Genomic DNA, 129,613 nt, shown 5'->3' with positions numbered 1-129,613 from the left:
ATATCTGATAAAGTCCAATAAATGTTAAGTCTCGTTTGAATAAACGAAATTTGATGGATACAAGATTTTCCATATTGGTTGTGGTCCTGCATATGTTGTGGACACACCATAGCTCAAAAGAGCGTTCCGTTATTAGCCCTCTCAAGCTTCCCATTATATGATTCTTGCAAGCTTCCTGTTAATAGCTCTTCGGAGCATCTCGATCGGTTGTGATCTTGCATGTGTTGTGGACACACCGCAGCTCTTATTAGTGTCCCGATATATGGTTCTTCGAAACTTCCCTATTAAAGGCTCTTTGTGAGCTTCCTGATTAATGGCTCTCTTGAGCTTCCTGATATGGCTCGCTTGAACTTCTCGATATATGGCTATCCGGAGCTTCCCGATTAATGGCTCTTCAAAGCTTCTCGTTATTGGCTCGCATGAGCTACCTGTTATACAGTCCGGATAAGCTTCCCGTTACATGGCTCACATGAGCTTCCCGTTAAATGGCTCGAGAGAGAAAGAGCTTCTTGATTATGTGCTCTAATGAGTACTCCTGAATATGAATTGACGGATTATAGTTTTGTACACTTCGAGTGTACTACTTGTGTATCCATCGATATTTTAAATGATTCAACGGGCAAAGTTTTGACATGGAATAATATGAATCTGAGATGAATTGTTACGAGAATATATTTGAAATACAAGGATATGATTTGTACATGTTTCATGAATACTTGATGTGAAAAGTATAAGTATATGAAAATTTATTATTGATGAGATCATATATGTTTCTTGATATTTATGTGAGTTGCATGACTAACATGCTTGATGAGGATTTGTGTTTAGGCAATTGGCCAAATTGGTTTGAGCATGTTTAGTTAGCTTACCTTAATTGTGAAGTAAATGGTAAGTTAATTTCTTATTATACGAACTTACTAAGCATTAAATGCTTACTTTGTTTTATTTACTTTGTTTTATAGTAACCTGGAAGCTCGTTAAGGTTGGAAGCTGGTCGGAGCCACATCACACTATCAATCGCCCTTTTTCGGTATAATTATTAACTCAACTTTGGTATAATGGCATGTATAGGTTAATTTGGCCATTGATGGCATGTAAATGTTTTGTTGTGATTAGCCTTTCGAATGGCATATGTTTGATACATTTTGATATATATATATAAGTATATGGCCTTATCATGGTTGATATGTGTTTTGGTATAATTGATTGATGGTTAACTAATAAGCTAATTATAACATGGCTTGAGTTGGTATAGATATGAATATATATATGTAAGTGATCAAATTGTTAAGCATGAATACTTGATTATATAAGATGATATGATATGCATAAGACTTGGTTTTGACTTGATTCAAATGTTTTATATTGGATTGAAAATGTGTTTAAGTGTTAATGTAGGTGGAGGACAAGTTTGGGTGAGAAATAAGGCTTGGAAATGGCCTTATTTTGTTCACACGGACAGAGACACGGGCGTGTGTCTCAACCATGTGTGACATACGGCCTAGTACACGGGCGTGTGACTTGGCTGTGTGACCCAAGTCAGAGAGTTACACGGCTACGGACACGGGTTGGGGCACGACCGTGTGCCCTATTTTGAATGCCCACATGGCCTAGCCTTTGGGCGTGTCTCTTGGCCGTGTGAACCACACGGCCTGACCACATGGGCATGTGTCCCCTGCACTTAGAAAAGAAATTTGAGATTTTGCGAAAAATTCTTTGAGAACCTAGTTTAGTCCCGACTTGTTTCTAATGCATATTTTGGGCTTCGAGGGCTCAATTGAGGGACAATATAATTGATTTTGATTGGCTTCTAACATGATTGCTAAATACTATGAAATGCCTGCTATATGTTCTGTAAATTTCGGTGATGCTCCGTAACCCTGTTCCGGCGACAGATATGGGTTAGGGGTGTTACACTTTGTTTATTGATTTTATGCATTACATGTTACATCATACGAATTCCACTCTTAGAGAACGTTTTCTTGTTATTTCTTGGAGTATATGATTCTATTAGAACCTATTTTGTTGGAAGAAAGTGGTGACTCAACCTTCCCAAATTGTTTATTTTGTAGATAAGTTTTTTCAGGATTAGCGAGAGGCGAATATGGTTTTCCAATGTGTAGAAAGTGCATCCTTTGGGTAGCCTCCTCATCTATTGTATTAGATGAGATCTCCATCTAGCTATTTTAAATGTAATATGGACACTTTTATCTCATCGGAATGGAACGTAATTGTCTTGGTAGCTATTGTTCGCAGAGACCAGAGTCAGTTTATTAAAGGGCAAGCTATTATGCTGAATGCTACATTGGAACCAATTATTGTTGAAACTACGATCATTCAAGAGGCCCTCTCGTAGATTAAGTCTCTCTCTTTTTTGACAATGTAATGGTTGAGTTTAATTGCAAAGTAGCCATTGATGCTTTGTGTTCTCGTTGTCATTAGTGTCATAATTTAGTCTTTTATTTCGAGACTTTAGTTTTGAAAGTATTTACAAGCTTTATCCTTTCATTGGACGTGTTGTAATGCAGATAAGGCCACTCACTATTGTATGCTTATAATGTTATTTGGAACTCTCCTCCTTTTTTACTTAATTGTTTTCAATACGATTTTATATCTCTTTTTAATGTTTTTCGAGGGATTTAGGTCCAGGTGTAGGGAGGAGGCGTATTGGCTTGGATTTAAATTTCCCTCATTTATTGTGTCTTGGTTACTCTTTTTGTTTTGTTAATATTGTTTACCATAAAAAAATACAAACATTACATGAATAGTCAAATTATTAAAGAATTTTAAGATATTATTGATAATTGAGTTTGACAGATGACAAGATACAATAAAGGCTGGCATGTTTATTACGTTCACCATCACAACCAACTTTTGTTGCTATAATTGATCAAAAAATAAAAGAACTATAGTTGCTATATCAACAATAACAACAAAGCAATATTTGTTCTTTTTTCCTATGTTGTAATGAGTGGTTGAGTTATTTGCTAGCTTAATGACCACCAAATTTAAGTAGATATCATCGAAGAAGGTCGGCAACATACTAGCTTTTCATGAATTTGTTTGGTTTTTCCCACTTAAGAGGAAACCATCAACAAAATGAGACCATAGCTCTCAAATTCATCCTTCTACCTTTTTTGGAAGTTGAGAAATTTTACAGAGAAAGCAAAGACACCGAAAAATAGGATGCAAAAGCCGATTAGTACGGCCACCGCGGGTCCTGTTACATCGGGATCAATGCCGAAGACTGTTGATACATACTCTTTCACGGTGCCTTTAAATGTCGGTTCAACAATCATGGTTTCGACATCGCCAAGCTGAGAGCTGATAATACCCTTTAAAGTCCATGCAACAGGACAAATGTAGTAGAACCAGATCCACCATCCTGGAATTCTCTGCAGTCCAAATCAAAATGGTTCATTCCATGATTGGGAACCACACTTCCTAAATACCAACTCTTTATCAATAATTTACATAAATCAATTGATCTCTTATATGTCTATTTTTGGGAAATGGAGAAAGAGAAAAAGTTAAAAAAAAGAAAACAGCAGGGATTATTTAACCATAGACCCAAATCAAAGGTTTGAATAGTGGTTTCCTTAACGTTTCCCTAGATACAAGTACTTTTATAGAACAAATTAGCAACTTGTACCCAAAATACCTAGAAATGAGTAAGTTAGAAATATGAGATCAACAGTAGAATATGCAGAGAGCTTTGTTTTACTTACTGGCTTTGGGATAAGAAAACCAGAGAGGAGATTCCAGAAAGAGTAAAAGGCAGAAGAGACGACAGCTGCCATATGTTGAGAAGGTGTGAGACCAACGGCCATCAAACCATAAAAGGTGAAATAGGTGAAGGTAAGGAACATGATGACAAGATAAAGGAAAAATTTACCTGCAATAAGAGAGAGATTCTTATAAGCAAAGTTGCATTTATTGTAGACAATTGGGTTACATATATTTCTAGTAATTAGTACCGACTACAATCAGATACTGGGTTCATGAAATACATATATTTTAATCAAAAGAAAGTCATGTTTGTTTCTTATTACATATGAAAGACAGTCACATTCATTCTCTAGCAGGCTAGAGTCCCCTGGGAGTTGGTTCATTTGAGGGTAGGTAAATTGAAACAAAAACAAATAAAAGACGACTTAATTTAAAGAAATAGCAGGGCAACCATCACTCTATTACATAAAATGGCGTTGTTAAAGTGAAATAAGGAATCTTACTAGCTGTCCTTTCAAAATTAATCATGAAATATGTGATGACCCCAAACAAAATTGTTTGAGCAACAATGTATGGAAGCTCCACAAGGCCCTATTCCAAAAACAATCGAAGCGTGTGTTAGTACTTAATTTTTTAGGACAAAATAAACTGCATGCTAAAACTAATTACCTGGGCTGCAGCATAAGAAGTTGGAGCGTACAATCCTGCTGCTTTCTCTCTATAGAACACTGTTCTCTCAATAGATACAATTGGTTGTACTGAGGAAGCATTATTGATCCCAAGAAATAAGCATGCGGAATAAAGGGCACCCATAACCATAAACAAACCTTTAGTTGTATCCCTGTATAAACAATATGCACACCAAATGATTTAGTAGGTTTGTAGAACAATGGCAGAAAATGACATCATAAACATGCATGATGAAAATTAGAGGTCAAATGAACAATGATTTTGTTTAAGCCATTTTCGAGTATTTGGACTTCAGCACAAAACATAAAGTAACCAACATTACTTGCCTTTTGTTACCAACATCCCAATAAACGGAGCCTAATAGTAATGCGCACACCGTCGTGAAAACCAGTCTCACCAAGTTGTAACGAGGACTTCTCCAATACACAAGGTTTTGCTTCTTGAGGCAAATTAGGAACTGAGACAGTTGGTCTTGTGAATATACGGAAGGAAATTTTAATGGTTGTGAACCAGGAGGAGGAACACTCAAACGCGTAATGGAACCTTCCACTTCCCTGTAACGTGGATATCAAAATGTCTACTTATGCAGCTTGAGAGCAAGTTAAACCGATTAGTAACATGACAACACAATAATTACCTATACTCTGCAGAATTTGTGTATATATCTGCGAAATCTCTACCAATTCTCTGCTCTGCTACAGGGTTAGTAATCTCAAGCATCCACGTTGCTGGGTTGTATCCATCAGGAATAGAGGGAATGCCATCAATTCTCTATTAGAGTAAAGAAATATGAAGATATAAATAATCTCCATTCTGATAATTATTTTAATTTGTGAATATGTTGAAATCTCGTAAATACCTAAAGAAGTCTAAAGGAATGTGAATGCATATAGTTTCCTTAGTGCATTGTAGTTATAGTTTGCTTGATCTTAAACTTGCATGCTAACTACACTTTGAATGCTCCAGATAGTCTGAAACCATACATAAAATGCCAACAATAGAGCTTGGCATTTGTGCCTAAATTGCATACTAATTACTCAAAAGTATTCTAGCCCATGACTTACAAATACGGACACGCAATACAAGTATGACATGATACGGACATGGCGATACATCTTTAAAAATTTGAGAGAAAATGAGTATTTTCAAATTGAAATGGTAGGAGAGAAAATAAGTGAGGGATGTATATTAATTAAAAATGATTCATTTTTCAAAAATTTCATTTTATTTTCCTTTCATTTTTCTGCTCTACCAACTAATGAATAGGTCTAATTTTTCAATATTTCTTACCAAACATGATTATGGAAAGAGAAATAGTATTTTCTATAATTCTATTTTTCTACTTTTTCAATTTATTATCTTCTAATTTTCTTTTCACTCCTTCGAATAAAGTCTTAAAAGGGTAAGATTAGAAAATCCCTTTTTTTTCATTTTCATTTTCTTTTATTTTCATCATTTCATTTTTTTCCTATCATTCTAATTTTCTAATTTTTCAAACCTACCAAAAAAAAAGCTTTAAATGGTAAAATTAAGAAGTTTTTGTTTTCCTTTTTCTTTCCTCTCTTTTCATCTATTTTCTTCGACCTAAAAATACTGTTGTTGTCATTGTCGACCACCATTAACGGTGTCAGAATAAATTTAAAAAATACCCTCATCAGATCCCTATCAACCAATAAAAGTAGATTTTAGGAAATCTTAATAATAAAGCGTAGACCAGGGTGTCAAACAAAAAATTTCTACCACTATTTTGATGCTTTCAGCCACTTTCAACCACCAAAATCCCATGTACACACGTCTGTTGACCGTATCAGACCATGTTCAATTTTTTTTTTCTGGTGTGTCCTGACATGTTCGGTACGTATTCTAGCATGTCTGTGTCAGACACTAATACGAAATCGGTATGAGGGGATCTCCGGTGCGTACGTGCTTCATAGTTTCTAGATAGTATGGATTCTGGAACGAAGCCGAATAAAAATTTCAAATTTATCTTAAAGCAATGCACCTCGTGACATATCTATAGCATTTCGCTAAAGACTGACCTTCAATGTATTCTTGTAAATATGAAAAGTGAGTAATAAGTGTATCATTCTTAGTTATGTTTTTCTCTTCAGCACAATGATAGTAATAGTGAGAGTGTAAGTCACCTGGAAATAGTCTATCAAAATCTGCGAGCGCACTCCAAGTTTCCCTCCATATATAACCCGACCTCCTCGTTTCAAAAGCAGCAGCTAGATATGAAAATTTATAGGCAAACTTAGATGAAAAGCAAAGTATTATTTAAGCTTCTTAACCTAGCTATCGCAATGGCATTTAAAACATTATACTCAGATAAACCTCGTCGAATGCTTCAAAAATGTCAATACTGGGTTGATGAATAGTGCACACCACAGTTCTTCCAGTGTCAACAGTATTACGAACAGTTCTCATCACAATTGCTGCAGCCCGTGCATCAAGTCCAGATGTAGGCTCATCCATGAATATAATGGAAGGATTTGCAACAAGCTCCACCGCAATAGTTAAACGTTTTCTTTGCTCTGTTGATAAGCCACTGCTACCTGGTAAACCAACTATAGCGTTCCTTAGTGTATCAAGCTCTACCAAACGCATCACTTCTTCAACAAACTCCTACAGGTAAGTGTGCAAAAAAGAATATGAGAAATGTAGTGAAGTGAAACTAGACTAAGTACAAAACAAATATAAATTGCTGAAAGGATTATGCAGCTCACAATTTTCTGGTCTTTGCTGATTTCTTTGGGAAGACGAAGACTGGAGGAAAACCAGAGAGACTCCTCAACCGTGACTTGAGGAGAATGTATATCATTTTGCTCAACATATCCTGAAATTCTGGCAAATGTTTCCTGGACCTTTGGGTACCCTGATATCTTAATATCCCCTTCAATGTATCCACCGGTTTTCCTCCCGGAAAGCACGTCCATCAATGTAGTCTTTCCCGCTCCGCTGGACCCGACTAAGGCCGTAAGAACACCTGGAGTGAATACTCCACTAACATTTGAGAGGAGCTGCAATCTCGTTTCAGGTATGCCTTGTGCACTCATTTCCTGAGATATTGGATAAAAGGAAAACAGGGAAATTGAAAAGTGAGGCTTCACATCAGTAAAATATATACATAACTGCAAAAAAAAAAAAAATACACTAAAGAATCATACCACTGGCATATCCACAAAGTAATTGACATTATGAAAAGTCATTGCTAATGGTTCAAATGGAAGAATCATTCCCTTCTTACTGCTGCCCTGAGCAGATGAAGAATCTGATGTCAACTTTTCGCTTTCAACTGCAGAGAGATTTTGAAATTTGTGAAGGAATTACCACAATCCTTTAAAACAGGCATACGAGCCGTATATATGAAAATTAAGTTGATGCTGCATATATCAAATATGACTAACCATCCTTCCTAACAGAATTTTCTTCTGTCTCTTCAGGTACAATTGCCTTGCCTTTACTTAAAGCTGTCGTGAATAGAAAAACTATATAAGAGAATCTTTGGATACATAATGAAGTTTAGAGAAAGGAAGTTGTGAATGATTTTAATAATTTAAAGGATAACCCACGATTCAGGTAGGCTAGGGCCAGTGTCACGATGATGTTGAAAATCACAGCATAACCTATTAACACACCAACTCCAAGCCAATACCAATATTTAGCAGAAGGTAAACCATGTTGATGAAGCACATTGTATCCGATTGTATTGTTTCCAATAGCAGATATCTGAAACATGTCTCAACAATTACACGTCTAGCATATTAATCATTACTAATAAACAGAAATTTGAAGAAAGCATGTTGATTAATGCACCTTTTTCCACCTTGTAGCTGTGAATTCATTAATGGAAACTGCTCTTTGCGCATACTGTAATGGTGACAGCCATGAAGCCCAAACCCACCATGGCTTAATTTGGTCTAAAAGAAAAAGAGTAAATCAATCAACAATATATATATATTTCTTTTTGAAGAATCAGCAACAAAAATATTTTATCTTTAATTCCTAAATAAAATATATTAGACAACATACCTTTAGGTATAACAAATCCACCCAACAAAAATACAAGTAAAAGTGAAGCTGACCCAAAGGTATTTGCAACGACCAAATCTCGAGCAAGGGAAGCCAACATTCGAAATAGACTAACTGCCATTTGGTGTAATACAAATTGGGCGAACGTGAAGCGGAAAAATCTGAATCCAAAAACTAGAAATAATGAGAAGAAATTTCTGATAGCAAAAAACATCATGGGAGAGAGTGAAATAGGAGATACCTCCCAGCAGAAGGGGCAAAACCAACAGTGTAGTATAAAACACAAGACCATACTACAGCTTCAATAGCAGAGTAAGGTACACGAATACTCCAACTGACGACGGACCATATCCATGCAGGATGAAATAGATTATCTCGTTGTTTGTAAAATACTGGAAGCCGAAATATGAGAAGGGATAGCTCAGAAAATCCATTAAACATCATATGGACCACCCCGAAGAAAAGGCATGAGAGGTAGAGGTTGCCATTAATCTCATCTACCGGATGCAGTTTTGTTCTTAAAAAAATTGTGCTCGTGACAAAAGCCACAAATGCAACCTTAAACACGTAATGCATAAATTCAAAAGTGAAATACATGAGAAAAACTTCAAAACAAAAATTAATGACAAAAAAAAATCATAATATTTAGTCATGTATAATACACAGAAGTTTTTTACTGAAAAATGAAAAAGCATAATACACAAAAGTTCTCACTTCATATATCATCAAACCATAGATGGTTAAGAATGTCAGTGTCAAATTATGATGTAAAGGTGATGGGTAAACATAACAAGCGTAGAAGTGGCAACCCAAAGCATACCTGGAATGTCCTGAAAATGTAAAGGAAACTCTGCCTTGTCATCAGTAGTTTTTCTCGCGCAAAGCAAGAATTCAAAAGCTCCCATCTTGATGCAGCATATTTTGTTCTGGCCAAAGCTGAAGGATGGCTTTGAGATTTATCATACGGTGCACTAAGTGTTGACTCCAGAGACTTCCCAAATCTGGAATTTTTAAATGCAATGGCCATTTCCGAAACGGGAATGAACACGTATGGCTTCGACGGATCAGCCCAATATTGAGCTTGATCTTTCTTAGAGGTCACCTGACGACAATGACGACGACAACAACAACTAGCTAGGTAAGTACCTAAAGAAGATCCAACCATATATGTACCAGTAAGGAAATGAATACCTCTTGAAGAAAATCTGCAACACCCTTTCGCGGTGGCAGTTTGAATCCTAATGACTCAAAGAATTCCAAAACTTTTCCTCGAGGGCCCTGATACACCATATATCCCTCGGATAACAACAGTACATCATCAAATAGCTCATATGTCTCCGGTGCAGGCTGTAGCAGACCCATAAGTACAGTTGCTTCCATTAAATGAACAAAATTTCGCATACATTTTACTATTTGGAACGTTGTAGAGCTATCAAGTCCAGTGGATATTTCATCCATAAAAAGAGTTTTTCTCGGCCCAACAATCATCTCTCCTGCACGGGGACAGTGCAGACAATTATAATTTGATGCAAAGTAACAAAATAGTAATGCATCATCCAAACCATTATAGATGAAGTGGTTAAATGCAGTTGTCCTAGATTTGATCTTTGTACAACCTTTCATCATATCCTTTATTAAAAAAAAGCAAATGATAATCCTTAGTAACGTCTTCCATAAAAAAAATCGAATGATAATTTAAGTAATGTCTTCCATGAATTAATTAAAATTGTATCATAAGAGTTTAAACTAAACAAAAATAGAATCTTATTTGACAGAATTCAGTGATGACGAAATTGTATCAAGAGAGATACCTGTAGTAACTCTTTTCCTTTGGCCACCGGAGACACCCCTAAGCATATCATTTCCAACGAAAGTGTCTGAACATATGTCAAGACCAAGCACTTTTAAGACATAATCTGTTGAAATGCTATGTTTTTTACCCCCAATGGATGATGCCTGTGCAAAATCAAAGTAAAAGCAATAATGCAGTAAATAAATAAAGAACGTAAACAAAGACACCGATCTCTCATAATATATGTTGAGAGGTCGATTGGTTTCAGACGGTAACACTTCAAAATTTTTTTCAAAAAAGGTTGGACTATTGATCAAGGAGTAACAAACATGCCCTTAAATACCATATAAGGACATGGATTCAGACCCCTATCAAGTGTGAGATGCTCACATCCCTTTACTAGATAGTTGTGTGCCATGCATGACTCAATCTAATGAGACACTATCGCTTCGTGAATCCTATCGTCAATTTCGGTATTAGAGAAACCTAAAATAACAACGGATTTATTGAGGGGTCTGTGAGCCATGGGGGAATGACACTTGAAGAAAGGAGTCAACCTCCCTCTACAATATATATTGAGCATATTTTAAAGCTAACCTTCATGAAAGCATCAATTTCTGGGACTGGGCGTATATTCTTTTCCTTTTCTAGTTTGGTTAAATCTTTCATATACCCTATAAGTATAAATTAAGTAGAAGAGAAAAGTGGTGAGATAAAAACATAAATATCCTCAATACAAAAATATAAGTAAATCAATATCTTTCTAAACTAACATGATGTAAATCTTTAGACGGCCTGATTGACTTCATATTATCCAGCTAAATTATATACGCTGAGGTCAATTTCGTCATAATCGACTTAAAAGAGAGTCGTGTATTTGCAGACCGCAATGCTGAAGAGGTAGGAATTGGGAAATTCTAAGTTTAATCAAAATTTTTAAAAATTTGAGAATATCTACTCATTTTAATGATTTAAAAAAAATTAGAAGCTTTAGATTTTACAAATATTTTAGGGTTTAATTAAAATTTTTTAAAATTTTAGAAAACTTAATGAGATTCATAAAAATAAATTTAAAGGTATAATTAAAATTTTTAAAAATTTAAAATAAAATTTTAATTTCCCAAAAATTTTGGGACTGAGGTCCTCCTTTAATGGAGTCAATGAAAGTAATTTTGATTGGTTTAAGGGTGGTCAAAATTTTTTATAAAAAAGAAATTAAGTACATGTTTTGTTTTTTTTTTTTACTCAATTAGGTTCTTAAATTATTAAAATGCATAAAAAAAAAGTCATTTGAACTTTAATAGTTGACCGTTAAAATTTATTGTCCCTTATTTTTTTCAATTAAAGCCACCACGTGTTATCAAAAGAAGTATTTTATAATTTTTCTATAACTTTTATTGGTTTTTATTTTTATCATTTGTCACTACATGTCACGCTGTGTTGCGACACGTGATGGCTTTAACTGAAAAAAAGTAGGGATCGTTAACTTTAACGGCTAAGGTTAAAGTTAATGGTTAAAGGGTCTTTTTGATGCATTTTATGATTTTTTATGATTTTTATAAAATTTTACAATTATATATTTTACGATTTTTATAAATTTTTTTCTATTTTAATAAATTTTTAAAATTTTTATTAAAAGTTATAATTTTTATAATTTTATTGATTTTTATATTTTTTTAATAAATTTTTGTCATGATTATGACACGTGGTAGCTTTAACTGAAAAAAATTAGAAACAATTAACTTTAATGGTCAACTATTAAAATTAACGATAAAAGAGTTTTTTTTAATAGATTTTAATAATTTAAGTATTCAATTGCGTGGAAAAAAATAAGACACATTAAAAAAAACTTTGACAATTTTTTATATCATTAAACAATATTGATTGAGTGAGTGCACGTTGGGTACCCAATATAAATAGAATGTTTGGGGGTTATTCTGTCAAGATTTACTTAGGCACTGTTCAATTTTACCATCTTAACTAATGTACTAAACTTCATGATACCGATTGCCTGTTACCAAATTAATATATCATAGTATTTGAATTAATTTTGTACAAAAATATTTTTTAGACTGCTTTTAACCAAAACCTAAAGTTGAAAGTGTGAGTTAAAGTGAAATTTAAGTAAGTGACTAATATTTGGTGATATTGGAAGTAAACAAACCTGCCATGCCCTCACTTGCACCTTGACACCTAGCAGCGAAATCAAATGTTTCTCTAACAGTTAGCTCTGGTATGTGACTATCTGTTTGGCCAATGTATGCTGAAGTCCTTCTAACATAGAACTCGTCAAGTTTTGTGCCGTTGTATGTAATATCACCACTCACCTGCACAGCGTAAAATACAACTTTTTTTTTTTGTATTGACTAGAGCTTAAGAGTTAAGAGCTACTTCACGTTCCAACAGCCTTTGATTTATAATTTCATACATAAAAAAGGTTGGGTACACAGTCAAGCAGACCCAAATCGATACATGCAATTGCTTTGACCAGTGGCATTATACTTACGTCCTTTCACCAGGCGGTGTTCACGAATCACATGGGGAGAAAAGCAACTTGAAAGGTGACACGAAGTGATTAGTGAAAACGACGGGAACAGGTATGCAAATGAGTTACATCGTGTGATTTCCCCAAAAGTTGATGGAAAGCAAGCATGACTTACATTCAAGGATTTGCGATCAAGTTTCCCAGCAAGAGCTAAAAGCAAGGTGGATTTGCCCGATCCTGGTGGTCCTAAAAGCAACGTCATCCTAAAACAAGCAGCAAAGTAATGGGAAAACAAGATCATTTAAATTTGCGCCCTCATGTGAACCATAAATATTTACATTACCTTCCTGGTTTAATGATACCACTGATATCTTTCAAGATATGTAACTGGAATTTATTAGGACGTAAAACCCTCAAACCTATTAAGACGTACTATCAAACAACATAATTGTGGTTATTAATAGAATATAAAAGAATACCAGAAATGAATCACAGATTTCACTTACAAAAATATGAAAGAAAAGAAAGATACGTAAAAGTTACCGAACCTCAAAGAAGTTACGAGCAACGTTGATTAAAGTAGGTAAAGCTCTTGACCCAATTTCTGCATTGGCATTGATGTTTAAGTTCTGGAACCTTACTTCAACCTTTGGCACCTCCATTCCAACTCTGCAAAATTTTATACTCATTTACATCTAATTACGTATATCCAAATTTAATGCCCATCAACTCTACCTTGTTTTCTATTCAAGAACAAGTTTTCTTTTATTCTGCACCCCAGGCCAAAAATTACAACTCGTGATTTGTGAAGAAAAAGAAGTGAATACATCTTACTTAATAACAACAAATTAATTAAAACCACAACGAAAACGAATTACCTATCAAGGCGATCTTTAATAGCAGAGAGAAGCTTATAATTATCTTGATCATCACTAGCCAATGCTTTCTTTACAACTAGTTCCCTTCTAGCTCGATCTAGCCTAGTCACATCAATCGTCTCCGTACTTCCAGTTTCTCCGCCTCCTTCTACTCCTCCGCCTCCTACACTATGTTCAATCTCCGATGGAGTCCTTCTCAAAATCGCGAAGCGTCCTCTTTTCACCGAAGGCAACCGAGCGATCGCTTCCCATATAAGATCTTCCTCATCTTGCTCAACCACCTCTGCGTTCGACGGTCTATGAAATGACTCCTCATTGCCCGCCTCTACGTCGAGCTCAAAAGCATTCGATTGCATCCTACTTAATCTCTAATTTATTTTTATTTTTATTTTTGTGAAAAAAATACAGAAAGTGGTGAAGTTTTTAAGCTTTTTTATAGACAAGAGTTAGTTGAGAGCTTTAAAAGGAAGAACACACCTAAGCTGACCCGGGAATTTTGAAGATGTCATGAAATACCGAAACTACCCTTTTCAGTCAACACAAAAGATCAATAGGGGTAAAAGTGAGATTTCTCATCTTATACAAGCTTGCAAGTTCGTTGCGACTTTTAAGCACTGTTTTCTTTGTTTATTTCTTTTGCCCTATTCTTACGATCACATAACATAATTAACCGCTGCAAATGACACCGTGTTTTTTTCTCTCTCTTCTTTTTCATGTTTTTGAAAGAGAAAAAATTCAAGACTTTCATCTACAATACATTAATATCACCATCCATAACTTTTAAATAAAATCTTAAAAATTCTATCACATATGTATACGTGTAAAAACAACATGTTTAAAACATATTTTTGTGTTTAAAATTAACATACAATAAAAAAATAAATAATGAAACCTAAAGTTTAAAATTAACAATAAGACATTTGTAATATGTATGAAATTAAAATAAAAATTAGTTTAAATTGTGATTAAAAGAAAATTTAAATAAATAAATCATTTTAAGAATATTAAATGCACTCTAATAGTTTATCATAGTATTATTAATTTACTAGTTTTATTAAAAATATAAAGAGACAAAAGTATTCTTATAAGAACATAATTTGTCTTCAAAGCTCGAATAGAGTTTCAACTACTCAACCTCCAGCATAAACCTTTAAAAAGCAAATTCATGACCACAAAGACATTCCTTCAAAAAAAAAAAAAGGATTACTACCTTTAGAAGCATTGAAAAAAAAATCCCCATCTCGATAATATTTGACTTTCTAGATTCGACTAGGAAGAGATTCCATATTAGCGACAAGATGCTAACATTGCTTGCCCAAACATTGCTAAATTAAAGGAGTTGAGATTTTGAAAACTCGTAACACCATGTTTTTTTAGGCACACAAAGCTTGTCACAAGAAACCCAATGAATACCTTTTATCATACTTGACCTCGAACACCTACAAAAAAGATTCTTCATTCTTTGGAGCTCATCACAAATACCTAACGGTATCATGAAGACACTCATGCAATAAAATAGTAAAGCGTGGGCCATCATTTTAATAACGATCACTTTACTAGGCTTGGATAGTAGCTTATTCTTCCAACTGAAAACCTATTTAGTAAGATGATCTCGAATGAAAGAAAAGGCTTGCTTGTAACATTCCTAATACCTGACCCGATTGTCAAGTCAAGATATTAGAATGCTACATTTGTTGCCGAAGCAACGACAATTAATTTTAGTCCATTTTATCACTTCGTTCAAGTTATTAGGATAATTATACATTTTACAACATGTTTCAAACTCGCGTCCTAGTTCTGTACAAGTTGACGACAACTCTTTTAATAGTCTAAGATTGATCAAGGACTAAATTGTCAAGTTTCTAAAATTTCAGACCGATGTCGCAATGTCGCCACACCACTCTCTGACTTGGTCTAGTTGTGACGTGGTATGTTCATTGTCGCGACGTGCACTGTTTTCATGAATTTTCCATACTTCATTTCTTAACACCCTAAACAATACTCATCTACCATATTTCAACTAATTTAGCCAATATTTCATTTCCATAAACCTATTTTCAACCTTTAGCACTACATAATTTAACACATAACTCAATCAAAGTTGATCAAACATCTCCTCTATAAATCTTACACACATACTTTGTTTAAACCTAAGTACATGCCATGATCTATTACGAAAATATCAAAACCATACCTTTTTTTCCAAACCTTGAGATGTGATGTGATGAGATGAAATTTTATCCTCACTCTAAAACACCATTCGAGCCTCTACCACCTACGCATTGAAAAATAACACATTAAGCTTATAAAAGCTTATTAAGTACATCAATAATTAAACTTACCAATACCTTAATTAAATTTAACATATCAGAACTTTAAATGTAGCATAATTAATTTAATTAATTAATAATTAAATGATCATTTTCATTTTCAATCTTACCATATTTCACTTACAGACTCTACTAATTTCACTTAAAACATTTCGTTTCACCCACAGAAGACTCAATAGAACATTTAGGCTATGCGAAACAATCACTTTCATTAATTGCACAGCAGTGCCATTAGTGCCACTTTCATTTGCACCGAAGTGCCACATTCATTTGCACTGATCATGTCGTAATCCAATTTCGGATGATCGTGCGACATACTTGCAACAGCACAAGTATTTCACCTTACATAATACAATGACATACCTGTAACGACCTGATAGTCACGAGAGTCAGAAAGTACATTTTCGGGACTCTATTTTTGTAAATCAAACCCGTAAATATTTTTAGTAAATATGAATGGGGTTCCTAATATGACATCTTGGGTAATATCTTTTACCATTAAAAAACATGTTTTATATTTTATACCTTTGTTGGATATTTCTGCATTGGGAATTTTGTAAGTAAAAGATTTGTAATTTGAAAACTTAATAAATATTGTAAATCTAGATATTTTATACCTTGGCATGTTTTATACCTTGGCATGTTAAGGACATAGTATCCCTGTGGGCAGCTTAATTAATTCGTAAATCTAGATAGTAGAACCCCTTGTAGGAAATAAGAAAACAAAGAATGTTTCCTTTCCTTAGAAGAACCAATTCTTCTGTAAGCTTTGTTTCTAATCAATCCCAAGAATCCGACCAAACCTCAAACAATACTATTAATGAACAAGAAGAACATTATGAAAATATTCCCCAAAGATTTGATGATTGGACTCTTCCAAGAGTTCCAACAAACCAAGTTTACAAGAAAATAACTTTTGAAAATTTAAATGCTTTTTGCGGTTATGTTTTAAAAACAAAAAAAGGAGTTTACCTATTCAAAAAGAATATGAAACAATCCAATTATTAGATAAAGTTGTCATTAATAAACTTAAAGAACAAAGGTACAAATATATCCATTTTGGATTAGTCCAGGTTGGGGCCAAACCTCTTAGTGTTGAAGCCACTAAAAACACCTCAATTTTAGTAGTCTTAAGAGACCAAAGACACATTATGTTTAATGACTCATTATTAGGAACTATAGAAACAAGCTTATGTACAGGCCCAATACATTTTAATTGTTATCCAAATTTTATGGTATCTTTGACTGACAAAAATATATCTTTGACCCTCCAAATACATACCCATAACTACAAAATGTTTCCTGGTACGGAAGTATTAACATTAGTTTATAGACTTCATTTCAAAGCTATGTATTCTGTTGTTAATACCAAGGCTTTACTCCAAAACCCAAAAGGAGAAACCCTCTTAATAGAGACAGACACCACAAGATCTCATACCACAATCCCAAGAATAATACAATGGCATGAGATAAATCTTCCTGATAAGTGGAAACTTGAAGGTGCTACGGATCCCGTAGCACCAATCGCCATAAGAAACACTTCATTAAGTGAAATTTCTTAGCACCAAGATGGCACAGTTGAATTAAAATTCAATAGGCCACAAAGAATGCCTCCAAGAAACTCCTTCGAAATAGGAAGTACCGGCACAACTTTTAGGATGTTAAATATAGAAGAAGAGTCAAATCCAGAAACACAAACAGTAGATTTTAGGACGGCCAGAGCCTTTGTCTTTTCTATCCCAACAACATTTAGGACCAATTTACAAGGAATAGATAATTCCTCAAATATAGCTCAACCTATCTATGCCAGACAGGAAGAGAGTCCCCTAAATTCACCTAATATGTCACCAACTTATTCATCAATGACTAATAATGCAAGACAATGAGAAAATTCAGAAATATTTGTTTTAGAAAAAAAGTTTGAAATAAATAAAGAATGGTGTAGAAAGCACTTCTATTCCAACAAAAATAAGCAAAAAAGAGAAGATTACTTTAAGAATTATAATGATAAAAAATAAAGCATTCTTCAAGAATATTATAGATTTATGAATACCCATAAAGTCCATATAAAATTCTTTGAATGGTTTGAAGAATATTATTTAGAATCTGTTAATACAATAAGACATAATACTAGATGGCAGACTAATAAAGGAGAAGTTGAATCTCGACATCCCCCTTTAATGGAGGTTCAATATCTTCACAAGAAAACTGGAATAAAAGCAAACCCTTTAAGAATGAGAGCTCCTGATGCAGGAGAACAAATCTCATCAAAATATATTAAAATGATAGTAAAACAAAATAATTATACAAATATTAATCTTCATACAATAGAAAAACAATTAGATTATATTGAGAATCTGGTAGAAAGTCAACCAATCAGGAAAGAACCAGTAAAAGAGATAATCGAAAAAAGTTTCAAAGAACCAATATTCACACCTTATGAGATTCCAAAAACTTTCCAAAAATCCCAAAATGATTTCCTAACAGAAATCTAAAATAGACTTAATGCTTTGGAAAGCTACAAGTCTGAATTAATTGCCCATGATACCCCAATACAAGCCCAATATTTAGTAAATACATTACACCAATACTCCCAATCTGACTTGGATCAGTCAGATGAACAACAAATTAATAAGATGTCTTGGAAAGAACCAAAAAGATTATATTATCCAAAAATCACTGCACCAAATCTTAACATAGAAGAAAAACCTAATTTCCAAAATAAATACAATGCTAATACAATCTATGAATGGAATATAGATGGAATGTCTGAATACAATATTCTTAGTTTATTACAAAAAATGACAATGGTTTCAAATGTTTATAAAACCCAAAATCAAAATGGATTAATCAGTGATCATGCTATAGCTAATATTTTAGTTGCTGGATTTACTGGTCAATTAAAAGGATGGTGGGATCATGCACTCACTAAAACCCAACAGGAAGAAATTTTAAAAGCAATAAAAAAAGATGACCAATATAGAATTATTTTAGACGAATAAGGAAGAGAAATCCAAGATGCAGTAGCAACTTTAATTTTCTCAATCTCTAAACACTTTATTGGAGATCCTTCTCATCTTAAAGATAGAAATTCAGAATTATTATCAAATTTAAAATGCAAAAAAATTAACCGATTTTAAATGGTATAAAGATGTCTTTATGACTGGAGTTATGCAAAGATCTGATAACCAACAACCATTTTGGAAAGAAAAATTTCTAGCAGGACTTCCCACTTTATTAGGAGAAAAAGTTAGGAATCAAATAAGAGAAAATTAAAAAGGTATTATTCCATATGAAAAGCTTACATATGGTGAACTAATTAGTTTCACCCAAAAAGAAGGATTGAAAATTTGTCAAGATTTAAAATCACAAAAATAACTTAAGAAAGAACGATATCAATGTAGAAAGGAATTAGGATCATCCTGCTACCAATTTGACATTAAGAATGAACCTTCCGCTTCAAAAACATGTTACCCTGTAAAGCCAAAAAATAGGAAAAAGAATATTTCAGAATATTATAAAAACCCAAATATAGAAAATACAGAAAAGGAAAGAAACAACAAAAAAAGAAAATAAAATTGATAAAACAATAAAATGTTATAGATGTGGAAAACTAGGACATATTTCAAAATATTGTAAAATCAAAAGAAAAATCAATAATTTAAATCTAGATGAAGAAATAGAACAAAAATTAAATGAAATCCTATTAGAAACAACTTCTTCTTAAAATGATACATCTACTGAAACAGATGAATTACAAATAGACGAATTACATACAACATCCCAGTCTTCTGGTGATGAAAATGAACGTTCAATTAATATGTTAACCAAAGATCAAGAATTTATAATTGAAGTTATTGATAAAATTCAAGACCTAGAGCTTAAAAGAGAATACCTTTTGAAATTAAAATCCTCATTAAAAGATAAACCAGAAAAAGAAAAAGAAATTATTTCTAGTCAATCACAAATGTATAATATACAAGACATAATATTTAATAAATATGAAAAAATAAAACTAAGACAAATTACAAATTCTGAATTACAGATGGAAATAAAACAAATTAAATCAGAACTTTCTCAGCTTAAAATAGAACAACAAGAAATGAAAGAACAAATGAGGACCTTAAAACACGAAACCTCAGAAAAAGTTCATCAGAAACTGAACCTGAACCTGAAGAAAATACACAAGAATATATGATGGTTCTAACTGAAGTATCTATTCAAAGATATTTAATAAAAATAAATATTGTCATAAATAATGAATTTCAATTAGAAACAGTAGCCCTTTTCGATACAGGAGTGGACCAAAACTGCATTAGAGAAGGAATAATTCCAACAAAATATTATAATAAAACATCAGAATCTCTTAAAGTTGCAAATGGTAAAAACTAAAAATTACTTACAAAATTCCCAATGCAGAAATATCCAACAAATGTATAAAATATCAAACATGTTTTTTTAATGGCAAAAGATATTACCCAAGATGTAATATTAGGAACCCCATTCATATCCTTACTCAAACCTTATAAAGTAACAAATAATTCTATCTCCACCAAAGTTTTAAACACTAAGGTAGAATTTCCGTTTGTAGAAAAACCGAAAATAAGAAATCTCAACTTATTAAAATCTTTATCCATTCATAATGAGAAAATTAATAATTTAATTAATCATAAACAGAAGCAAATCTCTTTTCTAAAAGAAGAAATATGTTTTAAAAAAATTAACTGAACAATTAAGAAAAAAAATACAAAAAAGAATAGATCAAATCAAAAAAGAAATAGAATCAACAATTTGTTCTGACATTCCTAATGCCTTTTGGAACAGAAAAAAACACGAAGTAACATTACCATATGAAAATTTTTTTGATGAAAGACAAATACCCACAAAAGCAAGAACCATACAAATGAACAAAGAAATGGAAGAATTTTGTAGAAAAGAAATACAAGACCTTCTTAATAAAAATTCAATTAGGAAAAACAGTTCCCCTTGGAGTTGTTCAGCATTCTATGTAATAAAAAATGCAGAACTTAAAAGAGGAACACCAAGATTAGTAATTAATTACAAACCTCTCAATCAAACCTTAAAATGGATTAGATACCCAATACCAAATAAGAATGATTTGCTACAAAAACTTTGTAATGCAAATATTTTCTCAAAACTTGACATGAAATTTGGATTTTGGCAAATCCAAATAAAAGAAGAAGAAAGATATAAAATAGCATTTACCATACCATTTGGACAATACGAATGGAATGTAATGCCTTTTGGATTAAAAAATGCTCCATCTGAGTTTCAAAGAATAATGAATGATTTTTTTTACCAATATTCTCAATTCACAATAGTATACATCGATGATGTATTAGTATTTTCAGAAACTTTAAAAAAACACTTCAAACATATATCGATCTTTATAAAAGTCATAAAAAATAATGGTTTAGTGGTTTCTAAATTCAAAATAAGTTTGTTCCAAACCAAAGTAAGGTTTTTAGGTCATTATATTATCCAAGGAACCATTACCCCAATAAAACAATCTATAGAGTTTGCTAGCAAATTCCCAGACCAAATTCTTGATAAAGTCCAATTACAAAGATTCTTAGGAAGCCTCAATTATGTCATAGACTTTTATCCAGGTCTTAGCAAATTATGTAAACCGTTATATGATAGGCTCAAAAAGAATCGCAACCTTGGACAAATAATTGATTAAATACTAAAGTTACATATTTTATGTAATTAATTTGGTTAATTTATGAAAGTGCACCACTAATTTTGCCATATTTATTGAATTTTGTGCAGGAATGCAATTTGGGGCTAAATAGAAGAAAAAGGAAACAATCGGGCTAGATTGAAGAAAGAAGCAAAGAAGGAGGGCCAAAGAAGAATTTTTCCAAGATTAATTAGCTGAAATTTTTGAGTTAGTGGGAGAATATTTTGGGATTTATTTTATTATGGGATATTTTTCCTTAATTTCCTATGACTAGTTGGCTCCTAATTTAGTAAATCCACTAGTATAAATAGAGCTTGTATTGTTCATCATTTCATCAATCAATCAAAATATTAAGCTTTCATCTTTCAATACATTTTCTCTCTTCTAGTCACGAATTCATTTGCTACCTTTAGTTTCTTTTCCTTCAATTTATTAATTCTTAGTAGCCACCAAATTAAGCCATTTGCAATTCCTTTTTCAAATTCCCTTTTTATTTTCAGTAGCTTTCCACCCATTTTACCATATTTAATTATTCCAATACCAATATGCCCCAAACCTTAGCCAACTAAACCCATTTTCAGCTTAGGCCAAAATTTGCCTCGTCAAAACCTGTGGGTTACGAACCCGAGCCATTTAACTCCTAATATTCTAGTACTTATTACTTCTCCGGATTAAGAGTATGATTTTGTCAACTCACAAAGTCAGATCAACACTAAGTCAAAAAAGACGTCGTTTGATTTAGTGTGGTTAAACGTACAGTTGGAATTCCAAAAGGAACGTTTCTAATCGGTTTTCTGTGAACACATTGGCGTGCCAAGTGGAGATTGCTGTTTGGTTCCGTCAAGGGAAGTAGTAACCGGATTTAAATGTCCCACGCGGTTGAGGGCATTGGTTCGAGCTAGGCTCTTCTAGAACGCAAAGCTGCCGGAGTTCTAAATCACGAACGTTTCGTGGTTGTTCGATCGGTAAGAGTTAGTTATTGGACGTTCCATAACCAATTTACACAAGAAAGAGTTGGTGTCTGAGGCGTCCTTGGTAGCTATAACTAGCTTATTGGAAAAGAGGAGTTCATCCAATTTCGAGGATCGGTTCAAAGACGAGGAAAATTCGCGCCTAAAGCTGAGCTCATTCTAATTAATTTTTCTTAATATTTATTTCACGGTTTTTATTATGTTGTTTTCAACTTTTACTTTTGACATTATTTTTCTGTTAATTTCAGGTTTTCAAATTTTTATCCCCCCGAACGTCTTGGGCACGACAGCTGCCCCGACAAAAATCTGGTCAAGAGAGGAACAATTTGCAGTAAACCAGTCTCTGAGGGATCGACCCTACTCCCTATACTGCATAATTTGCAATTTAAGGCGTAGGTTTATATTGGTGGATTCGACAACCATCAGTTTTGGCGCCGTTGCCGGGGACTGGCAACACTTATAATTGTTTAAATCATCTTCATGACCAGATCTTCATCCGGAGATCTCGAATACGACCCAGAGATAAAAAAATTAGCACGAGCACGACGTAAAGAGACAGAATTTCTTAAACGTGTAGCAGCAATTAAACGTGGAAAACAAGACGAAGTGGTTGATCCTGAGATCGAACCACTTCCTGCAACAAAAGAAGTAGAAGACAACCTCGGTGAACCAGAAAGGATGGCGAACCGAACCATTCGTCAACTAGCCGCTGCTCCTAACGAGCAAACACCGTTATGCATCAACTATCCAGCCGGAGAAACCCCGTTCGAGTTGAAGTCAGGCCTGATCCACCTTTTGCCCACTTTTCGAGGCTTGAAGAACGAAAATCCACATACCCACTTGAGAGAATTCCACATTATCTGCTCAAGCATGAAACCACAGGAGTAACCGAAGATGAAATTAAACTTCGGGCCTTTCCTTTTTCTTTTGTTGATACAGCAAAAGAATGGTTATTTTACTTACCTCCAGGTTCTATTACAACGTGGGATGACTTATCTCGTGTATTTCTTGATAGATTCTTTCCAGCATCGCGAGCAGCTGAACTTAGGAGAGACATAGTGGGAATTCGCCAAATGGAGAGTGAATCGCTCTACGACTATTGAGAGCGGTACAAAAAACTGTGTGGAAGTTGTCCTCAACACGGTTTGACCGAACAATCACTTCTTCAATATTTCTACGAGGGTTTGCTCCCTATGGAAATGAAAATGATTGACGCAGCTAGTGGAGGGGCGCTTGTCAATATGACTCCTCAAAGGGCAAGAGAACTGATATCCACTATGGCAGCAAATTCTCAACAGTATCGGCCAAATTCAGAACCCACAAGACGGGTTAATGAGGTAAACGTTTCATCCTTAGAAGATAAATTGGATAAGCTTACCAATATTGTTCAGTCTATGCTTACAGAAAAAAAAGAATCTAACCCAACTGTGTGGAATATATACTACATCTGAATATCCGACGGATTTGTGCCCAATCCTTAACGAAAATTCAACGGTACATGTCAACGCTGTCGGAGGTTTTCCGGGACCTCCACAAAGACGCTATGATCCTTTCTCCAACACCTACTATCCCGGGTGGAAAGATCATCCCAACTTGAATTACAGAGCTAATATCCGGTATAATCCGTCATACCAACCGAGACCTTTGCAACCACCGCAACTGCCACCCAAGCTGAGCACATCTCTAGAAGCTATTGTGGAAAGACTTGTCGTCGATGCTGTAAAATATCAATAGAGGACAGATGCATCAATTCAGGAGTTAAATAATCAAGTTAGTAAACTCTCGATGGCAGTTAATCGATTGGAATCTTAAGGTAAATTACCTTCCCAGACAGAGCCGAATCCTCGGTAGAATGCAAGTGCAATAACTCTTTGTAGTGGAAAAGTTCTGGAAACAGTTCCAGACAAAAGTCATGGGTAAGACAACGAACGGGAAAAACAGATCTCTGATCCAAAAGCCAGACCGAAATCAGAAATTCAGAAACCAGTTGTGGTGCCACCTCCTTTTCCAGGGAGACTCGCGAAGGATAAGAAAGAAAAGGAGGAAAAAGAAATCCTCGAAACGTTCAGGAAAGTTGAGGTGAATATCCCTTTGCTCGACGCCATCAAACAAATCCCTCATTATGCGAAATTTCTCAAGGAATTATGCACTAGCAAAAGGAGGTTAATAGGTAACAAAATAGTAAATGTAGGAGAAAATGTTTCCGCAGTACTGCAAAATAAAGTTTCGCCTAAATATAAGGACCAAGGTATGTTTGCTATTTCCTGTGAGATAGGTAACGTAGACATTAAGAAAGCCATGTGTGACTTAGGGGCTTCCATTAATGTTATGCCTTATCCTATATATAAGTTGATTAACGTGGGTCCTTTGAAAAAGACAGGAGTAATAATCCAGTTGGCAGATAGGTCAGTCATCTATCCCGAAAGGTTGCTTGAAGACGTCATTGTTAAAGTTAACGAATTAGTTTTCCCTGCAGATTTCTACATTATTAATATAGAGGACGATAACTCAACTAATTCGTATGATATTTTGCTTGGAAGGCCATTCTTAAGTACCGCAAGCGCAAAAATTGATGTTCAGAGTGGAATATTGACAATGGAGTTTGATGGTGAAATCGTGAAATTCAATGTCTACGAAGCCATGAGTCATCCTAACTCATTGTCAAATATTTCCAGTATCGAAAGTATAGATTGTTTAACTCAAAATTATTGTGAATATCATGACTTTGATGAGTTGGAAACTGTCCTTTACAGAAGCATTGACATGGATGTATTGAGTCGTCTCGAGGAGTTAGCAGTTATAGAAGACCCGTTGCGAGAAATTGTCAAACACTTGGAGACTCAACCATCGTCGATGAGTCGAGGTAACCATCTTGAACTATTACCTTCCCAAGTTAAAATGTTGCCTTCGATTTTGCAGCCACCAACCTTGGAGCTTAAAGCATTACCAGACCACCTCAAGTATGTCTTTTTAGGAGAGAAAGACACCTTACCGGTAATAGTGTCAAACAGACTAACCAAAGACGAGGAGGAAAGTCTAGTTCGAGTTCTGAAGGATTATAAGGAAGCTATTGGTTGGACAATAGCCGACATAAAAGGGCTAAGTCCATCCACTTGTATGCACAAAATTTCCATCGAAGATAACACAAAACCAAAGAGAGATGCTCAGAGGCGCCTTAATCCACACATGACGGAGGTAGTAAAGAAAGAGATCCAGAAAATGTTGGATGCTGAAATGATATACCCGATCTCTGACAGTGATTGGGTTAGCTCGGTTCATGTCGTGCCCAAGAAAACTGGTGTGACAGTGGTGCAAAATTATCAGGAGAGCTAGTTCCTACTCGAGTCCAGAATGGATGGAGGGTTTGCATCGATTAAAGAAAGTTGAATGCAGCTACCCGGAAGGACCATTTCCCACTTCCCTTCATCGATCAAATGCTCGAGCGATTAGCTGGTAAGAACCACTATTGTTGTCTCGATGGATATTAAGGATTTTTCCAAATTCCGGTAGCACCTGAAGATCAAGACAAAATAACTTTCACGTGCCCCTTTGGAACGTTTGCGTATAGACAAATGCCGTTTGGACTCTGTAATGCTTCGGCCACCTTCCAGAGATGCATGGTAAGCATATTCTCCGATTACGTCGAGAAAATCATTGAAGTCTTCATGGATGATTTCACGGTGTACGGATTTTACAGACGATTCATAAAAGACTTCTCGAAGATCATGCAACCGCCTTGCAGTCTATTACAAAAGGATAAAGTATTTGAATAACACAGGTCGTCGAGCTAAACGACGTTAAACAAGGCGTTGTTGGGAGGCAACCCAAATTTTCTTTTCCTTTATGTAAATAAAATTTTTGGTAAAATGGAAAATGAAAATGCATGTCGAGGATTAGTTCTGTCTAAGGAAAGACTTGGTACTTAAGTATGTCCATTGTGACTCACCTCTCTTTCCTGGGAACTTACTTGGCGCATTTATCACGACTGTTTTACCAAATCTCGTAATCTTGGTTTTTAATAATTTATTTCTCGAGTTTATAGCTTAGCTAATAAATTTGAAAAAAATTTATTTTCCTATTATTATTATTATTATTTATTTTTACTATTTTATTTTATTTTCATTTTTATTTTTGCAGGAAAATATTCCAAGACAAAATTAAATTCCACATGTCAACCCACAAAATTCTTTTTATTTCAGCCAAGGCCCACTCTATCTACGAGACCACCCTCCACGACGTTGAAATACATGGGGAGTTTCTTTTTCTTTCGTTCTCCTACTTATCTTTACTTTTATTTTTTAAATTACATTGGGACAATGTAAAATAAGTAGGGGGAGGGAAATATAAATTGGTTCTAATTTGCTTATCTGTCATCGCTATTTTTGCATGTTTTCGATAAAAGGTAAAATTTTTCTTTTGATAAATTGGGATGGTACACTTATGGTTTGACCGACCTATTTAGCTATTTAATTCTTTACGCATGAAACTTTTCAATAACCTAGACTTAGTGGGTAAGAAATTTTTGGGAATTATGAGTTTGCTTGACTGCCTACTTTTTATCATATGTTTTATCTTTCAAAAGGAAAAAAAAAGAAGAAAAAATAATAATACTCCTCTGATACGAATGTTAAGAGTGAAAAATTTGGGGTTGTACATGGGGCTGAGTAACCGGAATGTGGTGCTTGGGTTGTCATCACATCTCGCGTAAAAAAGTTCATGTGGCTGCCCAATTTCTTTGCACTCACTCCGCTAACAAGTTATCATGAGTAGGCCGAAATAACCCACTTAGATACGTCCGAATTCAGTAACCGGAACATGGTGCTTGGGTTGTCATCATGTCTCGCGTCAAAAAATTCAAAAATGTCCTAAGTACAAAAATAAATAAATAAAATAATAAAATGAAGGTAAGTCTATCAAACTCTAATAAATTCTGAAATATATTTACTTACTTCTTAGGTTAGGTTATTTGAGATGTTAATGTGTTAGGATTAAATTGTTGAATTGTGCAAATTATGGGGGTCAAGTCCTATTTTGGAGAAAATTTTTCCTTTTGCAGATACATACAAAATGCTCGAGGACAAGCATAAGCTAAGTAGGGGGAATTGATTAAATACTAAAGTTACATATTTTATGTAATTAATTTGGTTAATTTATGAAAGTGCACCACTAATTTTGCCATATTTATTGAATTTTGTGCAGGAATGCAATTTGGGGCTAAATAGAAGAAAAAGGAAACAATCGGGCTAGACTGAAGAAAGAAGCAAAGAAGGAGGGCCAAAGAAGAATTTTTCCAAGATTAATTAGCTGAAATTTTTAAGTTAGTGGGAGAATATTTTGGGATTTATTTTATTATGGGATATTTTTCCTTAATTTCCTATGACTAGTTGGCTCCTAATTTAGTAAATCCGCTAGTATAAATAGAGCTTGTATTGTTCATCATTTCATCAATCAATCAAAATATTAAGCTTTCATCTTTCAATACATTTTCTCTCTTCTAGTCACGAATTCATTTGTTGCCTTTAGTTTCTTTTCCTTCAATTTATTAATTCTTAGTAGCCACCAAATTAAGCCATTTGCAATTCCTTTTTCAAATTCCCTTTTTATTTTCAGTAGCTTTCCACCCATTTTACCTTATTTAATTATTCCAATACCAATATGCCCCAAACCTTAGTCAACTAAACCCATTTTCAGCTTAGGCCGAAATTAGCCTCGTCAAAACCTGTGAGTTACGAACCCGAGTCATTTAACTCCTAATATTCTAGTACTTATTACTTCTCCGGATTAAGAGTATGATTTTTTCAACTCACAAAGTCAGATCAACACTAAGTAAAAAAAGACGTCGTTTGATTTAGTGTGGTTAAACGTACAGTTGGAATTCCAAAAGGAACGTTTCCAATCGGTTTTCTGTGAACACATTGGCGTGCCAAGTGGAGATTGTTGTTTGGTTCCGTCAAGGGAAGTAGTAACCGGATTTAAATGTCCCACGCGGTTGAGGGCATTGGTTCGAGCTAGGCTCTTCTAGAACGCAAAGCTGCCGGAGTTCTAAATCACGAACGTTTCGTGGTTGTTCGATCGGTAAGAGTTAGTTATTGGACGTTCCATAACTAATTTACACAAGGAAGAGTTGGTGTCCGAGGCGTCCTTGGTAGCTATAACTAGCTTATTGGAAAAGAGGAGTTCATCCAATTTTGAGGATCGGTTCAAAGACAAGGAAAATTCGCGCCTAAAGCTGAGCTCATTCTAATTACTTTTTCTTAATATTTATTTCACGGTTTTTATTATGTTGTTTTCAACTTTTACTTTTGACATTATATTTTTGTTAATTTCAGGTTTTCAAATTTTTATCCCCCCGAACGTCTTAGGTACGACAGCTGCCCCGACAAAAATCTGGTCAAGAGAGGAACAATTTGTAGTAAACCAGTCTCTGAGGGATCAACCCTACTCCCTATACTGCATAATTTGCAATTTAAGGCGTAGGTTTATATTGGTGGATTCGACACCCATCAATAATCATACCAATATTATCACCTAAATAAAAAAACAAATTACTAAGCTTCCTTGTTTATATTTAGCTGATCCAAATGCCCCCAAGATTGTTGAGGCAGATGCTTCTAAAATAGGATATGGTGGGATCCTAAAACAAGTTAAAGGAGGTAAAGAGCAAATAGTCCAGTTTACTTCCAAACACTGGAATCATACTCAGCAAAATTATAGTACTATTAAAAAAGAAATTTTATCAATTGTTTTGTGCATTACAAAAATTCCAAAGTGATTTATTAAATTAAAAATTTCTTTTACGAATCGATTGCAAATCAGCAAAAGAAGTTTTACAAAAAGATGTCCAAAACATTACCTCAAAATAGATTTTTGCAAGATGGCAGGCAATCTTGAGCATATTTTATTTTGATATTAAATACATCAAAAGAGAAACTAATTCTTGGCTTGATTTTCTCACCAGAGAGTTTCTTCAAAAATGCCCCCCAAACTTCGAGACAAAGGAAAAGGAAAAATAGAAGAATCATCCAAAACCCAAATCACCTCAAAACCAATTAAGTCATGAAATGAAATTTGCCATGAAGAAGATGAGAAATCATCATCATCGTCAAAATCCTCCAAAAATACAATAATTCAAGATGCACAAGATCTAAATGAGATTGGTTCTCAAATCAAAAAATGGATTGAGTCCCTATCTCAATCTCCGAAAGTAGCATTAGCCTTTTAGCAAATGAAAGAGGAAACTCCTCTCAAACAAATTGCTGCTGAAGCAGCAAAGGTTTAAAAAAAATAAAGAGATTGTTTTACACAAACCAAAATCTCTCAAAAATGTTTTAAAAGAGACTTCTCTCCAAGATGTTTTTCCAAAAAAGATAGCAGTGTCTTCACAGACTGCTACACAAAAATCTTCACAATATTTTCCAAACAAATATTTTGAAAAAATTCTTGTTATGCAGGAAGAATTTTCAGAAAAACCTCCACATATACTGACAAAAGAACTTTTCAATGGATGGCATTTCAAACCATTTGATTCTCAAAAACCCCAACAGTATTATGAAAATATACTGGTCTAAACTGGATCAGTATTGTTCAAACATTACACAGATACAAAAGATCTAAATTTTGTTACCCATTCAACAACCCAAATATTAAAAATTCTTCAACCAAGAGATTGGAGTGAAAGCCCAAATTCTCCAAAGAAATTCCTAGTCAAATTTACCACCAAAATAGACCATTACCCATATTTTACATATTGGGATTACCAAATGGCATGGTACAATGCCTTCTTAATGAACAACCAACACATGAGACATTCTTGGCTCTTATATTTCAAGTATGGCACCCAATTCAAATTCCCAAACTGGTTCCAAGAATGGTGGAATTGGTATGGACCATCATCCTTTGAGATACTACCAGAAAAAATTCAAAACTTATGGCCCAAATTCTTTGACAAATTTCATCCTAAACCAGACCAAAAACACATTTACAATCCATTTTTTCTCGAAACTATGCATTTCCTGGATTGTTTCATGGAATTATTCTTATGAGCAAGACCAACATACCGGAATTCCATTATTAGTTCGCAACTACAGGACTAAATGGTGGGATAAATTTAATGATGAAAAATACGATTCAAAATATTTGGATAATTTTCTCAACAAGAATCCAAGATTATGTAAGTCCGCAGCCCCGGATCAAACCACAGCAAAATTTCTTCAAGCAAAGTCGACAGCTAGTGCAATGTTAGCTCAAGCCAAGACCAAAAAAGAATAAAAAAACTCATGGATGAAATGCTCAGCTCATTGGACTCCGAATCTGAAGATGAATCTTCAGCATCCTCAATCAAGACGGTGGATCTTACAGATGATACCATTTCGGTGATCATCACCAGGTCCAAGAAGAAATGATGCAAGAAAATATGTGTGAACAGGAAAGATTCCCTGCAAGGAATGATGCATGAACAGGAAAGATTCCCTCCAAGAAAAGATGAGGTGAACAGGAAAGATTCCCTGCAAGAAATGATGCGTGAATAGGAAAGATTCCCTGCAAAAAATGATGCATGAACATGAAATATTACTTGCAAGAAAAGACAAGAAAAAGAAAAGACAAGTGAACAGTTGTGTAATTTGTATTTTTGTAATCAGAGAATATATTCTCTGAAAAGTTTGAATCAAAGTCTCAAATGTAATGATTTCCCGATTCAAATGATGTAAAGAGAATAGCCCTCTATAAAAGGCTATCAGATTGAGAATGGAAGGCAGAACTCGATATCCCCATTTGAGTTGTTTCTTCAAATTTTCCAAAAAGCTTCTTCAAAATTTAATTTTAAGTTTTCCAAATTTTCAAATTAAGTTTTCAAACTTAAGTTTTCAAATTACAAATATCTCATTACCAATCCGATCCTCAGATCCTCGAGACTTAATATTTATTAAATATTTATTCCAGATCCTCGGGACTTATTAAATATTTATTAAGTTTTCAAACTTAAGTTTTCAAATTACAAATATCTCATTACAAATATTTATTAAATATTTTTAATAAATATTTACGAAGCTAGTTGTGTGGTTAATTAGGTTTTGGCTAGGTGAATTTGCATGAATTAAGAATAATTAGGTATAAGGACTAAATTACAGAAAGAGTGAAAGTTGAATTATAGATTAAAGAAAAATTAAAGGGACTAAATAAGCAATTATGCCATTGCATATAAATGAGGCGACATAAGATGGATATTTATAAAACTTAAAGTTAAAAAATATATATTATAATATTATAATATTATAATATTATATCTTAATTATTAAGTATAAATATTATATTATATATTATAATAAGTAAATATAATAAATAAAAGAAACAAAAAGAAAGACAGAAGGTTAAACGAAATAAAAACAAAAAGAAACAAAAAGAAAAAGAAAAAGAGAAAGAAGGAAGCCACGGCCAAGGGTTTCAAAGTTTCTAAGTTCAATTGGTTAGTTAATTTAGTCCATTTTTTCTTGTAATTTTTATGTTTTTGGAATCCCGGTGTTAAATACTACCCGACCTATGCCGAAATTTTAGAAATTATTGAGTTTTTAAGTGTTTTCTATGTTGAATAATTTTAGTATTAGGGACTAAATTGATATATTTTTAAGTTAGAAATGAAAAATGATTGAATTGTAAAATAGATTGTAAATTTTGAGCATTAGGGACTAAATTGTGAAAATTAAAAATTTAGGGATTTAAGTGAAAATAGGGAGTTAAATTTAGTTTAAAGTAAAATTTGCATTAAAATATAAGATTACTTGTGAAGAAATAAAGTTAGTCTCGGTTTAGGGAGTAAAGTTAAATTTAGGCAAATATTGAGTAAAAATTGAAATATTAAATATGAGATTGAATTGTATTGTATTGATGCATATTAATTCTTTTAATTTCGTAGCTAACGTCGTACCGAAATCCTCAACTAAAAAGGGAAACAGTAAAGCCGACGAGGAATAGCTCGAAATTTCTGATTTGTATTTCTATAATCCGAAACTAGTTATTAATTGTTATAATTTTTATTTAATGTATATCGTAAGTGTTAAGGTAAGTAATTGATATTTTGATAATTGATTGAATGAATTGAATTGGTAGATATATATATTGAATGGAGTGATTTTTGAATTGAAATGATTATATGTATAATTATGTGATTATATGAAAAAACAGTATTGGATATTGATTATATCAGAAATATGAAATTAAACCCTATTAATTGTATCAGGATGAGTCGGATATAGATGGCATGCCATGGGATTGGAAAAGTTCAGGGATTTCTTCGACTTTGAGTCGATGAGACACTAGGTGTCAATTTACTACTTCAGATTAATTCGATGAGGCACTGGGTGCCAATTTACTTCAGTTTAGCTGATAAGACACTGGGTGTCAAATTAGTACTTCGAATTATCTGATGAGGTACGGGGTACCAAACTGGTGTGTTGGTTGGATCCAGGTATCCATTCGAGTCTGAGTCGTGTTAATAAGGGTAAACATATAATAAAGTTTTATAATTGATATTGAAATGGCGTGGTATGAGAAATGAAATTGATATAGTGAATTGAAAATAGAATGTGAAATATGTTGTAAATACATGGAATACATGAGTTATATACTTATGAATTGAATATGGAATGGATAGTGCCATTATTTAATTGATATGTGAACAAATTATGGAAAGCTATTATATAGCAAGTGATGAAAATTGAGTATGGTATATAATGATGTATTCATGAATTGAGTATTGCATGACTAATGCCATTGTATAAATAAATATGGTTTGATAAGTGAATAACCATTTATATAACAATTGTGTGAATTAGGATATTGTTTAATAAAAAAAATGATAGTCATGATACTAGACATTAGTATGTCCTTATAATTTAATTGCGGATATTATATTATCTTGTCTTTAAATATTCAGATTATGGAAATACCGCTGATTTTTTACTCAATGTACGGTTTTATTTTCCGTGAGCAGATTAGGTACAGTGGTATCAGAGCTTTATTTTTCTGATTTCTGGGTAAAGAACGAGTCTAGAAGTACATGTCATATAGGATATACTGATGTGAGGAGATGTGATATCAATATTAGAAGTATTGATAAGTTTGAAAATCTCAATTGTTACTGATAAGGAAATGCTTTTGAATTAGTTAGTAATGACTCAAGAGGGAAATAGATAAATACTGAAATTTGATAAAAATTTATTTTCTGTCATAGATGTTGGAAAGAATGACAATAAATCTAATATTGCTTGATGAGATAACAACTTCAGCACAGAAAGAGAAAGTTGATAGGATGATGAGAGAAGTGCACGATTATAGAATGAAACCAAAAGAAGACATTGTTAAACACTTTATTACTGTAAATCAAAAGATGCAATAAGTGTTATGGAAGGGTCATGAACTGATTAGAAAGAATAAAGTGTAATACTTGACCCTTAGAAGGACATTAATAGAACGAGAGCATCAAATGATTTTAGATAAACTTTGGAAGACAGTGGTACCATGAACTTATTGGAATATAGTTATATACTACGTGAAGTTTATAATCTTTGATGGAGCAATGAAAATAGCGAGACAAAGTGTAGGTTCACGAAAGTTGACTGGGAAGTAAAATGTCTTTGACATGCCATGGATGGAAAAATTAGTTGTTAGGAAATTACCAAGAGAATTTATAGATTCAATACTCATTATAAAGATGGAAGAGGAAGTGAGGAATTTCCAAATTGAATCGTAGAAGATGAATTTGAAGAGAATTTAGAACTTAATATAGAGAATTTTCTGGGGGAAGATACAAAATCAGAGATGGAAGAAGATGCAGAAATGGATTTAAGTGGTTAAAATTAAAGAAAAATTAAAAGTTAGGGACTAGTGAATGTGAAAGAAAATGAGTATATATATAGTTGTACATGTACAGAATGAGAACTTAGAAAGTCAGAGCTTTTGAATGAAAAGTTTGGTATATTAATATAATGTTAGTCTTTTGGAAATAGAAGAGACAATAGAAATATGAGAAGTGGAATAGGATAGTAATATTTTTTAATTATGAAGATTAGAAAATGATTTTTTTAATAAAAAAGTATAGAAATAAATAAAGGCCTTAGTTAAGTAAATAATCAATATTAATAAAAGAATAAGAGAAAATAGAGGTTCTTGAATGAAGAGAAATAAGTCTAAGAGATTGATGGTATATAATATTATAATGTATTAATAGAGATAAGTTATAGTTAAGAAGCGTAGTATTTTTGATAAAAAAATATGAAAATTATCAATGGTATATTTTTAAGGTATAAATTCTAGTGAGAAGATGAATTGGAGATTTTCTTGAAAAAGCACGAAAAGAAGAAAAGAGAAAAGAATTAGGTAAAAGAGTGATGACAAGTTCAGTTCTATCATGATCAACTAAGAAAGGTAAAGAAGCTTGAGAATTTGTACTCATATACGAACATGAAGAGTAAGATAAAATAGGGTCTCAGGTTATCTCTAAGGCAAGTATTAAAGGTTTAAGGAAAAGAATTATTTGACCTTGTGATAAATGTGAAAAGGAAAATCTCATTGAGGTGAATATTGGATATTTTCTAAAAAATGCTTTAAGTATGGCTCTACAAGACATGGAATAAAGGATTGTTCAAAATTGTTGAGAAAACCAAGAAATAGTCTGTAATGGGTATTAATAAGAGGATAAATTGAATATAAAAAAATTAAAATAGATAATAGAAGATAAGAATAGAATTGACCATAAAAAATAGTGTAAGTACTTTAGAGAACATAAAGAGGTAGCGAAATGATTTTAAGAATTAGTGAATAAAGAGCGATTTAAAGTGTGAAAAGAAGAAGAAGAAGAAGAAGAAGAAGAAGAAGAAGAAATAACAAAGTTGTAAATTGTGTAATAAAAGAGGCAAACTTTGGAAAGAACAGTTACGTCGAGGAGATTGTTGGCAACGGCTGGGCTAATAGATTTCTAAGAGGTTTGGATTAAGAGTAATAACTCTGATCCATAATTGGGAAAATCATTGTTTGCCTCGAAAAGAGAAAGAAAAGAAAGGAAATGAAAATGAGAATATAAAAGTATAACAAAGTAGAGTATTAAAAAAATGTTAAAAGAATAGTGTCATGATTTGTATGAGATAGTTGTCATAATAATAATAATAATAATAATAAATGAAAAGAAAGGATAAAGAATGAATACAAGTGATATGCTAGGTAAATATGTGTAGAAAGGAACTATAGAATTATAGAGATGATTTTAGGAAAACTAAATGAAGAAAGGACTTCTGGTTAAATGGAAGGAAAAGAAATAAGAGACCAATTGAGTAAAAAGGAAATATAGGATTATAAAAATAACTTCAAAGGTAATCTACTAAAGGTCTTCGATTCTTATGGAAAGGAATTTTGTCATTTATAGTGATGCTTCCTTGAGCGGCCTTGGTTGTGTTTTGATGCAAGACGAGAAAGTGATTGCTTATGCGTCTCGTCAGTTGAAAACGCATGAACGCAATTATCCGGTACATGATTTAGAGTTAGCTACTGTGGTTTTTGCTCTAAAGATATGGAGACATTATTTGTATGGTGAAAAGTGTTATATTTATACTGATCATAAGAGTCTCAAATACCTTTTATCTCAAAAGGAGTTGAATTTGAGATAGCGTCGTTAGATAGAGCTTTTGAAAGATTTTGATTGTGTCATTGATTATCACCTTGGTAAAACTAATCTTGTAGCTGATGCGTTGAGTAGAAAATCAGCGATTGAATTGCGAGCAATGTTTGTTCAGCTTAGTATCAATGATGATGGAAGCTTATTGACTGAATTAAAAATTAAACAAGTGATATTTGATCGGATCAAGTTAGCGCAGTTAGAAGATGACAAGTTGGAGAAGAAAAGAGAAATGGTTCAGAATGGTACATTAGAAAATTTCAGCATTGATGATTATGGTTGTTTGAGATTTCATAACCTAATTTGTGTTCTAGATGTTTCTAAATTAAAAGAGTTGGTACTTCACGAAGCTCATGATAGTCCTTTTGCTTTGCATCCTGGAGGAACGAAAATGTATCGTAATATATGAGAATCTTATTGGTGGCCGGGAATAAAAAGAGATGTGGTTGAGTATGTGGCTAAATGTTTAACTTGTCATCGAGTTACGGCAGAACATCAGGTTCCTACAAGATTACTTCAGCCTATTTCTATTCTTGAATGGAAATGAGATTGTATCATGATGGATTTTATAATGGGGTTACCTTTACTAGCAAGTAAAAAAAATGTTGTTTGGGTGATTGTTGATTGACTTATGAAATCAGCTCATTTCGTTGCAGTCAGGACTGATTGGTCACGTCAAAAGCTTGCTGAAGTTTATATTCAAGAAATCGTGAGATTGCATGGTGTTTTTATGTCGATAATTTTTATCGAGATTTGCGGTTTATTTCAAGATTTTGGAAACAGTTGCACGAATCTCTTGGTATACGACTTAATTTTAGTACAACTTTTCACTTACAGACTGATGGACAATCTGAGCGAGTTATTCAGATTTTGGAAGATATGCTTCGTGTTTGTGTTATTGATTTTGAATTAGGTTGGGAGCGTTACTTACCTTTGACTGAATTTGTATACAACAGTAGTTTTCAATCAAGTATTCAAATGGCTCCGTATGAAGCTTTATATGGTCGTAGATGTCGATCATCTGTTTGTTGGATGGAATTGAGTGAAAGAAAAATGATTGGGCTGGAATTAATTCAAAAAACAAAAGACATTGTTAGAAAATTTGAGATAGATTGAAGACAACTATTGACAGACAGAAATCATATACAGATCTGAAACATCGAGATATTGAATATTCTGTTGGCGATAAAGTATTTCTTAAAGTTTGGCATTGGAAAAAATTTTTGAGATTTGGCCGAAAAGGGAAACTGAGTCCTCGATTTATTGGACCGTATGAAATTACGGAAAGAGTGGGAACAGTTGCATATCTCTTAGATTTGCCTACGAAATTATAGAAAATTCATTATGTTTTTCATGTTTCAATGCTTAGAAGATATCGATCGATCCGTCTTATGTTATTTCGACGGAAGATATTGAGATTCAAACTAATTTGTCATACGAAGAAGAACCAGTTGAGATTTTGGCACGTGAGGTGAAAGAGTTACGAATAAGCGAGTTCCGTTAGTGAAAGTATTATGGTGTAGTCATAGTGTTGAGGAAGCGACTTGGGAACCAGAAGAAACTATGAGATCTCAGTACCCCCACCTCTTTTCAGATAAATTTCGGGGACGAAATTTATTTAAGGGAGAATTGTAACGACCCCATAGTCACGGGTGTCAGAAAGTGCATTTTTGGGACTCTGTTTTCATAAATCAAAGCTGTAAATATTTATTAAAAATATTTACGAAGCTAGTTGTGTGGTTAATTAGGTTTTGGTTAGGTGAATTTGCATGGATTAAGAGTAATTAGGTATAAGGACTAAATTGCATAAAGGAAGAAAGTTGAATTATAGATTAAAGAAAAATTAAAGGGACTAAATAAGTAATTATACCATTTCTTATAAATGAGGCGGCATAAGATAGATATTTATAAAACTTAAAGTTAAAAAATATATTATAATATTATAATATTAGATCTTAATTATTAAGTATATATATTATATTATATTATATATTATAATAAGTAAATATAATAAATAAAAGAAACAAAAAGAAAGACAGAAGGTTAAACAAAATAGAAAGAAAAAGAAAAAGAGAAAGAAGGAAGCCACGACCAAGGGTTTCAAAGTTTCTAAGTTCAATTGCTTAGTCAATTTAGTCCATTTTTCTTGTAATTTTTATGTTTTTAGAATCCTGGTGTTAAATGCTACCCGACCTATGCCAAAATTTTAGAAATTATTGAGTTTTTAAGTGTTTTCTATTGTTGAATAATTTTAGTATTAGGGACTAAATTGATAGATTTTTAAGTTAGAAATGAAAAAAGATTGAATTGTAAAATAAATTGTAAATTTTGAGCATTAGGGACTAAATTGTGAAAATTAAAAATTTAGGGATTTAAGTGAAAATAGGGAGTTAAATTTAGTTTAAAGTATAATTTGTATGAAAATATAAGATTATTTGTGAAGAAATAAAGTTAGTCTTGGTTTAGGGAGTAAAGTTAAATTTAGGAAAATATTGAGTAAAAATTGAAATATTAAATATGAGATTGAATTGTATTGTATTGATGCATTTTAATTCTTTTAATTCCGTAGCTAACGTCATACTGGAATCCTCGACTAAAAAGGGAAAAGATAAAGTCGACGAGAAATAGCTCGGAATTTTCGATTTGTATTTCTATAATCTAAAACTAGTTATTAATTGTTATAATTTTTATTTAATGTATATGGTAAGTGTTGAGGTAAGTAATTGACACTTTGATAATTGATTGAATGAATTGAATTGGTAGATATATATATTTATTGAATGGATTGATTTTTGAATTGAAATGATTATATGTGTAATTATGTGATTATATGAAAAATCAGTATTGGATATTGATTATATCTGAAATGTGAAATTAAACTCTATTAACTGTATCGGGTTGAGTTGGATATAGATGGCATGCCATAGGATTGGAAGAATTCAGAGATTTCTTCGACTTCGAGTCAATGAGACATTGGGTGTCAATTTACTACTTCAGATTAATTCGATGAGGCACTGGGTGCCAATTTACTTCAGTTTCGTTGATGAGACACTGGGTTCCAAATTAGTACTTCGAATTATCCGATGAGGCATTGGGTACCAAACTGGTGTGTTGGTTGGATCTGGGTATCCGTTCGAGTCCGAGTTGTGTTAATAGGGGGTAAACATATAACAAAGTTTTATAATTGATATTGAAAGGACATGGTATGAGAAATGAAATTGATATAGTGAATTGAAAATAGAATGTGAAATATGTTGTAAATACATGGAATACATGAGTTATATACTTATGAATTGAATATGGAATGGATAGTGCCATTATTTAATTGATATGTGAACAAATTATGGAAAGCTATTATATAGCAAGTGATGAAAATTGAGTATGGTATATAATGATGTATTTATGAATTGAGTATTGCATGACTAATGTCATTGTATGAATAAATATGGTTTGATATGTGAATAACCATTTATATAGCAATTGTGTGAATTAGGATATTGTTTAATAAAAAAAATGATAGTCATGATACTAGACATTAATATGTCCTTATAATTTAATTGTGCCTATTATATTATCTTGTCTTTAAATATTCGGATTATAGAAATACCGCTGAGTTTTTACTCAACGTACAGTTTTGTTTTCCGTGCGCGGATTAGGTACAGTGATTTTGAAGAGTTGTAATTGAAGTTGTGAGCATCCGTCTCATCACATCTCCAAGAGCCAAGAGAGTATATTTCAAAATTTTGAATACAGCGGCATGTACTTAGGATATATATTTAAAAAAATTTGATCGAATAAATATCAAAATTATACGAAAATTTTAATGTAATTTGTAATGTTATATATCAAGTTTGATTTGGTGTATTTGTATACACTAAATTTTAATTTTTGTTAAGTTTTCACATTTCATTATCTATATGGCACGATTTTACGTTAAGTAATGTGTAAATTGTTGACATATCATTTTATTAAATTTAAAAACAAACAAATTAATCAACAAATTGATTTTGGGGGCACGGTTTTACGATAAGTAATGTGTAAAGTTGTAAAAGCAACAAATTGATCATTAGATTGATAAGGGTCCAGGGCTTCTATTATTATTTTTTCATCCATTAATATTCAATAAAATGATCATCACCATTCTAATGTGTAGGACTCATGTAAGATTCATCTATTAAATGTGAAATTCAACTTGTGAATGATATTTAAGCATGCACTGGATATTAATAGATAAAAAAGTAATGAGTGAAGTTCAACCTGTAGATAAGGGGCAACAGTGACCTTGGACCCGCCAAAACGGTAAATATGTCTTTTAATCCTTTTAAAATTTATGGAATTACGATTTAATATAATGATAAAATTGCACTTGGACTCTAAAAAATTTATGGTTCATCTTTAGGCCCCCAAAGCTAGTTTTCTGACTTCACCCCATCAGTGCCCCTATCAGATGGTTAAAATATACCATAAGTCTTTCTATTATTTGTAAATTTATAATTTAGTTCTTGTATTTTTATTATAGGAATTTAATCTTCCTATCTTTCAGATTTCAAAAGTCAGGTCCAACTGTTAATACAATGAAAATTATTTTGTTAAATTCATATTCATTATAACATAATTTTTTTTAGTTATATGACAACCACATTAGTATTTTTTTTCAAAATGTTAGACCAACCAATTTAAAATAAAAAATAATGTTAACAATTGAACCTAAAATTTGAAATCTAAAAAGTAGAGAAACTAAGTTCTAGAAAATAAAAAATATAAAGACTAAATTTCAAATTTGTGAAGAATATAAAGACCTATTACATATTTTAATGGCCAATATACATAAGCTCGAAGTACAACTTCCTTTCTCCCTTTACTTGCTTAAACTTTTTTGCTTCCTTTTTTATTTCATGACTCATTATACTTTAAAAGGAGGATTTAAATTTAAATATTAAAGATAATATTATTAGGAGGAACAATCACAAACCTTAAAAAGGTTGTTTTCTTTTTATAGACTATAAAATGAATATAAAAATACCTTAATTGAAAAAAAATATTTTTATTTTAAAATAAACTTATATAAAATCTGAAGAAAAAACAACGAAACCAAACAAAAGAGAGTAAACTAACCCAAGCCAACAAATTTACCCCATACACCTAGAACTAAGCTCTTCACCTTCATTGGAAACATCATGCATTATATAAAACAGAAAACATGAGAAAGACCCACAGACAATCTACTGCACTCGATGTGGTTCGCATGAAACAAAGCTACCCTTGCAAGCAACTGAGTGACTGTTTTAGTGTTCTAACGTGTCTAAAAAAAAGAAAAGTCGAATGTTGAAACTGAGATGCAACATTTCAATAGTCCTAAATCAATAGACCAAACTCAGAGACATCAGTATCTCGAGCATTCAAAGAGTTAAATACTCTTGTCCAACTCAATCGTAATATTTTGTAGTATATAAGTTAAATATGTTATAAGTCTATGTACTTTTCATAAATTTACAATTTAGTCTCTTTACTTTTATTTTTAAAAATTTAGTTCCTCTACTTTTCAGATTTAAAAATCAAGTTCAATTGTTAACATAGTTAAAATTTTTTCAATTTTGTTGATGTCACATTTTTAAATAAAAAATACTCACTTGGTAGTCATGTAACTAAAAAATAAAATTATAATGAATCTGAATTTAACAAATTTTTAAATAAAAATACTCAATTTTTAAAAATTTCCATTAATATGGTCAATAATTCCCAAATTTTATACTAAATAAATTAATTAACGGCATTTTTCTATGAGGAAGGATTAATACAATTCATATCTATTAATACAAAAAGAATGAAATTTTAAATTAAGAATTTAAAACGTATTGAATTTACTAATAATATCAATACAATTTATATATATACTAGGTTAATGCCTACTTACCCAGGGGAATTAATAACATTTAAATAATTTATTTTATTAATAATAAAAGTTATTTATAAAATTAATTTTATTAAGTAGTAAAAATTTATTTAAAAAGATGATTATTCAAATAGGTTAAAATACTTGTGGTTGAAGATTATTATCAATCTTTAGAATTGCAAGTGATTTGGTATTTTAACATTTGATTGGTTTGGAACAATTGTAGTCAATCTGTTCACATGTTGGTGAATAACTAATCTCAAACCAGTTAGTATTAGTTAGGGGGCTTAACTTTAATGCAAGAATAGAATAGATTAAATTCCATGCAATCTTCTTCTCATATACTCTTCAAGTACCCTTGATATTTAAGCCAGAAGATTACCGTAGTGTTTCAGGTGCTGCTGCTTTCAGATAAATCAGCTTGTCTGCTTCATCGAACATCAGTGGCTCTTCCATCCATTTCTTGGTATATGGGCCGCGGGTGTTGCGGAGAACCCTTGATATTTCATCAATAATTTTTAGCTCAATATTTGGGTAACGATCCAAAATCCGTGGGCACCGGAAAAGTGTATGTATTATCGGGTCTCCGTCTTACTGAATTGAGTTCGAAAATAATTATTAGAAATATTTACGAGATTAGTTGTGTGTTTAATTAGGTTTTAGATAGGTGAATTTAGTTTAATTAAGATTAATTAGGAAAGAGGATCAAATTGAATAAAGAGTGAAAGTCTAATTATAGATTAAAAGAAAGTTAAGAGGATTAAATAGGCAAATATGCCAAGTCCCATAAATGGGGCGGCATATATGCATTAAATTCAAGATTTTGTTTAAGTTATATATATAAATATTATATGTATATAATTATTATAATTATTTATTTAAATAGTAATTTATTTTAATTATATTATTTTATTATGGAACAAATTAAAATTAAGACAAATGTGTGGTGATAAGATGGTACAAGTGTAATAATATATATACACTTGTATTATAATTATTAATTACTTAAAATTTAAGTAAAAGATATTAATAAATTAAATAATTATATTAGGAGATTTTTATTGATAAACAAATCAAATTGTGACAATTGAATGGTGTTGATGTTATACAAATGTGAATATATGATTGAATATTTAATAGATATTTAGAATAAAATATATATTATTATAATATAAAGTAAAATAAAAGAAACAAAAGAACATAAAAGAACATAAAAAGAAACAGAGAAAGAGACGAAACATAGTCATTCGAAACAGGGGAAGGAAAAAGAAAGAAAGAAAAGAAAAAGGGAAAATTAGAGATTTGAAGCTTAGAGTTTAATTTGGTCAGTTAATCAAGTCCTTTTCTTTTAATTTAGATGTTTTAGAAGTTTTAAAACAAAGTTTTGTTGAAAATAAGTTGAGTTTTTGGAAGTTAATAGATTTTTTTTAGTAGGGTTTATGTTGAATAATGATGGAATTGAGGGTTTATTTAATAGAAATTTTGATTGGAATTGAATAAAGGATTGAATTGTAAACTAAGCTATAAGTTTTGAATTTTAGGGATTAAATTGAAACAAATTCGAAATTATGAAAATATGATAAAAATTAGATAGTTAAATATGAGTTTGGCAAGAAATTGAGTAGCAAGAAGGTATGAATTGAGAAAGAAAAATATATAGGTTTACTTAGGATTAAATTGAAATTAAAGAAAAAGTTAGATAAAAATTTCAGCAATTAAGTTGTGTTATGCTAATGATTATGAAAATTATCTTAATTTTTTCGTAGCTAATATCGCACCCGAGGCATCCACGAGGAAAGGAAAAGAAAAAGTGGACGAGGAATAGACACGGGAATTACGGTTTGTATCACTATAATTCAAACTTTATTATTATTAAGTGTTTAATTTGCTAATTATGTGCGGTAAGTATTTTAAAGTAAGTGTTTAATAAATGATAAATTTATAATGTGATATTGAAATTGAAACTGATACTGAACTAAATTATGGAATACTGGATATTGTTTTGAGTATTGAGTGAATAGTGAAAATACTGAATATTGTATGTATAATGCATTGAATTATGAAATTACTGAAATAATGAATTACTGCAATACTGTGAAACTGATTGAAATAAGGAATTTATAATTGATACTGAACTAAGATGGAAATTGTACTGAAAAGGGAATTAAATACCCTATTAACTAGTCGGGCTAGTCGGATATAGTTGACATGCCATAGGATATGGAAGAGTACGGGGTATTTGACGGCTTACTGATCAGGCACTTATGTGCCGACTACTGTTACTGTTACTGATTCGGCACTTTGTGTGTCGAATACTGTTACTGTTACTGACTCGGCACTTTGTGTGTCGAATACTGTTACCGTTACTGTTACAGGTTCAGCACTTTGTGTGTTGAATACTATTACTGTTACTGATTACTGTATACTGGTGTGTTTGGTTGGAATCCGTGTATCCGTCGAGTCCGAGTCAAGTTAATAAGGGTAAATGAAATAAGTTTACTTCTTGAATGATATAGTATATGTGAAAGGTGAAATTTGAAATAAAGAAATAAGAATGATGCTTATAAATATATATAATTAATTGATAATATTAAATGATTGAATTGCTTATTAGTAGTGATAATTGTAATAAAAAGTATGTGTGTGATTTAATGTATTTAATTATAAATTGAATTATAGTGATACCACTGAGTATATGCATACTCAGCGTACGGTTGTTTCCGTGCGCAGGTTGTAGAAGTCAAGTACTGAACCAGCATCCAAAGCCAGACCCGACTTCAGCAAACTTTTTGGTGATGTATATTTTCTTTTGGTAATGTGGCATGTACATAGGATGTGTATAAATGTTATTATGTTTTTAATATAAACGGTTGAAAATGTTAGTATTATAAGTTTATGAATTATAATGAAAGAAGTTTATCTATATTTATTTAATTTAGTATATTGTTAAATTTAAATTGATATTATGTTGATTAAGTTGATTAGAAAGTATTTGGAATAGAAATTGAGAATGTGAAATGAATTGGTTGAATTGGTTGAATTGGTTGTGATTTGAAAATGAAATGGTTTTTAATTGCAGGGGGTTTTATGTAAAAACAAGCAGAAATGCTGCCGAAATTTTAAAAAAAATGAATAAAGTCAATTACTAAAATATTATATGAATTTATGATTTTATCTTAATGTGTTTAATATTTATTTAAGAATTATTGTAAATTATCTGATATGTCCGGTAATGCTCGTAACTCTATTCCGGCGACGGTTTGGGGTTAGGGGTGTTACAGGTTCATTACGAGCTAGAAGAACCAGCTGAGGGCTACGAAAGAGGTGTCACGGACAGCGAGGACGAAGTTCAGAGCGATGCATTGAAGAACGATGCTTGTGAAAAGGTTGCCCCTAGCATCTCCATAGTAACTCAGGAGAAGTGTTTGTGGGCACGGCTCACCTTTGGCACAGACCCACAAACACTTTCTCCCGAGTTACTAGATAACCTTGTTGCTACTGCTTTCGATACAGCCACTGAAGCAACTCTTGATAGGTTTCTTTACCTTGGTTTGCTATGGATATTGAAGAAGATTTTGGGGATAGGAACTGAGAAAAGATTAAAGGTAGCCTCCGAATCATTGAAAACTACATGAAAGAGGCCATTGAAGCACGCAAAAAAGCTTCATTAGATGATCTATTATCCTGTTTCATGAAGAAAAGAGATTGTTGAAGGTTGGTCAGCATGTAGCAAAGAAGCAAACAACAAGCAGGCCATGAAGATCGAGCCATGCAGAAGCTACTGCAGCAAGCACAACAGTTCCTATTTTGTTCATTTTGTAACCTTAAGTTGATGTAATGTATTTTAGTTCACTTTGAACTATGTTAGGTTAATGATTGATGTAATTAGTTGATGAATGAGCTGTTAACTCAGCTTTGTTTAAGTGTACAAGCTTGTTTTTTACAAGTTTCAATGTATTAGTTGCAGTAGGTAGCAATTAGGTGACCACATACTGATTTTGACAAGCAAATTGCTTGGTTTATGTATTGGCATTATGCCATTGATCAAATTGAATGAATTCTATCAATTTTTGTTCCAATACTCTTCACTTTTCTTTTCTTTTCAATTCCTTTCTTTTCTTTTCATTTTCTCTCGAGTTCTTTTGTTTCTTTAGCAAGCATCGAGCCTTGTAGCTCAAGCCATAAGCTAAACTTGTTTGTTCTTTGTGCCTAACACCAACAATTGGTATCTAGAGCTGTAATCTTAAGGGACCTGTTAGTTAGAACTATGGCCTCATCAAGCTTCTCTCCAACTGCACCACTAGTCTTCAATGGAGAAGGCTATCACATATGGGTGGTCAAAATGAAAACCTATCTGCAGGCATTCGATCTGTGAGAGGTGGCCAACTCAGATGTTGAACCAGAGCTACTCAGAGCCAATCCAATAGTGGCTTAGATCAGGCAGCATGCTGATGAAAGGACCAAGAGGCACAAAGCCATGTCTTGCATCCAGAACTCTGTGTCAGATGTGATCTTTACAAGGATCATGGCCTGTGAAACACCAAAGCAGGCCTAGGAAAAATTAAAAGATGAGTTTCAAGGGACAGAGAGGACAAGACAGCAACAGTTGTTGAATTTAAGAAGAGACTTCGAGAATTTGAAAATGAAGGAAGAAGAAACAGTCAAACAGTACTCAGACAGGATTATGGCTGTGGTAAACAGTATAAGGCTTCTTGGTGAGCAGTTCAATGAAACAATGATAGTGGAGAAGGTGATTTCAAACTTACCAGAGAGGTATGAGGCAAAATTTTCATCCCTTGAAGATTCAAGGGACCTGACCAGCATCTCATTGATAGAGCTGATCAATGCTCTCTATGCACAAGAGCAGAGAAGAGCTAGCAGACTGAAGGAGCACCAAGAAAGTGCCTTTCAAGCAAAAACCAAACCTATCTCGAGCATCTCTATTTACAAAGGCAAAAATACTTGGAAAAATAGGCCTAAGCCTGATGCTGCAAGAAGAGGGTACCAACCCTGCAGGCACTGTAAAAGGCCTGGTCATCCAGAAGAGAAATGCTGGTTTAGACCAAATGCACAATGCCAACATTGCAAGAAGAGGGGGCATGTTAAAAGGGTTTGTAAAAATAGGAGCAAACCAAGGAAGAAACAAGTACAACAACAAAAGATTGAAGCTCGAGTGGCTTAGAAAAGTAGTGATCATGAGGAGCAAGTCTTTGCTGTGTCATGCTCAGCTGGTCAGAAGAAGGGCTCAAAAGATTGGCTATTGGACATTTTTTAAAATTTTCTAATATTTTAATAATTTCTAACAATTTTAATAAAAAAATTACTACTCATTTTTGTTTTCCCTCACATGTTGCCTACATCATGCCTCAATCCATCCTTGTTAACTTCTTTCGCATCACCTATTCTAGACTAAAACCATTACTCATCACTTATTTTAAGCCACTAAACACTAAACTTATTGTCTTTTAAACCCTTTTCTTGGCACCAGGGGCAAAGCCAAGAATCTGATTGGGGGATGAAGTTTTAAAATTTTGGAGGCAAAAAAATAAAAAACTTAAAAAAGACTTAAATAAATAATTCATAACTAAAATGGACTGAAAATGTTATTCTACCCCCTAGGCAAGGGAGGCCCAAGGCCACTGCTTGCCCAGTTGCCCCCATTAACTACACTTCTATGCTGCACCCCATACAAGTCTGATCATCATTACATTTTCAAGTTCCCCACTAAAAATAAATCCTGTTAGTTCAAAACTTCGGTAAGGAAAATCTCGAACACACGATCGAAACTCGAACAAAAAAAGAAGAAATAGGACAGGCTCCAAGGCGTGTATCAAGCCACTATCTTTAAGGTTATATTCGCCCCTACCTACCTTTGGTGTGCAAATGAGTTCCAAGCAAATTAACCTCGAGGATACAATGAAGCCAATGACTATTTGCGTTTTGCACTGACGAGAATAGTCCACCATGCACTAAACAATGTATAACAAAAAACTCAATTTCTACAAACGATTTTTGCAGTAATACTTTATAGAATAATCTAATAATATTAGAAAATGAAGGAAGGAAAGAAAGAATATTAGAATTTGTTGATATGATTTCCAAATGAAATCCCATTCCTATTTATAGAAATTTTCATGTCTCTTCATAGAGACATATTTCAATAGGTGTCTTTATGAATAAATAAATAATAATAATTATTCATTTAATTTTGTAACTATTCAAATAATATTTTTTGAATAGTTATAATTCTTTTTTAAAAAATCAAATGATATAACTTTTGACCAATGACCAAAAGTTTTATCTTTTGATTAATTACACCCATTCATTTATAGTTATTGGGATACTATAAATATTTGAAAATGTTCCAACAAATCCAAACATTCAAAATAACATTTTTTAATAATTTTCTTATATATATATTTCACTCATTGCCTAAAGCAGTTGACACTGATTTTTTGCACTACTTCTGACACTACTCTTATACTACTTGCAAATATTGATTTTGAACTTTCACCTTGTTTTACCCAAACACTCTAAACTATCTAAACCGAGTGATCCAAAAAAAAACGAGTCACATCATGCATTATTGGTTGGTTTCAAATGGATATAACATGTCACACGATATGAAATGGTCGCTAGAACCAATGGGGTAAAATGTAAATATTCCAACTTTAGTAAATCTCAAATATTAATAATTCTATTTGGTCCTTTTTTAGCCTCTTTGTTAAATGAAAAAAATTTCTTTTTTGGCCCTTTTAGAATTTGAAATTTCAATTTTTTTCTTTTTAATACAAAATTTTTAAATTTTTATCTGGATACTCTGGCACTGAAGCAACTTTTGATTAGTATTATCTCGGAATTTGGAGCTACCTTATAGATTTTCAAGTTTGGTTTTGAGACCAACCTTTTGGTTAGGTCTCTTCTCTTCCAACAAGCCTAATAACACCAAATTAAATGGCAACAAACATTATCGTTATCACCTTGCTTACATTCCCTATCTAACATTATATATACTTTTGTCTCTCACATTCTTGAGCCATCTTTATAGAAGGAAATTCACCTGAGCAAGATGTTTGTATCTTAACTCTTTTATGACTTAATTAGCTTCCCCATACAATAAATAAAATTGGGTGGGGGAAATTCTCAACTTTGGGGGAGGGTTTTCCTTTTCTTACTTGGATTAATAACAAATTAGTAGTCATAAAAGTAGTTAGGAAAGAAATAAATGTCCAGAATAAATGTGCAGAAATTGTCCCGAACTAAATTTAAGGCTAGTAAAATAACTATTTTACCCTATTAGGATTTGAAATTCAAATTTGGAGAGTCTCTCTAATTTAAAATTTACCTTGATTAATAGAAAGTCTGAAGGTTTAAAACTCTCTCATCATATAATTATCTAGATTAATGAAAAATGACAATTATTTCCCATGAAAATTAATTTACCCACCTTTCCAAGTCCTAATCATTTATGAGAAAGAAAATGGTGAAGGATTCTTTTTATCTTCATTCCCATCATCTTGTCAAAAAATATCACCCCCTCAACCCTAAACAGTTTTTCTTGCAAAAATGAAATTTTTTTTGAAGAATTGTTAGAGTTGTATGACACAAATTCTAAGAGATTGCTTGCAAGTCAAGTTAAACAAAATATATTTTATTTCTAGAAGATTTAGTATTTATTAGTATAATATATTTAGCATTTATTAACATAGTTTATTTGAACTACTAATTTAGCCTATAAATAGGTTCTTTTACAACCTTAAAAAAAATACACCCATTAGAGATTAGAACTCATAACACATTTAGAGAATTTTGTGTTTACGTTTTGAGGGTTCTTTGTTGTCGGGTTTTCGAGGTTTACTTTTTATCTCCATCTTTTGTTCTCTTCGTTCTTTTGCCATTATAGTAAAATTATCTTTGCCCGTGGTTTTTTATCCTCTTTAGAGGGGTTTTTCCAGGTTAAATTTGTGTGTTCAATTTCTCAATTTATTCTGTTATTTTTTTTACTTGTTGCTTAATCGGGTCGATCCTAACAAGAATTATAAGTTTTATGTTGTTTTCTATAGGAAGAAACTTGACATATACCGTTGAAGGCATGAGTGTGCTCCTTTAGTCATTGGAGTTAAGAGAAACATTTACAAGTCATTCATATCTAAGAGAGATCCAGTGGAAGCCTTTAGGAGTTTTCAAAACATGAAATGTCATGAAGAGCAAAACTCAAGTGTTGCAGTTCACTCTTCATGTAGATACAATCCTATCCATTATGGAGGATGTTGTGCAGAACCATATTTGACTCCCAAAGATTCTGATAAAGAAGTTCACGCACATTTGATGTATGCTTTTGTTGTAGGTTTCAATACTAGTGTTATGGTTTGCAAAGATCTTAATTTATTTACGAAGTAGTTAATTAATTGTGTTTTTTGTTGTTTATATTTTGTTTTTTTTAGATTTGAGAATATTTACTTTTATTTATTTTGACTTTCCAGAAAGTTTTTTCTTCTCTCATTCAACAAGGAAGTTGATTATATAAATAAAAAAAATTGAATATGTAACACCCCTAACTTGTCTCCGTCGTTGAATTAGGGTTACGAAGCATTACCGTACAATCAGAAACAATTAAACATCACATCATTCAACATATTAATAGTACCATAAATTATTCATTTACATGCATATTGTCCCTAAATCCTCGAGGCCTTACAAATAGCTTAGAAACAATTCAAGACTAATCTGAAACAAAATGGAAAGTTTAGAAAAAAAGTTGCAAAAATTGGAAACAGGGGTCACATGGCCGTGTGGAATCACCCTAGGCCGTGTAACATTTGAACAAGGGACACATGGCTGTGTCCCATCCCGTTTCCTCACCCATGTAACTCTCTGAGATGTCCCATACGCCCATCTACTAGGCCGTGTGCTAGGCATATAACTCACTGACTTGGTACTCTAAGGAAACACAAGTGACACACGATCGTGTGACAGCTCGTGTCTCAGGACGTGTGAACCCAAAATTCACCTAAGATCAAACCATTTCATAACCAAACCATGCATAAACATCCAATCCATTTGTGCACACTTTCAAGGGACTCAAACATCATCCAAATACACTTAAACATACCATTCAGAACATCTTAACTTGCCTAATCCATAGACCATTCATGGGCAGCACAAACATACCAAAACATCAACTTTCAATACATGTCATTTTGTTCAAACATAAGAACCTAATTTAAACACTTACCAAAACACATCACATTTACCATTTTCAAGCTACCACTAGCATACCAAAATACCATACCTTTCAATTACCCTAAAGTAGTCAAAAAGACCTTACTTAACAAGCAATATAAGTTCTTCAACTAAACATAAACTTCAAAGACATAAACTTACTAAATCAACCATTTAATACATCCATGAGCTATCAATACAAAAGACCTATACGTAATAATATTATGATTTCCATACATGATAACCTAGCTCAAATATGAACTAAAACATGTCACAAGTAATCATTTTCAAGTCATCATCAACATGCCAAGATAACATTATAAATAAGCACTTTAAAGTAACCAAAATCACATAACTTGGTAAGGCATCAAAATGTACCAAACCAACATAGTTTTGCAAAGCTTATACATGCCAAAACACCATTAACACATACACCATAATACCATTACATATCACCCTATACATGCCATTATAAACCTTAGCCAAATTACTCAAAAACTATCGATTTGTCTACTGGATAGTGTGATAGGTCTCCGACGAGCTTCCAAACCAATCGAGCTTCCGAAAATCTATAAAGCAATGAAAGAAAACTACGTAAACAATGAATGCTTAGTAAGCTCGTATAAACTTAAAACATAACTTACCATTTCAATAATAAAATTTATAGAATAAGTATAAACCTTTACTAATGCCATAAGCTTAATAAAAGCCTATATAACACCATCAAACTCACAAGTTAATATACTTGTTCATGATACATATGAAATCAACCATGTATAAACATAATATTTAATTCATCATCATTACCATACGATCATGATTCATTCCATTTGCTTAGTTACTAATTCCAATATTACAGTTCAGAGATTAAACATAAACCATTACTAATGCCATGAGTTTAGTATAAGCCTATTCAAGCATCATTGAACTCACATGTTAATAGGTTCATCAACAACACATATAAACTCATTTACATCTTAAGTAATTTTTTAAGGTTATTTGTGGAATAAAAAAGATACATTGTTAATGTATTAAATACTAACCGTATTAAAAATATAAAGAAAATGCTCCTTTAATATTTGTTTAAAATTTTAATAAAATATTTAAAAATATAATGCTATTTAGCAGTTTTCTAATATTTGTTTTTACTACAAACAAAGTTAATTTTTTTTAATAATTTTTACAAGTATAAAATTTTAATTTTTTTTTGTAAATTACACATCAAAAAAATTATTACTTCTAAAAAATAAGTGCTGGGTCATTGAATGTGATTTTATACATTTAATTTTTTAAATTCTTTTTTTAATAATGTGTTTTTAATTTCCATAATTAGTATAAAGTAAAATGTGTTATTAAAACTTTTGAATATAATTAAAATATATTAATTTATTTAACAATTTAAATATAAGTGAATATTTAGTACACTAGTAGTGCATTTTTTTATCCCACAAACAACCTTAAAATTTTGACATGTATTTTTTTTAATATTTATTTTTTAATACTTTACTGTACCCTTATAGAATGCTTATCAACACCCGACCCTACTAATAGTATATCAAATAATTTCTCTTTAAATATTATAATAATACAAAAAATTCAAATAATAATTGAAACATTTTTATCATATTCATTGTAGAATATAGTTTTATTTCATATAATTAATACAACACTACATTATTCAAAATAATAAAACAATTTTTAGCATTATTAAAATATTTGTACAAACTATAAAAATTGATATATTGTAAACTCTTCACTATTTAATTTTTATTTATTCCCTTAATAGTGAAAAATTGACCATAATGCTTCCTAGGTAATATATAATTAACATATTTATAAATTACATGTATAAAATATAAAGTTATCTATTATATAAATAATTAAAAATTATTATTTAAATCTAAGTTAATATAATTTTTCTTTTTGTTAATGGAGACATGATAATTTAAATATAAATGAATTATAATATAAATTTTAAAATTTTTATTATTATATAAATTCACTTAATAAAGATTTTGTAATTGAGTTAAAATTCTTTTTTATAAGCATGATAAGTTTTCTTATAATTAAATTTAATTAACTAAATATTTTAGTAAAATTAAAAATCTTATTTATAAATATGATAAAACTTATAAATAATAAAAAAAATTAAATAAGAAATTTAGCAATATAATGAAAAACTTGAGCATCTTGCTTTTATATATAAAAAATGATAAATATAAGATTGGATAATCAAGACGGCAGTAAGTTTACAAGATTCACAGACTCAACTAACTCCTGTGGCGATGGCAACATTAAGAAGAAGCTAAAGTGTATTGGGTTAAGTGTCTTCTCTTTTTCCCCAATGTTGTACCGAGTGGTTGGGTGAGTTGGTAGGTTAATGCCCCTTTAAATAGATGTCATTAAGGAATGTTGGGAATGATACTTGCTTTTGATGCATCTATTTGGCTTTGTCCCACTTAAACTGTAGACCATAGCTCCGTAATTCATTGCTCATCTTTTTTGGAAGTTGAGAAATTTTATTGATAAAGCGAAGACGCTGAAAAATAAGATGCAAAAGCCGAGTAACACTGCCACTGTAGGCCCCATCATCCCAACATCAATACCGAAGGATGTTGATACATACTCTTTCACAGTGCCTTTAAATGTTGGTTCAACAATCATGGTTTCGACATCGCCAAGCTGAGAGCTGATAATACCCTTTAAGCTCCATGCAACAGGACAAATGTAATAGAACCAGATCCACCATCCTGGAATTCTCTGCACAAAATGGTAACAATAATCAACTAGAAATTTTACTATCACTTTTTCAATAAGATATCGACAGTAGATTATGCACTGCGTACTGGCTTTGGGACAAGAAAACCAGAGTGGAGATTCCATAAAGAGTAAAAGGCAGAAGAGAGGACTGATGCCGTATGCTGAGAAGGTGTGAGACCAACAGCCATCAAACCATAAAAGGTGAAATATGTGAAGGTAAGAAACATGAAGAGAAGATAAAGAAAAAATTTTCCTGCATAATATAACAAAAAGATTCATATAAGCAAAGTTGCATTTATTGGAGACGGTTGGTTCACAAAATTTTCTTGTAATTACTACTTGGTATGATCAGATATTGGATTCATGAAATAAATTTGATCCAAATATATATTTATCAAAAGAAAATTCATGTTTGTTTCTTGTTGTATTTGAAAGACAATTTGACTTCAAATAAATAGCATAAAATGGGGTTGTTAAAGGTAAATAAGGAATCTTACTGGCTGTTCTTTCAAAATTAATCATGAAATATGTGATGACTCCAAACAAAATTGTTTGAACAAGAATGTATGGGAGCTCCACAAGACCCTGTTCCACAAAAGAATTGGAGCAGCATGTGTTAGTACCTGCATTTTAAGGTCAAAAGAAACTATATACTGAACCAAATTTCCTTCAGGATCGCGCCAATTACCTGGGCTGCAGCATAAGAAATTGGAGCATAAAATCCTGCTGCTCTCTCTCTATAGAATACTGTTCTTTCGATGGATACAATTGGCTGTACTGAGGAAGCATTATTGACACCAAGAAATATGCATGAGGAATAAAGGGCACCCATAACCATAAACAAACCTTTAGTTGTATGCCTGCAGAAACAATATATACACCAAATGATTTATATTGTATTCGGTTTGTAAAACAATGGCAGACAAAATTTCAACTATTACCACGAAAATGGAGGTCCAAAATATGGACAACGATTTTGTTACACAGAAACATGAAATAACCAAAATTACTTGCCTCTGGTTACCAACATCCCAAAAGACGGAGCCATATATTAGTGCGCACACCATTGTGAAAACCAGTCTCACCAAGTTATAACGTGGACTTCTCCAGTACACAAGAGTTTGCTTCTTGAAGCAAATCAGAAACTGAGACAGTTGGTCTTGTGAATAGATGGAAGAAAACTTTAAAGGTTGTGAATCAGGTGGTGGAACACTCAAACGTGTAATGGAACCTTCCACTTCCCTGTAATGAGTATATCAAAATGTTTAATCATGTGGTCGAGAACAAGTTAAACCCACTAGTAACATGACATCGCAGTAATTACCTATATTGTTCAGAATTTTGGTATATATCTGCAAAGTCTCTATCAGTTCTCTGCTCTACTGCAGGGTTTGTAACCTCAAGCATCCAGGTTGCCGGGTTGTATCCATCAGGAATAGAGGGAATGCCATCAATGCTCTACATTAAAGAAAAGAAATATTAAAACGTAAATAATCACCATTCTGATCATTAGCGAATATGCTGAAATCTCGTAAATACCTAAATAAAGGTCCAAAGGAATGTGAATGCATTCAGTTTCCTTGGTGCATTGCAGTTATAGTCTTGCTTGGTCTCAAACTTGAATGCTAAGTACTATTTAAATTCAAAAACCTGAAAATAATGATAGTAAAGTCACCTGGAAATAGTCTATCAAAATCTGCGAGCGCACTCCAAGTTTCCCTCCGTATATAACCCGACCTCCTCGTTTCAAAAGCAGCAGCTAGATATGAAAATTTATAGGCAAACTTAGATGAACAGAAAAATATTATTTAAGCTTCTTAACCTAGCTATCGCAATGGCATTTAAAACATTATACTCAGATAAACCTCGTCGAATGCTTCAAAAATGTCAATACTGGGTTGATGAATAGTGCACACCACAGTTCTTCCAGTGTCAACAGTATTACGAACAGTTCTCATCACAATTGCTGCAGCCCGTGCATCAAGTCCAGATGTAGGCTCATCCATGAATATAATGGAAGGATTTGCAACAAGCTCCACCGCAATAGTTAAACGTTTTCTTTGCTCTGTTGATAAGCCACTGCTACCTGGTAAACCAACTATAGCATTCCTTAGTGTCTCAAGCTCTACCAAACGCATCACTTCTTCAACAAACTCCTATAGGTAAGTGTGCAAAAAAGAATATGAGAAATGCAGTGAAGTGAAACTAGACTAAGTACAAAACCAATATAAATTGATGAAAGGATTATGCAGCTCACAATTTTCTGGTCTTTGCTAATTTCTTTGGGAAGACGAAGACTGGAGGAAAACCAGAGAGACTCCTCAACTGTGACTTGAGGAGAATGTATATCATTTTGCTCAACATATCCTGAAATTCTGGCAAATGTTTCCTGTACCTTTGGGTATCCTGATATCTTAATATCCCCTTCAATGTATCCACCGGTTTTCCTTCCGGAAAGCACGTCCATCAATGTAGTCTTTCCCGCTCCGCTGGACCCGACTAAGGCCGTAAGAACACCTGGAGTGAATACTCCACTAACATTTGAGAGGAGCTGCAATCTCGTTTCAGGTATGCCTTGTGCACTCATTTCCTGAGATATTGGATAAAAGGAAAACAGGGAAATTGAAATGGATGGTATACACAACTGCAATAACAAAACCATGAGAGAATCATACCGCAGGCATATCCACAAAGTAATTGAGATTATGAAAAGTCATTGCTAATGGTTCAAATGGAAGAATCATTCCCTTCTTACTACTGCCCTGAGCAGATGGAGAAGCCGATTCCAACTCTACGTTTTCAGCTGCAAAGAATTTTTTTTTTTTGAATTTTGTGGAAGAATTATCAGAAGAATCCTTTAAAAGAGGCACAGAAGCCCTATATATCTATATAAAAAAAAAAGATGTTGCATATATCAGAGATGACTAACCACCACTATTTTCCGTGTCATCAGGTACAATTGCCGGAGCTTGACCTAAAGCTATCGGGAAGAGAAAAAAAAACGGATACAAGAGAATCTTGAAATACGTACATAATAAATAAAGAGTTGGGAATTAATTTAATAAATAAAAGGATAACCCACGATTCAGGTAGGCTAGGGCCAGAGTCACAATGATGTTGAAAAGCAGGGCATAACCTATTAACACACCAACTCCAAGCCAATACCAATATCCAGCAGAAGGTAGAGCATGTGAATGAAGCACATTGTATCCAACTGTATTGTTTCCAGTAGCAGATATCTGAAAAATGTCTCCACAATTACATGTCTAGCATATCGATCATTATCAATAAACAGAAAATTGATGCAAGCAAGTTGATTAATGCACCTTTTTCCACCTCGTGGCTGTGAATTCATTAACAGATATTGCTCTTTGCGCATACTGTAACGGTGATAGCCATGTAGCCCAAACCCACCATGGCTTAATCTGGTCTGAAAGATGAATAAATCAATGAACATCAATAACATTTTTATCTTCTATTCACAAGTGAATTATCACACAGCATACCTTTAGGCATAAGAAATCCACCCATTAACATTACAATTAAAAGTGCAGCTGAGCCGAAGGTATTGGCGACGACTATATCTCGAGCAAGAGCAGCCAAGGTTCGAAATAGACCAATTGACATTTGGTGTACTACAAATTTTAATAACAGGAAGCGGAAAAATCTGAGTCCAAAAACAAGAAGTAATTAGAAAAAGATTCCTGATAGTAAAAACCTAATGTGCGAGAGTGAAAGAGGAGATACCTCCCAGCAGAAGGGGCAAAACCAACAGTGAAGTACAAAACACAAGACCATACTACAGCCTCAAAAACAGAGTAAGGTACACGTATAATCCAACTGACGATAGACCATACCCATGGAGGATGAAATAGATTATCTCGTTGTTTGTAAAATACTGGGAGTCGAAATATCATAAGGGGTAGCTCAGTAAATCCATTAAACATCAAATGCACCACCCCGAAGTAAAGGCATGAGAGGTAGAGGTTGCCATCATTCTCATCTCTAGGATGTAGTCTTGTTCGGAAAAATAGTGTGCTCGTCACAAATGCCACAAATGCCACCTTAAACGTGTATTACGTAGATTCAAAAGTGAAAACCAAGAGCAAAATTAAACTTCAAAGTAAAAGATTATGTAAAAATTTCATTGTCCTAAGTTCTTACGTGATAGCAGTCAAGCGAAGAAAAGATGAAACTGTAAAAATCCTCAAATCATAGATTGTTCCTCAAATCATAGATTGGTTTTTTTTTTCTCAGCAAATAAAAAGTTTTTTATTAAAAAATCACAAAAAAAAAACGTCATGAAACTAGAAAAATAAATGCCAAAAAGAAAAAAAAATGATGGCCGCAGCAACACCATCTCCAAAAGCATAACACAACTATTAAAAACCACACCATACCCAAATAATACCAAATAATAAACCTAAAATCAGATCTTTACATAAAATATTTATCACTTGTCACTCATGTATCCTATTATCTCAAATGAATTGTCAATTTAATAAGGAATCACAAAAGAGACTAGCAAATCTATCAAATGATGACATATGACGAGTTCAGTTAAACTCGTACAAATACCCCTCGCGACCCTAAAGCTAGGAGACTAACTCATTGCCCTCTCCTAACTCCAACTGTGCAATCTTCTTCCCAAGCTTCTTCTCCTTCATAACCTTCTCTATCACTCAAATGCTACGACTCTCCCTCCAGATAGGATGAATCGACCATAACCCCCTCCACGCCATATTTTGGTATTAATAGTCATCAATTCTTCAACCACTCCGTTTTCATCCCTTGAGATGGCAAGCCCACCATTCTCCAATTGCCAATGAATCTTCTACTTTGTTCCTTAAAATTTTCTTTTGTTTTCATTAATAGTATCTTATAGTGCCTTAATCAAATCTTCTCACACTTTCTGGTTCTTCTTTTTTTTTTTTCTATTTTCCCCCTTCATGCCTTTAGACATTCAATTGCTTTGTAACTTTTAAAAATCTTTGTCGATTTCCTTTATATACCCGATTGGCTTTCTCCTATTTCTTTTCCCCGTCACCACTCCCTCTCTATAATTATTAATATGGGTTATCTCCTTTAAACCATTATAAACAGGATCTGAAGAATCTATAGCCTCCTCATCCAACCAATAATTGTCAGCTCCATAATATGGAATCACTGAACCTACTACATTTAAACCAGTCTGATTCAATTGCTCAATAAAGGGCTAATTCTAGCATAATTCATCTTGAATATTCAATACAAAACTTACACCATCATCAGCTGGATTACAAGCCAAATAAGGTTGCAGGATCGTGCTTTAGGCTCTGCTTCGTATCTAGGACGAAAAAGAGTGAGGAATGATTAAACTAAAAATTAAGAAAATGATTATGAATCTTAACCATTTGATTAACAAACTTATCATCCATACTATCAGCAAAGCCTAAATGCTTTCTCGCCAATTTTCTTGGGCCCCACTTGTATAAAGGATCAAGTCAGCCAATAAAACTTATCCATAATATATCGAATTTTGTTTTTTTATTTTTATCTTTTAAGCCATGAACGTAATTATCAGTAATGCTATCATCATTTACGTTCCCCCATAACAGTAAATGTGTCGCAATCACATGCCTTTTCGCATAGTTTTCGACTTATCTTCAATATATTCAAACTCTCGATTTGACTGACCATCTTCCCCCTCCTTCCTGATAAACATAGGTATGCTATTTCGTATGATTCAAGGCTACCTTACCTTGTTGATATTTACAAACTTTACCGAACCATAACTACTGGCTCCACCTTGATAATTTTGACCTCATGAATCAAGTTTTCACATTGTAGCCTTATCACTTCACCAATCCTTGACTTTCTATTAGTGACGATTTAAATGTTACCTCTGACAAAAGAATCCAAGTATCTAGTACCTGTGTCAGCTCTAATAAATTCTCCAAACTTCTAGACAATGTTTGTGAATGCTTGTATTTTCCAAGTGCTAATTGGAATATCATAAGAGGATATCCAAGGAATCTTACTTTTAACTTTAATGTTTTCAGACCACCGTACAATTTTCTTAAACACCTTCCTTAAAACAAATTGCTATGAATCGTTGAAAGAATCAACAACTTTTGTAGTTTGCACCTCATTACAGTAAAGCAAGACCATTTTTTTGAAGATTCTTCTCAAGAATATATCCCCTCAACTCTCGAATCATCCGAATTAGTTTCGATTTTGCTAATCACAAAAAGGGTATTGCACCATCCCATCCAGTATCGCTTCAACTATTTGAGGTTACCTGAGACACTTGTTTTTGGGTACTAAAGATCCTGACAATAGCACTGCAAGGGAGCAACATTCCTTGTAAGAGAACTTCTTAAGCGTGCAATTCTTAGGCAGCATTTGTTGACACCTCTACTTGGGATCAACCTTCATATTCGGAAAGCTGTGAAGATAATCTTGGGAACAACTTTCATATTGGAAAAAGTTGTGAGTCTAAGCTTAAGAAGATTGGCTAGATTTTTGGTTTGGCTCACTTAGCTTGGAAGCTCATATATGAACACTATTAAGAAGTTGCTTCTCAACCTTTCTCTATAAAATAAGTGCTTCCTGCCCTCTCCTCATAGAACAAACTATGCTTCCTCTTATGTAACTGTCATTGTACCGACCACCTATATAACTCTCTCCCACTATCCACGTTCAATAACCTCCTTTTCTTCTACTATCCATTATTTATTCCACGTTCACCTACTTTCTTAATAACCTCCCTTTCATTACTTTGAAGGGTTACAAATAAAGAATCAGATGTTTCATTCGGGGGGCTTTTTTATTTTTTATTTTTAAATTTAAGCCTGTTGTTTTAATTTTCTTTGCATCTTTCTTCAATTTTTCTTCGTTGCGATTTCTTCTCTTCAAACTTTTTTTTGTTTTGTTATGTTACGTTACACTGATTCAATATGAGGTCTGACTTTTCCTCATAGTTTAATTCGTTGGTTGGTAAGTTTGATTTAAAGTTTTGGTGTCGAAAGTTCTTCGACATAACTTCAATTTTGGAATGTTAGTTTTTAACGATTTGACTATGAGTTAATCATTTGCTAGATAATTGTTTATCGTTTAGGGGCAGGAACTCAACCTTGTTGCTTCTCCTTCGAATTGGTATCAAGTGGGTACGATAACCCAACTTTCCTTTTAAGTTTAGGAGTCGAAAAACTATTTGTCGACTTCATATGGCCATGTGGTAGGCCGTGTAATTTACTGTTCGCAAAAAAACCAGACTGTCTGTGGTTATGAATTGTGTAGGGTTCACATGGGCTAGTGACATGGGCATGTGTCTTGGCCGTGTACCTCACTGTTTGCGAATTAGGACCACACAGGCAAATAACACAGGCATGTGTCAAGCCGTGTGGGATACACGGGCATGTACTAGACCATGTGGAGTCGCACGGGCCAGTTCTCCAGGCCGTGTAAAACTACACGAGTATGTGAAGTAATATTTAGAACTTGTCCTTCGGGCCACAAGCGTCATTCATAACAAACGCAGGCCTGCCGTAAGGTCCGTGCGATCTGAATTAGACTATATAACTTGATATCCGATAATCTGACGATGAACAACTTGGGAACGATACATGTGCCTGCTATGTTGAACCTAAGTACGTAGGAACTATCAGAACGTAATGTGCTAATGTATAATGTATGGGAATTATCCAAGTATGATCTATATTCTATTAAGTTTGTTGGTATGCCTCTGCGCTATTCTGTTGATGAAGAATATGCGATATTTGAAAATGTTGGATTGATTGTTACTGATTTTGATTTATAGCCCTTTACATGATTCTGTTGATAAAGAATATGCGATAACTGAAAATGTTGGATTGATTGTTACCGATTCTAATTTATAACCGTTTATGTTACTCTATTGATGAAGAATATACGATATCTGCATATGTTAAATTGCTTGTTACTGATTCTGATTTATAATCGTGCATGTGACTTCATAGAAAATCTGATATGATCTGTTGAGGTTTGATCAATTTGTCTTACAAAACATGGGCTTCCATGTCTACTGATTCTGTTATTGAATGATAGCATGACTTACATGCTCATCACTCTGATTCTTATATACATGCCATGATACACTGCATGGGACTTGGGTTGATGTGAAAGAAGGAAGTTTCTGGTAGTTTAATTATTTGCATTATCTGGTGGTTTATCCACAATTTTGCTCTGGAAACTTGACTGTAATGTAGTGGTTTGACGACATATGTCTGATCAAACAACTTTTAACTACAAATATTATGGTGTCACTGTCCACAGTTATCTGTTGGTGTGATCTGGCCGGACGAGTCCTAGGGAAACTCTATTTGGTATGTAGCGGAGTTGGGTAGGACATTTTCTGATAAATCTGCATTCTAATTTGTTTGAAAAATATTGCATCTGCATAAACATACATGTTTTGTTCTGCTCTATTATGTTCTACTTTGTCTTATTCTGGTTGATGTGTATTGTTATGTTATATTTACATTATGGAAATCTCTGGGATACCTACTCTATTTCATTTTGTTCTTATACTTGTTATCATATTCTCCGTGTTACTCTAATTTATGTATTACATTTTGTTAATTGTAATTGATGTTGGTTATACACTGGGCTTTCTAGCTCACCCTTGGTTTATCTTTGTGTCTTCAAGTAAGTCTCTGACTTAGGATTGGATGGCATGTGGGAGCTTGGATTGTTTTGCTATAATGTAAAAATGTTCCTAATATTTTGGGTTTGAAATATGTTTCTGAGTTCATCTTAGTTTTTGCTAAATTTGTTAGTAGTTAATAATTTTTAACACGTAACTACAAAATCATTCAAGTCGACAAAATGGATTTCGGTTTTCAACGTTAAACTCCAAAAATATTTTTCCGCCATGAATTAAGTAAAATTTTGAATTTTTTTGGATAATTGCTAAATCAATTTTCGACGTATTGATGTAACTCCTCCAGATTTGGTCTTAACTTCTAAGCCGGATTTGGGTGTTACAAAAAGTAATCTTAGAAGATTTTTAATCTAATAGGATTTGATTTTGTAACCTTTGAGATTGTGTAAATTCCTTAAATGTAGATAGGCTGGATCTCATCTGTCAATGTAAAACTAGCTATATTGTTGGATTTGAAGGAGATCAACTATAAATAGAGAGCCTCCCTCTCATTTTAGATCATCCATTGAAATATATTGTTTTGTATTCTTTGAGTGAAAGAATATATTGAGAGCATCTACTCAAACACTTGCCATGCATTGCTTTTTTGTGGCTATTATGTTCTTTTGAGCCTTCTTTTGTCTTAAGTTTCTTTCGTTATATTTTTGGTGCTTTTTGCTATATTTTCGGTGACTTAGGCGCATTCAGAGCAAAGAAATCACCTAAGGTCGGACGAATTGCGAGATGAAAGGTCTAGCCTCGTGACACTAGATTGTAACGTCTCCCCTCTTTAATAAAAAAAGCCTTTACAAATGTTAATTATTGGATCTTCTTGCTTTGAGTCGATTCATTTAATTTATTCAAGTCATTTGCAACATTCTCTATGTTGTGCTCCATATCATCCATATGTGATACATGCACGGATGAGGTGAAATTTATTAAATTCCATTCACTGAAGCTGCCAATTTTTAAGTTTAAGAAATCAACAGACTTGTAACGACTTTTTCAATGGGATCCAGGTATTTTTGCATTGAGATGTCTTCATGGCGTTCGAAGATCTATTCTTAGCTTCAAAATGCACTTTGAATCACTTGATTTTGAGTTTGGGAACTTAAGTTATGATTGTTTTAATGAAGATCGCGCGAGTAGAATTTCTGGACAGGATTATAGCGAAAATTATGAGTTTTGGGCTTTTAATTTGAGTTTAAATCATATTAAGTTCGGTTTTTAGGCTTAATTTTTTATTATATACGAGCCAAATATTTTTTTATTAGGTTTTATTATTTTATTAATCATTTATTACGAATTTTAGATATTGTTTAAGTATTTCAAGTTGTTTAGGAGTTTGATGTTTCTTAGTCAAATAAGAAAGTTTAGATTAAAACTACTTCTTATTTAGATTAATTAGAGTTTCAGTATACTTTAGATTTTTATTTGGATGTACTTAGTTAGCCTATATAAAGGCTTATTCATTGTTCATTAAGCAGACAATTGTTTTCGTTAATAAAGCTTTCGACTCTGGGAGTTTATTTCTTTGGGCAAGATTTTTTTCTTATGATTTTCAGAAATAGTTTTCTGCTAGATTTTCTTCAAGGAGTCGTGGGAATTCATTCTTCACACTTCAAATTGCCAAGGATTATTTCTTGGAGGGTTGATTAGAGTCATTAATTGAGTTTGTTGGGATTTATATCTCAAGGATTCAATTGGATGTTAATCCTACTATCCATCATATCCATCGATTTACTCGTCCATCTTCCACTTGTTTTTTTAATTTCTATTTCTTATTTATTTCTTATTTTTATTTTTATTTTTATTTTTATTTTTTTATTCACAAATTTCTTCTTTTTCTATTTTTTATTTCTTTATTACTAAATTTTTTTATTTCTTCTTTTCAGATCAGATCCAAATCTTTCCTTTTCGAGTCAAACAACTTGAATTCAATCCTTCTTCTACTTCCTCTGCTTCAATCTCTTATCAATATGGATTGCGCCATCAACAACCTTAACCACTACTTTTACTTCTAGCATTTCCTTTACAAAGGCGACTACTGTGTCACCATCTGAATTCAATAAGTTTTTTTTACAAAAGCTCTACCTTGGATTAAATCTGGCAAGATTTACCATTGATGATTTACTAAAGAATTTGTCTCTATTGAAACTACGAATCGCCTAATATGCTTTAGCAATAGTTAGAAAAAACAAACCTTAACCCATTATCCATATTTTATTCCCAATGATGAAAATATCAACTATCCTGCCATACTTTCTACAATTTTTTATTAGCCATGTTTGACGCACTGTCATTGATCAAAATAATTTATACTTTATTTCACCTTCATTAATAATTGATTTCGCCATTTTCTTAAAAACAGCAAAGATGCCACATTGTATGAAGCTATAGTTCTATTGGTCTTGCCTTCCTCTATTAATAATTTATTGCAGCACTATTATTGTTGCGATAAATTGGAGAACATGAATTTGAACGCATTTAAATGTATAATTTTTTCTACTTCAAGGAATAAGGTTTTAAGTAAATTAGGTATAGCATAAAAAAATAGTGGTAATTCTAAATTTTCAAGTGGTGGTCATACGGTTCATACCTTCAACATTAAATTAGGTTAAGAAATAGGAACACCTAAATTTGTCGACCTTTTACATATACCCATCACTTTCAAGATTCAAGACAGAAAATTTGAGTAAAATTGGTACTTAGAGAAAAATAGGAGTTGCCAATAAGGTTGATAACTAAACAACATATTTTCTTACATTTTGTCCAAGAGTTCTTTGTGAACCAATGATTTTGTAACTTAGCATTGAGATAAGTACAAAGGAAAATAACTAATAGAGTTCTTTAACTTCTGTTCTTATTCCTGGGTTGCTGGAACCTTTCAACAAAAGCTAGTTTTTCATTAGAAATTCTAATAACATGATTTTCTCTTATGTAAAAATTTAGTAGTAATTAAACAATTTCACTATGAGTTGGTTGGAGTGAAACAATGATGGTTAAGAATCAATGTCACATTATGATGTAAATTTCAAAGGTAAACATAATAAGTGCAAAAGTGGAAGCAACCTAAAGCATACCTGGCATGTCCTGAAGATGTAAAGGAAACGATGCCTAGTGATCAGTAGTTTTTCTCGTGCAAAGCACGATTTTAAAAGTTCCCATTTTGGTGCAGCATATTTTGTTTTGGACAAAGCTGAAGGATGGATCCGAGATTTATCATATGGAACATTAAGTGTTGACTCTAGAGACCTTCCAAATCTAGAATTTTTAAATGCATCCGCCATTTTTGAAACAGGAATGAACTCATATGGCTTCGATGGATCAACCCAGTATTGAGCTTGATCTTTTTTAGAGGTCACCTAACAACAACAACAACAACTAGTTAGGCAAGTACCTAAAGAATATCTAACCATAAATATAGCTATTGAGATATGAATACCTCTTGAAGAAAATCTGCAACACCCTTACGCGGTGGCAATTTGAATCCTAATGACTCAAAGAATTCCAAAACATCTTCTCGAGGGCCTTGATACACCATATATCCCTCAGATATGAACATTATATTGTCAAATAGCTCATATGTCTCCGGTGCAGGTTGTAGTAGACCCATGAGTACAGTTCCTTCCATTAGATGAACAAAATTTTTCACGCATTTTACAATTTGGAATGTTGTAGAACTATCAAGTCCAGTGGATATTTCATCCATAAAAAGAGTTTTTCTCGGCCCAACAATCATTTCTCCTGCATAGGGACAATACCATAATCTATCTAAACTAAAAGTCAAATGATAACCTTAAGTAAAGTCTTTATTTTTTAATTAATTAATATTGCATTATAAGATATTAAAAACAATCTCATGCTTCCAAGGATTTTAAGAATAGAAATGTAACTTTGTATATAACTGCAAATGTGGATAATGCAAGCGATAAGAATCTTAATTGGCAAAATTCAATGATGAAAAAATTGTATCAAAAGAGACACCTGTAGTAACTCTTTTTCTTTGTCCACCGGAGACACCTCTTTGCATGTCACTTCCGACGACTGTTTCTGAACATACGTCAAGGCCAAGCACTTTTAAGATATAATCTGTTGAAATGCTATGCTTTTTACCCCCGACAGATGATGCCTGTGAAAAATTAAGTAAAAGAAACAAGTTTGTAAATAATAATAATAATAATGAGAACAATTGCACCGATAGTTCTCATAACTTTTTTATTCTTTAAAAAAACTGACCTTCATGAAAGCATCAATCTCCGGAGTTGGGCGTATATTATTTTCTGTTTCTAATTTGGTTAATTCCTTCATACACCCTGGAAGTATATATTTAGTATTAAAGAGAAGTAGTAAAATAAAACAAATGTTAGAAGCAAAACATGATCATTGTTTATGTAAGATATGGTGGAGGAGATTAAAGGCAGTTCACATGATGGTGCTAAGAGCCATTAGTGTAGGTTTTAGGAGAGTTGGAGAGTCGAGTGTGCTTGTGATCACTAACTACTATTTGTAGTAAACATTTTATTATTAATAATTTTAAAAAAACTGAGATATTTCTTTTTCAATGAGAAAAATGTTTTTTAATGAAGTTTAACACTTATGTAAATTGATGGAATACATAAGGCTTTACAAGTGAAATGTGGAAAGTTATAATTATGAGATCCCTATGCATTAAAGTTGTGCTGCCAAAATCATTCTTGGCCATTGTATTGTCAAAACATGACATAAAAATGCTTAAAGGTCGGCATTTGTTAAACCTCCATCCATGTAATACATATAACTGAACTCATAAGTTGAATGATAGGATACTTGGGGACAACACGTGAGTGCTTGTTACAAGAATAAGTATACTAAAAATGACTCACAATGAGAGTTGCATTTGATATTTCACTCAAGTATTTTTTGGAAATAATCTCATGTGTTAGTAGTGTAAATAAACCTTAGACTTGTGGCATCGACTTGTTTAATATGTTGAGTGATATACTCTTATTGATCACGAAATGGGTCTACAATGACAAATGCTTAAGGTAGGATGTTTTGGATATAACATAACACGGAAACTTTCTCTGGGAAAATAGATATTACCCCAAAAAATGCGAAAAACTAAACACCTAATAGTGTTTTTTAGAACAATCTCATTAGATGTTCTAATCATATCTGCTCTTTTTAACACAATACCTAGAACTACCCATAGCCCCTCCTCAACCCAAAAATAGGAGGATAATGCGCTTCAACGCACTCGAACCCACGTCCTCTTGTACTGACAGTAATGCCCATACCAATCGAGTTAAGACTCAATCAGCTTAAACATCAAATAGTTAGAAGTTTAATTTTTATAAAGTTTAAAAAAATAAATTAAGGTTAGAACTTTATTAAATCTTAAATGTTTAATTTAAAATTTATCTTTATTTAATGAATTTATAAAAAAAAAGTTATGGAATCTATTAGTTTTAAAAAAAATTGAAATCCATGTTGATTTGAAAAGTTGGTAGTTATCGAAAATACTTTTGTAGATTACAATTCAAAATTAAATTTGTTTTTTAACAATCTTATTATAGGTTCTAATCATAAACATTCTTTTTGAAACAATGCCTAGAGCTATCCATAGCACCTTTCCAACCCATAAATAAAAGGATAATATGCTTCAACGCACTCGAACACACGTCCTCCTGCATTGGAAACAATGTCCATGCCAATCGAGTTAAGACTTAATCGAAATTTTTTTTTAATCAAAGTAATTTGATTTTGGTCAAGTCTAATTATATTACGATTTTCTTTATTTAAATTACATTTGAGAAATTTTGAAATTTCCAAGTTGATTATATAGATCTAATGTTAAATTAATATGTTCAAAATTATTATGAATGTATGATGGATGGTTATGGGCATAAGATATGAATGGTTTATCTATGTTTTATGATATTTATTTGGAATAGGGTATGCGCATCTTGCCTTATTTTTTTTACCTCGGGTTGTGCAATTCTCTTATCAAATGCAACTCAAGGTTTATTTATTTTCAACCTAATTAGTTATTGATGATTTTTCATCATATAAATATGTTTTTTCCAAGTCGAAAAACATTACCTTGCAACAAAATAGCCCATCCTCTTTGATGAAAGTTTTCTTCTCTTAATCTTCTAAAGCCAATAGGATTTGGTTATAGTTTGGGAACACACCTATGAAACTTAAATGTTTGTGCCCTATTGATGCATCAACTAGTTTTCAATCATTAGGACTAGGAATCTACCTTTTAGGCAAGCCTTGTTAAAATTCTTAAAATGCATATGCATGCACAACTTTCCATTATCCTTTATCACCATTGGCAAATTTGAAAGCCACTCAGGCATACCACCATTGATGAAATCAATTTCTAAGAGTTTTCACACCACTCTTTGACCACTTGGATTATTTTTGCAAAATCCTACGCCTTTTTTATTTGACCGCGAGGTTGACATTTAAAGAGTGTGTAATGACTACGTGTCAATATTTGACATGTTGGAAATTGTAGATTGCAAATTCATTATTATTCATGAGCACTTATTAGAAAGTGATGATTTATTCAATGGATACATTTGATTTCCATTAAACATAATTCTTAGAAAAACATATCCCATGAAAATCAAATGTAAAGGGTTGTGACTCTTCAAAATAGTGTCCATTGAGTGTATATAAATAAAGGGTCTATGTTGCTCACAAAGATATTACAATCAATTCTATTTTTCAGAAATTAGAGTAAGAGTTAGGGAATTCCTCGATTTTACTAATCAAAGGAAATTCAAAAGCTTCGCTGTATCCCAGGAGGAATTTTGTCTTAACCCTCTAGCAACCTTGTGTGGGGGCAAATAGTTCTCTTTGGAAAGTGTCACCCATGCCTCGAAGTTTACTATTTAATTCAATATCGTCTCCGAATCTATCTTCTCCACTCAAAATTTCCAACATGATACATTTTTTGTTGACCATATAATCACATCAACATTCTCTCTAACCAGGCCCTTTAAGATGCATTTCTTGTTCTTGAGGAAGGTAGAATAGATTTGAGTTACTCTTTTGGGTCGTTATGGTAGAGCTATAAATCTTCTATCTACCCTTTAAATTATACTTTAAATTGGTTCATCTGACCCCAAACATCCAAACTTCCCAACCTCATCATGCTCTCAGTAATTATGTTTACCTAGGTTTTTATTATCATTTTCTCCTAGCTTTTTTCTTTGTCATTTTCCAAAAAGATTATGTTAGTGATCTTTGTCTTCATTAAGTTAATTGGAAAAAAGTAATGTGGAACTATCTCACCATTTTTTTTTAGATTACATATACCCCAGTTTAGTTAGGGTTGGGAATATCACCTTCATGCAAATGGTCACCAGAAGTAACTTGGTCTTTTGCATTAGTCGTTAACCAAAAAAGGGATATGTTGATGGCTGGTCCATGAAATGAAATTCTACCATTATTGTTGTGGTATGCCTTCAATCACCCATAGTAATTAGAAGGGTGATGGATACCTTCACCTCGATGGATTGTTCAGTGAAATCAAATATAATGTTCTCCCTATTAAATTACTTTTTTTGAGAGGTCCTCTTCTCGAAACCTTTCAGTGCAATACTTCATCTATGTTATCACTATATGCTAGTATAACCTCTAATGATTGCTCAACATGATCATATCGTAATCTTCTTTTAGTTTCCATTTAGTTTGTTTCTTTGGCGAATTTGCATCATTATATGGCACTTTAGTTAGTTTTTTATTTTCGTTTCATAAATCACATAAATTCTAGTTTCAATGTTTTTATAGTTATTTTACTACTATTTTTTAACGAGTTTTTATATGAATTTTCATGAAAATTAGAAAGCCTTTTTATTAGAGATTTTTGGATGTAGATTAGTACAATGATCGAACAAAAGAAGAGGAAGCAAAGAATACAAAGAGACATGAGTGCTACAATGCCCAATCATGACACTTTTAGGTTAATATTCTTTTAATTTTGCTTTGGTTTTACAAAGCCAATTTTGTTCTTTCCGCATCTAAAATAACTATTAATCTTAAAAATTATTATGCAACACATTTATATACCTAGTTTATTATAATTAAGAGAGAGAGAGAGAAAGCATTACAATAGTAGCCATAATTTTTTTTAGTTTTCTTTACATATTCCTTATTTTATCAGTTCTCGGATCTGATATTGAAGAGAATTAAGTTTCATGGGAACAATATTTCTTATCTCTTTTACTAGTTTATCTATCATTATTAATCATGTATTCATTTTGAATTTCTAGATGAACTAATCTTTCCTATTGATTGGGGAATTGTAGGTTAATGGCTTAGTAATTTAAGTTGTTTAGTGGTTAGTTTAAATGTTGATAGGGTTAATTATTTAATTTGTAATTAGAAATTAATAAGTAATAGTTAGGTTAATAAAAATATTAAGAGAGTGTGTAACAAGATGTTGGTTGGATTTTAGCAATATAATCAAATAATTACCAACCAATCTAAGATATACACCAACTGTTAGGGCTACCTATAAGATACAACCTATTTAGGGGGTGGAGATGAATGAGAATGATGGTTAATGATTTAGCTTATGCCTATAAAATATTCACCAACTTAGGTATTTGTTAGACACTTGTTAGTTATTCACTAACTCAGGTATTTATACCTTGATGTTTATCCCCATTAAGATCCTTAAATTGACTATTAGATGAGATAGATTATTAAGTGCCATTAACTGAAGACTCAAAGCTCTCCTATCTTTCTACTTTGCTCAAGATCTAAACTGGCGAGGCATTCAAAGGGGTATAGGTATCGAAATCGTCTTATGGGGCTCCTATTCTCCTTTGGAAGTTTTCATTAATGAAGGCCCTATAGAGCCATTCTTTGCATTCTTAGGGGATCATAAGAAGTGTTACCCCCAAGTTACCTCAAGGTTAAGGCTTCATTTGTGTTGTTCACTATTCAGGGTGACAAAGTTAAACATTCACATTTCTTTTGTCTTAGTATAGTTGCTTACTCTTTCATAGAGGTTATATAGCCTCTCAAGTTTGTCGTCAGGTAGAGCATACTAAAGGTTATCATGGCTTATTCTACAAATGAATACTAAAATGGTCAATTTATTGGTTGACTCCTTGGTTATCTAAGTAGCGTTGAAGTAGCATATTTAATATCAAGGTAGCTCATTAGATTGTTATTAGAGGGAAATAAGACTAGTTGGACTTTGAAAGTGGGTTTATTGGAAAGTGGCTGAAAAATAGCTATGCTTGTTCAAAAAAATACAAATGGTTCCTAGAAGGATGGTAAGATAGGTTCTACTCTATTACCTATGGGTTATAGGGAAGAATCTACATTTGAGTGCATTTGAGGCACCCAAAATTTCCACGTGGTTATTGTCCTAGACTAGGTGGATCTTCTGAGTGCTAAAAGTTGCAGGCATTATCTTGCTAGTAACCTTAGGAGCAAGGGGTCATTTGAATAAGATGCCCATTACATCTTCTCCGACCTTGTTCTATAGAGGTTGCTTAGCTTCTTTCTCAAATATTCTAGTTGTTCCTCAATAAGGGCATTCTACCTTTGAGAGAGGATCAGTAGTGGCTAATATTCTTCATCTTTGGCTACTCTATTTTGATTTCAATGTCAACCAGGGATCAAGGAAGCTACGTCTTCTTAATTCGAGGTGGATTTTTTATCTACCACAATATGTTGTGGAAAATTAAGCTCTATTAAACACTTAATAAGCTTGTATTCGAGAAATTTATTATCTTTTTATTCAAGTTTATAGGCTTAGTACTTTCACATTTGAATTAAATAAAATGATTTTTTTAGTGTGTTTTATGACCTGTTAGGCCAATCTGGACCTAAACAGGAAACTAACTTGTTGGTTAAGTGTGCAAGACAACATTTTTGGTCGATGAGTCAGTTGGCTGTCCCGGATGTCGAAACATTCAGATGGAATGTTGCAACATCCAACTTCAAAGCTCAAAGGGGAACATCCAACTATCGGTGTCGCGACAACAACTACCCAATGTCGCGATAGCAAACTTCGAACCTAGAGGGGGATCATTCAGCCTTTGATGTCGCGACATCCAACTTCGAACCAAGAGGGTGTTAGAACATTTTCAAATATTTATAATGTTCCAATAACTATAAATGAAATGATATAATTAATCAAAACTTATATATTTTGGTTATTGGTCAATAGTTATATCACTTGATTTTTGACAAAGAACTATGACTATTCAAACAATATTACTTGAATAGTTCTGTTTAATTAAGAGATATTAATGACTAATTATGTATCTTTAAATTAAAGATGTGATTATCCAGAAAAGACACCTATTGAAAGATGTCTCTATCAAAAGACATGAAAATTTTTATAAATAATAGTGAGATTTAATTTGGAAAAAATACCAACAGTTTCTCAAAAGTTCTTTCTATCCTTCCTCCATCTTCGACTATTATTAGATTATTTTATAAATAATTACTACAAAAATTCTTTATATAATTGATTTTCTTGTTATACTCTACTCATTGCTTAGTGGACTTTTTTCGTTAATGCAAAATGCAAATAGTCATTGGGCTTCATTGTATCCACGAGGTTCATTTGCTTGAAACTTATTTGCACACTAAGTATAGGTGGGGGCGAATAGAACCTTAAAGATAGTGGCTTGATACACGCCTTAGAGCATTATCCTATTGCTTCGTTTCATGTTCGAGTTTTTGTTTGTGTTGCGTTCATGTGTTTAATATTTTCCTCACCAGATATTTTCACTAACAGAGGGGTTGCAATCGATGTCTAATGTCGCTACAACAGCCCTAAGATGTCGTGACACTGGTCCGAGGAGGCCCAACTTACAACTAAAGGTATTTTCGTCCGTACAATGATAATTAGCATGTTATAGAGTTTGTAACTTTACCTAATTTGATCATCTAACCCTAACACTATAAATATTAAGCTCTTAGAACCTTATTAAGGGGGTTCTCTTCAGCAATTAATTGTTTTTCTTCTTAAAATTAGGGTTTCAATTTAGTTTTTTTGTTTAAACAATTTGTTATTTCAGATAAAGTTCAGTTTCAGTTCTTTTAGCAATTTTACATGTTTAATTTTGTTTGTACTTCAATAGAATCAAGATCAACATTCATTCAAGGGCTCAACAATCAAGCTTCAATAAATACTCACGGATCTAGATTTCTCTTATCCCTTCTCTAGTTTTTACATTTATTTTGAATGTGCAAAATTCGATTAGGGAAAATTGCATCTAGTATGACCATGAACTAAGAACCCTAGGGATATTGACAAGTGGAAATAGGAGTGATTGGCTAAGGGTTGGGGTTTACCACAACTTAGTTGGAATAGGTTAAGTGAGATTAAACCCTATGATTGATGACCCTAGGAAGAAACTAGGTAGATGAGGTCGAAAGGATAATCTACTTAGCACAAACTTTACCTAACTTGGTTAAGCTATTAGGTTGAACAATAAGTAGTTTGAATTGATAAATTAATTTGGTTATAGGCCAAAACGTATTAATTAAGTTAATCATTAGCTAAGTCATTAAAAACCTCAATCTGAAATTAATCATGAATACAGATGCGAGTTAATCTTCTATCTAGTTAACTTGATTGAAATTTAATTATTTCATTTTAGTAATTCTTTGTATGTTCTTTAATAAATCATCTTGTTATTATTTTCATGTCATAATATAATTAGTACGTAAGTAGTATTTAGACCTGGTATTGTGTTAATTTTCAATTTAGTTTAGGCAGACCTCCTTTAAGTACGATCCTCGCAATACTTCCCAATGTTCCGTTGTAACACTTTAACTATATTACAATTTGAAATATATACTTGCAGATACTGCACTTCAAATTTATATTTAATTGCAGTTTTACAAACCCCACCACACACACGCCGGGATGTGGTCAATTTGCTATATGAAATTCTCTCTCGAATGTCAAATGGTTTGGCCAAGTTAAAGCTCTTGGATGAGTTGGCATTTCATTGTTTATTTATTACTTTTACTGGAATTGGATGAGGAGGATTTTCAGCTGACCTTGCATCTTAGAGTATTTTTGGCAATTTAGGGTGGAATTTTGGACTACAAGATCTTTTGTCGCAAGTAGTGGTGGTGTTGATGTTGGTTCTTAGTATCCCTGGTAGTGTCGTGGGGCTGGCAGTTGATCTTTATACCTTGGAAATGTTGTGGAAGGAATAGTGGGCAATATTGTTGCGAGGTATTGTTGATAATTGAAGTAATAGGGGATGTAAGGCACTCATGAAAAACTGAATTGGCGGCGATATCCAAAGCCGCTCGATTATTGCAACAAAGAATCGTGGGACCTCTGGCCGGTTGATCTAAACAGGCTAAGAATCTGCGTAGCCAAACAAGATCACTAGTAACCATATTGGAGTACCCTGGTTTGATATCCTCGACATGTAGGTTTTTGTTAGTATGTTGCTTGAAATGATATAGATAGGTTATATTGTTGTTGTAGCTTAGTTAAATTTCCTTGGTTTTTGCACGATTAGGTTGTTTTCATTCAATAAAGACATGTTTCTTGTTCTCTTCTCACAGATGAAGCTAACTATTGATGCAAGATGTTGCATAGTAGGTTATAAGAACGGTTCACACGATGATTCTGAGAGCTCCTAGTCGAGGTTTTAAGAGGGTTTTAGAGTTGGGTTTTACTTAGACAAGGTCTTTGTCGTGATTCTAGAATCTTGCACTCTTTGGAGAAAGAAAGGATTTGTGAAGCCAGATGGAGTCAGTGAACAAAAATTCTAGTCCAATGGGTGCACGTTAGCTCCTACACTAGATATAAATAGAATGTTTGTGGGTTCTTCTGTCAAATAGTACTTGTAAACACTGTTTAAAATTACTACATTAAGTATTCTTTCCTAAAGTTGTAAACTTCATGATACCAAATTAATATCATAATATTTGAATTAATTTAGCACAAAAATATATTTTAGACTGCTTTTAACAAAAATCTAATATTTGCCGATATTGGAAGTAGACAAACCTGCCATGCCCTCACTTGCACCTTGACACCTAGCAGCGAAATCAAATGTTTCTCGAACAGTTAGCTCTGGTAAGTGATTATCTGTTTGGCTAATGTATGCTGAAGTCCTTCTTACATAGAACTCATTGAGGTTTGTGCCATTGTATGTAATATCACCACTGACCTGCAAAGCGTAAAATAAAACTTTTTGTATATGGAGAAAAGCAAGTTGAAAGGCGATACCGAGTGATTCGTGAAAATGACAGTAACTAGCATGTGATTTGCTCGTAGGTTGATACTTACCTTCAAAGATTTGTAGTCAAGTTTCCCAGCAAGAGCTAAAAGCAAGGTGGATTTGCCCGATCCTGGTGGTCCTAAAAGCAACGTCATCCTAAAACAACAAGTTACTAATCTCCAACTACTACCAAGCTTTTATATTAAATGGTTTATACATTAAAATACATGCAAGTAGTGAGTCTTTACCTTCCTGGCTTAACAATACCACTGATGTCTTTCAATATGTGTAACCGACATTTATTAGGACGCAAAATCCTCAATCCTATTAGGATACGCTGTAAAACAACATTATTGTGGATATTAATATAATATCAATGAATATCCATCCATCATACTAACAAAAAAAGATGAACAACAAGAAAGATACGCAAGTTACTAACCTCGAAGAAGTCGCGAGCAACGTTGAGTAAATTAGGTAAAGCTCTTGACCCAATTTGAGCGTTGGCTTCGATGTTTAAGTTCTGGAACCTTACTTCAACCTTTGGCACCTCCAATCCAACTCTGCAAAATTTACACACTAAATTTACATCTAATTACCTATATATCGAACAATAATATTGAAATTTCGTATTTACAATAATATTGAAATTTCGTATTTAGTATAAAAATGTTTTTTTATTATAATTATTTTTGAAGTTACAATTATATTAATGGTTCTAATAAAAAATCAACCATTATAAGTATTGAATTCAATAATTAATTTCATATCTGACTACACTCAAATTAAATTAACTATAACCATAATAAATCTAAAAGTTAACTTACACAGATAAACTCAAACTTAAAAACTTAAAATTCCCAAGATTTCATTCTCTTACACCTTTTTATTCTAATTAAAATCATTATTAAGTTTTGGATAATTATAGGAAAAACTAGTATAAATATCTTTTATATAAAATTGGTTAAATTCAACTTTTAGTTTTTGTGTTATGCGTAAGTTTAGGTTTAATCTTTGTACTTTAATTTAGTCCTTTTTAGTTCTTGTATTTTTTGAATTTTAAATTCCAGTCCTAACCAAACGACATTTGTTAAATTCATTATGTTATTTTCAAAGTTTGATATGTCAAACATATTTTCACATAATTTTTTTTCCCACATGTTACTCACAAAAGGCTAGTTAATGGATTAGCAACTATGGTTTGCATCCAAATTAAAATTTCAAATTTCAAAAAGTATAATGATAAAGAAGGCTTAATATCATTTTTGGCCATTGTACTATAAGGAAATTCTCGCTTTAGCCTTTTTTACTATTTTTGGTCAATTTACCCCCTCTTTTTTCATTTCGTCGCTTAAGTTAGCCCCTTGACCGTTTTCGTTAATTTTTTTTATGTGGTCGTTTAAGCCGATCAAATCTATACACGTGGTTAACTAATTCAAGTCACTTTAATGATTCAAATTCCAACATTTGATTTCAATTTCTTTTTATTAATAATAAAACATTTCCATTTTTGCTTTATTAATTTCTCTTCTTTCGTTAAAAAACTCCAACTTTTCTGGCCAAAGTGAAACCATAGGCATTACACGAACACCGTCGTCACTCACCACCATTTTCTTTCATCCGACCAAGCACAATACGTCATCTTTCTCCTTTTTCTTTTTTCTTTCTCAGATTAACTCAAACATTAAGTAAAATGTTACAAAATTTAAAAGTTAGTTAATTTCTATTTAAATAACACATTAATGAAACGACGCGTTTAGGAAATAGAAAGGCTTTAATGATACGAGGCATTTTAGATTGTAAGGAAGTTAAGTGATACGGTGTATATCACCTAGGTTGTTAAAACAGATTTAGTAATGACCTTGGGAACAACTTTGTAACTGCCTTTCCTGGTTGGACATTAAGAGCCATTCATGCTTTTAGGTAAGCATTCAAGAAAAATCTAAGGAATTTCTTTATGTTCTCTCTTTCTCTATTTTATTTTCTCTTCTCTTCTCTCTATAAATTAATTCTTCAGTATCAAGGGTATCAAAGCATGTTGTTCCTTCTTAGTGGATGATGGTGTTACTACGGGTACTCAAGCAAAGGTGGGGCAACTAAAATACGAAATTTCCAAGTTACAGATTGATCTGGACAAGAAATTGAAGGTTCGTTTGGCAAGTTTTCAAGATTATTTTCATGTTGAACTCAAGAATGAGATGAAGCATCTTTTTGAACAATGCTTAGGAAAATTTGATCCTATTGTTGGTTTCGTGTTGCAAAGGATACGGGTAAAGGAATTCTTGGGGATGCTCCTCTAGGTTTTCCCCTTAAAGTTCCTAATATTATTGTTCCTGTAGTTTCCTTGGACAGTGCTAGTTTAGGTTCAATTCAATATGCTTCAATGGATGTTTGATCTCGTCCTTTCAAGCTTGATTGTCTTAAGTTTCATGGGGCTAACTTTCAAGGATGGTGGGCCAAGATGGAGCAATATTTAGAGGGAGAAGGGGTCCCTACAACAATTAAGGAATACAATCATGTTGCATCTAGAAAGAAACACATTAAACTGAAACCTTTTTTACACTCAATAGCATGGGTTCCACTTGCTTAACTAGGATTTCTATGTTCAAAGCTTAAGGGAATGATTTGGTTCAAAGGTTTTCCAGGATTCCATGGTTGATCTGTTCTCTTTGAAGAAAAAGGGATTTGTTGATAGCTATCATGACTCCTTTGTAAGTATCTTAAACAAATTACAACTCTCAGAGGCTTATGCCCTTAGCATTTTTTCCAGTAACTTGAAACCTGAGATTGGCCAATATCTACGTTTGTTTAAACCCAAGTATCTGGTTGAAGGGTTCTTACTGGCTCGGCAAGCAGAAAACATTCTTTCCTATTGAAAGTTGGCAACATTTCAGTAGCATGCAAGCGTCCAAACCACAATGCAGAAGGATGCATGCAGCATGCTAATGATTTGATTGTATCTTTTTTTAATTAACTGAGGTTCAGCCATGTACTTAGCAGTTTTAGTAGGTTTTAGGTTATCATTAAGCTGATTTAACAACTTGGCTACTTGCACAAGCAAGATTTATTTTCTTCCAATGTAATAGAACTATATATGTAAATGTTATTTTGCTTAATGAAGTAATGAGATAAATCAACTTCTTTTATCCTTCAACATCAAGATTTTTCCTTCTGTTTTTTATCTTTCAACACAAATTTTAGTTGTTTTTTATTATTGGTTATTTTAAACTCAACAAATGGTATCAAGAGCCTGTCATCTTTGAGGGTCTTTTACTGTGTGTTGATTTGTGTTGATTCTTTGAGTGACTCGTGCTTAAAAGAAAAGAAACAGAAGCTATCTTTGTTGGCTCGTTCAGTTGCTACAAAAGAATGACCTTTTTACCACCACCACCACCTGTCTTTGCTAGTGAAAACTATAATATTTTGGCTGTGAACATGAAGACATATCTGTAGGCTCATGACCTGTGGAGTGTTGTTCTAGCTGACACAGAGCCACCACCTTTAAAAGCTAATCCAATCATGGCTCAAATTAGGCAGCACAATAAGGACTGTGCCAAAAGTATATGGCTATGTCATGCCTTCAAAATAGAGTTTTAGATGTAATTTTCACAAGAATAATAGCTTGTGACACTTCAAAGCAGGCCTGTAACAGACTCAAAGAAGAGTTTTAAGGGTCAAACAAGACCAGGCAGCAGCAGTTGATCAATTTGAAAAGGGACTTCGAGAATCTGAGGATGATGGAGTCTGAAACCATCAAGCAGTATGTTAACAGGATTCTGGTTACAGTCAACAGCATAAGACTGCTTGGAGATAAGTTTAGTGATAAAAAGATAGTTGAAAAGGTCGTTACAACTTTTCCAGAGAAGTATGAGTCAAAAATCTCTTCTTTGGAGGACTCGGAGGACCTATCAGCTATACCCTTGACAGAGCTAATAAATGCTCTCTATGCACAAAAGCAGAGAAGAGCAAACAGAATAGAGGAGCATTCTGAGGGAGCCTTTCAGGCCAGGAGCAGAGAGAGTTCAAGCTCGAGCTCAAGCTACAAAGTCAAAAAGCCTTTGTTAGAAAAGAAAGAGAAAGGGAAGAAGGATGTTGCAAAAAGACAGTTTCCACCATGCACTCACTGTAAAAAGTCCATTCATTTGGAAAAATATTGTTGGTACAAGCCTAACATTCAATGTAGAAGCTGCAAGAAACTTTGCCACATTGCAAAGGTCTGCAAGAACAAGGCAAAAACACAACCACAGCAGCAGAATCAAGCTCAAGCTGCGAAAGATGTCCAAGCTCAGGAGGAGTACGTCTTTACTGCCTCTTGCCTTTCAAGCTCGAGTAAAGTAAAGAAGAATTGGCTGATTGATAGTGGCTGCACTTATTACATGGCTTCAGAAAAAGGTATGTTCAGGGAGCTAGACACCAGCTTTGTGTCCAAAGTCAGAATTGGGAATATTGAATTCATCGAGGCCAAAGGAAAAGGCAAGGTTGTGATTTGCACTCATTTAGGTAACAAAACCATCTCAGAAGTTCTTTTTGTACTAGAAATTGATCAGGATCTACTGAGTGTTGGTCAGTTGTTAGAAAAGGGTTACTCCCTTATTTTTGAAGAAAAGACTTGTGTGACCAAGGATTCTTTTGATCAAGTGCTAGCGATAACAACTATACATGATAGATCCTTTATTTTAGATGTGAATCAGCTAGAAGCAAATGCACATACAGCTCTGGCTGATGAATCATGCTTGTGGCACAAGAGGTTAGGGCATGTAAATAAAAGTCTCTAAGTTTGCTACACAAGATGAGCCTAGTGGAAGACATGTCTAAGATCGAGCCTAAGAAAGATGTGTGTGAAGTCTGTCAGTTTGGCAAGCGGACCAGACCACCTTTTCCTGTTAACAAAGCTTGAAGAGCTCAAGAGAGGCTCCAACTGGTCCATACAGACATTTGTGCACTTATGAAGACCTCATCTTTAAATGGCAACAAGTACTTTGCATTGTTCATTGATGATTGCACCAGATTCTGTTAAATGAGTTTCTTGAAACAAAAGTCAGAGGTGGCTGACTACTTCTGCAAGTTTAAGGCATTGGCTGAGAATCAAGCCAGTTGCAAGTTGAAGATTTTGAAGTCTGATAATGGGACTGAATATGTGTCTCAAAGGTTCCAAAAAATTTGTGATGAAGTTGGAATTCAACACCAATTAACCAACATCTACACACCACAATACAATGGTGTTTGTGAGAGAAAGAATATAAATGTTTTCGATATGGCCAGGTGCTTGTTGTTTGAAGGAAAAATGCCTAAAAATTTTTAGGCTGAGGCAGTAAATACCTTTGTGAATTTGCTAAAAAAGCTACCAACTAATGTAGTCAAAGGCAAAGCACCTTTTGAAGCCTACTTTAGATACAAACCAAATGTCTCACACTTGAAAGTGTTTGGCTGCTTATGCTGTACATTGGTGCCAGCTAGGAAAAGAACCAAGTAGGAGAAGAGGTCCATACCTAGAGTCTTTTTTGGCAACAACAATGTAAAAAAAAGATATAGAGTCTTTGATCCATCCACTAAGAAGATTTTTGTGAGCAGATATGTGAAATTTAATGAGGGCAGTTGTTAGAAATGGGATGGAACAGATGCAAGCTTGTCTGTGCAAGATCAGCATGATCTTGATTTGCAGCATGCTAAGATTGAAACTGAAACTGAGGATGATTATGATGATGCACCTGTCAGAGGCACTAGAACCTTAATGGACATCTATGAGAGGTGTGGTATGACCATTATTGAGCCGTCTAATTTTGATGAGGCTACAAGGGAGGGCTGTTGGAAAGAAGCAATGGAGGCTGAATTAAGAATGATCTACAAAATGGACATATAGAAGCTAGTTGATAGACCAGCAAACAGAAAGGTTATTGGTGTGAAATGGGTGTTTAGGACCAAACACAATGCAGATGGGTCACTAAACAAGCACAAAGCTAGACTAGTTATGAAGGGGTACGACAATAGCATGGCATCGATTTCTTGGAAACCTTTGCACCAGTTGTAAGGTTAGACACCATAAGGCTGTTGTTTACCTTGGCTGCTCAGAAGCAGTGAAAAGTGCACCAGTTGAATGTTAAATCAGCTTTTCTAAATGGATTTCTCAAGGAAGAGATCTTTGTTGAACAACCTAATGGATTCACGGTTCTTGGTGAAGAGCACAAGGTCTACAAGCTCAAGAAGGCTTTGTATAGCCTCAAACAAGCTCCAAGGGCCTGGTATGATAGGATTGATGCATACTTGTCAAGGCTGGAGGTTCGAGAAGAGCATTAGTGAGCCTATACTCTATGCGAAGTAGGTTGAAAAAGAAACATTGTTGATTGTGTCTCTGTATGTGGATGACTTATTGGTTCCTGGTTGTAGGAATGAGTTGATTGTGGAATTCAATAAGCAGATACAAGATGTTTTCGAGATGACTGATTTAGGCTTGATGACTTACTTTCTTGGTATAAAAGTGAATCAGAATGAGCAGGGTATTTTCATAATCCAACAAGCATTTGCATTGAAGGTCCTAAACAAGTTTAGCATGACAAATTGCAAACCTGCTAGCACTCATGTGGCACAGGGAGAAAAACTCTTCAGCAACAGTAACCATGCTCGAGTTGATGAGAAGAGCTATAGAAGTCTAGTTGGTTGCCTACTCTATTGGACCGTAGGTTATGGTGTGAAGTTTGAGAAAGCTGAGGAACTGAAGTTGGTTGGCTCTTCAGATAGTGATTGGACTGGTTCAGTTGATGATATGAAGAGCACATCGGGCTACTTCTTCATTCTAGGTTCAGGAGTTTTTAGTTGGAGTTCTAAGAAGCAATAGAAAGTAGCTCAATCTACTGCAGAAGTAAAGTATATCGCAGCTGCTACTGCTGTTAATCAAGCCATCTGGCTTTGGAAGCTCTTGAGTGACTTGAATGCTGATCAAGTGAAAGCAACAGAGATTAAAGTAGATAATCAGTCAGCTGTTGCCATTGTCAAGAATCCTATATTTCATGGCAAGACTAAACACTTCAAGATTATGTATCATTTTAAAAGGAAGGCAGGATTGTCAAAGGAAACCAACTTGCTCCATTGCTGCTCGGAGGTTCAGCTCGCAGACATTTTGACCAAGCTAGTTGCTCCCACAAGGTTCGAGTACTTAAGGAAGGATATTGGAGTCTGCTACTTTGTAGCCAAGGAAGAGTGTTGAAAGTTGGCAACATTTCAGCAACATGCAAGCTTCTAAGCCACAATGCAATAGCATGCATGTAACATGCTAATGTCCATGGTGTATTTCGGTCATTAAACTTTTGTAACATGTGACATATATTTGATTTGATTGTAACTTTTTTGATTAGCTGAGGTTCAGCCATGTACTTAGCAGTTTTAGTAGGTTTTAGGTTATCATTAAGCTAATTTAACAGCTTGGTTACTTGCACAAGCAAGATTTATTTTCTTCCAATGTAATAGAACTATATATGTGCATGTTATTTTGCTTAATGAAGTAGTGAGATAAGTCAACTTCTTTTCTCCTTCAACATCAGGATTTTTGCTTTTGTTTTTCATCTTTCAACACAAATTTTAGTTGTTTTTGATTCTTGGCTATTTTAAACTCAACATTTCCAAATACCCAAAGGAAATGCCTTCTCCTTATGCCAAGTTTTCCTATTCACACCTCTACTCTTTTTCCTACTCCCATATATTTCCTAAAGCCTTCAATCTTTCCTACCGGTATCCAAGCCTCTAATCCTACTTGATCTACTGCAACACTACCAAACCTTTTACCAAGTTCCCATCTTCCAATGAGATTGAGGAAAGAAAAAAGAAAGGCTTGTGTTTTTGGTGTAATGCTAAGTATGTTCCTGGACATAAGTGCACCAAATCCCAGTTGTACCAGATCTTGCTAGATCCTACTCCTACAAGGGATAAAGAAAAATTCTTGGAATGTCAAAAGCATTTGGAATAAGTCCAACAAGACCCAGCCTAACTAATTCATATGTACTGTACCTTCATGTTATGCAAAGGTCTCAAAGACCCAACATGATAAGCTTCACTGCTTAGTTTGGTAATAAAAGGGTAGTGGTTTAGTGAACTCTAGCAGTAGACATAAGTTTATTGATGGAGCTTTGGCTATAAGCCTTTTTTTTTGCAACAGTTTAAACTCAGAGTGACTGCAATAGATAGAAGGTGTCATATCCCAAAAATGGGCTGAGAAGAAATAAGAATACAATATAGTTTTAAAATTATTTTTTTTCCTTTTAAAACATAGGGTAAGAGAGTTAGAATGCCTTCAAAATTATTTCTGTTAAAAAAATTAGTAAGAATGAGCTTTGATGGTTCAATGATAAAGCTTTAGCTTACCTATAGGTTTTAAGTTCGAAACCCCTTGTGTGCATTCAACCACAATATTTTATTTTCCTCTTTTTACCTCATAAAAGTGTCGAATTTACAAATTAGCCCAGCTAAAAACCATTTTTTAAAAGTTTAGTCCTTAATTTAAAAAAGTCAGAATTCTACATGAACTCCTAAAATCTTTTTCAATTAGGGAAAATAATTTTATAAATAGCCAATTTGAATCAAACCCTAGAATTTTTACCTAGAAAATTTCAAGAAAAACATCCTCAAGCTCTTTTCTTTCCAAATCAATTTTCAAAAAAAAATGAGTTAAAGTTTTAAAATCATCCCTCTCCCTTAAGTGGATCTTCAACCTCTGCTTCCAAATTAAGGTTTTTGTGTCTTCAAATCAGATGTGGGATCTAAACTTAAATAATTATGTATGATTAATTGTAGTGTTAGAAAGAGAGTACTTTGCAGGTGAACCCTATACGAACCCCCTACGAACCCCTTACAAACCACCCTTGCATTTGAAACCCTATAGGCGAGCCCCCTATTGCGAACCCTTATGCAAAACTATATAGGAATTAGTATGCGAACTCTTAGAATAAACATGCGAACCTATAAATTATCATGTGTGAACCCTAATTGTTGTTATATACGGACTTGTAGAATATTACATGCATCTATTATTACATGCAAACCACTACTTATATGTTAATACATGCGAACCTATATGTTGTTACATATGAACTTATAGTTTATTACATGCGATGTCATATGATTACATGCGAGCTATTTCATTACATACAAACCTATTACATGTGAGACTATATGTTATGTGAACCCTTGGTACATGCGAGCCTATATGCAAACCTGTATATGAGTTAGATAATTAGGCCTGATAGTTCACATAAAAATTTTGTACATGTGACATTGTTTGTTTCTACTCGCACAAATTATATGAGTATATGTGGATATAGCTATGAATGAATACATAATAGCATGTCGGCTAATGATAGTATGTGACAATAAATGTTCTAAATAAGCATAGCATCTAATATTGGTAACGAGTATGATATGATGAGTATATATGCATAATTACATGAAATTGGGTACGAAGGACAGATGAGTTCCGTAGGAGACAATGACAATTTAACTCCACACCGAAAGTCAATACTACACGAAGTAGGTGACAATGTCATCGAAAATAGATAAGTCGGGATGGTAGGTTAATAAACCACCAAATCAGGTCTATCGGGATGATAGTTTATTGTAGTAAAAAGCCATGAGATTTGAGCAATCTGAATGGTAAGTTATTGTAGTAAAGGTCATCGTCATAGATGACAAGTGAACGACCATCGTCACCGAAAAACAAATCTGGAATGGTTAGTTTTTTATATGTGTTTTTGGTGTGTCGAGTGATGCTCGAGGGCGATTAGGATGGACTGGTGGGAAATTTGCATGTGAATTGCATCATAAATATATTATGTATATTCATTGATTTACTATATGTTTCTTACATTATGTTTAATATGCTATTATGCTATGAAATAAATATTTTACTATTTGATTAATCATATATAATGGTTTAAGACTAATCTTACACTGAACCGTTGTAACCTCATTCCCCCTTTCTTTCCTCTCAGGAAGTATAGGAAACTAGGACTCCAAAAGGCATCGGAGGAGCCTCGTATTAGCAATTCATTTTTCGTTATTATTATTTTAAATTTTTTATTAAAATTTTCTTTAATCGTTTTATTTTCGAGGTTGTAATTATTAATTATTTCTCGCTTTTATATCTAGGGTGAAGTTGATTAACTTATTTATTCTAAGGCATGACACAGTTAATAATTTGATATTTGCATACTTTTCGGTTTAGAAAACCATTACTTTAAACGTTTTACGCTACTTTACAAAATACTTAAAGTTTTGATAAATATTTTCCTTGAAAACCTTAATCGTTTTTCAAAACTCCACATTAATAATATTGTAATCAAATTGCTAAGTAAAGCTGGTTTAAATTACTGAATGTTTTTCCTACAAAAAAAGAGTTATTTTTATACAAAATTAACTCAAGCAAAAGAATGGCTTTACAAGATCACTTCGATGATCAAAATGTAACCCCTTCAGCTTAGCTGAAACTCCTAGACTGAGTCAGGGGTGTTACAGAAGGACAACGTCCACTAGTGGCCTATGTAGCGATATAGTTTGGTAGGTAGAAATAGCTCATTTTCTTACTAATTTTATGGCCCTTCCTTTCAAGGGATGTGATATAGTCCTTGGTATTCAGTGGATGTTATCATTAGTGCCCATAGTGTGGGATTTTGCCACCTTAACCATACAGTTCCTTTATTAGGGGAAAGCCTATATGTTGCAAGAGATTGTGTCTGGAGCTATCCATCTCTTGCATGAGAAAAAAGTTAAGAGGTGTCTCTCTCTTTTGTGGGAAATTAATTGGGACCTTTTCTTTATAGTCATGGCTACCAAAGATTAGGCCACTTTAACTGTTTCAACTCCTTCTTTTCAAGTAAATTTGAAGGCTTTATTGGATCAATTTAATGATGTATTTAAGGAACCAACAAGTTTGCCTCCTACTCGATTGCAGGATCACAAGATTTCTTTGATGGATGAACAACAGGTTATAAAAGTGAAGCTTATAGATACCCTACCATACAAAAAAATGAAATTGAGAGGAAGATAAAGGAAATGTTGCAAGGTTGGACCATTAAGGATAGCAACAGTTCTTTTGCTTCCCCAATTGTGATGGTCAATAAGAATTATGGCTCTTGATGGTTGTGTGTTGACTACAAATAGTTGAATCAACTCACTGTCAAGGATAAGTCTCCCACACCTGTGATTAAGGAGCTCCTATATGAGTTGGGCTGCCACTTATTTTTCCAAGCTAGATTTGATGTCAGGGTACTATCAAACCAGGATATGCGAACCAGATATCTATAAGACTACATTTAAAACTCTTGAGGGTCACTATGAGTTCTTTGTGATGCCTTTTGTCCTCACTCATGCTCCCTCCAATTTTCAAGCTCTTATAAATGTTATTTTCAAGCCTTTGTTAAGAATGTCAGGTTGTCTTTTTTTATGAAATTCTTGTTTATTTAGCTATATGGTCTAATTATTTGATTCATTTAAGGGAGGTCCTTACTTTTTTGAGGTAGCACTAGTTTTATACCAGAATGAGCAAATATAGGTTTGGAGCCTATAAGGTGGAATACTTGGGGTATGTCATTTCCAAGGGGTGTGGCTGTGAACACCTTCAAGATGGATTGTGTGGTCAATTGGCTTGTGCCTTAGTCTATCAAGGGGTGTGGCCATTTTTTTCTAATATTCTTTCCCTCTTTTTTTCTCCATTTGCTTCCCTTTTTGGGATGTGCATTTCATCACTCAGTTCATCGGGTTTGATAATGATGAAGAAACTCAACCCGACATTGTTGAACCCGTATTTTGTCTTGTAGCGTTAGGTGTGGTGGTTGCTTAGAGATAAGAAAAGAGTGTGAAGTATAGCAGATAGTTGGCATTTTATTCAATGAAGTTCAATGATGGAATGTGAACTGAAGTGTTATATATATATGTATGTGTGGCGAAATAGTGATAAGAACAAGAGACAGAGATATCTAGAAAGGTGAAGAAGTTTTACAAGTGGAATGATTAATAGAGACGAAAAATGGTTGGATTTAGTGGATTAAGGGTGGCTTTGGATGGGCGATTGGGTGGGGTGCGGTGCGTTTAGTTTACCTTTTGTCTCACGCTACAGTGTCGCTACAGTATCTAATCTCACCGCCACCGTTGTTTTTACACTAACTGCAGGTAAACGCACCGCCCATCCAAACTCACCCTAAGTGATTGAAAAGGGGACACCAAGAAAAAGAAATCAAAATTACATTATGACATTTTATGGATTAAAATAAGGTGAATTAAGTTTCCACATGTTATTTTTGATTGACTTAAACATTCAGGCCATATTTTTCTAACGGAAAATGGTCAAGGGGCTAACTTGAATGATGGAAAAAAAGTAGAAAGATCAAAGTGATAGAAAAATTAGTTAAAGAGCCAAGAGAGAATTTTCTTATAGTATTAAGTTGATTGAGAATGATCCAATTTGAGAAAATAAATAAAATATACAACTTTATGAATAGTAAATGACTAATTGTAAATTTAACTAGTTTAACTGCTACTATATTAACTTTCGAAATTCAAAGAATAAATGGACTAAAACTACCAACTCCAAAAGTGCAACAATTAAAAGTGACTAATTTAAAGTATAAAGACTAAATTCAAATTTTAAGTAGAATACAGAGACTAATAGAAAATTTTGACCCATAAAATTTAATGCCACCAACTCTAGCATGTTTTATTCAATAACAAGTTTTTTATTCTCTAGATTCTTAGGAATTTTTTAATTAAGACATTTTTCATGTTTATTTTACAATTAACGAAAATTAATATTTTCATGATTCATTACTATCCGTCTTAGCAATATTGTCTCCAAAATTTAAACTTAAATTCTTTCTCTGAAAATATTGTAAGCCTTGCACTACATCTTAGATTGGTAGGTTTTAGTTATTCATAATTTTACTTTATACTCTCTTTTTTTCACAAGTTAAAAATCAAAATAAGAAGTAAACGAGTTTTAAAATGATAAATGGTCAAAATTAAAACTTGTGAATTGTGAAGAAAAAGAAGTGAATAAATCGTAATTAAAAATCAAAATTAGTGAAACGTGTTACCTATCAAGGCGATCTTTAATGGCAGAGAGAAGCTTATAATTATCTTGATCATCGGTAGCCAACGCTTTCTTTACAACTAGTTCTCTTCTAGATCGATCAAGCCTCGTCACATCAATCGTCTCCGCAGTTCCACTTTCTCTTTCTCCTTCTGTATCATGTTCAATCTCCGACGAAGTCCTTTTCAAAATTGCGAAACGCCCTTGTTTCATTGATGGCAATCGAGAGATTGCTTCCCACATAAGATCTTCCTCATCTTGCAGAACCACCTCTGCGTTTGACGGTCTATGAAACGACTCAGCATTGCCCCCTTCTGTATCAAACTCAAAATAGTCGCTTGCATTCGATCTCCTCATAGCCAATCTCTCTCAATGTATCTTTCTTTGTGTAAAATCTTTAAAAGAAAAAAGTAGAGTGGTTAAGTTTTAAACTTCTATAGAGAAAAGAAGTGCTAGCTGGCCCTGGAATTTTGAAGATGTAGTGAAAAACCAAGGCTACCCTTGCATTTCAACACCACAGATAAGTGGTAAACGTGAGATTTCCTAAATTCTAGAAATCTTGCAAGGTTGTTGCAACTTACAAGCAAGCACATTAGTTTTCTTTGCTTTTTGTTTTCATTGTCTGCCCTATTCTTACGTTAACACCGTGTATTCTTTTTCTTCACAAAAAAATAAAGAAAAGAGAGAAAAAAGTGTATTTTTTTTATAAAAATTAAACTCATCTTTAAAATATTTCTGACCCATTCTTTATATCACTACTAAAGAAATGAATAAATAACTAATTTTTCATATGTAATCTGACCAACAATGATAGTTGTAAGAGATTTATTGTTGGTGTCCTCACCCATTTTCAATTCAAATTAAAAAGTAGTTTAACAAATTTTTTCTTTTAAAAAACTCATGGGAATTTTAATTTTTTACCAAACTCAAACAGGAGATTTATTAAAAAATAATTTTTATTAGATATGATCAAACACTTATGAAATTATCTTTTGCAAAAAATAGTTTAAAATTCCTTTACAAGATAATTTTGAGTCTATTTTAAAATCTGGTGAAAACTATTTAGGTCTATGAGTTAGTTATGCGCAAGAAAAGTTTTAACACCCTTATAATGTTCAAAACTGATACCTTATTAAATAAATATTGTCAAAAAATTTGAAAATTAATATTTTTTTATAAAATTAAAATAAATTTATTAAATGAGTGAAACAATTCTATAACAAAACTAAAAATAATTTTCTTGTCATTTGGTTAAATGAGACACAAAAAAAAAAACAAAATTTTTTATTCACTCGATTTTGAAAAAGGCATTCATTAATTAATGATGATTGATGAAGTTCCTTCCGGATTTTGTGACTAAAACTTTTAGCTTCTACCGTACTTTGTGACTAAAATACTCTTTAAACATGGCATCAAAAGATTATGATAGGTGATAATTTAAAATAAATAAATAAAAGCATGTGAAATGCTACTTGAGTCGAAACTATAGAATTAAATTAGATTTATTGATTGTATACATGTCTCATGCTTAGAACAACCATGCAACCTTAGGTTTGGAACTCGATTGCTGGTATGCCAAAATAAACCTTCGAGTGAGCATCCTACTCCGGATCCTCCCTAAGAAACTTGGCAGAGTGAAATGGAAGCTCTCACTACTCAAATGACTTATGTGTGTACAAATGAGGGTAGGCAAATCCCTAAGATATCAAGGGTGGAGATTAAATTACAAGGTTCACTGTGAACGGTGGAGATCTACTCTGTCCTAACACTCAACTACTCGTAATAAATTCTATACAAGTGATTAAGTGTGGACTAATCCATCTACATCCATCTAGAATTCTTCAAGGCTATACGGGCTCATGTAGGCCACACCCCCATGGAGTGATAATGGCCCGAATAGATGCCAAATTATGTCAGGAAGTGACATACACATGTATTTAGGAACTGACATGATATACTATTGGCCATAATTTATTCATATATAAAAAGAAATAGCATAGTAACCATCACATGAAACTTGAAGAGACAACTAAATATTTATACATATTATCAAAACACAAAGTGGCAACAAAACATGTATGCAAATGTTTTGACATATAGGACAATTGTCATAGCATTAAATTTCACATAATGTTCACACAATTAAATTGCCTCCATTAACAACATTACATTGCGTAAAATGGGAGGATGAAATTGAAAAAGAAATGTATCTGTACCGACAACCCAAGTTTGGCCTTTGATCTTCTTGATTTTTAATAAAAGAAATAAGGATCAGTTAAGTAATTAGACCATTGTTAAAGTGGTCTATTCCGATCAAAGGCCACTTTAACTTGGGATCACATATCACATACTCATTTCTTTTATTATTAGGATCATATGAAACATATAGTTGTAAAAGTGGTAAAAATTAGTCATTATAGATTTTTAATTAGTTGAAGGATCAATTCAACAAATTCAACCATTTAGTATTGATAGTTAGTGGAGGATGATGTATAGTTTCACTAACTTTCGATTAATTAAGTTTAGTATTAGATTAATTAAGATTTAATTTAATTTAATTAATTAAGTTTTGTTTATTTTAATCTAAGTATACAATTAAGAATAAAAGAAAAATAAAACCATTTCTGTGTCCATCTTTTTCCCCACTGTTTCAAAGAAAGAAAAATATGTTCTTAGGCTTTCAAGCTTTCGACAACAATTTGATAGGAAATCTCAATCACTTTACTTGTAATTTTTATGTTTTTGAGAGTTTGATTTAGCTAACTCGTGTACCAATTTGTAAAATTGTTAAAGGTTTCAAAATTTTCCATTGTTGAATACTTGATGAAATTGGTGTGAATTTTTTAGATTTTAAGCTTAGATATGAAAAATGACATGTTTGTAAAGTTAATTTGCTAATTTTTGAACATAGGGCTAAAGCGCATAAAATTGGAAATTTATGTTAAATTTATGTAATTATTGAGAACATAGGGCCGTAGAAGGATGAAATTGAGATCGGTTTTGAAATTGAAGCTCAAATGTGAAAGTTATAGCAATTTCGATTTTAGGGACTAAATTGAATAAAATGAAAAACTTTTGGGAACATTCAAAAAATAAAATTGAACTATCATATGGATATGATAGGATGTTATAAATTATTTGGAATTGACAAGTTGAAATGAATTATCATATAGATCGAGAATTGAATCAATCGAAGGTTAATCAAGGAAAAGGAAAAGTTACAAATTAGTCATTGATGTTTTGTCCGTTGTTTTTTTTTACTCGGTAAGTTTATATGGAACTTGCAATATTAATTCTTGTTATATTTGTATTGTATTATCTTGTTTGTTTGTTGTATTGATGTGAATATAGTGACTTTTGGCCTCAAATGAACTAAATCGTAATGTTTGGTATATATATGAAATTATGAATAAATAAGATGTACTGAATGGATATGAAATGTTTATATGATTGGACAATATGTATATGATGATGTTTCAATTATTGAAATTGTATCACCCCGTTACCTGAGCCGATCGTCAGGTCTGAGTTATAATGTGTCACATTCGTTGCCGAAACAACTAACATAAAAAACACTATGGATAATTTATAGATACATTCACAGCTATTATAAATTCATAAGCAATATGATAAACATTTAAATCTAAACTTTAATCGAGCTTACAACAGCTTTTTAGTTGACTCGACCATGAAATAGGACTTATTTGCAAATTTTCTAAAATTTCATAACAAGCATCGATACCCCTAGGTAGGTACCAATGTCGTTTTAAGTTTCGATGTTTGAAAATTCTTTTTTTAAATCACTGGTATCGATACTTGTCATATGATACCGATACCTATTTAAGAAGTATTGATACCATTTAAGTATCGATACCGTTTTAAAATTCTTCTTTTTTTTTGTAAAAATCAAATAAAAATCAAATGTATTGATACCCTTCTAAAGTATCGATACCCTTATGTAGAGTATCGATATTTTAGTCTAGTATCGATACCGTTTTGACATTCTATTTGTTTGAAAAACTAATAAAAATTTTCAAGTATCGATACCTAAGCTAGGGTATCCGTACCTTATTGCCAAAAATGTCAAAAACCTCCATTCACTTGTCCATTCCATGCCCAACCAATTTGGTTCAAACAGTGCCTTTAGGCACCCTTAAGAACCTACAATTAAACTCAAAACCATCATCAAAACATACAATTTACCCAACATCAATAATCCACACCAAATCTCAACCAAAACATGACCAAATCATGCCTATCATGACCAAACCATATTCACACTAATATAAACATACCAATTCCATATCCAATGCACTTACCAACAACTATAAGCATCCTATTTACCTATTTTGAATCATCATTTCCATACCTATACATAAACCTTTCTATTCTTTTCCATCCTTATTATAAGTAGTATACTTCTATATATATAAATATATAAGGAGATTAGACTCCTCATTTTCTAATACATAAACAGAAAAGGGGTTACAAGGAGATAAAAAGTAAAGAGTTAAAAAAATATAAAAAGTGAAAGATTAGTATTAATAACATTCACAACAGAAATAATAAAAATTTATTTTCATGGGTCTAAAAAAAATTTTAAAGTGAATCTTAGTTTTTTTAGGGAACCGACCTCTATGGTTTAAAATTTAGAAAACAAATTAAATGAATCGAATATGAACACTAATTAATCTGCAAGTAAACAGATCAGCTATTTTTAAAATAAACAAAAAAAAAAAGAAAGCATTTTGCATTTTAAAACAATCAAACATAATGTCGGAATTGAATACAATATTTAAATTGAAATTTGAATAAGTATAATAAATTATTTAAATAATTTATATATATATTTAAGTACAAAAGGAGAGAAATCTTCCAAACTCAAGATAGTCTGGGTAAATAAATTTTTATATTTTAATATCTTATGGAAACAAAAAAATAACTATTTAGTACACTAATAGTGGCGAAAAGTTTTAACTACACAAGTAGGATTGAACTTTTGTCATGAATCTCTAAGTTGTATTTAAAAAATTAAAAAATTAAAAAATAAATACAACATGTGACAAAATTTCAATTTTTCTTGTGACCGCGAAATAATTATTCAGTAAACAAATATATCAAAATTTATTTTTAAAAAAAAAATTAGAGAATGACGTGAGTATATAAAAATAATAAAACTTACATTTATATATTAATACATAGAGAAATATGTCAAAAAACCTAAATTTCTATTTTAAAAAATGTAGAAAAATTTGAGGATGATGTGAATATATAAAAATGATAATATTTATAATAAAATTTACAATACAATAAATACATGAAAAAAAAAAGTAGAAAATTTCCAATTTCTTTCTTTTCCCTTGTTTTTGTTTTTCCCACTTCTTTTCTCTCTTTCCCTCCTACCCCAAAACCTTAAAACGCAAAGGGACAGGTATCGGCTACATGAGTAGGCATATCTAATGTGCTAGCCATTTATCTTACTTTTATGTAGTGTTATAGATATATACTAAAGTTTCCAATAACACCATATATTTATTCTCATCTTGAAGAGGCATATACAACCCTTCCAAATGAAATCTAGAATTTTCTTATTGACATTAAGAATGTTTGCATTTGTTGATTCCATCTTGTAATTTGTTTATGGATTGAGTTTACTCTCATATTAATTTACCCAGACTAGTAACTTTTTTCCAGTAGAGGAAAAAACAAAGTGACTTCTTGAGCATGAAGCATTAATACTGTATTCCCCCATAGAAAGGAGCTTCTTATTAAAAAAAGGCCAAACTTCGAGTGAAAATAGGGGTTGTTGGCGTTGATGGGGTTCATTGTTTCTCTACTTTGTGTTTAACAATGAAAGGACAATAGCAGATTAGTGAAGTTATTATAGTCACAAAAACTTTAACTGCTTATAATCCAAAAATGTCGCATAATGTTTTCCTAACAATGGGGTCTTCTTTTCCATAAAAGACAATGTTCAGTCAAACTGTTCTGGGTTTTGAATTGTAGAAATAGATAATTGGTTTCTTAGTTGTGGGTCATGAATTAATGATGTGGAGGCATAGCTTCATAAACAAATCAAACATTCTTAGCCAACAATGGGAGTTGAGTGATGGGTTTTATTTTACCAAGTGGTGAATGCAACACAAGGCATATTTGAGAACTTTTGCTAAGACGAACAAAAACAAAAATATTATACTCAAAATATAAGCACAAAAAGAAGCCGAAGCAACCAACTTTATTGATACAAGACCAGCTCAGATTGATATTACAAAAACGAAACATCAGAATTAAAAGAGGGGAAATTTGAAGCACATTTACCGGGTCTTGCTATCGTAATCGACCACCTCGGAATCGGTAACGGATCGTGAATGTTGGACGATGGAACGACCGATAGAATTGATCCAATCCTCTCTGTCCTTCCCCGTATCGGCGACGAAATACATGGTTGAATCTCGTGTAGAGAGCTCGAAAGCGAAGGCCTTTTTGACGATATCCTCGGCTCCCTTGACAGTGAGGCAAAGGTCCACCGATACAACGCCGCGTGGAGCGGAGGTGCGGGTGACGGAGCCAGGGTCCTTGAACCATAACAACTTGCCTCGCTTCAAAACAAACCACCGGCGTCGCCAGGTTTTGATGTAATCGCCTTGTTTTGTTAACCAACCAGCTCGTTCGGGGTTGGTCCAGAAATCGACGCCTTCGTAGTCTTCCGGATTCGGATCCTGACGCGTTGCGGCTCGCCAAAGATTCTCCATTGCTTTTAAAGTTTTAAGAGAGAAGAATTGGACAGGGAGTCAAGGACTTGCTCGTTTTGGATCTGTACTTACGAGCGTGGAGATGACGACTTTTGCTATGCTATAAAACCAGTAATTAAGCTTTTCGATATATTTTAAGATGGATCTAACGGCACCTACAAATTATTTTTTTTTTAAAATAACCAATGCTTATTTGCCCCTCTAATTTAAACAAAAAAAAAACTATTTCAGCTCCCTATTTATTATTTTTCATCTCTTTTAATTCTTTAAGTTTGTGCTTAAAATAGATGAAAATTTTATGCCATCTCAACAATTAATTATTCTTTAAATTAAAAAATATTTAAAAATTATAAAAGTTTAAAAAGTATAATATTTATTTAACAATATTCTATAATTTTCATAATTTAAAAAAATTATTTAATTGTTAATATGGTATATATGTGAAATGTCACTTCAGTAAAATTAACAACAAACATTAGTATTTCCATCCATTTTAAGGTATTTTGACAAACAGTGTTAATTTAAGGGCTAAGAGAAATAAAAAATTAAATTAAAAGTTAAATTATATTTTTTGTGAAAAATGATGAGCGAAATAAGTCATTATGCCAAGAAAATAAATCTATATGAAAACTCATTTATTCCCTTGCATCTTATGAAGCATATTGGAATCTGTTTACTAACGTTTTTTGACAAATTGAAGAATTAAGTTATAAAATGCGTAATATATTACTCATACTTAATTACAAAATATAATATATTGTTTGATAAATACAAATTTTAAATTATAAAAATTTATAGTTTTATATTTTATCCTTAATTTTTACATATTTCACCTTATTCTAAACAAAAATAAATAAATTTTAAACTTCAAGTTTTTTTAGGTAATATGATATTGAATAAAATAAAATAAAATAGAGTTAATTGAAAATGTTCTTTATTAAGTGATAAGTAACTCTTATCTATTTATTATTTTCTATACTTTTTTGTAGAAAAATTTCTATCTAATTGTTTTAATTTTAGATTATCAAACATATGTAAAAATTAAATGACTCGGTAAATTTTAAATAAATAAAACTAACATCCTTATTTTTTATTTTTATACTTTTACTAGTTTTCTTATTGCACTTGAAAATTCAATATAGATTATTTTTTAATATAAATTTATAATATTTCATTAATAATATAAAACATAATAATATATAAATTTAATTTAAAAATATGATAATTGTTATTAGACTTAATTTAAATGAACAATGTTTAATTTTTTTTAAAAAATATGATAATTAGTATAAGACCTAATTTAAATAAATAATATTTTAAAATTGCTTATACATATTATAAACAATATTATAGGAGAGAGAGAGGGAGTTTCGACGACGATAAAGAGGCTGACAGTTGACGGTAGTGTCGGCAAATGTTGGAGAAAGGTTCGACAATTTGGGTTTCTATGGTGAAAGGAATGAAATAAAGAAAAAGAAAGAAAACAGAAGAAAAAAAAAACGAAGAGATGATAATAAATAAAAAAAAGTCAATTACAAGAAAATGAATCTTACCCATGTAGAAAATTGAAAAAATTAAGTGAAAATTTCCAAAATCCCACATCAATTTTCCGAAAAATATCCAACAGTAACCAAAATATTTAATTTTAAAAAATTCAGTGACCAAAATAAAATGAAGTCAATAGTTTAGTACCATTTTTATACTCTTACCATATTTATAAAAAGTTTTAGGGGCGCGGATAAAGTATAGACTAAAGAAAGAAGACCCCCTCTATACAAAAATCCAACGGCCAGGGATAAAGTGGCCAAACACTTCATTTTAGAAGTATTGAGAAGACATTATTTATCAACAAATGAAGACTCTGCAAGATCGATGGCACGGGCAAGAGCGGCGGCTTTATTCTCACACTCTCTCTGCTCATCAGCAGGGACACTGTCTGCAACTATGCCAGCCCCGGCTTGCAGGTGAGCAACCCATTCTCGACGCTTGTTCGCGTCTTTGTATGAATACATAGTGTCATAACGAGTCGATGTCGGAAAAACAATGGTTCTCAGTGCGAGGGCAATATCCATATCACCGGAGAATGAAATGCCTCCAAACCCACCACTATATGGTCCCCGCCTCGTAACTTCTAATTGATCAATCAACTCCATTGCTTTTACCTGTATTTCAGTGTAAGAAAATAGTAAACCAGAATGAAGCAAAGCTTATGACCACCACTAGAAATAGAAATATGTCGGTGAGAAGGAAAACCTTTGGTGCCCCACTAACAGTTCCAACAGGCAACGCAGCACGCAAAGCATCCCAGCTAGTTAAATCGTCAAGTAACTCTCCTGTCACCTGCATATTTGATGTAGAATTGTCACAACAACAATGAACAGCAGCATAATAAGCATTGTAAAGCAGCTTGAATAATGGCAGAAAGCTTAAAGTTTACATCTCCTCCGTGAAGGCCATATATGTACTTCTAGAAAGAAAAATCATACCGTTGAACTGATGTGCATAACATGGGAATATTGTTCGATCTTCATCAGCTTTTCGACCTTAACAGATCCCGGCTTGGAAACCTGCACAAATATAAGTCCAATCTTACAGCCAGTTTATAAAATGGAAACTATAATCAAAGCTCTAATAGAGTATATTGCCAACATGATGTCTCAACATTCTAGGTTGCTAACAAAGCTGCAAAATTCTATATATTTTCCAATGTGATCTTGCAAATCCATAAATTGAGTAAAGTAAACATTAGAACTTCTGTACTACTTCAATGAAAATTTAGAGAAATAAACCTTTCCCACATCATTTCTCCCCAAGTCAACTAGCATAATGTGCTCCGCACACTGCTTTTCATCAGCCAAAAGTTCTTTTTCCAGCATTAAATCTTCTTTAGGTGTTTTCCCTCTTCTAATGGTCCCAGCCAGAGGTCGATTAGTAATCTTTCCCTGTCAACAAGATATAAAGAAAAAAAAACGCGATAAATGTCAGTTACAGCAATCTAATGTTATAACACTTTTGCCAATCGTGAATGAGGGGCAATGAAATGGGAAACCTCACACTAACAAACCAGAAGATAAAAAGGAACTGGACATAAAAATATTATTGCGTCAAAGAACTCATTCTAATACTGCAAGAATTACCTTCTTCACACGTGTAAGAATTTCCGGACTGGAAGCAACAAGTATACACCCTCTAGCCTGATCAAAGGATAAATGTTTTGAAAAGCTAGAATATCAAAATTAACCAAAGCATTTCCAACAAGGATAAGGAGGCAAAACCTGCAAATATGTCATGTATGGGCTTGGATTAACAATCCTGAGGGCTCTGTATATTTCAAATGGGTCAGCAAATGTTCTACGTTCAAAACGCTGACTTAATACAATCTGGAAAATATCACCAGCCAGAATGTGCTCTTTAGCCCGCAACACAGCCTCTGTGTATGCATCACTTGTCATGCTTGAAATCTCCAATTTTGGGCCAAAAAGACGAGTATACAACTTGATTGAACCTGCAGGCAGCTTTGGGCTGAAATTGACAAACAAAAAAATTATAAAGAGAAAAAGATGTTTAGAAAGGTATGGGATCATTAAGAAACAATCACTCACGGATCTATATCATGTACTCTAGATACTAAAGTTTCCAATCGTTTCATGCCATCATTATAGGCCTCATCAACTGAAGAATATTGATCTAACCGCACCCAGTGAATCAAAAATGCTTTCTGTGTTCAACAAGCTAATAAATCAAAGCCAAGATTATTCTCAAAAACATCCATAAAGTTCAACTATAATTTAAACCAAGACCACATATCAAGATGCATAATGTCATCCGAAAGGGGAAAAAAGAAGTGAAAATCACAGGAATGTAGGCATCATTGTAATGGCCTTTGAAACAGACCTAAGTTAAAGACATATGATAGAGTAATACACAATTCCACTACATAAATTTGAGAAACACTAAAGGAAATAAGAGATGCCGCTTAAAGACATACTCCCTTGCCGAAAAAACAAATGAGACACACCAAGAAAGAGATTATACATAGACTATAGGACAATGTAAAATACCTTCTCAACATGATCAAATACAATGACATCATCATAGAGGCCTAGATGAGCATCTGGAAGGTTTCGGTCATCGAGGGGAGCACTAGAGAATGGAAGCTTCTTTTTCTCTACGTACCGCACTGTGTCATATGAGAAATAACCAACCCAGCCACCTGAACAAAGACATTGTATCATTACACCATAAGTTGGTGTCTTCAATAACAAAAGCCTTCCATTCTTCTATTTTATCCATCAAAAATTGATGTGACACCTAAATATTTCCAGAAATGTCAAAAAGTAGTACGACTCCAGAGTGATTTTTTAGACTAGCACGTATAGAAATGGAAAGACAGAAAGAAGAAAAACAAAAAAAAAAAAACAAGATCAGAAATATCCAAAAACAAAGTTGATGACAGGACCTTCACACAAAAAACCAAAAGGGGTTATGGTGAACATCAGCTGAAGCTAAAGCTATTAAGTCCAAATTACTCACCACAAAATACTTCTGGAAGCTCATCTATACGTTGGGGCTCCCATCGCTCCATAATTCTCCGTGGAACAGTCATTGGATCGTCCACAATCTCCTCTATCTTACTCCCCTCCTCATGGTTCATAATTGTAACCATATTTTCTTTAGCCACAATTTCAATGCTTGGCTGAGCTCCAACCACACTATACCTTCCCTAACACGGATTAGCCCCAAATACACATCAACATAAACATTACTAAACCGTAGCCTATAAACATATAACAGGCGCGCGAAGAAGGAACTTACAACACTGGAAGCCAGCAAACCAGGCTCGACAGACTCGAACAAAAAGCTCGGAGCATCCCTATCATCTTCCTTGACTAAACATCTATATGCTATCACCGGCGTCAAGTGATCCGAGAATATACATCGGTAAAGAGGAACTAAATTCCCGTTCTTCGAAGCTTCTCGAAATTTCACTGACTGATCAACTGGTGAACATTCAAATCATAGAAAAAAAAACTTTTTTCTTTAAAAGTTCATATACATTACTTTCACTGAAGAAGGTAAAGAGGCAATAAATTGAACTATTCGGGGGGGGTTTGAAATTAGTAATTTTAATCTAAATTGAAAGGAAAATCACATCTTTGTCAACTGCATGCTCCCGCGAACAAAACAGAATCATTCAAAAATAATTTATTTTATTTTATTGAGATTGAGATTGAGATTGAAGGGAAAGTAATAGTACCTATAGAAGGAGATGATGAAAGCGAAGTGCATCTGAGCGTACGGACGCGGGAAGTGGAGCCAATAAGAGAAATGGACTTTGAACGGAAACCGGAGAATCTGGGGTTGAGGTTGACGGAAACGGTAGAAGAGAACCGGAGGGGATTAGACGGAAGCTGACGGGGAGTAAAGGCTAGGGTTTCGATGGCGGCCATTGCAGCAATTGATTTTGCCTGTTCAAAAGTGTGAAGCTGATGCGCCAAAAATTACAAAAGTTAATCAGTTCCAGAAAATGAAGGCAAAAACTTAGGGCTTTGCGCTCATTGGAAAGGAGAGAGAAAGTCGGTTCGGGTTGTTGATTTAGATCCGTCATTGGAACCTAATGTTGATTGGGCTTGGATCGGGTTCCAACCTTCTCTCATTTTAATAATATGCATATTTATCAATTTTATCATTTTCCTCTGAATTCTTTTTTTTTTCTTTCAGCTCATTATTCAAAATTTACGTTGTTAAAATTTTATTAACATAGATGTGGTAGTTCTCGTGATAGTTTACGTATACTTAATTGCTTACTTCTATTTAAAGACAGATTGTATTTTGATTTCTCTACTAAAAAAATAAATAAATTAACTTTTATACATTTCGAAAGGAGTAAATTAACATCTCTATTAAATTTTTATTTGTTAAATGATGAATAGAACACTAATTTGATTCAAAATATCATTTTAATTTTTAAAATTTTTCTTAACAATAATTCTAACAATTAAAAAGAATCTTAAAAATATTAAAAATTATGTTAAAATTTCAACAAATTTAATCTTCAATGTTTACAAGTTTTGCCATTTTAGTTATAATTTTGAAATTTTCAATAACTTTGCCCCTCAAAAATTACAAAAACTGTGAATTTACTCTTTAACTCTAAAAAATAAAAAAAATTTAAAAATTTTCGTTTTTAATCATTTATACTCCGCCTGTTAACCCATATGAGATATTAAAAGAAAAAAAAGGTAAACTATACTCTCTATCTCTAAACTTTGGTCAAGATTATATTTCGCCATCCAACTTTTAAAACTTTTGTAATAGCCATTAACGTTATCGAATTGGAACATGTAAGATACCCACATGTCATTAAATAATAATAGATAACCTCATGTTAATTACAATTTAAAAATAATTAAAGCTAATATTTAAATAAATATTTTATCTTAAAATTAAGTTACCATATATTTGTTTGATTTTTAAAATAATTACTATTAGGATACATTAAGAAAATGTTTTAGAGTTTTGAGATAAATTTAATTGTTTAAAATATACTGTTAAAAATATTAAAATAAATCTTTAAAAAATCTAAATTTAATAATTTAAAATTTATCTTATCCTACTAAATTTGTTATTCTCTTAAATTTTACTATTAACACAAGTTATTCAAAATATTAGAATGAATTGTTCAAAAAGAAACCAGATTAAATTTTTTATCTAATTTGTAAATATTTAAAATTAAAAATTAAAAAAAACTATATTATCACTTTTTCTTATCCAGTAAAAGCCTTAAAGATAAATCATTAAAAATACTAAGAAAAATTTTAAAATTTTGATATAAATTTTGCTAGCTTAAAATATTAAAATAAATTGTTTTAAAAACATCTATATTAAATTTTTTATCTTATCTTTTAAGATAAATATTGCGCAATATAGATAAATTTTGATTTTGACAATTTTATATCTGTTCTTTTGAACACAATGTCTAAAACTACCGTAGCCCTTCCCCAACCATAAATAAGAAGATAATGTGTTTTAATGTATTCGAACTCACGTCCTCCTACATTAACAACAATGCCCGTGCCAATCGAATTAAGACTCAATCGACGGTTTTAATAGATTTTAGTTACAATAAAATCGTATGAAATTTTCAATTTATTATAAAATATAATTAAATTTGATTTTTAACATAATTTACATGTTAAAATGATGTAAAAGTGCTATTAGTTTGGCTTTTTTTTTTCTTTGTTTCAATTTTTTTTGTAAAACTAATTGAAGAATTTTTTCATTAATTGATTGATGAATAGCATAGTTTATTGTTTAAATTCTATATTTGAATAAATATGTGATTATTAAGAAGTAATTTGATTTTGAGTAAATAAAAATTATTGATTTAAAATTATATTTCGATAGTTTATTATTTTTAATGTAGAAAATATTAAATTCATTTTATTTTATTAAAAAATTGAAATAAATTATCATTTTTACTTTTAAAAAAAGAGTTATCCAGAGTATCATATTTATCTTTCATTCAGAACTATTTAAAATAATATAAAATATTATATTAATAAGATTAAAAGTAAGAAATAAATAATTTTTAAAAGATATGTATTTACTTTTATCAAACAACATAATTATATTCAGTACTTATATTTACTAATTTACCAAACAATTTTTTAATATAAATTCAACACTTAAAAAATGTAGCAGTAAAATTTAATACTTAATTTTTCAACATTTAAATTTTTAGTTTATCAAACATACTCTAAAACTATAAAATTTATATTCCAATTATGCACTGAAATTGCAAGAAATTACACATTTCCTTTTTATTACTTATAATCTTTTTTTAATTAAAATAGATTGTCTACGAGATTCAAAGCCGGGATATCAGAAATTAATGAGTTTAACAACAAGTATGCTATGCTAAAAATAGGGCTTTCTCTTATTTGGCCACAAAACAAGCACAGCCTTTTAGTTGTCAAACCATTAGTTAAATCTTTGATTTCTTACTATATACTATTTGACGCTTTGGTGTTTTTTATATTCAATTTTTAAGTATTTTAAAAGAAAAAAATTGATTTATACAATTATTTCTTGCAAAATAACTGAACTTGATTACAATACTAGTTGATTTTTCATTAAAACTATTCGGATTTTTTAATTAAATCATTATTCAAACCTATTTTGATCACGAAGTAAGATAAATTTTTCCCTTAACCTATAATCTAAAACTATAGTTTATAATAATATTTATTAAATTATTGAATAATTTTTATTTTATTTATAAATATTATTTTGTAACAAATATTTGAAATAATAAAAATACTATAATTTCTCGTATATAATTCAATACATAATTTTTTAAATTACAAATATATATATATAAATATATGTCAAAGTTAAAACTTTGTAATAGATCATAGTAATTGTGATAGATTCGAGATGATGAGAAGAATAATAGGCCATTTGAGACTTGGCCTTTTGTGCATCACTGATGCGGTGGGTCTCTTGGGGCTTTTGGTAGTTTTTTCTTGGTTGATCAATGTTTATCGTCATGTTGATTTGATGATGGTGAGGCTAGGATGCAAAATTTAACAATTTGATCAAGTTGATTCATATTTAGTTTGTTTCTTAATTATTCCAATGTTACAATTACCATCAATTTGTCCTCCTCTTTTGTGAGATTACATGGCATTTATGCATTAGTTTGTAATGATTTATTTGTCGTTTATATTACGTGTCACACAAATTTTTATATTTTACATACATAAATATAAATATAATATTTAAAATTTTAATCCTATTTTCACAAAGTATCTTCAAATTACTATTAAGTGGTTTGGTGCAATGATGAGGCTCATTGCACTCCTAAAAGGAGGACGTAGGTTCGAAGCTTGGAGATTACATTGTTGGGAAGGGCAATTATTAACTCTGAACATAAACCATAAAACAAACATAAATAATACAAAAATATCTTCAAAATAGGCACTAAGCAAAATTCTAAAAAGTATTTTTCTTTTCTTTTCATTAAAACAAGGTTTATGCCCAGCGTTCTTGAACACTTAGATCGCTAAAAAAAGTTAACAAAAGATGAACTCTAAAAATTAGAGCACTAAAATTTTTTGAAGTTTTTACGGTTTGTCGTTTTTGACACGTAATTGTCTACTTCGTTAGCACGTGGGTTCTTGTGGCGTTCTTTCTTGTGCTATTTCTGGTTACCGTTTTCGGTGATTGTTGATAGTTTGTGGTTTAAGTGGGTTCTACGTGGGCGATTGGCCGTGGTTTTGGTATGACAATAGAAGACAATCTGGCTGCTCTGAGAATTACGGAGGCGAAGGAGGATGTGATTCATCTCCTAGGGCTTTCCACTGGTCGACATTCTTTGTATGAATTCTGTTTTGTGGGTTGTTTTGCTACTGCTAGTGTGCCACACGTCCCTGATATGCGCAATACTCTAACGAAATTGTGGCATCCTTTAGGAGGAATACAAATTACTAACTTAGGGGAGAAATGATTTCTCTTTCGTTTCTTTAATCGTGTCGATTTTGATCAGGTTGTTAAAGGAGCACATTGGACTTTTAACAACCATCTTTTGGTCTCCCATTGCTTGAATCATAGTGAGGCCCCTCTATTGGTACCTTTGATCTACTCCTACTTTTGGGTGCAGGTTCACAATCTACCGCTTGGACTATTTTCGAAGGCTGTTGCTCGGGCACTGAGGAATTTTGTTGGGTTCTTTGAAGAGTATGATGTCAACAGGCTGTTCACGGAGTTGCTCCATTCTTGCGCGGGTCAGAGTTGATATTCAGGCCCTTTGAAGCGCCGGAAGAAGATTCAACTTTTTGCTAGGGAATTTGTTTATGTTCGGTTTCACTACGAGAAGCTCACACTGTTCTGTTTCTTGTGTAGTCAATTGGGCCATGGCGACAGTTTCTGCCCCATTCGCTTGGTAAAAGAAGTCACTGCAGATGATATGGGTTGGGATATTTCTCTAAGAGCAGTGGGACGTCGAGCCGCTGTTATGGACATTACTTGGTTGTGAAAAGGAAATCTTGACGTTTCTCATAGGACGGATCTTTCGGGCACCTCTAAGACGTGGGTTTGCTGAATACCTCACTGGTTCCGTTTCTTAGGGGTCTCCATTCGATTTTGGGGAAAAAGCTCCTTTGACAGAGATTGATATCAAAAAGAGACAACGACTTGGTTATTCCTCTGGGTTTTTTTCTGAGGGTTCGAATTTACCAAGGGCTAGAGATGGGTGATCTACTGCTTGTCATTTGAATATATCGGTGGCCGCCAATGAGTAGGCTGACCGGCAGTCATGAGGTTCTTTTGTTGGAATGGTCGTCGGTTGAGGAGTCTGCGGGCTATTCGTAGGCTTTGAAATATATTGCGTCTGTACAATCTTCACATCGTCTTCTTCATAGAGACGAAATTAGATTGTAATCGTATAGTTCAGGTGCAACGTTGATGTGAGTTCATACATGGCATTAAGATGTCGGTGGAGGGTACGCGAGGGGGTCTTAGTTTAGGTTGACGGGCGGATGTTCTAGTGGATTTACGAAGTTTTTCATGGTTTCATATTGATGTGAATGTTAAGAGACTGCTACGGATGCGTACTGGCATTTTACAGGTTTCTACGGTTCTCTTGATTTGAGACATTGGTCTGTAGCTTAAGATACACTTCGGTCTCCGGGCATGATCAGAGGTTGGTGTGTGGTGATTTTAATGAGATATTGTACTCTTTTGAAAAGACTAGAGGTGCTTTGCATGATGAAAACCGTATATCCTACGGTGTCTTGTCTGATTGTTGCTTGGATGATCTCGAGTTTGAAGGATTCTAGTTAACGTGGGAACGCAAAAACTTTACGACAAACAACATTTGAGAGCGTTTAGATAGGGGGTTGCGAATTTTACATGGTGGGCTCGTTTTCTGACTTTCTCTCTACGGTATTTGCCATATATTTTTTCGGATCACTACCCTCTTCCGATTGATACTGTCTGTTCCTACCGACCTGTTGTTCGTTCTTTCCGGTTTGAGGCTTGGTGGGTTTTGGAGGACTCTTGAAAATCAGAGATTTGTTATCTTTGGACGGGTTGTGTGGGTAGTGTCCCGCAACATTTGGCTATATTGTGTCAAGGTTTGCAGCAATGGATGGCTGACCTTCGTAATGGTAGGGGTGGCCAACTCAATCGTTTCCATCACCGTGTCATGGCCTATAATTTGGGGGACAGAGATGACGAGAATATTCTAGATCTTTTGACTGCGAAACTTGACCTAAATTTAGAGATTGATAAAGAGGAATTGTATTGGGAATAGAAAGCTAGGGTGGATTGGTTGAAAATAGGTGACAATAATACATGGTTCTTTCATAGATCGACTAATCAACAGAAACGACTCAACCGGGTTAGTTGTCTGATATAGGATAATGGTCACTTAGTTAAAGACAGGGCAAAGTTGGTCGACGTGACTACTACTTACTTTGAACACTTATTCGCCTCTCAAGGGATTGGGGACCCAAGTCATATTTTGGAAGGGGTTGGGGCTTATATCACCGCGGTTATGAATCTTGCTCTTATAGCTCGGTTCACGTTGGAGGAAGTTTCCTTGACTTTGAAATCAATGGGTCCAACGGAGGCTTAGGGACCTGATAAGTTTCCTGCTTTGTTTTATCAGTGATATTGGCATATAGTTGGTCCCGATATTGGTGCGTTTTGTCTGGAATGCTTGAAAGGTTTGCCCCTAGATGCTATCAACCACTCAAACTTAATGCTCATACTAAAGGTCAACACTCCTACTTGCATACAATAGTTCCAACGTATTAGCTTATGTGTTGTCTTGTATAAGGTCATTTCAAAGGTGTTGGTTAATAGGTTTCAGGCAATTTTGCATTTGTGTGTAGACGAGGCCTAGAGTGCTTTCGTTCTTGGTTGCCTGATTACAGACAACATTATTCTAGCTTATGAGATTATTAATTCTTTTCGTCAAAAGAGGAGAGGGAGGAAATGACACTTTGCTTTGAAGTTAGACATGAGCAAGGCTTACGATTGGGTTGAGTGGGACTTTTTGGAACTCATGATGTTGCGAATGGGGTTTTGCCGACATTAGGTGAATCTTTTTCTTCACTATGTTCTTTCTGTTTCATACTTGGTTGTTTTGAATGGTGAAGCGGGTCGTGAGTTCTCTCCAAGGCGGGGTCTTAGACAGGGTGATCCTTTTAGTCCATATATTTTTCTTATTTGTTGTGAAAGACTCTCTTCTTTGATGCGACATACGAATCAGGATCACTTGGTCTGTGGGGCGCGGATTAGTTGGCGTGGACCTTAGGTGTCGCATTTTTTGTTTGCGGATAACTATATTCTTTTTGGAGAGGCCATGGTTGGGGGATGCTCTGATTCTGAAACAGATTTTGGCGAAGTATGAAAGGTCTTCGGGACAGTGTGTAAATTTCAAAAAGTCTTCTATCCTATTCAATTCAAACATTGATGGATCTGTTATGGATTCAATTGTCACTTTTTTGGGGGTTTAGATCTCTACAGAGCCTGAGCGTTACTTGAGACTCCTTAACATGGTGGGGCATGATAAGAGGAGGGTTTTTTAGGTTTTAAAGGATCGTTGCCGATCCCAAATGCATAGTTGGTGCATTCAGCCATTGCACAAGATGGAAAAAAAGTCTTCATTAAAAGTGTCTTACAATCTATCCCTACATTGTCATGTCTTATTTTTTGTTACCGACTTCTTTTTGCTCTGATTTGGAAAGCATTATTAATTGATTTTGGTGGAAATGATCTGAGGGCGAAGAGGGATCTCTTGGTTTACTTGGTCAAAGTTATGCGACCAAAAGTCTACTAGTGGTTTGGGTTTTTGTGTTTTGGCAAAAATTAATGTACCCCTTTTGGCCAAGCAGCATTGGCAATTGATTAAACACCCTCACACACTATTGGCGCAAGCTCTAAAAGCTAAAATACTATCCCAATTATGATTTTATAAATGCATCTCTCGGAACTTACCCTTTTTACATTTGAAAAGCATTTGGGTCGTTAAGGGGTTGTTGCAATTGGGTCTCAATTGGCGTATGGGTGTAGGCACAAGTATTTAGGTCTGAGACGATGTGTGGATCCCGAGTTTACCTGTTCGCCATTTAAAACACATGGGAGTTATTTCCTAGTCCATCTTTGTTTCAGACTTTATCGATCAAACTACGAGACAGTGGAATACGCAAAGGCTTACCTGTTATTGGGTAGGACTTTAGCAGACTAGGTGTTGTGTATACCCCTATCTCGGGTTGCTTATGCAGAGTTTGTGGTGTAGGGCACTGAGATGTCGTGGGACTATTCAGTGTGCAATGGCTACGGCTCCTTACAACATCAGACGCTACTGAAACTACAGACCCTTACTAACATATTTATAACAAACTGCGGAAGATGCAACTTTCGGCAAAAATAAAAATAACAGCGTGACGTATCTTCCATAATTTTATCCCTAGCTATTACAATCTTACAACAAGCGGATTCGCGCATCACCATTGTGCCCTCGGTGCATGGCCTCAGCTAAAACGTTGGAACATATTTTTCGGGACTGCATTTCGACGTCGTGTGTTTGGGCAGAGCTGCATGTTACATGGCCTAGTGAATTGACTGATGTTTTCTTTCAGGATTGGTTGCTATATGATTTTACTGTGCATAGCATTTCTATTTCCAGATCAGTGGTGTGTACTCTGTGGTTAATTTGGCATGTCAGGAATAGGCAAGTGCGTGAAAATACAATTGTTCAAATTCAGGAGATTATCTATAGAGTGTGGTCTTACCTGTTGGAGTTTAACGCGGTGCATGCGAAGCTGCTTAGACGTCTGATTGGACCTAAGCGTTGGCGGCCTCCTGAAGGTTCTTGCTTAAAAGTGAACTTTGATGCTGCTTTCCATGCGCCTATGTTGATGACCTGTGTAGGGATTGTTATTAAGGATAATCTTGGTTCTGTAGTTGGCTACACATCAATAGTAACCACGCAAATACCTTCTGCTTTTGCTGCGGAAGCTCTGGCCTGCTACCATGCTATATGATTGGGTATCGAATTGGGCTTACAAGAGGTGATCTTTGAAGGAGACTCTCTCACTGTGATTCGCAAACTTTATTCTCATCATTATGACGAATCAGTTATTACATCAGTTATATCAAGGGCTTGATCGGGTAGTTCCATTTGTGTCAGTTCCTCCATGTTCCCCAGGAGGGAAACTCTGTGGCCCACCTGTTGGCTACTAAGGGCCTCCAGGGAGGGCCGTGTTATTCAAAGAAGGGGGATCCCAGAGTTCGCTCTTCTGGCCGTGGAGACGGATCGATGCGGTATGTTTTTGGGGGAGTCGACCTCCTCCTTAAGACCTCATGCTGGTTAGCTTCGCGGCGGTCAGGATCTGGTTTTATTGGGGGAAGCTTGGGAGTCTCGAATCTCGATGGTTTCTTGGTGTTTGCAGATGTTTTCATTGACTCTCGGACAGGATTCTGGATCTCTATGTGTGTCGGGATCTTTGCTTTTCCAGCTTGATGGTGCCTCCTTCAATTGGTTTGGAGCCACTATCATAGATGATTTTGTTTGGTTTTGGCAGCGACTCTTTGGCTATGGGTAGTGCTTTCCAAAAGATTTTCTGAACGGCTCCTTGTTCTTGTTCGGGAGCTGTTTGCACTGGAATTTCTTTTAGGCTTTTTTAGGTTTCCTTTCTTGTTTCGTTTTATTTTGGTGTTGTTTTTGGGACTTTTTCTGTTGCTTTTGTTGTGCTTAATAAAAAAATTAAGGGAATCGTGATCTCCTTTGGCTTACACGCCAATGTTATAAAAATTGTTTTTGATATTTCTCTCAACATGTTAATATTGTGTTTTTTTTATATCATTCATTCTATGCGAATTTAGAGATGTTTGTGGACTTGTGATTTTATGATATTTTTTATAATAATTTAATTTAGAAATTTATTTGTTAATGCCATGTTGGTATTGTATTTTTTTTCAATAATTAAGAAAGGAGAATGAATATTTTATACTTACACTAAAAGATTATTCACCATATTCATATTGTATTTTATATTATGGCATATTGTACATAATTTGTAATTATGGTATAATTTATAAAAAAAACTTAAATGTTTAAATTATTATAAATATTTTATGTGTCATGTTTTAGTTTATTTGCACAATCTTAATGTAGTGGGTAGGGGATATTCTAATTATTGATAAAAAGACGAGGATTTATATTTTGAAATTTGTATGGAGTTGATTGGGCGAAGGTAGTAGATAGAGTACGTAGCACTGATTAGTGAAAGTATAAATGGAAAACAATTGAGGTTGACACATATATTCAGCAAAAGTGAGCCCCCAAAATGACCCATCAAACTCTAAGATATTTTAAATTATCCAGTCTGAAGTTTAACTACAAAGACTAATACTCATCTCCACATTATTACATATGAAGACTATATATCTCAGTTTGGTAAACTTTTTTAGGAAAGTAGATAGTCTGAGAATGGTGAGGTTTGATTCTTAACGCTTATGAATTTTCCTACTTTAAGTTGAGAGAATAAATTTTGAAAGGAAAGTGAAAACACCATGACAAGGAAAGATGGAACTATCAAGTTCCTTTCTTATAAGATAATAATAATAATAATAATAAAAGAGATGAAGGGAGAGAAGGGTGGATGGTGTTGAAGATAAAGAGATTAGGAGATTGGCGTGGCATTGGCGTCCATATGTCCGATCATTTATGTGAACTTCTCCCCTTCAAGTCTTGGATGATAATATCAAGCACTGCTTAATCTATATTTAGTTTAATTTTGGATTCACATATTGAAAACTTTAGATATTTGATATCCAAACTTGTTTTGATATTGGTCCAAATAATCTGATTACATTATTAAAATTTTATTTATTAATCTATACTATTATTTAAGTCCATGATTGAGTTGGTGTCACAAGTTAATAGGACACCAATTCAATTAGACAAATTACGAAACTATCTTTTTGTAGTTAAAATAAATTGTATTATTCGAAGTTATTTTAGTCTTTTTATCTAAAAAAGACAATAAAAATACACATATGGAGAGATTTAAACCCATGCCAATCGCTTTAGTAAAACATTAAATTTACCACTAAACCAAAGTCTTATTTTAATTTATTTATACATTTTAATTTTATTATGCATACTTTACTACCTCCATCAATTGTATATTTCTACTTCTATCCTATATATAAAGATTGTGACCGAGTTGGTGTCACCCATAATTAAGTCCCAACTCAGTTATTAAAGTACCAAAACGCTCTCATTTTAACAAAGCAATAAATATTAATTTAAGGGTATTTTTATCTTTTTCTATAACATCTACAAAAAAAAAACCATGCTTATAATGAGATTTGAACCCAAAATACCAAACATGCTCTTTCCCAACTTTGTCATATCAACTAACGTAACATTTAATACATATTGCATATGTGTTGTTATTATTTTTTGTTTCAAATATTACATTCAATTATTTATTGTATGTAATTAATAGATGCAACCATGCATTCTAAATACATTGTTTCTACATGCATACGCATGTGATAAAATTTTTAGCATGAATAATGAATTTAGATATTTTTGGGTTTAATCCTATAAATTTTATCTTTAAATTTTTTTATTTAGGGTTTGTTTGGACAACACAGAGTAATTAAATGAAAGTATAATTACTAGGGTTGTAATTACAAAGAATTGTAATTCCCTAGACGTGTTTGACTGATAAAGTATAATTACATTGTAATTCCATATGTCATTGTCACGCCCGAAAATATAGGGGGTTAATTATAATGGATAGACAAGAAATTAGCTAAAGCCTCAATGGTTAAGTGTTACTTGCTTATCCTAGAAGTCCTAGGTTTGAGCTACCTTCAGATATAAAGATTAGACAAGAAATAGGCTTTAGGCATAATAGTTAAGAGTTAGATTTCCCCCTTTGTGATCTTAAGTTTGAACCACTTTTTCCCTAAACGCATTTCTTTTTAATTTCAGCAATTTTGGGTAAATTACCCTTATTGCCCCTAGGATTTACAAACCCTAGCTGTTTATTCCATCTTTTCCTATTTTGACTAGGATTACCTTTTTTCAAATCCTAATAAAACTCCTTTTCATCTCCTATTTCTTTTCTTTCTCTTTTCTTTTTCTTTTCTTTTCTCTCATTCTTACATTATATTTTCACCTTTGAAATATTGATTATTTTCTTTCTCGTATCAAATCAATTCCCGTTTTTTCAATTTCTTAACGGTGTTAGAGTTATCTTCAAATAGCATCCCTATTCTTGCCAAGAATCGGTAAGTACATCTCCTTTCTGATGTTTAGATACTGAATTTTCGTAATATTTCTATCCGACGCTAATCTTACGTTCGATTAATTTATGTAAAATCTTTTGTTAACCTTGATAAACCTTAAAATCAACCGTTAATTCGTGTGTAAATGTCATTTGAAGGATTGGATATAGGTAAGTTGGATCAAAATCAGGCGTGAGGAACGTTGATCAGACCCCTGGTGAAAGGTGTGTGTTCTTTACCAAGTGAATCGGGGCAAATTGTGTGTAAGTTTAGGGTCACATTGTCTTCCACTGTTACATTAGGGTACTTCGTTTTACACACGGCCTCCTACATGGCTGTGTCTCTCCTGTAAATTAATTTTAACATTTACCACATGGCCACAGTCTGTTAGACAGCTTGGCCACACGACTTTTAGCATCTCACACGACCGTGTGACCTTTGTTTTACAATTTTACCCAGAAATTTGTGAATTTTTTTGTTTAGTCCCTGTATAGTCCCCAAACTGTCTTTAGAGTTTTATTACTTTCAATTGAATCCTTGATAATATGTATATTTAGAATCTATGATATGAGTGACTAAATTATTGTTGTTTTATGCATGATATGTTAACAATACATGCTTACTTCCTTTGTATTACTCATTACATGTTCATTATGCCTTTTGATACCGTTAAACCGAATACATGATAAGCATGACTTTTGCTACTGTATTGATCTGTTATAAGCATGTTTATTGCTACCATATTGATCTGTTATAAGCATGCCATATTGCATTACACGGGTGGGATGATATGAATAGAGGAAGTAAGAGCAATTTATCTGCACAGATTAGTGGTTTATCTACATCGATGAGTGGTTTACCCATATCGTACTAGTAATTTATCTATAAATGTTTTCATCTAAAAATATTGATGGTTTACCCATAAATTTTACAAACAAAATGATAGTTTAATAATCTACAAACCAATGGTAGCTTGTCCACAAACCAATGACAATTTATCTACAAATATATTATGCATCCATAACTTACTGACAGTTTTATCTACAAACATGTTGTGCACCCACAATCCAGTGGTAGTTTTACCTATAAATATGTTGTGCATCTACAACCCAATGGCAATTTATCTGCACCGATGAGTGGTTCATCCACAATGATAAGTAGTTCATCCACAATGATGAGTGGTTTATCCACAACATGGTGTAAGAATGGAGGAGTTCTGGGGAGCTACTATAGTGTGTAGCGGAGTTGGATAGTATATATTCTAATAAATTGAAACTGCATCATCATTCATGAATATGTGCAGACATAAATTGTGAATGCTGAGATATTATTACATTGATGTGTTGATTTAATAAACTAATACTCTAGATTACTATATGAGTGTGTTTGTTCTAAGAATTGTTATTTTGTATGCGACTTCTACTATTTGCACTGATTTTCTTATGATAAGACTTACACTGAGCCTCAATAACTCACCCCACTTTAATTTCCATCTTTTCAGATAGCCTGCAAGGTTATGGCGTGAACTCGGCAACAGGATGGTCTCGACTTAGATTGTCTTTTTATAAAAGTATTTTGGATTTATTATTTGCAATTTTTGTTATTTAGAGGTTGTATTGTTTTAATTTTAAACTATGGCATAAGACTTAGGTTTTGGTTTATATTGCATGCATGACATTTAATTTGATTTTGTGATGTTGAAATATGGATTTTAATTAAATATGCATGAAATCTGGTTTTTATTAAAACTGTGATTAGATATCGCTTTTTCGTTGCATGACTATGTAAGTGAGGTTTGAAAAATACATACATATATATAAATCTAGAATCCAACCTTTACAAATCAATCATTAAGATCAACTTGCTTTTGAAATTAAATTGTAATCTTTTTAGAAACATGCTAAGTTTTCTGCAGAAATTAAAAGAACTATTTTTAAACTCTGATAGTTTTGTTAGGCCATTTCAGTGGCCAATGTAATCTTCTGAATTCGGGCTTAACATCTAGGTCAGGTTGAGGAGGTTACAGTCATGTTTGGTAGTATAAATTGTAATTACAAAGTTACATAATCTATATATTTTTTAAAAATATTAGTATAATAAAAATGATTTCTAAGTAAAAAAATTTAAATCAAATCATCATACCTATTATGTTAGTCTAAAAAAAGTAGTTGATAACATGATTACCAATAAAAATAACAAGAAAAATAAATATAATATGCAATTTTATCTAATTATTCTACTACATATTTGTTAGGCTATTCGCTTTGTAATATTTAACATATGTTCCTTGTCATCATCTGTTGGTCTTTGATCAAGGTCATCATCATCCGAATTTGAATTTACATCATTAAGATTATCAAGATTTCCTTCTTCCATCTCTACGAATTGGACCATCTCAATTCCATCTATGATTGAAGTTATGAAATATGCAACATGTTAGTGCGATATTTCAACCTTTTCTTATGCTATACTAAGTTGATATTGCTAATATGGGAAATATTATTTTAGATAAAAAAAGCATTCTCAACCGCATTTTGAACCCTTGAATATCTCAAACTAAAGAGTTCGTAAGCTATCTATGTGCTTGTGTCTGGCACCATTCTCTCAAGTGGTATCATACCCCACGATATGGTCCAAGAAAACTCTTTCTATTTGCATAATTAGCACCAACCTTATAATATTTGGGTTCACGTCCAAATAGTTTGTAGTTTTAATTATAAAAAATTATATAAACTTAATTTGAAGAAAGACTTATACTTGATTATATCCCATTTTATAATAGGTAAAATAAATAAAAATAACATAAAATTTATAATATATAACCTTTATGAAAAAGTTTGGATAAATAAGATAAGCCCTTTTTTTATTTAATTGGTCTTTTAGGTTTTTTTTAAATATTTAGGAAAATAGGCCGATTTTGGACAGAGTGTGTGAAAGAACTTCTAGTTGGGCGCACTTTTCATCAACGGTTATTTTTTTGAACATTGGCAACGGTAAAATTTTCTAAGGGCCCCAACAATAATATTTTTCCCTATAAATATCATGCCATTTTTCATTATTTTCACCCATATCCAACTTTCTCAATTCTTTGTAAACTCTCAACTTTCTCAATTCTCTCAAGTTTTGTTCTAAATTTCCCAATACGCTTGTTTAAAAATATTATAGTTTTATTTAATTATTCCATTTATTATTCATTTCGATTAAATTTTCATGAATGGAAACCTCTCTAATTCGTTTCGATGACTAGCACATTTCCACCGCTCAAGCAATAATGATAAGACAAAATTTTAAATTTCGTTATTTTCAACTAAGTTAAATTTAAGTGATTTTAGTTTTTAAAATATTTTAAATTAATTTTTTTGTCAATATAAATAGACGAATGATTGTGTTTTGGAAGGGGTTCACACATAACTTGTCAAAGAGCACAGATATTGAAATTCGTGGTTACTTGCAAGACACGGGATTCTTGCATGCGTATCGTATGCTTAGGGGCTACAAACTTGATCCTACACTCATCAGCACATTGGTGGAAAGATGGAGACCCACTTTCCATCTTCCATGTGAAAAGGGCACAATCACACACAAGGATGTAGCCTTACAACTCGATTTACCGGTGGATAGGTCAGTCGTCATGGGTTTAGCAGTCGTTCCCGGTAAAGAGGACCTTTGCGAGACATTTTTAGGGAAGGTGTCAAATAAGTTTTATGGTGGTCGAATAAATATGAAGTGGTTGGAAACCAATTTCAAATATCTTCCTAAGGACGTGTCCAACATTGTCAAAGAACAATACGTTCCAGCATTCATTTTAAGGTTAGCCGAGGGCATTCCAATGCCCGATAATTCTTAAAATTCAGTACACATAATGTGGCTACTACACCTAGTCGACTTCAAAGAAAGTAGGCGGCTAAGTTAGGGATTAGCTATGTTGGCCAGATTGTACCGAGAGTTATGTCGGGTAATGGAACTGGATAAGATGTTAATCAGTTGCCTACTCTTACTGCAGTCACTGGCCTGGTGGCGACTACCATTTCTATATCATCGAGTGAACAATCCATATATTTTCCCATTGGTGACAAGGTAAAAATAATTTGTTAGTAAATATATAGTTTGTATAGTAAATGTTATTCATTTATTATATATTTTAATTAACATATCATTTTTATAGGTGGAACCATTAGTCGAGTTACATAGGACTACCCGAGCAGCTCGAAAAAGATCCGACTATTGTTAGATCAATTCTTGGAAGCCGATGTTAGTTACTTATTTTTTCAAACCTATAATAATTACGCAATGATTTGTAAAATAAATTAACAAAATTTACAATTGTGAACTGCAGTTTGATTGGATGTAATACGCTGAAGTGGATATCATACAATGCGTCTAGCCAATTTTTTTGGCCAATTGGAGTATGTGGGATGCGAAGGTGTTGTTTATAGTGTACGCGATGGTGGAGATGCATGAATCAGATTAAGTGATGCAACAGTTAGGGTGGAGGCAACAAACTCTATCGCCACCGTGAGACATGGAAGCATTGCACAAGCTGGATCTGTAGGGGAAGAACGATGAGAATTGACAAGATTACCACAAGAAGTTCATCGATATTTGAGATTGTAGGATGAAATTCTTACCTATTCGCTAACCCTTTTTCTCATCGGATACAATGGTCTGTTTGGTGTATATGCCCTAGTTCAGAGTCATCGACAAGCCACATCTGCTATAGATGGAGGCAAGGAGTAGGCAACTTCGTCAGAAGAGGCAACGACGAGCAACCCAACAGTGTAGGTCCGAAAGAGGTGCCATGAAGGGTTCGTCACTGGCTTTAACCCAACAAGTGCCACTGATGTCTAAGCCACATCTCAGTCAATTCACTAATCCTGTGTTTTTTTCACAAGCACCACAATATGCACCACTACAACACCTTATTTTTACCTCTCCCACAAGTAAATATTTTAGGGCATCTCCGTCCCTAACATTCTACGCAAACATTGAGCCAAATGCCAATGCTAGTGTTGTCACCGATGTCGTCATCGATGCCAGTATCGATGCCTGGGTTAATACAGATGTATCTGGGTTTTGCGACATCGTACAATTATTCGTCAATAGTGTTACAAACACTCATCGTGTCATTATTTTATCGAGTTGGGTCATTGGCGCAACTACCTTCTCGTAGATTGGAGGACACACAATGGAAGGTTAGGACGACACCACACTCAAGCACGAAGGAAGGCAATAGAGAAAAAGACAAAGACGAAGCCGAGGGTGGAAATGAAGATGAATATGAAGATGAAGACGACGATAGAGATAAAGATGAGTTGACACCACTAGTTATGCGTAGAAATCCTGCGTGCACCCGTTAACTACCATCTTGTGGCACACATTCAAAGTGTGTCCAGCTAGGCACGCTTTTCTACCATGTTAGTAGGGAAGCTTGCCTAGGTGGATGAGCTTTTCGTAACATTTTCATAAAGTCCACAAAAAAGAGTACTTGACCCTGGGAATTTTTTTTTACAGATTTGACGCATGTTTTGAAAATATTCAATGAAAACACTGGTCCTGCGACGCGTTTTCAATCATAAAGATTTTTTTCTTTGCAATCTCACCCCTCCCCCACGTCTATAAAAGGGGTCTCCCCCTTCATACTTCATCATCCCTGAAACATCATCTCCATTGGCCTCCATCCCTCCACTTTACAATATTTCTCTCTCTTCGTTTTCTTCCCCACTTCAGTGTTAAAAATTTTCGTCGCTAATAAAATTTTCAGTTCGAGGTATTCTTGAGTCGTCGATGATACGATACCGCTCCAAGACGTACACATTTCGTATATCATGTCGATATGGAATCATTACCTTTGAAACCTATCTTGTGGATGTCGGGTTTCGGGATTATTTTGCTTTGTACGGTCACGGGTGGAATAGACCTATCCATGGGCCATGCGGCCTGGCCCGGCCCGACGGCTCGCCTGAAATATGGGCTTGGGCAAAAAAACAAGGCCTGTTTAAAAAACGGGCCGGGCCTCGGGCACCACTTTTTTGGCCCGGGCCCGGCCCGGCCCGAATATAATAAATATATATATTTTATTTTTATTTTTTAATTTTAAAATACTTTTAAAATATTTTTTTATTTTTTTATTTTTAAAATAATTTTTTAATGTTCATTAAAAAATGGGTCGGGCCGGGCTCGGGCTTATGATATTTTTCCTGGGCTGAACATGGGCAAAATTTCAGGCCCATATTTCGGGCCGGGCCGGGCTCGGGCCAAAAATTTTTTCTGGGCCCGGCCCGGCCCATGGACAGGTCTAGGGTGGAAGTCTACGTAAAGGTCTCAATCAACAGTCGTTATGTGGTCATGGATCAGAGTACAACGGGGGAGCTAGTTGATGGTTGTTACGCATGCACGAGCTCAAACTTTTCGGATACCCGAAAATGTTGCCTTATAAATACCATACAAAAGTTTGAGGGCTTAATCATATGAAAAAATTGTGGGGCTTCCCACTATAGTCGGTGTAAATTTTTTCTCCATTTCCACGCACTCGATATTTTTAACCTTTCTTCTTATTTGAAGGCCGACACCACCGTGGATGCAGAAGGACTCTCAGTCAGGCAATGATTGTTGTGGTGCTGTAAAGGTGATGCTTCTTTTGAGGTGATAACGATTGTAGTTATTAAATAACCCATTAATAACTACAACAGCTACCGCGCCGACCTGAGTTTGACCTCGACTATGTTGGAACATTCGCTCTCCGCTTGAGAGCCCTCTTGTGTCCACCTCGATGTCAGCCTTCGGATAAAAATGAAATGTTAAAGATACCAGCTACATTGAAATAGAGAAAAAATTACGTTGATTGCACCGGAAAGCCCTATGTTTTCCCTATGATTATGACCTCAGTCTTGTGTATGTTATATATAAGGCATCATTTGCCCCCAGTTATACTCGAACCCGTACCGCATTACGACTGTCGACTAGGATCTCCAATCAGACTTCGACCCGTTATCGTATCAAGTACTGTCACCTCGAAACTTGACTTCCATATGATGAGTTTCTAAGGTAATGGTCCTATCCTGGCATGACATATGAAATGTATGTGTTTTGAGGCACGTTATTGCATCCTTAATCCCTCAAATCTACCTATAAACTTTCGCACGTCTAGCTAGGCGAGCTTTCACACACTCTCTCAAAAATCAGTCTATTTCCCTAATTTAAAAAAAAAAGCCGAAAAGACCAATTAAATTTTAAAAAAATGGCATATTTACCTTATTTAGCCAAAAAGTTTTATCAATTGTCCAAAACTTTCATAACATTTCTTATAAATGATATAAAAATTTGCCATAATTTTATAAAGTTATTTTTTAATAAATAAGTTATCATTAAAAAAATAGGCATAATTGCAAAAAAAGCCCTCAACCTTTGGGGCATTTGGATATATGCCCCTAACCTTTTTATTTTCTGAAATCGACCCTTCACGTAACGGATTTTTTAGACATCAACCAAGTTGAAACGGTAATCGTCAGCTGACCGTTAGTCAATAGCCGGCCAAAAAAATTGGTCTACGTGGAATTCTAATTGACTGATGACGTAGCAAACATTAATATGTCTATTAATGGGTTTTAAATTCATCAATCTCCATCTCATCCATGAAAACTGCTCCATCATTTTCATCTCATTTGTAGAAACATAATTTTCAAGTTTGAGATCAATACTGTCTAGAAATCCCAACGAACAATGGTTTGCAATGGCTATAATGTGGGTTGCATCGAGTGTATTGTAGATGTCCCTTTGCTGGTGATTTATTATTATACTTGAAAAAAAAACAGATCTCAAATCAGAAGGCCCTTTTAAACAAACCTAGAAAAATGTGGTTGGTAAGGTAAGATTAGCAATGGGTTTACTAATATCATCTGCAAATCTACACTAAAGCCAGCCCCAAGGTCGTGGTTGGTAAGGTAAGATTAGCAATGGGTTTACTAATATCATCTACAAATCTAAAGTAAAGCCAACCCTAAGGTCGTTATTCTTGTCTTCGTCTCTAACCAGTGTAAGAAAACAAGAAAAAAAATAAAAGTATGATTGTGGATATGATGGATGGAAAGAAAATTTTATGAGAGTTGGAGAGCTGAGAATGGCCTTTGCAAGGGGAAATCAAAGAGCTAGGGTAGAAGAAGGGGATAGAAACCCAAAAAATTCTTTTATTTTCTTGGTTTTTCTTTCACTCATTTTTTCTTTGTAACTCGAAAGGAAAAGATCAAATTTTGGAGATGGAATCATAGACGTCATTGAACGCTTCTTGGTTGGAGAAGATGCCGATGAGTAATGGCATCAACAGTGGGAAAAGGCGACTAGGGCCTTTTTGTTTTAGAGAAGAAAATTGAAGAGGATGAAGATATTTGTCTATTTCTTTAGTAATTATTAATTTTTTTATATTTTAAGTAATAATAAATATGGGGTAAATTAGCGTATTTATTTTAATTTCTGCCACGTCATCAATCAACTAGAACGCCATGTAGACCAATTTTTTTGAACGGCTGTTGACTAACGGTCAACTGACGGTTACCGTTTCAACTAGGTTGATGTCTGAAAAATTCGTTACGTGAATGGTCGATTTTAGAAAATAAAAAGGTTAGGGGCATATATCCAAATGCCCCTAAAGGTTTAGAGCTTTTTTTGCAATTATGCCAAAAAACTATAACAATTTTTTTTTATGAATAAGTATATTATTTTTATAGTATATAACATGAGCACATAAATAAGTTATGTCCATACTTGACCGTAATTTTTATAAATAAATATATTATAACATTTTTATAATATGTAAATTATTTTTTATGATATGTAATAGAATGAAAAACATCGATTATCAACCAAATTAGTACGTAATAGAATGACAAACGTAATCTAACTTTTTATAAATAAATATATTATAACACTTTTATAACATGTAAATTATTATAAACTTTTTGGCCATAATTTTTGAAATTTTTGAGGATTTAAATAATATAATTTTTTTATAACTTCATAAATTGCTCAAATTAGTTTATAATATAATTCTTTTAGGATTTATAATATAAGAAAATTTCGGCCATAATCATCCCAACCACTCATACGTGTTCATGCTTATAATACAATTTTTATAACTTGTTAATTTTAAAAAAAAAAGATTTGAGTGTAATTACCTGTGTAATTACTCTAATTCTCACCATCCCCTAAGAATTGAAAAGTGTAATTGGGATGCTCCAATTATACCCAATTCAACGGAACCTACCAATTATAATGGTTACCCAAACATATCATTATTGTGTAATTATAAACAATTGTACCCAAATCTAATTATTAAGTGACTTTCCAAACATTATGTTATGAATTTGGATATTTGAATTTACCAATTGGCCGGTCTTATTAGCCTATGTTGTTGTACACTTGATTGTGATGAGCTTTTCTACTTGATTGAAGGTGAAAAGAGAGGGGGTGTTGTCTAGAATATTTGATGGAATGAATGTTGTGTTAAATTGCTAAGAAGATAACTCCATCTCAATTAATTCAATTTTCTATATGTTTCTTTCCAACCTCATTGGTTCTTTTCTTCTTGCAATCTCTTCAAAACTAGCATCTAATTTGTTTTTTCTTTTTCCTTTTTAACCAACATTATTTTGTCTTTTACCTAATTAAAAATTAGTGGAGTCCTGTTTCATCAATTATCCTCCATAGTTTTACTCCCATTTTCTTCCATAGAGTTCTTCAAAAATAAAATAAAAGTTAATCAAAAGAAAAATAAATCTTTGATAGAGAATATCCAAAAAGAAGAAAAAAAGAAAAAAGAAAAAGAAAATCTTTGATAATGATATGATTTTGTTTTAATATTGAGACTCCAAATACCCCGCCTGTCTATAAGCTTTTATCAAAGGAGCTTTATAATTTATGGGTACACATAATTATGCTTAAATTTTATTTTTGTTCATTTAATTATAAAAAATTAAATTGGTCATGTAACTAATCGTGTTTATATTTTTTTTGGGTCAAATTCCGTTAATTGCCATTCACTCTTTGAACGAGAGATGAACTGACATTTTTAAAATTGTGATAATAGAACGTTTAATTCTCGATGTTTACATATTATGTCAATTTAGTCATAATTTTTAAAAAATAAACCCTCAATATTTATAAATTATTTCAATTTCATCCTACTTTTATAAAAATGATTAAGAAACCCAAAATCTACTTTGGAAATTGTATATGCCACACATAAATCTAATAATGTTGAGAAACCCACAACATTCGGGTTATGAGAACAGAATATTGTCAATAAATTGTTCTTGCAAAACAAAGGTAAATTGAAAGTTTTAACATTTTAGTTATGTTTAACCTATAAATTGGTATCTAAACTATGTTATTCTTCTCATATTGGTATCTAAACTTTTTTTTATCACAAGTGGTACCTAAACTAAATTTTTCTCTAGTTTGTATCATTAGTCAAACCATTAAATCTATTTTTAAAAAAATGCTTAACCTATAAATTAGTACCTAAATAATATTCTTTTTCCCAAGTTGGTGTCTAAACTTCTTTTGGTCACAAGTGGTACTTAAACTATTCTTTCGTTACTTATTTTACACCAAAATGTTATATCTGTTAAAAAAATTCAACCAATAATAGATTGTCATGTCATCTATACTTTAAAAAATATTTTTAATTATTTTTTATAATATTTGGTAATGCCAATAATGCTCAAAATTGGCCCTCCCAATGTCGAGACACTAGTGATTAATTATGTTTTCAAACTTCACTATTTACTTGCTCGGCCTAATGGGATCAAAAAAAGTTTTTTTTTATCAATCAAAGCTAGTGTTTTCAGAACCAGATCAGATCGACTGATTGGACCAAGAATCAGTCAAGAGATAGGGCTTGAACCGGTTGACTCATGAACCAATACAAATCAATTGAGCCAAGCTAAAAAATCGGTTGAACCTACTGAATCGGTTCCCTATTTTTATTTTTTTTTATTTTTATGATTTTTAATAATTTTAAATATATATAAAGAAAATAATATTTTTTCTCTTTCTTTTTGCTACATGGTAATTTTTAATTGGTTATCTCTTTTTTTTTTTAAATAGACTTAACAATTTGACTAACCAACTTGAGAAAAAATAGTTTAGGTACCACTTATGACAAAAAGAATGTTTAGGTATTAGAATGGAAAAAATGACATAGCATAGGTACCAACTTAAAAAAATAGTTTAAATACCAGTTGTAACATAATACTATATTACAATTTGACCCATATACTTGCAGACAGCGCTGCTTTGATTCTATATATATTTGGTGTAGTATTTTTCAGCAAACGTTCACACGTTCGGTGGCAGTCATCGAGATAGGGACTGAATTGAATAGAATAGAAAATAGTATAATTTAATTGATATTTTTTAATTGGTATGAAATTGAGTTGAAGCATACTGTGTTATATGATAAATTGAGAATGAAATAATGTGAATTGAATTATATATAATGAATTGTAAATTTGGTTTACCTATTAACTGTTTGAACCGAGTCAAATATAGTTGGCATGCCATTAGGTCAGATTATTGATTGAAAACCATCGTTGCTGGGCAACCCAAGGTGGTAGCTTGTATTTATAGAGTCATCATTGTCGAGAAACTCGGGGTGATATAATAATCAGATTGTGAAAGTCATTGTTTTATGGTAACCCAGAGTGGTAATATGTACATGTTTATCATCATCGTTGCTAGGCAATCTAGGGTGATGGATTCACATATCCATTCTGAGTCTATGTCTAGTTAATAGGGTTAGAAACATATGAATTGGATAAATATTATGTGAATTGGTATATGAAATGGAAATGCGATGTGTAATAGAATACAAAAGAATAGAAAAAGAGCTGGGGGCCAAATGCGAATGAGAGAGCCAACAAGTGACTGCTTCTCCCCTACTCTCGTGAATGGGGGAAAGAAATCAACAATTAAAGACAATAATTGAATAAAATACTAAGTGTGGTGTCTGAAAGTGTGACAGGTCAGTTGTAATATTTATAGTGTTCATTGAAACACCAAGGTATTCCAAAGGTTGAACCCAAATGAGTAAGAAATTTAGTGATTCCTATTAAAAAATGCATGCAAGAAAAGAGTCTAGCTAGCTACTCGTTAAACACTATATTACGACAGACCGTAAATGAGATTGAATAAAACTAATTAACTACCTACAACAAAAAAGGACTAAATTGTAAATAGAGAAAAATATAAAACTACCAAATACGATAACAGGGAGCGGTTGGTTGATTTCCATGTTGTTAATTAACTCACGAATTATGGACCTAAATCGTTACCACTACTAAATTGGTGCAATTTTATCTCCGGTTTCAACTTTACCAACCTAGAAAAATTAGTTCGGTTTATCTCTCTATCTCATCAGCTAACCCGAGACTAATGAATTGATGCTCAACAAGATTATCTCCCGGTCTCACTTATCTTGATATTCCCTTAGGGGCATAATCCTAATTTTTGATGTTTATTCAAATTAGTCCAATTTTATGATTTAGTCCTTAAAACCTAAAATTAACTACCCAACATTTTCATCAACCAACCACCTAGGGTTTAGCTACCCATTATCATATTAAAGCTAACAAACATGAAAGAAACAACATCGGAAACCATTAACATAAGCTTGAACAAAAAGATGAAAGCTTTGGTTTTTAACTTAATAAACTTAAATGAAAGCAACTAACACAAAAGATAAAAGAAACAAGAATAATAAAGATGAGATCTTTAACAAAATGAAAAAAAAAGAAAATAAAATAGCATTAACCCAAAGATGAAAGTGTCATTACAAGCAAAGTAAAGGTCTTAAACATGAAAATAAACTCTAGTTACTGTGATAACTAAATTAATTAACTACCATCAATACTAAGAAAAACAAGAAAATGTGCAGGAAAAGTAAACCTTTAATTATTGCCGTTTTGTTTATTTTCATTTTGTGCTAATCAAATTGAGGAAGTTGAGTTAAAATTTAACTTTTGGAAGTATGTTGGATATGGATGGGATTTAGGATTAGTGGGTAGTTGGAGTTAGTTTAATTTTAAATTAATAGCTTAATTATAGAGGTTGAGGGGATATTGTGTTAGTTTTTTTTTTCAAGTCAAATCCCATTACCCCACGTTTTTTTCCCTTCCCAGTATTTCCCTATTCTGCTCAGTTCTCTGTTGTTTTTGTGCTCTCCCTTTATCGCTTGGATAATAGTAATAGAGGATCTTCATTTTGTTTCTTTATTTTGTTCCAATCTCTTGGTGATTTTGTTGGTGATTCTTGATATATTTATTTCCGTTGGTGGCTATTGGTGAGAGTGTAGATAATTCGATTCTTGCATAAGTTGGTCTTTGGATTATTTCTCTTTAGATTAAGGTTTTTCATTTCGTTATTCGTTTATCTTGCTAAGTGTGGTGTTTTTGGATATTAATCTTTCGAATTATTTAGGCAAAGGTCGGGACAATTAATTCATCGAACGAGTAAGGCTTTGGGGAGTTGTTGTTTTTATTCAAGGTAAGAGTTTGTCAATTTGGAACTGTTGTGGTTGGTTGAGTTGTTTGTTTGGTACTGTTTTATAGATAAATCAGGGACTTTGTACTAATTTTGGTGTTGGAATTATCGTGTTTAGGTTTTGGGAATCTCGTGAGTATTATTGCATCAAAATTGAGCCAAGTGTATAACGTGAAACTCGAAAAATAGCAAACAAAAAAGCCAAAATTGGGGCTTGTCGACGCCACATAGGCGTGTGTGCTACACAGATGTGTGCGGGCAGTGTGGGCCACACGGGCGTGTAGGCCCAAATTTCATAAATTTTCTCTAGGGTCATACATGTTGTCTCGATTGACTGTGGGCCTTCCATAGGATCAGTATGTGTTTATATATATAAGCCTTAAAGCATGAAATCTGCTAACCTGTTAGTATGGAATTTGACGTAAATAACACCTAAAAGCATGTAATGTGATGCGATATGTATGATCTGTTATGTATAAGCATGTTCAATAGCTGTTATATGAGCATGCACGATTTGTAAATTTTGGTATATGATATTTCTATTATTATGTTTATATCTTGCTATGGGGCAGGTTATGTATTATATGGAGAAAGTGTTCTGTGTAAGGTGTTAACTCCCTATTATACTGGTAGCACCGCTATGATTATTCTGAAAAGTGTAGTAAGGACACTAAGTGGTGTGTAGGGTTGGGTGGGTGTTTTATACCCCACATGGTGTGTTGGGATGGTCAGAGCTGGTGTGCAGAGGATGAGGGTAAGATTATATTTATCTGCATCTGTACTACTGTGACATGATTCTGATTCTGTACAAGAAATATAACTGTATTTATTCCGTCATGTAATTTAATCTGAATTTTTGTTTCTTATGAGTTACACACTGTGTTATGAAAACTCACTCTTTGTTTGTTTGATAATTTCAGGTAACCCTTAGACTTAGGCGGATCGGTGCGACGAGAGCTCGGTTATATCCACGTTTCCGTAAACTCTATTTTGCTTAAATTTGTCTTACTTAAAATTCTAATTTGAGAGTTTTGTAATTTTTGAACTCTCGCGACATTTGAGATTATTTTTTCTTTGGATTTTAAATTTTGAATTTTTGGCTCGACACTCGATGAAATGATTTTACTAAAACAACTATTTTCGAGAGAATAGGGTGTTACATCGAACAAGACTTGGAGGAGCCATAACTATGGCTATGAGAAAAGAAAGGAAAGAAAGAAAGAAGGGAAAAAGAAAAAAAAATTAAAAAGAAAAAGAAAAGATAGGAAAGGAAAGAAAGAAAAATATTTTTTAATAATAGATTATATATCTTTTTAAAAAAAATGGGTAGTATTTTACTCTTTTTTATTTTTATTTTAATATTTAGAAGAAAATAAATCATGGAAAAGAAGAAAAATATAGAAAAAACTTATACCTTTAAATATTTTTAAAATTTTTATGTAAAAATATATTTTTTACATTTTAAAATTTTCAAAAATTATATTTTTTTGAATTTTTAATATTTTTCTAATATTGAGAAAAATTTAAATGATTTCCTATATTTTCTGAATTTTTAAATTCTTTATAAACTTTTTGAATTTTTGAATTTTTAAAAATTAATTAATTGTTAATGTGACATACTTGTGAATTGACGTGTGGATGTCACATCAAGAAAATTAACAAAGTGTTATATTTTCCATCTAGTTTTGGGAAATTTGACAAAGATCGAAAGTTCAAGAATTCAATGAAGTACAAAAATAAACATAAAAAACAAAAAATGGGGCTAAAATGATTTTTTTTGTATAGTCTGAGGGCTAAAGAAGTATAGTTAAGCAAAACTTGATTCGATGCGAACAACTAAAAAAATTTCAAATTTCATGTAACACCCCCAACCCGTATCTCTCACTGGAATCGGGTTACGGAACATTACCGGAGTTTACAGATCAAACAGACAGAAATTTCAAACATTTCATATCATCAAAACAAGTCATCAAAGCATCATTTTAATCCAAATTATAAACATATCAAATCCAAATCAATTTGCCTAGTTCATGAGCACTTAAACATAGAATTAATTTCATATGCACCTATCTATATTTAGTTCAATTTATCATGCCATAATATGGCTTCAAAAACAAACACATACTTATATGTATAAAACCAACCAAAATTAAACTTATAACCTCATTTACAATCAAACCACAAAATAACTATTATTTAGACACCCTAGGTACATGCCGACACAAAAGAAAAAACATCACCATGTTTGAGTTCGAGATTATTGTTGGATGTTGAATCGACGATCAAAATTAAGTACCTAACCTGCGCACGGAGAACAAAACCGTACGCTGAGTAAAAACTCAGTGGTATTTCTATAATCCGAATATTTAAAAATAAAAATGTACAAATATACAATTGAAATATAAACACATAATAATATTTAAATATTATAGCAACCATATCATATTTCAATTGTTTCACAAATATCTCAATTTTCATACTTGCTATACAAATAGCTTTTCACATTTCATTATACAAGTGCATTATCCATTCCATATTCATTTCATGAGTATATAACTCATATATTCCATATATTTGCAACATATTTATTTTCAATTCACTATTTCACTTCCATTTCTCATACCATGCCATTTCAATATCAATTGTAAAACTTTATTATTCATTTACCCCTATTAACACGACTTGGACTCGGACGGATATACAGATCCAACCAAAACACACCAGTTTGGCACCCAGTGCCTCATCGGATAATTCGAAGTAATAAACTGACACCCAGTGTCTCATTGGCTAAACCGAAGTAAATTGGCAACCAGTGCCTCATCGAATTAATCCGAAGTAGTAAATTGACACCCAGTGTCTCATCGACTCGAAGTCGAAGAAATCCCTGAACTCTTCCAATCCTATGGCATGCC

General features: G+C 32.9%; 4 protein-coding genes and 1 long non-coding RNA gene across 10 annotated transcripts; all 5 read right to left on the bottom strand.

The window, feature by feature from the left end:
- Positions 1-2,761: 2,761 nt before the first annotated feature.
- On the bottom strand, positions 2,762-14,018 carry LOC107954190 (ABC transporter G family member 31). 4 transcript variants are annotated; one of them, XM_016889679.2, is made up of 24 exons: positions 13,607-14,018; positions 13,277-13,397; positions 13,072-13,160; positions 12,904-12,991; positions 12,408-12,570; positions 10,841-10,917; positions 10,263-10,407; positions 9,643-9,944; positions 9,272-9,553; positions 8,693-9,009; positions 8,452-8,612; positions 8,236-8,339; positions 7,992-8,148; positions 7,827-7,889; positions 7,587-7,714; positions 7,146-7,478; positions 6,754-7,044; positions 6,564-6,647; positions 5,057-5,190; positions 4,746-4,973; positions 4,399-4,570; positions 4,233-4,320; positions 3,729-3,895; positions 2,762-3,395 (listed from the first exon to the last, which is right to left on the bottom strand). In XM_016889679.2, the coding sequence occupies exons 1-24, from the start codon at positions 13,960-13,962 to the stop codon at positions 3,129-3,131; spliced, it is 4,317 nt and encodes a 1,438-aa protein (XP_016745168.2). In that variant the 5' UTR covers positions 13,963-14,018; the 3' UTR covers positions 2,762-3,128. The 4 variants fall into 4 exon arrangements, with proteins under 4 accessions (XP_016745168.2, XP_040953495.1, XP_040953496.1 ...); XM_041097561.1 differs by lacking the exon at positions 13,607-14,018 and having other exon boundaries at positions 13,072-13,147; positions 13,277-13,360; XM_041097562.1 differs by lacking the exons at positions 13,072-13,160; positions 13,607-14,018 and having other exon boundaries at positions 13,277-13,387.
- A 39,541-nt stretch (positions 14,019-53,559) lies between these two features.
- LOC107954191 (ABC transporter G family member 31) lies at positions 53,560-89,659 on the bottom strand. 2 transcript variants are annotated; one of them, XM_016889680.2, is made up of 24 exons: positions 89,102-89,659; positions 76,474-76,594; positions 76,280-76,368; positions 76,100-76,187; positions 75,818-75,980; positions 67,051-67,127; positions 66,799-66,943; positions 66,257-66,558; positions 65,895-66,176; positions 57,897-58,213; positions 57,656-57,816; positions 57,476-57,579; positions 57,232-57,388; positions 57,079-57,129; positions 56,825-56,952; positions 56,407-56,739; positions 56,015-56,305; positions 55,825-55,908; positions 55,474-55,607; positions 55,164-55,391; positions 54,838-55,009; positions 54,647-54,734; positions 54,236-54,402; positions 53,560-54,149 (listed from the first exon to the last, which is right to left on the bottom strand). In XM_016889680.2, exons 1-24 carry the CDS (start codon positions 89,452-89,454, stop codon positions 53,883-53,885), a joined length of 4,302 nt encoding a protein of 1,433 aa, XP_016745169.1. In that variant the 5' UTR covers positions 89,455-89,659; the 3' UTR covers positions 53,560-53,882. The 2 variants fall into 2 exon arrangements, with proteins under 2 accessions (XP_016745169.1, XP_040953493.1); XM_041097559.1 differs by lacking the exons at positions 76,474-76,594; positions 89,102-89,659 and having other exon boundaries at positions 76,100-76,170.
- A 2,886-nt stretch (positions 89,660-92,545) lies between these two features.
- Positions 92,546-96,022, bottom strand: LOC107954194 (pleckstrin homology domain-containing protein 1). The gene is made up of 2 exons (XM_016889682.2): positions 95,416-96,022; positions 92,546-93,258 (listed from the first exon to the last, which is right to left on the bottom strand). The coding sequence occupies exons 1-2, from the start codon at positions 95,847-95,849 to the stop codon at positions 93,228-93,230; spliced, it is 465 nt and encodes a 154-aa protein (XP_016745171.1). The 5' UTR covers positions 95,850-96,022; the 3' UTR covers positions 92,546-93,227.
- Positions 96,023-97,521: 1,499 nt separating this feature from the next.
- LOC107954193 (anthranilate synthase alpha subunit 2, chloroplastic) lies at positions 97,522-101,471 on the bottom strand. Of its 2 annotated transcripts, XM_016889681.2 has the most exons (11): positions 101,107-101,471; positions 100,665-100,849; positions 100,383-100,572; positions 99,911-100,062; positions 99,452-99,567; positions 99,125-99,371; positions 98,987-99,043; positions 98,639-98,791; positions 98,336-98,416; positions 98,103-98,189; positions 97,522-98,011 (listed from the first exon to the last, which is right to left on the bottom strand). In XM_016889681.2, the coding sequence occupies exons 1-11, from the start codon at positions 101,297-101,299 to the stop codon at positions 97,688-97,690; spliced, it is 1,785 nt and encodes a 594-aa protein (XP_016745170.2). In that variant the 5' UTR covers positions 101,300-101,471; the 3' UTR covers positions 97,522-97,687. The 2 variants fall into 2 exon arrangements, with proteins under 2 accessions (XP_016745170.2, XP_040953492.1); XM_041097558.1 differs by lacking the exon at positions 101,107-101,471 and having other exon boundaries at positions 100,383-100,567; positions 100,665-100,845.
- A 7,341-nt stretch (positions 101,472-108,812) lies between these two features.
- On the bottom strand, positions 108,813-110,713 carry LOC121219423 (uncharacterized). The gene is made up of 2 exons (XR_005916147.1): positions 109,078-110,713; positions 108,813-108,977 (listed from the first exon to the last, which is right to left on the bottom strand). It is a non-coding gene; the product is annotated as an uncharacterized lncRNA (long non-coding RNA).
- Between the last annotated feature and the right edge of the window lie 18,900 nt (positions 110,714-129,613).

This window comes from Gossypium hirsutum, chromosome D07 (genome assembly GCF_007990345.1).
Source record: "Gossypium hirsutum isolate 1008001.06 chromosome D07, Gossypium_hirsutum_v2.1, whole genome shotgun sequence".
Classification (NCBI taxonomy): domain Eukaryota; kingdom Viridiplantae; phylum Streptophyta; class Magnoliopsida; order Malvales; family Malvaceae; genus Gossypium; species Gossypium hirsutum.
The sequence above is the reverse complement of the archived record's forward strand: the minus strand, read 5'-3'. Positions and strand labels throughout refer to the sequence as shown.

Bases quoted from the DNA above. Each gene is read 5' to 3' on its own strand.
- LOC107954193 (XM_016889681.2), bottom strand. From the start codon at position 101,299: ATGGCCGCCATCGAAACCCTAGCCTTTACTCCCCGTCAGCTTCCGTCT. The intron at 100,063-100,382 runs GTGAGTAATTTG...GTCTTTGTTCAG, and splicing joins GCTTCCAGAAGTATTTTGTG to GTGGCTGGGTTGGTTATTTC. The intron at 98,417-98,638 runs GTTTATTTCTCT...ATATTTGTGCAG, and splicing joins GGAGAAATGATGTGGGAAAG to GTTTCCAAGCCGGGATCTGT.
- LOC107954194 (XM_016889682.2), bottom strand. From the start codon at position 95,849: ATGGAGAATCTTTGGCGAGCCGCAACGCGTCAGGATCCGAATCCGGAA. The intron at 93,259-95,415 runs GTAAATGTGCTT...GTTTAATTGTAG, and splicing joins GATTACGATAGCAAGACCCG to GTTCTTAAGGGTGCCTAAAG.
- LOC107954190 (XM_016889679.2), bottom strand. From the start codon at position 13,962: ATGCAATCGAATGCTTTTGAGCTCGACGTAGAGGCGGGCAATGAGGAG. The intron at 13,161-13,276 runs GTTCGGTAACTT...GTTGTTTGATAG, and splicing joins TTGCTCGTAACTTCTTTGAG to TACGTCTTAATAGGTTTGAG. The intron at 9,554-9,642 runs GTATTCATTTCC...CATTGTCGTCAG, and splicing joins TTGCAGATTTTCTTCAAGAG to GTGACCTCTAAGAAAGATCA.
- LOC107954191 (XM_016889680.2), bottom strand. From the start codon at position 89,454: ATGAGGAGATCGAATGCAAGCGACTATTTTGAGTTTGATACAGAAGGG. The intron at 58,214-65,894 runs GTATGCTTTAGG...TACACGTTTAAG, and splicing joins ACATCTTCAGGACATGCCAG to GTGGCATTTGTGGCATTTGT. The intron at 55,010-55,163 runs GCAAGTAATTTT...TTGTTTCTGCAG, and splicing joins TGGGATGTTGGTAACCAGAG to GCATACAACTAAAGGTTTGT.